The sequence below is a fragment of the Schistocerca cancellata genome, chromosome 1, assembly GCF_023864275.1.
Source record: "Schistocerca cancellata isolate TAMUIC-IGC-003103 chromosome 1, iqSchCanc2.1, whole genome shotgun sequence".
In the NCBI taxonomy this organism is placed as follows: Eukaryota; Metazoa; Arthropoda; class Insecta; order Orthoptera; family Acrididae; genus Schistocerca; species Schistocerca cancellata.
The window spans coordinates 646794985-646916880 of NC_064626.1; the positions used below are offsets into that span (position 1 = coordinate 646794985).

General features: G+C 40.3%; 1 protein-coding gene across 1 annotated transcript; it reads left to right on the plus strand.

Annotated features, from left to right (window-relative positions):
• The first annotated feature begins 18351 nt into the window (after window positions 1–18351).
• On the plus strand, window positions 18352–119312 carry LOC126091660 (zinc finger protein 585A-like). Its single transcript, XM_049907084.1, has 6 exons — window positions 18352–18881; window positions 54206–54407; window positions 58864–59025; window positions 75156–75298; window positions 110880–112457; window positions 117981–119312. Exons 2-6 carry the CDS (start codon window positions 54225–54227, stop codon window positions 119176–119178), a joined length of 3264 nt encoding a protein of 1087 aa, XP_049763041.1. The 5' UTR covers window positions 18352–18881; window positions 54206–54224; the 3' UTR covers window positions 119179–119312.
• The last annotated feature ends 2584 nt before the right edge of the window (window positions 119313–121896 follow it).

Sequence of the window (121896 nt, forward strand, 5' to 3'; positions counted from 1 at the left end):
CAATCGGCGCAGTGTCCTTTGCGTTCAGAAACCGAATAACTGCGCGCAATTCGCACTTGGCGGTAGCATCCAACGTGACCTCCATTCTCAACGGCTGCCAAGCCAAGACTGAGCGCCTCAGCGCGGCGTGTGCGTGTTTACACACAGCGCGTGAAGCACTCTTCATAACAGTGTGACCAACTGCCACACAGAGTTCTGTACTTATAAAAAAATAGGAGACCTTACTTTTGGGATTACCCTCGTACCTTCTGCATTATCCAGAATTTTTCGCCGTTCAATATCCGTTGATAACTTTTACTGTACTTCGGATTCTAAATATGTAGGCTTTATTGCAGAAATTATATTTAATTTGTAATGGATGTAATACTGTATTTATTTCTGGATGCATATAACTGATTATAAGTATAATGTAAATACTGTAAATTGCTGGGTAATAGCCAAGGAAACGTTAATTTTCATGTATTGATAGCAACGACGAAATGGCAGGGGTTGTGCTGTTGTTCATCATTGTCTCTGTCGCACTGCGAGCAGAGAGGAAGCAGAACAGCTTGAGTCATGAAAGAGTGCGGAAGTGTTTGTTGGCCGCGCCCGCAGACGCGGTGTGCAGCTATGATCGCGCCAGTGTTGACGCATCTAATTCGTTAACCCCCGAGTACCGAGAGCACGGTAGGGGTGGACAGGCGGAGGAAGCTGCAGTTATAACTGTTGCCTGTCCTGTAGCTAGCCGTGGCTCTGGAGACGACTCGTGGTTCTCAACGAGCAGCAGCAACAGCGGCAGCTCAGCGTTGTCGTCGGCTGCATTCTCCGTCGTCCGCGCAGCTAAAACATCGTAAGACTCTTAAGTGAAAAATATAATATTGTACAGGCATTAACCAGTTAACCAGTGACATTTCTTTCACAAAGTATGACTAACTTTAATAATAACCTGCAATACTTAAAACTTGTAGGGCACCTGTGTTGTCATTGTCCTCAGACATTATTATCAAGCAAGGTCTGTTTCCTTTCCATCATAAGAATATAAAAACTGATTAATGATTTACTGCCAGTTTTTTTTGTGTGTGTGGTGTGCGTACTGTAAGACCTTCAGTACACACACCATCAGATTATTTGACTTGTCGCTCTAGCGAAGTAGGCGAGTGTCAGCAATATGTCTCGTGGTCTTATCGTGGCGTTTTTATCTTCTGCCGTTAGGTCAGACGATAGAAATGCCACTTACACGCTTAGAGTAGCAGATTGACTGTGACCAACTTTAAACAGAACTTGATTAATTTTCACACACATTTATTAAAATAATAACAAGCATAAAATTACTTCACTTGGTTTTGGATGCTATTTACAATTGACAATCTGAAGTTCCTTTGGTATGGGTACGTTAATCTTATTCTCACATATATCTCTGATACTTGACAAAAGTGTCTATACATTTATCTTCATGGCTATGTACAGGAATATGGTAATCTTATTAGGTGCAGACTGAAACTTGACTATAGACTGGTACAGACAAATGTAGAACTCATACAGACTGGTACAGACTAATGCAGACTGGTACAGACTGATGCAGACTGACTAATCGGAGATCTGTACACTCGTTATAATACCTCATGCGTTCATGTATCACTGCGCGAGTGTGATCCGCGAGGAGAAAAGGTTCTACGTCAGCAGCAATCTCATTGGCTGCAGTACATATTAATATGCGGATCGGCGGAAGCAGAATTTGGCCCGTCTCTATGGAAATGCCATCTCGTAGTGTGGAGAAGGACGAGCGCTGCGCGTGTGCTGTTGTGCTTAGTGGGGCGCGCTCTAGTAAGAAAGTTGTGTACGCGCTGACTACATGGAACTACGTACACAACATTTTGTAATGACCAGTTTCAGTATAAATTTTCTGCCTCAGTAACTGTTTATTGTTGTATTTCACAACAAAGGCTTATCTAATTTGTAGTTTTGAAGTAATGTAAAATGTCACTGGCAAATCTAATAACTAAAGATACAGTATAAATAAAGAGCGTGCAATTGCATTGTTTCTGTATTTAGCTTACCGAGTGACTGCTGCTTGGTTGATATGTATTTTACTGTTGTTATTTCAAAAGTAAATTGAGTTGCTCATTTGCTTCAGTTAAACGCAAGCCAGTCTTTCAATAATCAAATGCAAATTTCCTGCATTACGTTACATGGTGGATACTGAAAGTCTTTTTATACATAACAGAGTTTTAGTTGCATTTATTTAACCAGTAACTTCATTTAATTTTAGTTTCAAAATTTAGTATTTCAGAATAAGTAACCGCAAACTTAGTTCTTTCTGATTCATTTATTTCCTCGTGAACTGTTGTGTTGTAGAAAAGCTTGACAACCTTCTGTTGCTAAACCAGTGATTATTTGCTTAAATTTCTTTGACATTACCTTTCTTAAGATTCTGGAGATTCATTGCCCAGCTGCTCTTTTTAGCTAATCAGTGTTTTTTTGTATTATCAGTATTTTTTGTATTAAATATTACATGGTACCCCCCCCCCCCCATGTGGTTCGTGAGCGTTTGCATTATATTCCACCCATTTCAAAATTATCATCAGTGTTTGGATTAGGTTTAGAGTATATTCTTCCTTCAGAAGGGTCTGTTGTACACTGTCCTCCTACTAACCAGTACTATTTTCCTTCGCTAGCTATACCCTTGCTCAGTGTAAAATGACATTAGACATATGCCATCACAGTCGATTATATCACGATCCAGTTGGCCGATTAGGAAGGGGGAGGTTACACACTTTTACTTCCAAGATATCCAACTGCTTATCCCACTGCACTCCGTCAAAGGCCTTTTCGTGGTCTATGAAGGCCGCAAATACTTCTTTCCCTTTTCTAATTTTAGCCAATAGTCCTTAGTAGTCCATTGGCATCGAATGTCCCTTTTCCCATTCTGAAACCATGTCGTTCCTCTTCAAATGCATCTGCGAGCATTCTGCACAAGCTTCTATTCAGAAATCTAAGAAGAACGTTTGCTGCCTCCAGTATTAGACTGATTGTTCTGTGTTGTTCGCACTTTTTAGAATTTGTCCTCTTTGGGGCTGGGACTGATGAATACAAGAAAGGGCTCCGGCCACCCCTTTTGTCGTACTTGTAATTGCAAAGAGAGGTCAACACCTTTTCGCATGTTTCTCTTAAACTTTTAAAGATTTCTCCTGGAATACAGTCTACATCAATGTTTGCTGTTTTTCATTTCCTCCAACGCCTTACATACCTCTGGTCCTAGAATAATGTCTTCTCTTTCCTTCTCAGTTTGTAGATCAAATGACTTTGATCAGTTCCATAGAGATTTTCAGTATGTTCTTTCCACCTATTCAGAACTTCGCGTGGGTTGCTTGTTAGAGTTCCGTCTTTTCTGTGTATGTTTACATTAGGTTTGCTCTTCCTTTCCCTGTGCGGCTGGTCCTGGCGGAGGTTCGAGTCCTCCCTCGGGCATGGGTGTGTGTGTTTGTCCTTAGGATAATTTAGGTTAAGTAGTGTGTAAGCTTAGGGACTGAAGACCTTAGCACTTCCATAAGATTCCACACACATTTGAACATTCTTCCTTTCCTGGTACATTATTTCCTTGGCTACTCGATGCGTCTTTTCGCACTCACACTCTTTCTCTAATGTCTCAATTTCTCAGCAGATTTCCGTCATCCATTTTTCCTAGCCTGGTCAGTTACTCTTCTCAGTTCCGTTGTTCATTTTCCTGTATTGCCTTTCTCCTTCTTCAGTTTGTGCATTTTTCCACTTTCTCCTTACTGCCATCTTCAAGATCATTTAGTCGGCAACCCATGGTTTGTTCTGCCCTTCACTTCACCAATATAACAGCTTCTTTACCGGTTGTTTCCAGGGGGTGGTTGAACTGCATTCACTGTTAATACCTGCATCATTCCTTCCTTTTTTCCTTATCTGAATAGAATAGTTTTTAGTTGTCACTTTGTAGCTCAGCACTGCCTCTTCCTACAGTCACTGAACCAGCATTAGACTCAACTACCGGTCCTTGTCGACGTAGTTACTATGGCTCTCCAGGCCGCCACAACTAGACTCATCAGGGATGATGGCCTCATCCATGGACTAACTGTCTGCATGTTTAATGCAAACAGTCTCTGGCCCCAACAGGGTGAATTTCGCCAGATCCTGCAGCGAGAGGTGACTGACATGTCTTGTTCAGGAAATTTTTCTCAAACTACAGCTGCTACTGCACCGACTGGCTGACTGTAGTAGCCAGCCCTGTCGTCTACATGAAGATATCGCTACAGCATAAACAAGTCCAGCTGCCAGAGATTGGCATGCAGGAAGCCACAGGGATGGCTGTCAACACCATCACTGCGAAGATAGTCTTTGTCGTGACCTACTGACTGCCCAGAGGACTGTCCAGGTGGCGGACCTCAGCATAGGGAAGGGCGCCGTCTTTTTCACACTCTACAACGAAAAGACGACGTTACCCAGGGGCCATTCGACCCCATCTGCTGGTCCATAAATGGCACCAAACACTAAACGCCGCGTTAATCGCATGGTGCAGAAATTTAGGCGGCTGCTGAGAAGCACAGAAACCAGGACTGGGTAGAGACTGTGTCCACACTCAACCCTGACGTCGGCAGTGCCTGGAAAATCGACAAAAGCTTCCTGAGTCGCCTGCAACGCGTCTGCCACTGCAGGTCAGCCAGGACTTTATCTGCAGATCAGATACAGTGCCAGTGTGCTAGCAGACACATTCGCAGCCAACTTCACGCTGATGACTGACGCTGTGAACGAGAAGCACATCCACCAGGTCAAAGAGCAGTTGCCCGCCTTACTCGCAACCGGGGTAGAAGAATCTCTGAGCATCAGTAGGCCAAGAGGCAATGGTGGGGCCAACAGCCACCTGCTGAAGAACCTTCCATTGGGGGTCCATCGACCCTTAACCATTATCTTCAGTCTGATGCTTTAGTCTATCCTTCAACACAGAAACCTGTAGAAGTCATGGACCGACGTCAGGCAGCCAAGCAAGGCCCATCTGCTTGCTCCTGTCCCTCTATAAAATGTTCAAGAGGGTGTATGCAAAGGGGCTGAAGCAACACATCACTCAAGAGAGCGTCATACCAGACAAACAGTTTGGATCTCATAGCCTGTCCACCTCTTACCAACTGTAGCAGCTGGTGGAGCTGGCGATGAGGGCTCTGGAAACAAGGGAGTATCCTGGGGTGGTGCTTCTCCCTGTCTAGGGCATTTGACTCTGTGTGACATCACAGCCTCCTGTCCAGACTCTTTGCACTCGGAACACTGATGTCGCAAGGGGTTCTTCTTCAGTTCTAACTGCTGGGAAGACATTCGATGTGAGGGTAGATTACAGGTCGTCCACAGTCCGGCAGATACTCGCGGGGTACTACAGGAATGGGTGCCTGGCCCCTTGCTGTAGTCCTTCTACACTGCGAACACACTGTTGGTAGGGAGTGTAGAATTTTCGCTTTACGCTGATGATACAACACTGTTCATCTGCAGCATGAACGAGCAGATAACGGATTGCTGCCTACAACTTAGATGCATTGCACTGGGAGCATGCACTACAAAGTGGCGACATAAATTCAACACCACCAGGAGCCAGGCATTAGTCATCACCCAAAGGATGCTGATGCCAGATCTGCACCTATCAACATCATGGGAGACATCATCCCACCTCAAGGAGACTCTCGACCAGAGACTCATATGTGCCCAGCAAATATGTGATGTCGGGAGCTGAACAGTGGAATGTCTTCATACTCTGTATCGTCTATTTAATCCTCAGTCATGGCTGCCTCCGCTTCACAGCATTACATTTTACCTAACACTGGTCAGACCAGTGCTAGAGTAAGTGCCGCAGTGTGGGTAAAGGCCACTGACTAAAATATCACAGTGCTGCAGAGGGTGTTGAAGTGAGCTCTGAAACTAGGTCTGATTCGGTATTCAACTCCTGTGTTGCACAAAGAAATAGGCATCCCATTGCTGTAGGACAGGATATGGTAGACTGCTTATGCCTTGTACGAGAATTTGGGTAAATCCCACAACAGGCTCATCCTGGAACTGGGCCACCAGCAACAGCGCAGATCAACAACACATTGGCTGGACGCACTGAGTGAACAACTTTCTCTGCAGCACCATGAGAACAACTCAGCTGCACACCAAAAGGGACCAGTCTTGCTGCGAGCATAACTGTCTTCACAGCAGCTAGAGCACAAGCATCTCCACATCACCTGAGACCAGTCCAGCAAGTCAGCTCATCTAACATCACATCGAGAGATCTAGTGTGAATAATTCTGATGTTTAACCTGGACACATATCAAGCAGGGAATGCTCGCCAGACAAGCGAATAGTGCCTATTGTGGCTGGCACTATTCAAGATCACGGCCGCTGCCTGCCGCCAGCAGGGGCTGCGGGCTGTGATTCGCCCACCTCTCGGCTTTGTTGCCATGTAGATACCGTTAGCAGTGCGGTAGGTCAGAGCAGCTGAAAGTTCAGTGCTACCATGCTGTATCGAGTGTTCACGTCTTTAGAAAGGTGCTTTGACGTGTGTTCGGTGGTGAACAACAATGCAGGAGCAATGGCCTACTTGTAATACTCCTCTGGTCGTTGTGCGCAAAGGGCGGAAAGGCATTCGTAAACAATCGAAAATTATCATATCGAATGTACTCAAGTTTTTTACTGATCTGGCCGACAATGAAGAAGCGAGGAATAGCTTAAATTTTGCGTAAATTCATAAACTTACTTAGTGTGCGGTATCTCCAAGTCAACTGTAGGCCTATTAGCAAATCTGTGTCATTTACAGAATTTCCAGACGTGAATGAGTGTTTAGATTCTCCAAGAAAGGGATACGAACGTGAACGGAAATCAACTTTGGCGATTTTAACAAACAGCTCGTGATTAGAACTGCACTTGGATATTACGACAGAGGAGAGTATCCAACGGCTAAAAAAATACAGGCTTACCTCGGTGAAAAAATTAATTACTCGGGCTCAGAGACCTCCGTTCTTCGTCTTCTCCACTTCTTTGGTTTCGGATTCAAGAAGTGTAAAGACGGACGGGAATTCTTAATGGAACGAAGAGACATTGCAGCAGCAAGAGCGAAGTTTTTGTGTACAATGCACTTCTTGCGTGCTGAAGACACCAGGCCTGTAGTGTACATGGATGAAACTTGGATTTCACAAAACCACACCAATAAGTATATATGGCGCCACTCCAAAGGAAACGGCGGTTTGAAAGTACCTACTGGTAGAGGTGGCAGATTAATCACCGTCCATGTTGGTTCATTAACCATAGGCTTTATACCAGAAGCCAAACTTGTTTTTCGTGGTGGGAAAAGATCTTGCCAATCCGATTACCATACAGAAATGAATGGAGAAGTTTTTAAGAATTGGTTTATTCAACTGTTGTCTGCGCTGGAAGAAGGGTCAGTTATCGTGGTGAATAACGCCAGCAAGCGAATATCCATTCGGATAGAAAAGCTGCCACGTTCAAATTGGCGCAAGACAGATATTATGGAGTGCTTAAAGAGAAAGAATGTTTCATTTTCAGTCGATGAAACGAAGGCTGAACTCCTGTCTAAGGAAGAAATCGAAGGTGCCAAAAACACTTACGAAATAGATCAACTGGCAAAGGAAATGGGACAACAAGTGGTACATCTACCACTGTATCACTGCCAGTATTTGCACTTCTTCCTTTTTGCATTTTCAAGTTTGCCAGATTTTAACACTGTGCAAACATCCCCATGTACCAGCCCACAGCTTTTCCTCTTCCTTTTTATTGTCTTTACTGCTTCCATTAACTTCAGTGTACAGGGGAGTTATAATTAAGCTTTCACAACTTGAGAGGGGTCCCATGAAAAACGAATGATCATAGAACAATAGAACTTCGTGGAAACTTTTGTGAGGGCACCTGCAAGAGATATAACAAATAAACCATTAAAAGAAACATATTTTAACTTCCATGTGAGGAGGTAACACTTGTTAACTGAGTTCCATGATTAGATTCCAGGTTAAAAATGTTGCACAATATGACGACTATCTACGTCCACAACAGACTGGAACCACACGGCAGATTGCTGTACCGCTGCCTGAAATATCTCAGGTGGGATGTTGACTGTTTCCCTTGCTATGCTCATCTTCATCTTCCAATGTGTGTTAGAGACCCATTGATAAATCCTGTCCTTAACGTAATCCTACAGTAGCGATAGTTTAATTATAATTGCCTGTACTCCTCTCCTGGTGAGCTGATTGATAGGATGTTTTACGTCTAGTGTCATTACTTTGCACATAGATGGCCATGACAAATGTACCTTGTGAATAGCGGTGTGGTAGCCTTCAGTTGCTTTCCACATACGATATTAGCCACCCAATCTGGGTCAAAATTCGTTTGCACTCACTCACTCGGAGTTGGACACTGCAGTTGCCTGTTGGTCTGCAGGAGATATTTGATTACCCTCCTACCACCCATATCTGGGAGGCATTCCTCAATCCGCTGCCCTTGATACAAATTAACTGTAATTCGACAAACAGAATAAGTGCCATGCCAGTTTGTAGATTACGCTGGATTTGGGTGCAGTGGACGCTCAAGGCCAATTCTCACTGACCATAACATCACAGAATCGTCACATCAGGATGTATTCAAACACTCACTTTATCCTCTTAGCAAAATATTGATGGCGAAAGTGAGGTCACAAGTTATCATCTGTGATACAAAAAGTCACAGTATAGTGTCAGAATTGAGGAACTAACAATGATAAAGTTTATTAATGGCCAAAGCAAACGTCATAACGTATGTTCTTGATCACTTTTGTGTGATAAAGTGCTAAGAAGTGGAACAACAGTTCAAAACATCAACGTTTATTTGTTAGCGGAAAAATATATATACAAACACATCAAACACATTGTATAAGGGAATAAATAGAGCATGTATGCCTTACCCATTATGTTTTTTCCTTGTATCGCAAATAACATCATAAAAGACTGATTTTTTTCCTTTATTGCAGGCCGCGGTGGTCTAGTGGTTCTAGGCGCGCACTCCGGAACCGCGGGACTGCTACGGTCGCAGGTTCGAAGCCTGCCTCGGGCATGGATGTGTGTGATGTCCTTAGGTTAGTTCGGTTTAAGTAGTTGTAAGTTCTAGCGGACTGATGACCACAGAAGTTAAGTCCCATAGTGCTCAGAGCCATTTTTTTCCTTTATTTGTTGACTTTTTCACTTGAAACGTTTTTTTTTTACTGAAAACTGCTTCATCAACTTACATTCTTATTTATATACAGTATAGGCATCAGCTCTGTTCTGTTACTGTACGATCTAAATAATTTTTCGCTTTCAAATGTCTGACCTCGCTTGTGGAAGATCACTGCATAGAAAAATTATCGAAATCATGATGGAATATTTGCACTTTGCCACGAAAAAAAGGCACAACAATAAAAATAAAGGTTAAGAAGAAACAAAAGCACAAGATCCCATTTCTGTGAGTAAGTGCAGCCAGTTAGATTAACTTCAATTGTCATCAGCTGACGACATCATCGAGACTTTCTTCCCAAGAAACATTGACATGACATTCCTAATGGCCAATGTGAATTGGACTTAATCGTCTTCATGTTGCTTGTTTATTGGAAATGACATACACATGTTGAATGTGGCCCATTATATCGTGGCGGAAACTAATCGCTTCACCCTTCATCCTTGGCAAAACAGTGACTGAATGACTCCCAGAACGGTCTGTATGTGATAGCAATCTAATCGATTCCAGTTGCAGTGTCTGTTCACTTGACATCAGTGAAATCAACAGGCCTACTATTGGTAACTAAGGAGGCTAAAATAATATGCTAACTCCCTGTTGCTCACCATGGTGCTCACTATAGAGAATAAATATTATTATGTATATAATTTATACTCTGTAGTGTTCATTGGTTGCACAGACATACATTCTTACCACGGGAGGTTTACCAGAAGATATACATTCTTAGACTGGCAAAGGCACATCTTTTACTGAAGCCTGACGTTTGGTGAGGTAAGATGGCAGCATCAGGAAGTTTGTCAACATACTACTACAATTTCCTGAAACGGAATGACGTTTTGAACTTTACTAGCTGGACTAAACAAGTTCTGCAGTTGAGCAAATATTTGTGTACTAGTTGAGTTTAACACATACTTTCTAGACTCGCATTATGAGAATATCAGCTTACATATACACACATTTAAAGCAGACTGTGGTTTTCATAATAACACTCAAATGAATAAAGACATTTTTTATCAATTACAAATAGCGTATTCTACTTATAGGAGCACTTTCATAACAAATATTGAAGATATTTGTTATGAAAGTGCTCCTATAAGTAGAATACGCTATTTGTAATTGATAAGAAATGTCTTTATTCATTATTCGAAGAGAAGCCCAAGTTGATCAAAACTGGTTAAAACTGCATTGATTAAACCCCTGAAAATATACATGAACTATTTAAAGACTACCGGTTTTTTTTAGATGAGACAAACTGTAACGTAATTATTTAGGTTTCAATACAGTAAAAAAGCAAAAATACGGAAGACGTTTCTAGTCATGCTTGCAATTAGACGCGTTTCTTGTATCTTCCGTCTGCTGTACGAAAAACTACTGCCAAACACGACGCATGTATTGACCATTATGTCGAGAATCTAAAGGTAACGTAGCTACATCGGTTTATCCCCATTTCTTAAGACTGTTTTATCATTAAACAACTGGCTGTTTATACGTCCTTTGCGCTCGCTGCCACATTGCGATTCTAAAGCGCTGGCTTCAGTGACATCAGTGTATTATAAAGTACGGAAAGTACTGGCTGAGAATTATAGATTATTTAGGAATAAAGGAAACAAGTCACTGAAAGGCAGAAGTATTGCATTGTTGACAGGTACACAAGCAAAAGGTAAAGAGTTTTGTTAGCTTTTGGAATGAACTTACTTTTTCAAGTTTGTAGGAAAAACATGCACACAAGCAAAAAAACACTCACAAACATGCACACACCTGTCTCTCTACACTGTGCTCAGTCAACTGACAGCTCTTTCCTGGCTCTTGGTGAGTGTACTAGGGTCCTGGGGTTGCAGGTTTGGTGGGGTGAGGGATGGAGAGAGGCGGGATGCAGGGAGGGGGTTGGGGGGAAGCGTGTAGCGGATTGTGGGAGAGTGGGCAGTGGGGAGCCGTCTATAGGCTAGCTAAGGGAGCAGGTGGTAGATGGCTGGGCACGCGATTTCATAGACTAGGATGTGAGATAGCAGCACACAACCAGCTGACATAAACTGGCCAGGGTACTGGAGTAAGGAATGGTGTACACACAGTCACACCCAAACACAATATTGGAGGGGGGGGGGGCAGAAAGTTACCTTAGGTTTAGGCCACTGAGGTTATGAGAGTGAAGGATATGCTTAAGGATACTTCCCATCTTTGCGACTGAGAAAAGCTGGTGGTGATGGGGAGGATCCAGATGGTATGGGATATTAAGCAGCCACTGAAATCTCACATTTCATGCTTTACTGCATATTGTGCCACTGGGTGGTCCATCTTGTTTCTGGCAATGGTTTGGCAGTGGCAATTCATTCTAGGTGACAGCTGGTTGGGTGTCATACCAATGTAAAACACTATGTAGTAGTTGCAGCAGAGCTGGTATATAACGTGGCTGCTTTCACAGGTGGCCCAGCCTCTGATGAGTAGGATAAGCCTATCACAAGACTGGAATAGGTGGTGCTGGATGAGTGGATTGGACAGGTCTTGTGGCAGGGGATTGGAGGTGGAATTGGCATAGGGATGGACTAGGATATTGTGGAGGTTGGATGGATGGCAGGCCACCACTTTGGGAGTGGCTAGCAGTATCTAGGGTAAGATGTCCCTAATTTCAGGGCATGATGATTCATAATCAAAGCCATGGCAAAGGGCAGGTTTCAGTCCCTTGTGGTACTGGGTGAGAAGGGGGGTGCTCCTTTTTGGTTGATTCTTGGGATGGATGTGGGAATCAGGTGTTTGTAAGGATATAGTATGGGAAATCTGTTTGTGAATAAGTTCTGGAGGGCCAGTCTTCGAAGGCCTTTGTGACGTCTTCAGCATATTGGAAAAGGGACTGTCATCACTGGAGATGTATCTACCATGGGTGCCCAGGCTGTATGGGAGGGATTTTTTGGTGTGCAAGGGGTGGTAGACGTCAAAAGTGCATGTACTGTTGGTGATTGGTGGGTCTGATGTGGACCGAGATGTGGATGCAGCCATCTAAGAGGAGGAGATCAACATCTAGGAAGGTGTCATGATGAGTGGGGGAGGACCAGGTAAAGTGGGTGGGAGAGAAGGTGTGGAGGTTGTGGAGGAATGAGGATGAGGTGTCCTAGCATTGGGTCCAGATTATAAAGAGATCATCAATAAACCTGACCAAGACCCGGGGTTTGGGGTTTTGGGAAGCTAGCAATGTTTCCACTATGTGGCCCATGAAGAGGTTGACATAGGAGGGTGCTATGCAGCTGTCGTTGGCTCTGCGATGAATTTGTTTACATGCCTTCACTTCAAAGTAATTATGGATCAGGAAGTAGTTGGCTATGTGTATCAACAATGAAGTGGTGGGTTTGGAATCTGTAGGGCATTGGGAGAGGTTGTGTTCATCAGCAGCAAGGTCATGGGCATGAGGGATGTTGGTCTTTAAGCAGGTTGCATCAACAGTGATGAGTATAGATCAGGAAAGTAAGGGTGTGAGGATGGTGGAGAGCTGGCGCTGGAAGTTGGTGGTATCTTTAATTAGGAAGGCTAGGTTTTAGACAACTGGTTTCAGATGTTGGTCAACAAAGGCCTAGATTCTTTCGGTGGGGGCACTGTAACCAACCAAAGCGAGGCACCCATGATTGTTAGGTTTGTGAATTTTGGGGAGCATGAAGAAGGTGGGTGTCGATGCTGTTGTTGAGGTGAGTACGGAGATGGATTCAGGGGAGAGGTTCTGTGAAGGGTCTAAGGTTTCAGCAGGGATTAGAGGATATGGTAGACTTCTGGGATGGGGTCACTTTGACAGAGCTTGTAGGTGGAAGTGTCAGACAACTGGAAGAGGCCCTCTGTCAGTTAGTCACGCCAGTCCATCAAAACAGTGATGGAATCTTTGTCTGCTGGGAGTATGATAAGGTCAGGATCCGTTTTTAGGTTGTGTGGTCAGTTCTTTCTTCTGCTGAAAGGTTGTTGTTCTTAGAGAGGGACTGGGGAGGGATGTTGAGGTCAAGCTGGAAGTTAGGAATTTCTGGAAGGTGACCAGGGCTAGTTAGGTGGAAGTGTGGGAAGGTCACAGTTGGATGGTGGTATGAATTGGCAGGTTCAATGTTGGGATTGGATTGGCTTTGATTGGAGGGGCTGGTGGCAAAGAATTGTTTCCACTATAGGGAGTAGGAGAAGGAGAGTAAGTATTTCACAAGTCCACCATGGTTAAACCTGGGAGGAGGGCTGAATGTGAGGCCTTCGGATAAAGCTGAAACTTATCTGGGGCTGAGGATTTTGGTGGAGAGGATAACAATGGATAACTTATTTTCTATAAATAAATGCTATTCCAGAACACCATTACATTGAGGATCTGCTGAAATGGTTCAATAAATTGATATTAAATGTCAGATAATGAGATACTGGCTTCTGAATGTTTCTTGGTTCGAGTACTGCCATCTCCAAAAATTTTATTATTCACCTTCACAGTTCTCAGGGCTTATGCGAATACTCATTGTCAATCATTTACAAATTACGCTAGAAACACGGAAATGCGGATGAATATTCAAAACACTTTGATTATCTTGCAGAAACAAATCCCCACTCATCATGAGAACAAAAAACAAAAACAAAAAAAGACTGGCATGTGAGAAAGAATTAAAAGATGGCTTAGTCTCACTGTCAGCTGCCTGTAAACTATAATGAAAATTTACAAGCTACTTATTTAGGAGACTTCTTTTCCAAACAAGAATGTCTTGAAATTAAGCATATATGCAGACTAAATGTATTCTGGTGTTAGTTTAGGCATATTTCTGCTCGTGTTTCACTTACTTTCAAGAGCAAAGGAACAAGTTAACTTTCCTGGCAGTGAATTGTAATTTTTCGTGCACATTGGAACCTACTTAACACAACCAGCAGCTTTATTTGGCAGTAAGGGAGCTTCTCCTTAAATATTTTTTAATACATACCACTATGTAAATAACTTGTATGTAGTTGACAGATTCTCACTTCCAAAGAAAGAAAATACGACAACATTTATAATTTTTCGCACAAATTAGAACATACGTCACACAACCAGCATACATTCTTTGAAGAGCCAAGGAAACTGGAACACCTCCCTAATATCACGTAGGGCACCTGCGAGCATACAGAAGTGCAGCAACACGATGTGGCATGTACTCAACTAATGTCTGAAGTAGTGCTCGAGGGAATTGGCAACATGAATCCTGCATGTTTGTCCATAAATCCGTAAGAGTATGAGGGGGTGGTGATCTCTTCTGAACAGCACGTTGCAAGGCATCCCAGATATGCTCAATAATGTTCATGTATGGGGAGTTTGGTGGCCAGCGGAAGTGTTTAAACTCGGAAGTGTGTTCCTGGAGACATTCTGTAGCAATTCTGGGCGTGTGGGATGTCGTATTGTCCTGTTGGAATTGCACAAGTCCGTCGGAATGCATAATGGACAAGAATGGATGCAGGTGATCAGACAGGATGCTTATGCATGTGTCACCTGTCAGAGTCGTATCTAGACGTGTCAGGGATTCAATATCACTCCAACTGCACATGCTCCACACCACTACAGAGCGTCCACCAACTTGAACAGTACCCTGCTGGCATGAAGGGTGCGTGGATTCAAAAGGTTGTCTCCATACCCGTACATGTCCGTCCACACAATAAAATTTGAAACGAGACTCGTCCGACCAGGCAACATGTTTCCACTCATCAACAGTCCAATGTTGGTGTTGACGGGCCCAGGTGAGGTGTAAAGCTTTGTGTCAGGGAGTCATCAAGCATACATGAGTGGTCCTTTGGATCCGAAATCCCATATCAATGATGTTTCGTTGGATAATTCGCAAGTTGGCACTGGTTGATGGCGCAGCATTGAAATCTGCAGCAGTTTGCAGAAGGATTGCACTTATTTTTTTCCTCCAAAAGTTTGTGTAATATCAGAAGACAGATGTTCCTAAAAATGATTCTAAAATAAGTACAAGTAGAGATAAAACTCTTGAATCCAGTGGCGAGTTACAATACATTCGTGAAGAAACACTTATGTCATTGGATAGAACTGTAGCTTATCACGTTGATATCAATGGAATATAAAAACATAGATTCACACATAAGAAGCACAGACATATACCTCTACATTCAAAAGGAATCGACTTTCCATTTGGTGTTCCATAGACCTACTGTATTTTAGTCATTGTCACCTGTTGCCACAAGTATGACCTTAATATTTGTATTATTCTAAATGGGACAAGCAAGTGCTGTATAGTGGGAGAAATGTACTGTGAGTGCAAACCCCAAGTCCTCAAAGTCAATAACATTGTCAGAAGTGCTGTCATACGTTAAATTCGCCATTAGAGACTTTTCATCCACTGACATATACACTAGTTTATCAGTATCAGAGAAGTGGAACATATTGTCACCTATCCCACATTTTATTTGTATGCCTTCCACATACCTCTGTAATGTACACACTGATGGAAACATAAAACATTCTGACAAAATGTGTATGCCTGAGTGCCGTAATATAATAAATTTAGAGCAAACAGCTTAGTTTGGTCTTTCCATCTAGCAGATGGCATGCTAATCTGGTTTAACAACAAGTCAAGAGCACCTTTTCTTAAATATTGGGATGGAATAGTCTTCAAAATTTGTTTGTCCTTCTTCACTTGATCCTTCTGATAGTTTCTGTTGATATCTGTACTTAAAGTTATAGGCACTTTCCTTGTCCCATAACAGTTTTGCATGAAGTATAGCAATCTGCTCATTCTGATAATCCACACACTTTTTCTAAACACGAGTAACTGCACTTAATTTTCCCACTTCATCATCAAAGCAGGTCTGTATTGAGGATTCAGATGAATCTGGCACTGATATATAGAGAGTTGAACTGGCTGCTTTTGTGCTGTAGGAGTGTTTTACAGCTTTAGACAGATTGTCCAGCCTTTGTGGCAGCTCCTCATCATTGTCAGTTGAGGTGGCGTATTTGGGTATTTGGAATGTAAAACAATGTGGTTAGCTGTATTCCACACGAGTTTATTATTGTCTACATCCATGAACTGGTTTTCTTCTATGTATAACGAAAAAAACTTAACATTATTATAAAGGTAACCAGGTGTTTTTTCATAAGATCTTCTCATCTACTATTCACTAGCCATTTTCTACTCCCAAAACAAAACATTTAATCATCAATATACATGTAATTTGCAAGCGAATCTTGACGATGCAGTTTAGTAATATGATGGTGTATACCGGTACCTCTCAGGGTACTTAGGAAACCTAAAATAAGGCAGAAGTGGTATCTTCTTCTTCTTGTTGCTGAATTTATTGCGCTACGCTACGCTCCTATTTGTAAAAACAATTGTGCAAACAACTAAACAACTACTATCTGCTTTCGCTTTCACAAGCGCCAAATTCAACAGTTTAACTTACTGGTCACTTGGCGCACTGCTAGCACATTAGGAAACAAATTGAGGCGAAGTGTCGCGACTATTTTGTTAGACTATGGTTTACATCAAGGAGGTTCAAGAAACGATTTTGCATTGTTTTCATCAAGGAGGGTAGAACACCTCCTTGGTTTAGATGACCATCCAGAACCAGTACTGAGAAAGTGGTTTAAGGGGCTCACACGCGTTCAATATTTATTGAACAATACTGGTTTGTTGGAATTTTCAAGGTATTGAATCGGCCTCACACTATGAATAACGTTGACAAAACTTGGCAGTTGAAAGCGCAATTTTAGGTTAAGATGTAAATGTCGTGTTACTAGGGCCTCCCGTCGTGTAGACCGTTCGCCAGGTGCAAGTCTTTCGATTTTTGGCCACTTAGGCGACTTGCGCGTCGATAGGGATGAAATGATGGTGATTAGGACAACACAACACGCAGTCCTTGAGCGGAGAAAATCTCTGACCCAGCCGGAAATAGAACCTGGGCCCTTCGGATTGACATTCTGTCGTGCTGCCCACTTTTTTTTCACATGACATCCGTTAAAGTTCGTTTGTTGAGCCTTCCACTCAGTTTCTTATCTCAGTTTCTTATTACAGTGGGCAACCAACTCTCTGACTGAACACGCTCACCTACCGTGCCAGCTACTACTCAGCTACTGGGGGCGGGCAGGTTAAGAAGTCGAGCACCCAAAGAAAAGCGTGTGCTGCAATTACATTATGTACAGCTTGCAACCAATAGAAAACGAAAGAGGAAATGGGTCCGACAATAGTTTAAAAAAGGAGCGAACAGTCGCATGTTAATGTATTGACTGAAATCAGAATCACAGACCCGAAAGATTTCATAAATAACTTTCCGATGAGTTCTGCTTTGTACAACAAGTTACTAGTGTCGAAGTGACATAAAATAGAGAAGTACAATATATTAATGAGAGAGGCAGTCGCGTTCGTCAAGAGATAAGGAGTAACTCTGAGGTGTCTGACGACAGACAGGTCATTCTAATGCTCGAAGTTCTGTAATATCAGCTAGCACAATTAGTAAAATTGTACAGAAATCTGTGAAGCAATTGTGTCTGCCTGGCTAGGAATGTACACGCAATTAATATAAAACTTTTTTTTTACGCTTTGTGGTTATTCGATGGAATTGACATGCATTTCGCAGACCTCTTAGTAGTCATTGTAGATATACAACGCATTTTTCAAAATGGGAGTGGTTTTGAAAGGTGTTGTGTAACAACAATCTGCACTATATTTTCAAATTAATGAAGTAAAAAAAATCATAGAGAATTCTCCGAAACAATCCTGAAGTGCCATAAACAATAATTACCCTTGCATAGGCCTATTAATTCTTTTTTATGCAGTTAAAACTTGAACCTGAGTTATGATATACACATCGGCGAATTGAAAAAAAAAAACCTGCACACTAGCGCGGCGTGGCTGGTTCCAGAAGGTCTGTCAACATCTGAATGGAGAATATTGTCAAACTATTAATATTTGGTCACACATGTTCAGTGTGTGTTGACAATACCGAGAATATTTTGAGGTCTATCAGTGCTGTTCACCAATATTTCTGGTATTAACAGTATGTCAATACGCGCCCTCAGACGGTCAATATATTGACAGTTTAATAATATTATTGAACGTGTAAGGCCCCCCGTTACTAAATCCGATTTAGGGAACAACATGTAAACGGGGTGAGTGATATCTTTGCCCAAGCAACACTTTGGAACAACTGAAGTGTCAAAAGTAAGAGGTCAGCGGTATGCTCTTAGAACTGTTAGCTCGTTTGTAAACAACTAGATGTTTTTGTTGATATGCAGATGTAGTTTGTGACAATGCACTTACAAACATCAAACGTATTTCCACGAATATTATACTGGCTCCTGGAGAAATTGTGCCGGCACTAATTCGTATAGTACCCGATGATAATTATTGAATAATTATTTAAATGTACTAAAGAAAATTGAGACGCAAGTAATAGTTTTGTGCAGACTTTTTTTTTTGAAGATGTTTGGCACCGTTTCAACACTACGGCATTGCAACAAACCGTAACCTAAATTATACTATTAAGACCGCTCACTGCTGTGCCACACGACAAGAGACGAAAACTCTCTTGTTAACTCTAAGCATTATAATGAAATTAAACACACAAATATCTCTGGTACAAATTTATCGGAGGCGGCGTCAGCAGGCGGCGAATATCTGCAGTAGAATTTTACAGCCACGACTTTGAACTGTCTGAAGAGAGACCTCGGTAAAGAAATCCTGGTATGCGTTTATTTTATCTGTTAGTATCTAATTAAGAATTCTTAGAAAATCTCTTAACAATTGTATGATTAACTGAAATCTGTAGTCAGTAAATTATGTGCATAAGTAAATAAATTAAGTGTTGTTTAAAAAGAAATTGACCTGCAGTTAGTTTCTAGTTAAACCAGAGTAATGCAAGATGTTTTATGCAATAATGAAGTAAATTCCTAAAAGTAAGCATGAACCGCCTGTCTAGTTTAATGCGACGGAGTTTCCTTATTAATGCAAATGTTTTTGGATTCTTGCTAACTCTTTCTTTTGCTGTAGTGTGTGGTTGATGATTTGAATCATGACAGAAAGACTCAGAAGCCATATCTAGATTCTGTAGTGTCAAAACATGTTGCATCAGAGCTCCTTGTTTATCTCTAATATGTTCCATGGATACAATGAGAATTGATTAAAGCAGTGTAATGTGTCACCTACCAGTGTCCATCAGTGATTGTAACAGCGTTGTAAACAATTCAAGAGAAACATGGCTTTAGAGAACAATAATATGAATGTAATAATAATCACAATTGAAGTATTTATTGAAATACTTTCAGTGTAAGTTATCATCAGAATAATGTAGCTTATTGGAATCATTAGTGTGGAATCATTTCATGTGAAGTATTTGGCCGGGAGGGGGGACATTCCTTTTAACCATATTGCATGCTGTCATGGGCTAAATTCCAAACCACTTTGTAAGCTACATATTCTAATGTGTCCAGGAACTACTATAAATTAGGCAGAACACTTGAATTTGAGTTAATACTTATATCTAAAAACAAAGATGATGTGACTTACCAAACGAAAGCACTGGCACGTCGATAGACACACAAACATACACACAAAATTCTAGCTTTCGCAACCAACGGTTGCTTCGTCAGGAAAGAGGGAAGGAGGGGGAAAGACGAAAGGATTTGGGTTTTAAGGGAGAGGGTAAGGAGTCATTCCAATCCCGGGAGCGGAAAGACTTACCTTATGGGGAAAAAAGGACGGGTATACACTCGCGCACACACACATATCCATCCACACATATACAGACACAAGCAGACATATACAGAGGCAAAGAGTTTGGGCAGAGATGTCAGTCGAGGCGGAAGTGCAGAGGCAAAGATGTTGTTGAATGACAGGTGAGGTATGAGTGGCGGCAACTTGAAATTAGCGGAGATTGAGGCCTGGTGGATAACGGGAAGAGAGGATATATTGAAGAGCAAGTTCCCATCTCCGGAGTTCAGATAGGTTGGTGTTAGTGGGAAGTATCCAGATAACCCGGACGGTGTAACACTGTGCCAAGATGTGCTGGCCGCGCGCCAAGGCATGTTTAGCCACAGGGTGATCCTCATTACCAACAAACACTGTCTGCCTGTGTCCATTCATGCGAATGGACAGTTTGTTGCTGGTCATTCCCACATAGAATGCGTCACGGTGTAGGCAGGTCAGTTGGTAGATCACGTGGGTGCTTTCACACGTGGCTCTGCCTTTGATCGTGTACACCTTCCGGGTTACAGGACTGGAGTAAGTGGTGGTGGGAGGGTGCAAGGGACAGGTTTTACACCGGGGGCGGTTACAAGGGTAGGAGCCAGAGGGTAGGGAAGGTGGTTTGGGGATTTCATAGGGATGAACTAAGAGGTTACGAAGGTTAGGTGGACGGCGGAAAGACACTCTTGGTGGAGTGGGGAGGATTTCATGAAGGATGGATCTCATTTCAGGGCAGGATTTGACGAAGTCGTATCCCTGCTGGAGAGCCACATTCAGAGTCTGATCCAGTCCCGGAAAGTATCCTGTCACAAGTGGGGCACTTTTGTGGTTCTTCTGTGGGAGGTTCTGGGTTTGAGAGGATGAGGAAGTGGCTCTAGTTATTTGCTTCTGCACCAGGTCAGGAGGGTAGTTGCAGGATGCGAAAGCTGTTTTCAGGTTGTTGGTGTAATGGTTCAGGGATTCCAGACTGGAGCAGATTCGTTTGCCACGAAGACCTAGGCTGTAGGGAAGGGACCGTTTGATGTGGAATGGGTGGCAGCTGTCATAATGGAGGTACTGTTGCTTGTTGGTGGGTTTGATGTGGACGGACGTGTGAAGCTGGCCATTGGACAGGTGGAGGTCAACATCAAGGAAAGTGGCATGGGATTTGGAGTAGGACCAGGTGAATCTGATGGAACCAAAGGAGTTGAGGTTGGAGAGGAAATTCTGGAGTTCTTCTTCACTGTGAGTCCAGATCATGAAGATGTCATCAATAAATCTGTACCAAACTTTGGGTTGGCAGGCCTGGGTAACCAAGAAGGCTTCCTCTAAGCGACCCATGAATAGGTTGGCGTACGAGGGGGTCATCCTGGTGCCCATGACTGTTCCCTTTAATTGTTGGTATGTCTGGCCATCAAAAGTGAAGAAGTTGTGGGTCAGGATGAAGCTGGCTAAACCTCTTTCCTCATTACCTTAGCCAGCTTCAGCTGAAGCGGAAACGACCATAAACCACGATTCCAATATTGTGCGTATAAAGTCAAATAGTTCAAATGGCTCTGAGCAGTATGCGACTTAACTTCTGAGGTCATCAGTCACCTAGAACTTAGAACTAATTAAACGTAACTAACCTAAGGACATCACACACATCCATGCCCAAGGCAGGATTCGAACCTGTGACCGTAGCGGTCGCCCGGTTCCAGACTATAGCGCCTAGAACCGCACGGCCCATATAAAGTTGTTACGTACACATTATGAAGACTAAAATACTTCGAAAAACAAACACACACACATTCCACAAAAAGCCTAATGACACTAACGGGACAGGCGCGGGAAATAGGGGTTTTTTGGGTGGGGACAAACTAAATATAAACAAATTTAGACACCCACCCCCATACAAAACCACGCAAAATGACGAAAAAAACCAACATCACAAAACTCCCCAAATACCACTAAACACATCATCTGGAATCGGACACTTCCTTAGACCTATATAGCTCAACAGCAGCTCTCAATCTCATAAATTGGGATTGAACACTTCCCTTGACCTATATAGCTCAACAGCAGCTCCCGATTCCATAAATTAGGACCTAACATTTCCCCGGACCTATATAGCTCAAAAACATCTCCCGATACCAATACCAACATTCTGAGCAACACATTGGGATCGAACACTTCCCTTGACCTGATATCCTTACGACATCTCCACATACAGCCGTCCATGGTCCGAGATGCCAGAATTTTAAGTAAGCCTCATTTCTTCACGACTTCATCCAAAAATCCGAATAGTTGAAGAAATGTTAGTAGAGACAATGCACTGTCCCCCATCATAGCCGACGACTGAAAACTGTTGACACACCACCAGAGAGCACCACCGATCGCATCAAAACAACACCTAGAAACACACCACTCTCACAAACTAAATTCCGCGTCATCGTGATGTCACACACGACAACAGCCTTACGTCACGGGTCAAAGCCGACGAGTGGGATCGGATGCTTCAGTCGACCCTCCTCTAGAATAAACCAAATAAAAGACACTCCCCCCCCCCCCCCCTTCCACCCACACACACCAAAATAACCACTGCGGAAACCCACTGAAAATGTTGCCGCATAGACTTGTGTGTGGATTGAGAAGCAGAGACTTGGCTCAGTGTCATAATTTCCACACACTGCTGACACTGCACATTCCACCAAGTGGCCATATAACTGGAGAACTTTAATTGGGTACGCCATATTGTTAGCTATAACAGCAACCAACCAATGACTAGTAAACTTCATTGTAACATTCATAGATATAACAAAAAAAAGGTTAACAACACAATAAACTAAAAGTTTCAAAACCATAAATAAATTGGTAGGCAATAACTAAAGATTTTGAAATAACATTCTGCCAAGGCAGCAAAAGATCAAACTCCCACAACATTGAGTAACAAGCAGCACTAAGGCCAATACCTCACTAACATCACCCACAAAAATTTTAGAAACAAACACTACACACTAGAGTGCACCACCAGTTACCCCAACACTCCCTTTTCACAAAATCCATTTCTAACATGTTATGCCTCAATGATGTCACACAACACAATTACATCATGAACCGAAGCAGACGGGTGGAATCGGACCCTTCCATTGACATGAAACCAATTGTGTGTAGACCCGTCAATACAATAAATCTTAAGTATCACAATCTACACAATCAAACATATGGTATATGAATATATAAATTGCATTGTCAGTGAAGCAACCCTTCTGGAATCCAAACTGAGATAGTCTAAGAAAATTGTTTCTGCTTAAATGTGAGACTATTCTTGACTACACTACTTTTTCAAATATTATGGAAAATATGTCACTCAGGAAACTAGAACATAATTATTTAAGTGTTTCTTGTTACCTTTCTTATAAATATGTGTAACAAGCTCATATTTTAACCTGTCTGGAAAAAATCACTGTGCCAGTGATGCATTACGTATATCTTTAAGGGTGTTACTTATTAAGCTAGAGCAACTTTTTATAATTATGTTTGAAATTCCGTGACCACCATATGAGCTTTTGTTTTTTAGATTTTTGTTTATAATTCCATTAATTTCAGTGAACAACAACTTCTAGTTGTTTTAAGTTTTGTGGAAACGACATTTTCAAAGTATGTTATATTGGTTCTTCAGCTGAACTATTTAATCCTATTTTTGCTGCTGTATGTAAGATGTGATTGTCAAAAATACTCACAACTTGTGAGTTATAAGTCATTTAGTTGAGTACTTATTTTACACACTGACTGACTGTTCTGTCTCCTGTGTGACAATATCCCATATCGTTTTCATTTCATTATCTCCATTATTTATTTGTCAGAACATGCATACTTCTTGATATTTTAATTACTTTCCTTAAAATGCTCAGTATTTTTTGTAGTATGTAAGTAATGTTGGATCTCAACTTATTCTGGCCCTTATATAAACTTCCTGCTGCTTTCACAAGGTTTTAATTCCCTTGGTTACCCATTACTTGCTTTTTAAGGAGTAGCTGGATAACTTTTTAGAAAATATGTGAGGCATGTTCAGAAAGTAAGTACTGTTTTGGAAAAAACTCATAAAAACGTTTTTAAACAAAAGTATATTTTCACGGGAAGGAACATTTCTTAAAATATTTTTCTGTGTAATTGCCACCATTGTTCAGACATTTGTTATAGCAAGAAACCAACTTTTCTATGCCCTCTTCATATGAAAATGCTGCCAGGGAAGACAGCTACTGCAGAACACCATTTTTTGTGTCATCGTTGCTGTCATAGCATCTTCTTCCAGAATCAGGCTTAAAGTTCAGGAACTAGTGGTAGTCAGAAGATGAGAGATTGGGGCTGTATGGCAGGTGATCAAACTGCTCCCAACCAAATTATTGAATAATGTTTTGAATGACACCAGCAAATTTGGGACGAGCATTGTCATGAAGGAATGCAATACCTTGACTGAGCATTCCATGGCTTTTGTTTTGAGTGGCACGCCAAAGTTTTCTCAGTGTTTCACAGTATCGTACCACATTGATGATTTCACCTCTGGGAAGGAACTCAGCAAGCAGAATGCCCAGTCTGTCCTAGAACACAATGTGCACATGATTTTTTGTACTGAAACATTGTTTTGAATCTTTGTTTTTTGGGGATTGTGGGTGCCTCTATTCCATCTACTTTTGTTTTGATTCTGGGGCAACATGATAAACCCAAGTTACATCACCAGTCACAATTCTGTTTAAGTATACATCTCCCTCATAACTGTATTGAGTAAGAAATGTCGAAGCACTGTCAAGTCACTTCATTTTGTGGATATCCATAAGCATTTTTGAAACCCAGTGGGAACACAATTTACGAAGACTTAAGCAGTTTTTGGCATTTTCATGCAAAACAGTTTTCAAAATTTATGGAAACTCTTTACAAAGCATTCGTATCATGAGCCACCTGTTTCCATGAATTTTCTCAACCAGACAATCATTGACAATTGAAAGCTGCCCACTGTGTTTCATCATGAAAGTTGATTCGTCCATCATTGAATTATCTCACCCATTTCCTCATCAGTCATTACATTTTAACCATAAACCACTACAAGTTGTTGATGAGTTTCAGCTGGATTATCTTCTTTTTTTCAAAAACCATTTTTCAGAATGCTCTTCACTCTCGTTTGGCTCAGAGATTGTCTTAAACATTTTGAACAATCACCAACAAATGTAAAAACAGCAGAATCTGGCTATAATGATGTTAGAGGAAAGACAATGAATCAGAGAGATAAGGGCAAATGTGCAGAACTGTGGAACGAGTGCTGTTGGTGGTGATAGACGAAATGGTACTTACTTTCTGGCCACATCTTCTATTTTTAAATATTGACACAAATTCACTATGGAATAAATTGAATTTGGCATTAGCACTTCTTTCTGTATATACCTCATACTGTTTCAGTTCTGTTAAATTACACTTAAACCATTGTATCCTGTTCTTTTTAGTAAGCCTCACTGCTCTGCATGAACCTGCCTTACCACTGTGAGATGCTATATTTTTTATTTCCATTAATTGTGCATAATGACTGTGTAGTCCATTAACAATTGTGTACACATTGTTTCAGCATGAGTGCTGTTTGTAAAAATATTAACCATCAGGTTCCTGTTATCTTAATGCCCATTAGTTGGAAAATTAGCCACTGAAATAAGATTGAAACACCCAAATGATTCCAGTTCATTTATCCTGTATGTACATTTTAAGAAATCTACACTGGCTCAATAATGCATCTAGATTTTTCATAAGTACCTGAAAGTTTCCTAGAGGGGTTCTGTAGCATGTTAAAATTACCAGAGAAGTTCTGGAACAATAACTCACAATCTCGTGACACTGAGTTCTGATCAACACAAAAACTGTCTTTTTTTTCCCCAATATTTCCGACTTTGTGTCCAACTCTTACTGATGTTGGAATCCTTTTTTCCATGTTAACTCTACACAAAAATTATACTATTCTACAGGGTGTTACAAAAAGGTATGGCAAACTTTCAGGAAACATTCCTCACACACAAATAAAGAAAAGATGTTATGTGGACATGTGTCCGGAAACGCTTAATTTCCATGTTGGAGCTCATTTTAGTTTTGTCAGTATGTACTGTACTTCCTCGATTCACCACCAGTTGGCCCAATTGAAGGAAGGTAATGTTGACTTCGGTGCTTGTGTTGACATGCGACTCATTGCTCTTCAGTACTAGCATCAAGCACATCAGTACGTAGCATCAACAGGTTAGTGTTCATCACGGACGTGGTTTTGCAGTCAGTGCAATGTTTACAAATGCGGAGTTGGCAGATGTCCATTTGATGTATGGATTAGCACGGGGCAATAGCCATGGCGCGGTACATTTGTATCGAGACAGATTTCGAGAACGAAGGTGTCCCGACAGGAAGACATTCGAAGCAATTGACCGGCGTCTTAGGGAGCACGGAACATTCCAGCCTATGACTCGCAACTGGGGAAGACCTAGAACGATGAGGACACCTGCAATGGACGAGGCAATTCTTCGTGCAGTTGACGATAACCCTAATGTCAGCGTCAGAGAAGTTGCTGCTGTACGAGGTAATGTTGACCACGTCACTGTATGGAGAGTGCTACGGGAGAACCAGTTGTTTCCGTACCATGTACAGCGTGTGCAGGCACTAGCAGCAGCTGATTCACCTCCACGGGTACACTTCTGCGAATGGTTCATCCAACAATGTGTCAGTCCTCTTTTCAGTGCAAATGTTCTCTTTAAGGATGAGGCTTCATTCCAACGTGATCAAATTGTAAATTTTCACAATCAACATGTGTGGGCTGACGAGAATCCACACGCAATTGTGCAAATAAGTCATCAACACAGATTTTCTGTGAACGTTTGGGCAGGCATTGTTGGTGATGTCTTGATTGGGCCCCATGTTCTTCCACCTACGCTCAATGGAGCACGTTATCATGATTTCATACGGGATACTCTACCTGTGCTGCTAGAACATGTGCCTTTACAAGTACGACACAACATGTGGTTCATGCACGATGGAGCTCCTGCACATTTCAGTCGAAGTGTTCGTACGCTTCTCAACAACAGATTCAGTGACCGATAGATTGGTAGAGGCGGACCAATTCCATGGCTTCCACACTCTCCTGACCTCAACCCTCATGACTTTCATTTATGGGGGCATTTGAAAGCTCTTGTCTACGCAACCCCGGTACCAAATGTAGAAACTCTTCGTGCTTGTCTTGTGGATGGCTGTGATACAATACTCCATTCTCCAGGGCTGCATCAGCGCATTCCATGCGACGGAGGGTGGATGCATGTATCCTCGCTAACGGAGGACATTTTGAACATTTCCTGTAATATGTTGAAAACAATAGACTGGCTGGGTGAGATTAAGATATGTGAACACAAAATAAGCAGTCTTGCATATGCGGATGACTTAGTTGTGATGGCAGATTCGATTGAAAGTTTGCAAAGTAATATTTCAGAGCTAGATCAGAACTGTAAGGACTATGGTATGAAGATTAGCATCTCCAAAACGAAAGTAATGTCAGTGGGAAAGAAATATAAACGGATTGAGTGCCAAATAGGAGGAACAAAGTTAGAACAGGTGGACAGTTTCAAGTACTTAGGATGCATATTCTCACAGGATGGCAACATAGTGAAAGAACTGGAAGCGAGGTGTAGCAAAGCTAATGCAGTGAGCGCTCAGCTACGATCTACTCTCTTCTGCAAGAAGGAAGTCAGTACGAAGACTAAGTTATCTGTGCACCGTTCAATCTTTCGACCAACTTTGTTGTATGGGAGCGAAAGCTGGGTGGATTCAGGTTACCTTATCAACAAGGTTGAGGTTACGGATATGAAAGTAGCTAGGATGATTGCAGGTAGTAGTAGATGGGAACAATGGCAGGAGGGTGTCCACAATGAGGAAAGCAAAGAAAAACTGGGAATGAACTCTATAGATGTAGCAGTCAGGGCGAACAGGCTTAGATGGTGGGGTCATGTTACACGCATGGGAGAAGCAAGGTTACCCAAGAGACTCATGGATTCAGCAGTAGAGGGTAGGAAGAGTCGGGGCAGACCGAGGAGAAGGTACCTGGATTCGGTTAAGAATGATTTTGAAGTAATAGGTTTAACATCAGAAGAGGCAACAATGTTAGCACTGAATAGGGGATCATGGAGGAACTGTATAAGGGGGGCTATGCTCCAGACTGAACGTTGAAAGGCATAATCAGTCTTAAATGATGATGATGATGATGATGATGATGCTGTAACAAAGTGTTTGAAGTCATGCTGGTACGTTTTGATGCTGTGTGTTTCCATTCCATGATTAATGTGATTTGAAGAGAAGTAATAAAATGAGCTCTAACATGGAAAGTAAGCGTTTCCAGACACATGTCCACATAACGTATTTTCTTTCTTTGTGTGTGAGGAATGTTTCCTGAAAATTTGGCCATACCTTTTTGTAACACCCTGTATAATACCTGATATTTAACTTTTCCATCCCTGTTGTTTCGTGGTGTTCAGAGAGCCACAGAATGCGTGTCACTTCAGAACTTTCCACATCTAGCTGTAGGAAAAGCTCATCTATCTTGTTTTTCAGCCCCATAATGTTCTGACAAAACAAATTAGTTTTACTTTTCTGGAAACTATTACATATATTGTGATCCTGACCAATCTAAAAATTGTGCCTCTCCGGCTCCAGTAATCATTGGGATTTTCTCTTGTGCGCTTGTACTGACGACCCCCCCTTTTACGCTTTCTGCAAGATGCTCAGCTATTCCTATTCAGGAAAGACCATGATTTGTGTATACCCATCTCTTGTAGCAACAGGTACAGCACAGAAATGAGACTTTGTTTCAGTCAAAAGCAACCTACTCAGCTCCTTGTTTACACAGCTTACAGCTGCGTTAACCCGCGGCTGGTCATGTCACTGTCAAACTTCCACAAACCCCCCGAGTGTTTGCTGTTGCTGCACTTATTTCTTCCAAGTCAGCTTTGATACTATACTCTATCTTACAAGCCAGGCTGTTTCCTACTTCTCATATGGGAAGTACCTGATCCTCTTCTGATTTGATCCATTATAAATGGTTTTTGAAAGCCTGTGACTGTAGAAACAATAGGTTTGTTTATAAATAAATAAATCTTCCGCTACCAGTCACAGTTTTTCTTTATTTTACTTTTCGCATGACGCGTTTCGAGAAATAATTCCCATTTTCAAGTGCGTTTTTTTGTGTATTAAGCCATTTCTTTTGATGTTGTCTGTGTGTGTGTGTGTGAGTGCTTCATTTCGTTGACTTTTACTGAGATACATAAGAAACACATGACTTTTTAGTTGGGTATCAATTCTTTTTGTGAAGTTAGTGGCGAAATATAAAAGAATTTATACTTACAGTTTTCTAATGGTCCATTTGTGCAGAACCTCACACACACACTAAACATCACACACAACTTGTTGTACACTCTACACATCGAAAATATCTTATATAAACAAAACAGTTACAAAGATCTTTTTACAGGTATTCTACAGACTACCCTTGAGTGTTGTGGACACTCAGTGATCTTCATCCAGGCCATGCCAGGATCCCGGGGAATGAACTTGCTGATAGTCTGGTCGATCTGGCTACCAGTAAACCAACCCTTGAGATCAGTGTTCTGGAAACAGACCTCTGATCCACAGGTAGTGCTGCAGCAAGCAACATCGAACCCACACGTTATGACACCATTTTCAGGCACATCCAAGACATAGTCAACAAGGAGTACTTGACCATTTGCAACACACATAACAAGAAACTACAGACATTGACATCCAAACAAAATAAGAGATCCAACCTTGAAATAACTGACAAAAGCACACACACATTTTACAGTAGAGTGGTGAACAACACATACATAAAGTTCAACCAAAGAGAGAACGATCTACTCCAAAAAGGACTAAAATACAATGTAAAACCTAACCTCAACAACCATACACTGAAAAGGTTATAGCTGCAACTAAAAGTGCAGCAGATGCTTCAAAATTAAATTCAAATACAAAAGCAGCAATAGGTCACAAAGTAAGCAAGCTTCTTGAGAAAGAAATGAATAAAGATAAGTTTAGATCTAAATTATAATAAATGATACAAAAACTTTAAAATCTATAAATAATAAACTGGAAAACAACCAATGCATAGTTGTAAAGTCAGACAAGAGCAATCCATTAGTTGTGACGAAAGAAAAAGAATACATACACAAAACAAATGAATTTTTTGCTGCTAATAATATTCAGCACATTGAAAAAGACCCAACCAAACAATTTCAAAGTAAAATTAAGGAACAATTAAAGAACACACATTTCCTGTTGACAGAAACTGAAAAGAAATAGGCTACCTTACATGGATGAATCCAAAAGCACCACACCTAAGAGCACAGCCAAAAATACACAAAAATGGAAACCCGATACGTCCTGTTGTCATCTCTATAAATAGCCCAGCATACAAACTGTCACAAAAACTGAATAACATACTGATGAAAAATTATACATATGAAACAACATATTCCATAAAAAAACAGCATGCTTCTAGCTAAAGAACTAAGAACCAGAAAGCTCCCCCAAGATGCATAGTTTATATCACTTGGCATCACCAACCTTTATTCAAACATACCCATACAAGAAGCTCTAACAGTAATACAAAAGAACCTTATGCAACACATGAAACTTTCATACACAGAGATTGTCGAATTTATGGAACTCATTCAGCTAACCCTAAATTAGAACTACTTTACCTTTAATGACAACACTTATAAACAACCAGATGGCCTAGCAATGGGATCATGTATACCCGGTACCATAGCTGACATATACATAAATCACTTAGAATAAAAATCATTTGACAGCCAAGAACCTTGCCTAAAGGAAATAGAATTTTATAGGAGGTACGTAGATGACACACTACTGTTAGTGAAAGGGGATACCAAAGACATCACAGACATTCTAAATCATTTCAATTATCTAAATGAGAAAATCAAATTTACAGTGGAACATGAACAAAATAAAAGCATCAACTTTCTGGACCTAAATATTACAAGACACAACAACACATGCACATTCAAAATTTATAGGAAAAACACAATGACTGACACCACAATCTCTGCAACCTCATGTCATCCAAATATCCATAAACAGGCAGCATACAGATCAATGCTGCATAAGGGCAACAAAAATACCATTGAACCAAGAAAATATGCAACAAGAAATAAACACAGTGAAAAAGACTGCAGTTTCCCATGGGTACAATGCTTCCATGGTTGACACAATCTTAGACAAAGTGCAGAAAAACCCAGAAATACAAGCTGCAACACAGAAGAAAAAGAGAAAAACAAATGTATATCTAGTGTTCCAAACATAGGCAATGTTTCACAGAATATTGCAAATATTTTCAAAACACACAGAGTAAAAATTGGGTTTTTTACATCTAATAAGCTACACCAAAATTAATACACAATGTAAAGTGTAATAATGATCCATATTCAGTCTCTGGAATATACAAGGTAACATGCCAGGAATGCTCCAAGTTCTACTTAGGACAAACAGGCCAAAATTTCAACACCAGGTACACAGAGCACATTAGATCATACACACACAACAAACACACTACACCAGCAATAGCAACACACACACACACACACACACACACAATAAAGGACATAAAATGGATTTGCTTGAAGAACTGGAGATATATTCACATTACAGAAAATAGGACGATAAAATATTAAATGACTAACTTGAAAGTGCATCAGTGAATTTCTTCAGATGTTTCAATAATATACTTAAATAAAAATTGCAAAGCATAGAAATCAGCACAATTGTAAAATCAATACAAGTAATTTATGAGCCAAATTGTTAAGATAGATAATCTCTGTTCCAAAGCATATCATAATCTGTGGAAGGCCTATAATGTTATCTCTGTGGACTACCTGTAAGAAGATCTTTGTAACTGTTTTGTTTATATAAGATATTTTTGATGTGTAAAGTGTACAACAAGTTGTGTGTGATGGTTAGTGTGTGTGAGGGTTCTACACAAATTGACCGTTAGAAAACTGTAAGTACAAATGCTTCTAAATTTTGCCACTAACTTCACAAAAAGAATTGATACCCAACTAAAAAATTGCATGTTTCTTATGTATTGCAGTAAAAGTCAACGAAATGAAGCAGACTCGCACACACTGACAACATCAAAAGAAATGGCTTAATACACACAAAAAATGCACTTGAAAATGGGAATTATTTCTCGAAACAGGTCGTGCGAAAAGTAAAATAAAGAAAATTTGTGACTAGTAGCAGAAGATTTATTTTTTTATAAACAAACCTACTGACCTTCTTCATCCAAATCCCTGCACAAAGCTCCTGTATTTCCTGTTACCTGGATAACCCTGGCAATAGGTTTCCCAATGCCTATGACCTGGTATTCTGCACCTAGCTTTTAATGTAACACTTGGCCTACATCCCTCCTGTGAATACTACCTAGCAGCAGGACTCTCTTCTTTGTACTTGACTTTTCAACCAACCAAGGCTCAAAGTTATTTCTATGAATCTGCTGCACCCTGCTGTGCTCAAACCCTGTTTGAGGCTCTTAAGAAAGTGAACTGATTGCTAACTGGAATCCTGAGTGTCCCCCCCCCCCCCCCTTTACTTATTACTTGTCACCTTTTCCCAGCTCCTGCTGTCTCTTTCCTCCTTCAGCCCGTCTAATTTAGAATATGCCATTTCTGGTTCTGGATGAAGAGCACAAATCCTTCTTCCCCGTTCCATGATTCTCTTGTGTCAACTACATAATCTACAGTCCCATGGGAGAGCCTCATCTGATACTCTCTTGGCTTCCCAGCTACACAACAAAATACCAACCTGCAGTCCTCTCCCATACTAAATAATTATGGCACAACATCACATTAATTGTTGCACACTGACAGTGGCTCAGAACAATCACATAAACTGATTAAAACTATTCAAATATTACATTGCCATTGGTAATTTTATTAAACAACAAACATATTTTATATGAGAAGTAGCATTGGAATTTAAATGTTTACTTTCAAACTTCATTAACTGAAAACAGCTACAATTGAAGATAACTATCTTTCTTAAGAGAAAGCTTCGTGACTACAATAGTGTTGCCTAGTGAACGAGCTAACATAAAACACTCAAAGAACCCTGTAACTGATGTACACTATCACAATAATCACATGTTGAACAAAGCTGATTGTGTATTAATTAATAAGTAACAGGTAATGTACAAATATATGCAAATAATTATTTCTGTCAAATCTGTTCCTGTAACATCTTCAACGCCTTATAGTTAACTTTGGGGTTTCACAGTAGTAGTGTTTTGTTTTCAGGAAGTTGCTCCACATTACTGCTGAAAATGTTTGTTCAGTGTTGGAGCAACTAGACTTCCCCTCATTGTTGAAAAAGTAGAAAACAATCTGCAGTCAAGAACCACCCTCTTGACAGGATGTAATGAATTTTAATCCTATTTTAATCAGTGAAAACAAGAAAGAACAACATGAATGAGTGGAAGAAAGTAATTATTTTTCGAGGAGTGTAGCACCTGCTTGATTCAGAGATTTTTTTATCATCAGTAGTTTGTTGTTACATTGTAAATGTTGACCCATAACAGATATTTTGTGGTAAACAGAAAGCATATACTAATTCCAAACCACAAGCTGATGTAGAAATAAAATAGAAACAATAAAGTTGTAAGTATGGCAATTCATAAATACATTGAATTGAATTCCATTCTGGCATAAAAGCCATACAGTTTTGAATTTCATGCTTCTACTTACTTGACTACAAGTGCCATTTGTGGACTCGAATGTGCACTTTAACACTTTTATTGCAAGATGATCATATATGCCATAACAAATCATTACAGATATTTAGTTTGAAACTGATGAGATTACTGCAGAACTGGAGAAAGTTCACATTGGTGCTATGTAATAAAGTCCATGAAACAATTCAAAACCACTATAATCTACATGATAATTATAATTCTCATTATTGTTCCATGTCAGTTGCACATTTTTAATTAGATTACATGTTTTTATCACCCTGGATCATCTTCAGATGCAAAACAAAATAAAACTGAATGTGTACCATCTAATATTTTACAATAAGTATAACAGGCAAGATTTGTAAATAAACATAGAATTTACCTAGGTAGTCATGTCAGCAACCAATCTTGTCTACTCAGAACCACATACCAGAGAACTGTGTTTTGAAGTTGCAGCCACTGTTTCAAATAGATATATGTTGGAGGTAGGGTGATGGGGGGAAGGGAAAATGGACTGAGGCTGATTGGGAGAGGGGAAAGAAAGCAGGGAGGGGCTGGTGGAGTTAAACAAGAGAGTTCATGCTAAAACTATAGGATGTATAATTATGTAAAAATACTCATTGAAACATTAATCATGTAGACCAATGGGTATGTAAAATGTAAACAGCATAAAATGATGATGATATGAAATTGGAGTGAGGGGGGCAGATTGAGAGTGGGCAGAGAAGGCAAGGGAAAGGGGGTGGGGGAGGGAAGGATGGTCGCAGAGATGCTAATGGTTGTTGTACTAAAATTGCAAAAAGTTAATAATATAAATAAGTTTCTGTTAAGATATCAGAATGACTGTGTAAAATGAAATTAAAATTTGTATACAATTTTATTTTTATAATAAGAAAGTATGACTTTATACTTTCAAAGGTTCACACTTTGAATATCTTCAGATACTAATTCAATTTTCGCTACTTTATCTTCACTTTTATAATCTACTATTTTATCCCCCTTTTACAGTTTTACACAACCATTCTGGTGTTGTAACAGAAGATTTTTTACATTGTTGACTTTTGTGATTTAATTATAAGACCCTCTCTTGTTAAAAACATAGCATCCCTGCCACTATCCCTCCCTCCCCCACCCTTCTTCCCTTGCCTTCGTTGCCCACTGTCAATGCTCAGATTTTGTTCCATTTCATAATTTCACTATTTTACACTGTTTATATTTTATATACCCATTGTTCTACACTGTTAGTGCAGCAAAACACAATGCTCTGATATATGGTTCTGAGTAATCAAGATGGAGTGCTGGCACAATTACTTGGGTAAATTATACATTTTTCTACAGATCTTGTCTTTTCTACTTATTGTAAAATATTAGACTGTACATATTTAGGTTTAAAAATGAGCAACTGATGCAGAACAATAAATGAGAATTATTGTAACAATTCAAAATACTGATACAGATAAGTGGCCATGAGCAATATAACAAATGATACAGTATGTGAAAGACAAACCCTCAAAAGTGTTTTACATTTACTGATTTTGTGTGTCCACTCTTCATCACATGATACACATCTAATGGTAATCCAGTTATGCTCATACCTGACCTATCATACAGGAGTGACAGTAAGAACAGCTGCTGCAGTGTGGTGTCACAAGTCTTCAAAGTTCTGTAGTAGAGGTGGACTTCGTGACGTCTCATTCAGGTAACTTTTTACACAGCTGGGAGAATGTAGAGTGACATCATCATGTTGAATGATGAAATCCCTTCTATCAGTTTCAAGTTGTGGCTTGAGCCACAATTGCAGCGTATCAGGAGAGGTGAGACCAGTGACAGTTCTGACAGTAAAGGAAAAGGGCCCATGTACTTTCCTGTTGGGCCCACACAGAACATATTAACTTTCTCAGAATCTGAAGTGTGTTGAATAGCTACATATGGATGCTTTGTCCCCCATATACATGTGTTGTGTTTGTTGACTTTTTCCAAAAATTAAAAGTTGCTTTGTCACTGAAGATTAATTTACTTGTGAAGTCATTTTCGAGAACATTTTGCAATGCAGATGGGGTATTTGGTTGCCATGGCTTACAGCTTGTAGGAGCTGCAGTTTGTACAGCTTCATCTGAATAACTTACATGGAAATTTCTACATTGTTTGTTGCTGGATAATCAGACTTTCCTCCTCATCCCATCCCGTCTGTCTCAAGTTTTCAAATCTCATCTGGTGCAGTTCCCTACAATCAGTCTTTCCTTTTCATTCCATAAGGTAAGTCTCTCCTGACCTGGGATTGTGGGTGACAATTTCTAAACTCTCCCCATTTCCTAAATCTCACCAGTCTTTTTCCTTCACCGTTCTTCCTGGACTTCAAGTCTTCTGTCAGAAAAAAGTGCCAGTGGCTCTAAAAGTGCAGATTTCAATACCCTTATATGTTTGTTCTTCTGCTGCCACTTGGTGAGTAGATTTTCATCCATTGAATTGCTTTATAGTTTTTTTTAAAAAATATTGTTTTTGTTGATACATTTATCTATACTGATTTTTTAAAAATGTTCCATTTATTTTATAATTACCATGTAGACGTTGATATGAGGAGCACAATTCTTCTACATTCAGATGGTTTTCTTGGTGCAGACCCTCCTTGGACCTGATTTATGATCGGCACTCAAGTTTCCATTTCTGGTGTTCTCTACAATGTTTCATTAAACAAACACATGGTCTCCATTGTTGGGTTTCACCTGCCATTAATTTTCAAACTTCTCCATAAGTGTGGACCATGAAGGGAGGTTGTCCATGCAGTGTATGCTCCATCTCTATGCCTTTCCATCTTTGCACCCTTCCCTTTAATAAAGTAATATATCTCAAACCAGCATGGTAGCCATCCTGTTGTAAGATGGTCGTCAAGTACTTGCCAGTGGTAGCCCTCTGACCAAAGAGAGATTGCATTGTTGGTGCCTGAGCTGAAAACTCCTCATGTACGCAAGGAGAATATGCCCATCATGAGTGGGGCATAGGGACTCCAACCAAAGGATTACTGGCCAGGTAGTCATTGCTGAGGCTGGGTGACGCACATGAGGAGAGGCCCTGTTTGGAGTGGATGACACCATGGTGGTTGAGCTGCAAATGAAGTAGATGAAGTTATTTCCCACTGGTGGTCATATGACCCCAGCAGTCTCTGTGGAAGGAAAGTCCTCTTTTAATGCAGTTAATGCTATTATGACACTGCCCACCTTGACGACGGTACTCCTGCCTGTTACACCACCTACAGCGGGCCCTCAGGGTTGCTCAGCCATGCCCGTCCCTCTGATGTTTGGGGGCTCCCCTCTTGCTGCCTCCCCCACACCTGCTTTGAGATCAATGGCTTCCCACCCACCCACTTCTCAGTCAGAGACGAGTCACCTTACTCTGGATTCTCTTGCTAGGAAGGGGTCCCTCAGGACACTTCCTTCCAAGTTTTCTGCCTGTCTGCAACTGGACACCAACCAGCGGCTGAAGGAGCCAGAGGCTGCTGGTCTCAGTGCTTTGCTGTCATCATCTTTACCTGAAACTGATTCAGATAAGGCTTCACAGTCATCAAAATCCTCTAAGGAGAGGAAAGACAAGAACAAGTCCTCCAAGAAGAAGGACAATCCGATAGCCCCCACACCACCAGATCCAGCTTGTTCCACCCCTGTGGCTGAAGTAGAGATTCTGGCAGCCCTGAGGCCCTGGTTCGCACCACACAACAGAACCTGGAACCAGTATGTATTGAGGCCATAATCCCTCAACCAGTGTCAGCAAGTGAACCTGGGGCATAACCTGCCTCCTTGGTCCCTTCATGGCTTCCCAGTACATCGACGGCATTATTCTCCAGTGGAATTGTACTGGCTTTTTACATGACCTGGCTGTGCTATGACATCTTATAAGCACTTCTGCTGCCTTCTTCATAGCCCTTCAGGAGACATGGTTTCCAGCAACATGGATCCCGGCCCTTTGTGGATATAGGGATTATTATAAGAATCGTTTCACCTATGACAGAGTGTTGGGCGGAGTTGCACATATGTTCTGGACACACTATATAACGAACTTGTGTCTCATAATACCAGGGGGGACCCAAAAGAAACTGGACTCAGAGGGCGCTGCCACTCATAGACGTAGTGCAGGGTTCTCACGGTTGATGGTGTTAGTAGAGATCTTCATGAAACAGCTGCGCAGACAGCGGCAGTGTAGAGCTGAACATGCAAGTGTGGTGTTGTGTTTCTCTGACTGTTGGCAGGTTACCTCTGCGAAATCGTTATGGCAACTTTAATAGAACATAGAGTGTGTGTGAAATTTTGTTTCCTGCTTAAAAAAACTGCAACGGAGACACACTAAATGCTTCAGGAAGCTTTCTAGGAGGATGCCATGAGCCACACACAGGTTTTCGAGTGGTTGGACGCTGTCCGCCGCTCGTGGTGTCGCGGTAGCGTTCTCGCTTCCCGAGCACGGGGTCCCGGGTTCGATTCCCGGCGGGGTCAGGGATTTTCACCTGCCTCGAGATGACTGGGTGTTTGTGTTGTCCTCATCATTTCATCATCATCCAGGAAAGTGGCGAAATTGGACTGAGCAAAGACTGGGTAATTGTACGGGTGCTGATAACCACGCAGTTGAGCGCCCCACAAACCAAACATCATCATCATCATCACATCATCGTTTGGACGCTTTAAACGTGGTGAGATGTGTGTTGAAGACCAAGCTCTTTCTGGACGCCCTACAACATCGCAAAATGAGGAGAACATTGAAAAGGTCCGCCAAAAGCTCAACAAGGATCATCGCCAAATGATCGACCACATTTTAGCAGAGACAGTAATCAGTTGGAGCTCGTGCCAGCGGATTTTGAGTGAGACGTGTTGCTGCTAAATTTGTTCTGCACCTTCTCACACAGGAGCAAAAAACCATCCGCATGAATGTGTGTCAGGACTTGAAAACAGAGATTGCACATGATCCAAATTTCTTGAACGAAGTCAGTACAGTGGATGAGAGTTGGTGTTACAGGTATGACCCAGAAAACAAGCAAGCATCAAGCCAGTGGAGGACTCCCAACTCTCACAGACCAAAAAAAGCAAGGCATGTGAGGTCAAATGTGAAGACGATGGTCATTGCCTTTCTTGATGTTCGTGGAATTGTGCATCGGGAATTCGTACACCCTGGCCAGACTGTTAACCAGCACTTTTACTTGGATGTTTTAAGGTGTCTGCGAGAAGATGTGAGAAGGTAATGCCCGGAACTTTGGTGATCAGGTGACTGGTTTCTGCATCACGACAAAGCTCCAGCACACATGGCCTTACGAGTGACCCACTACTTGGCATCTCAGAGGCGATCTGTCGTTCCCCACACTCCGTATTCACCGGACCTAGACCCGTGTAACTTTTTCCTATTTCCATGAATGAAAAAAACGCTAAAAGGGGAGCATTATGATGATGTGGAGGCGGTAAAAACAGTTTTGCAAAGGGCACTGGACAATATCAAACTTGGAGAGTTCCAAACATGCTTCCAACAGTGGGAAAAGAGACTTGACAAGTGCATCGCATGTAATGGAGAGTATTTTGAAGGTGACTGAAGTAATTTTGTAAAAAGGTTTATCAATAAATTTTTTATGACAACAATCCGGTTTCTTTTGGTTCCCCTCGTACACCTTAGGAGGCTGTGGCCGTTCGGGTAACAGCATTTCAGGATATTACCATCTGCATGTTTACCTCCATCTCAGTGATGTGTCTCAGAACATTGGTTTTTCAACCCCCCCTACCTATCCAAATCTTGGGTGATTACAATGCCCATAACTATTTGTGGGGTGGAACCGTGATCACTGGCCACAGTAAAGACCATAAAACCTTACATGCACAACTTGACCTTTGCCTCTTGAATAACGGTACCCCCACATACTTCAGTGTAGTGCAGGGGACTTTCTCGGCCATTGACCTTTCCATTTGCAGCCCTTGTCTTCTGCCAACCATCCACTGGAGAGTCCACAATGACCTGTATTGCAATGACCACTTCCCGATCTTCCTGTCCCTCCATCAGTGTCACTCCCGTGGATGCCTGCCAAGAAGGGCTGTCAACAGTGAGGTGCTTTTGCCTCTGCTGTCACCAGAATACAACTACAGCCATTCTTTTGGCATCTGATTTGGTGATCCCCTGATCCTCAGACCTGTCCCGATGGAAGACAGTACTGTGGTGATCACCAGATATTGCAGAGGCCATTAGGGATTGCAGGTGGGCTCTCCAGCACCATAAGTGTCACCCATTGATGGAGCACCTCGTTGTCTTTAAACGGCTCCATGCCCAGGTCCACCATGAAATAAAACGATGGAAACAAGAATGTTGGGAACAGTATGTTTCAGCCATCAGCCTATGTACTTCCTTTCTTAGGTTTGGGCAAAGGGCAAACATCTCTACAGGTACCAGGTAGCTGCAGGTGTAGTTGGTATTAACTTGAATGGCACTGTCTGTGCTGACCCAGATGCCATCGCTGAACATTTTACTCTGCATTATGCTCAAGCCTCTGCATATGAGAATTATTAACATGCCTTTTGTGTCCTATAACAGTGGGTGGAGTGAAAGCAACTACCTTTTACTGTATGCCACCTGGAGTCACATAAACCTCATTCAGTGAGTGGAAATTCACCAGTGTCCTAGCCAACTGTCCTGATACAGCCCCATGGCTGTACCACGTCCACAACCAAATTATCGAGCACCTATCAGTGGACTGTCTATGTCATGTCCTCACCATCCTTAACCACATCTGGAGCGAGGGTGAGTTCCCATTGCAGTGGCAAGAAAACCTCATCATTTCCGTACTGAAACTGGAAAAGCACCCTCTGGAAGTTGACAGTTACCACCCAATAAGTCTCAGCAGTGTTCTCTGTAAGTTTCTTGAATGCATGGTGAGCCAATGTCTGTACTGGCTCTGTGAATCTTGGGGTCTTTTGGCTCCGTCCCATGGTGGTTTTCACCAAGGCCCTTCCACTACTGATAATCTGGTTTACCGGGCACTTACCATCTGAACAGCTTTTGCCCATTGTCAACACCTTATAGCTGTCTCCTTTGACCTACAAAAGTCTTATGACACCACATTGTGACATGACATTCTTATCACCTTACATGAGTGGGGTCTCCAGGGTCCACTCCCAGTTTTTATCTAGAAGTTCCCTGTTGCATTGTACTTTGTGGTTTCGAGTTGGTGCTTCCCACAGTGCATTGCCCGCCCCCTCCCCCAGTTCAAGGAAATGGGGTCTTGCAGGGCTTTGTACTCTGTGTCGCTCCCTTTCTCTCTAGTACCCATCAGTGGGCTAGGAGCAGCTGTGGGGTCCTCAATATCGCCCTCCTTGTAAGCTGGTGACTTTTGCCACTATTATTGCTCCTCTAGTGTTGGTCTCAGTGAATGTTTATTGCAAGATGCCACACAAAAGGTGCAGGTGTGGGCCTTCACCCATAGCTTTTGCTTTTCAGCCATGTCTAGACTCATGTCATGCACTTCTGGCAATATCGTACCATTTGCCCAAAATCAGAACTTTACCTCGACAACCAATTACTCAATGTAATGGAGTCTTATCCCTTTTTAGGACTGGTCTTCGTTTCTCCCCATCTTCATCAGCCTAAGCAAAAGTACTGGATGCACCTTAATACACTTCACTGCCTGAGTAAAACCAGCTGGGATGCACATCGAACTACCTGTCTGCAGCTGTACAAAGCCCTGATAAATCCCATCTTGATTATGGGAGTCTGGCATATAGTTTGGCATCATTGCTCAGCATTATGAGTACTGGATCAGAGATACCACTGTGGGGTTCGACTTGTGACAGGAGTCTTTAAAACTACACTTGTGAACAGCTTACTTGTGGATGGTAGCCCTCCTCCATTGTGGATCAGGTGCCAACAACAGCTTGTCAAGTATAGTACCCAGTTCCCCTAAGCATCTGAACTACCATCTCCTCTTTCCATACATGGAGATCCATCTCCTGCAATGGCGGCCCAGATCAGAGATTACTATTGCAATCCACGTCTGGTCCCTCCTCTCTGAATTCCAGTTGTTTGCTCTTCCTTCTCTTCTCTGGGCCCAGTCACTTATACCTCCATGGTGCATCCTTTGGCCACAGCTTCGTCTTGACCTCTCACACAGTAGGAAAGACTGGGTTCCTCCTAAGGCCTTCACCATCAGTTTTTCTCCATCATCGGTGCTTCTTGGGACTCAGAAATAGTCTGTATTGATGGTTCGGTGGTTGCTGGTCATGTGGCTCTGCTTACACTCACATGTGACGTATTGAACTGTGCTCCTTAGCAGGTGGCCGTATTGTTTTCACTTGGAGTTGGTAGCCATCTTTCATGCTCTTGAGCATATCTGTTCCTGCAACAGTGGGTCCTTTCTCATTTGCAGCAACTCCTTGAACAATTTGCAAGCTCTCAACTAGTGTTACCCTTGCCATTCCTTAGTCATTGCTATTCTGTTCTGGAAACAGACCTCTGATCAGTATTATGCCATCAAGTTTGAGGAATATGGAATGGTTCATTCTGACTTCACCACTCTAACTACAGGTGATAAAGGAGACTATGGATCTGTGGAGGTCCTCCATGCAGGCCTCTCACAAGGACTCTACTGTCCTTTGCCAACTTTGCATTTGCTATGCATTCTCCTCTGGTCATGTTTACTCATGGTCATCTCCTCTGTTGCAAGGACCCTTTCTACTGTTGTTTGCAGTTCCCATTTGATGGTGGTCCACATTTTGCTGAACTGTCTCAACCTGGTCGCCCTGAAGCAGACACTTAATCTTGCTGACCATGGGAGAGTCAACAACTGACTTAGTTTACATGAGGGGGGGGGGGCTTTCACTACTCTCTTTAAGGAAAGGCCACTTAATGTTGTCGGTCCATTGAGGTGTTGGCAGAACACTGTTGCCTCCTCTGCCTGGACCGGGCTGCAGCTGTCTGGGCTTAGTGGTCCAACCCAGTCCTCACTGTGCCTTCTTGTCTACTCCTCTTGCCCCTGTTATGTGGTATGTTAGATTTGTTCATCTTCTGTCTCTCTTTACTCCTCTTGCCCTGTCTGTGTTGCTAGTATATATTAGGCAATTTCTGATTGGTTTAGCTCAGATAATGGCAGGGGCTGGGGGATGTGTATCTCCTCATTGGACTCTGCTTTCAGGGGCTTCTGGCTGCTCCATAGATGAGGCACCTTGCTTGCCTTTCTTCCTCTCTCTCCCTTTCTTCTTCTTCATTTTTATTTTATTTTTTGCCTTCGTTGACCGTTTTAGGAACATGAGGTGTCTGTGCAAGGAAAAAGGAATTGATGATGTAGTTGTTTTGTGCCTTTAATCATCCAACCAACCAATCAGCAATGCAGTGAAATGACATTACATTACCATATTACAGTGTTGATTCTAATCATACATTAACCTTAAATATTAAATTCAAGAGTTTCTGTGATACTAGTCTTTAATGGAGTACAAGAAGTTACCAAATAGAAAGTTATGTAATTTAGTCTTAATGCCACTACATCATCTGTATGACATTTAAAGTGCTCTGGTAGATTGTTAAATATATGTGCACCGATGTTGCTGATTCCGTTCTGTACTAATGAGAACTGTTTGAGCTCTTAATAGAGACTGTTTTTGATCCTGGTGTTATATTCATGATTTCCACTGTTTTTGTGAAGAGATAAAAACTGACAATGACAGGACATTTATTAATATATGTATTGTAAAGTAATTGTCAAAATAGCCAGGTTTCTTCTGTTTTATTTATTTATTTTTCTTTTTTTAAAAAGATGTCTCTTCTCATTGTTCTTGACTTAACAACAGATATAATTTTTATAACAAACTTTTGTATTATGAAAATACTATACCTGTAACTTGAATTCCCCCAGAAAATGATTCCATAACTCGTTAGTGTGTGAAAATGTGCAGAATAAATTAGTTTCTTCATTTTTAAATCATCTATAGCAGTAATCATGGATACTGACAACCAAAATGCTTCAATAATTCTAGGCAAGGGCTTTTCCACGTGAGGTTGTAATCAAAGAGGGTCATCAAGAAAATAAAGACTTTCTAGCTATACAAAATGAAAAACACAATATTCATTGGAGAAAAAAAAAATTCTGTTTCATACATTAATCTTCCGCCACCTCTGTACATAATCACCTTCTACACTCAGAAACATTTATCATATGTGGTCATGAGCTTCAGAATTCCCTTGTTATGCTCTTCTGCTGCCAGTTAATTAAGCCAGGTGGTAACTGCATTCTCCAAAATATTTACAGTCCAAAAACAGTTTTATCATAGGGAAAAGGTGGAAATCACTAGGAGCAAGGTCTAGTGTACAGGATGGATGATCAAAAATTTCCCATCCAAATTAACCCAGCAAATCTTGAGCTACAGCAGCAGTGTGAGAGTAGGCATTGTGATGAAGCAGTGCAATTTCATCAGAAAGCATTCCTCGCCTTCTGATTTGAATCACTGTCCTTAGTTTTCCAAAGTTCAGAACAATGATTTGCACTGACTGTTGTGTCTTTTGGCATAAAATCCACCAAAAGAACACCTCTAAGATCCCAAAAGATGATTGCCATGATCTTATGTGTTGAGCGAGTCTGTCTGAATTTTCTTGGTTTTTTGGGTGATGATGGATGATGCCTCTCAAGTGTTTGGTGTGTGCTTTGTGAGTTAATGTGAGATAAACAGATCTCATCACCAGTCACAACCTGGCCAAGATAAGCATCTCTATCCCTCAATATGTGTGATGTTAAGTGAAAAATTTCAGTGATGACACCATTCTCTGAGTTTTTTGTTGCTCACTCAGTTGTTGCAGAACACATCGTAACATGTTGCAATACAATGTCAGCAAGCAAAGAACAAGAGATGCCTGGAAACAATGTGCAATTCATTTAAAGTCACACACTTGTCTTGCAATGTTCTGTTTCCACTGTGGTCTTCAGGTCTTCTGTGCTGAGTATAGGCATCTTGGGAGAGTTTCATTGTGCACATTGTTGAAATTTCACATCTTTTCTCACATTTATTTTATTCATTACATTATTACCATAGACTGCTTTCAGTTAGCAGTAAATATCTTCTGGTTGCACCTTTTGAGTGTTCAGAAATCAAATAATACGCCTTACCTTTGATGGTGAAATTTTCAGTTGGGGAGTTCATTTTGAGTACTTAACAGCTGGACAAGGGTGACTTCTTGCAACCTCCACTCATAGCATTATGAGTACAGCTGATATGGAAAGTGGTTAACACTGAAAAGAGGAAGAGGAATGAAGTGCACGGCAGAAATGTGCGAGCAGTCTTGCTTTTGAATGCAGTGACCACCTCACATAATGAAGGGAGCTCCCTGTATGTAATGGAACTGTGTGTGGGCCTTTTTTTTTTTGTCCAGTAAATAAAGTGTTTTTCATTTTGTGTAACGAAACAACTAAACAGTCTTCATTTTGTGGATGACCCTCATATCTACGGCCTTAAAAACTTAATTCTTGTATTTCATTGCTTGAGAAACTTATTCTTACCTTTTGAAGTTGTGTGAGAAGCACTGAACTGTATGTACTGAGTCTTGTCAAAATTTAGTGATAATCCATCTGCCTTGAACCATCTGTTAGTGTTTTTGAATATTTCATTATCTACTTTTTCAGTGAGGGGACTGGTATTTTTTTTTTTTTATACTTGTATCATCTGAAAAAAGTACAAAATTTGCATCTTCTGAAACTTTAAGTACAACATTATTTATGTCTATCAGGAACAACAGATAATCAAAAACCAAACCTTGTAGTACACCGGGTCTGATGGCATCAAATTCTGAGTGCTTATGGTTAAGTGATGGCATGGAACTGATACACATTGCATTCTATCATTCAGATTAGATAGAACCACAGATCTGCTGTGCCCACTGTTCCATAATATCTTAACACTAGAATGGTGGAAGGGGTCAAAATGACCCCTGTCATACTTTTTCGTACATTGTCATATCCAATTTATTTACTTCGTTAATGAATTAATGACTTTTTCTAAATTTTTCTTCTCTTTCTGAATATGTTTCACTATTTACAAAATATTTTAATTTTCTTCGTCATTTCATTCAGTATACCTAGAACGGTGGAAGGGGTCAATTTGACCCCACTGTAATTTCTGTTCTGAATATAAGTAAGTTGTCCAACAATACAGTGGCAACAGTGAGCAGTAATGCAGAGCAGTAGCTCCTCATTGTTGCCACAGCTTATGTTGTGTCACTCAGGCAGTCTTATCCGTAAAACACATTTTCGAACATGTATAGCCAGCGTGGACTTTCTGATGGAGAAGTGTTACATCTCCAAGAGAATTCCAAAGTTGAATTGCAAATTGAGTACACTGATGAAGATGATGATCATGTGTCTCACACAAGTGAAGATGAAGACATTGTGAATGAGGGACAATTAGCAGAAGAGAATTCAGATGCTGATATACATAAATCATCACCTCTTTCATTACAGCAGATACAGTTGGAAGCAGCTACAAAGATGATTGCAAGGGATGGAACTTTGTGGGAGATTGGAAATTATTTGTCTTCTGGAAGGCAGTCAGCTGTGACTGTTCTGAAGGAGAGAGGAGGCCCCACTGCTTATGCTTACCAATGAGTAGACAGCTCTGTCATCAGTACCTTCTGTCTTATTTTTTTATGAAGCAATGCTACATCTCATGAAGAAATACACCAAAATCAAATGCTCAAAAAGTACTAAAAAACAATGACTGGCCTGTGTCACTTGAGGAACTGGAGAAACTGATAGCCATCATTTATGTTCAGGGTGTATTGTGCACAAAATGTATGTCTGTGGATGATCTCTGGTTGCACTCTTGGAGGCCTTCTTTTATAAAGGACGTTATGCCAAGGTACATATTTCAGGAGCTTCTCAGATTTCTCCATTTTGATGAAAAATCAACCTGGGCCGAAGGCCTGTCAGCCAACAAATTCGCCCTTGTATCTGAAATTTGGGGAAAGTTCATTGAAAACAGTATTATCGATTACTGCCCTGGAGAAAATATAACCATTGACAAGCAACTGTTGCCAAGCAAAGCAAGATGCAGGTTTACACAATTCCTGTCCAACAAATATGGTCTCGAATTCTGGTTGGCTGTTGATGTAACGACAAAGTATGTATGTAATGCTTTCCCGTACCTCGGCAAAGAGGACTTGCATAGAAAGAAACAACCACGTGGAGAGTACATCGTTCTGCGTCTCATGGAGCCATTTGTAAATCAAGGAAGAAATGTGACCACGGACAACTTCTTTATGTCTAGTCAACTTGCTAAAAACACTGAAAGAAAAGAAAACTTCGTTAGTTGGCACAACAAAACGAGATCTGCCGTGAAATCCCTGATGAAGTAACGAAGCCAAATTCTGAAATACACTCCACCACAATACTGCACAGTAATGGCAACATACACTGCACCAAGGGAAAAAGAATAAAAATGTCATTCTTCGTAAGTACACTACATGCTGAAGTAGTAATAAGCAAGGGAGGAAAGGAAAAACCTGAAACCGTAATGTTCTACAATGCAACAAAGTACGGGGTGGACGCGGTTGATCAAATGACCCATAAATATACTATAAAGGTTGCATGGAGAGGAAGACCAATGCATATCTTCTATAATGCACTGGACATGGCAGCAATAAATGCATGGGTCATATTTAACATAGTAATAATAAGAAAATGGAAAGGAAGTTGTTCATACTTCAACTGGAAAATGAACTCAAGGGAACAAAAGAGTAAGAACATCAGGCAAAGGAAGAGGACATGGGACTGAAATCACATAGAAAGTGGAGGAAGTGCCAAATCAGCCTCTGTAAGGGCAACAAGACCAACAAAAACTGTGTAAAGTGCCACAAAGGCATGTGCAGAAAATGTGCACATAAAACAGAAATCACCTGTGCTAAGAGCATCTAGCAGCTTCAAATAACGTGAATGAAAAGTAATACAGAGCTGTTTGTAAAACACATGTGAGAGTAAAATGGACCAAATATACTAAATGTGTCTAGAAGGTTGTATGAATAGGTATTAAATTAAAATTTATAGTTTAGAAACTTGTAGCAACAATAAATTTATATGATATGTTGTTATTCAAATAAATAAATAATTATTATTTATAATTGTAAATAATTGTTGTGATTACTAGAAATGAAGTATGGATTAACAAACACTAAAAGAAGTACTTATTTAAGTCAAATATGAAAATATTTTATGTGGTGTCAAAATGACCCCTTTCCGCCATTTTAGGAATGTCAGAAACTTCACCATTATAATGTTAACTGTTTTACACAATGAAAAACCTTAACCAAGTCACCCCATATTCCTAGTGGTAGTTATTTCTCATATACTGACTCGAGTGTGTCACCTGTCAAGGTGAATATACCCTGTTCAGCTGACAGTCCTTTTTGAAATCCAGATTCTTTGGAACTGAGTGTGTTTTTCTGTATTAATATTGTGAAAAGGAAAGTTGCTACTCACCAAAGGACAGAAATGCTGAGTCGCAGGTAGGCTCAATAAAAAGTGATTGTCCTCTCCCTTCCAGTCTCTTCTCTGTTCCCATCCCAGCACTACACATCCCTCATTCCTCCATCACACCCAGTCTCTTTACTTCTCTCCTTTTCCACTATCCCTTCCACCCCTCCCTACTGCTCCGCTGCCCTCCACCTAACCTCCCAAGTGCACATAGCTGCCCTACCCTCTTTCAACCTCATCCCTGCACAGTCTCCAACAGCACGACACTGCCTGCCACTCGTACCCTACTATCACTTCCCCTTCACCTCCCCGCCCCAGCCTCCTCCTTAAACCCACCCATTTGCCACTCCCATCGTGCACTGGTGCTGCTCACAGTGTGGTCTCAGTTGCCTGAGACTGCAGTTGTGTGTGCATGAGTTGTGTTTGCGTGAGTGTGTATGTGTGTGTTTGTTGTTTAATTTCGATGAAGTCCTTACTGGCCAAAAGCTGCATTTGTGACAGTCTTTTTGTTGTGCCTAACTGTGACTCAGCATCTCCGCTATATGGTGAGTAGCAACTTTCCTTTTCACAATATTGCATTTCATCCTGGATTTTCCATTGTTTGATTTTTTTCCTGTATTAAGTGTGTGTAAAGTCTATTGTATGGTATTTTCTTGTAATTTTTTGAAAATAATGGCAATAATGCACTGAATCAGTAATCACTTTTGCTAACTTTTTGGCTCTTTTTTTGAGAAGTGGCTTGTCAATAGCATGTTTAATTCTCTCTGGATAAGGACCACTGTGAAAAGCTTCAGCACTCAAGTAACTCAATGTATTCCTGTTCAGCTGAACAGCAGTCCTTTATTTTACTACTGATTTCATCACAACCATGTGAAGATTTATTTTTAAGGGTGCCGATAACATTGAAGACTTCTTTTTGGAGGTGTTGAATGCAGTTGAATTTTCTCAGACTTGTTTTGGGAGGCTATTAGGCTATTCTTAGGAACTGCAGGCTATCTGCTAAGGAAGTGTTCAAACCTGAATCATCTGCTAGGGAAAGAAAAAAATATTATCATCATCATCGTCATCATCTTTGATCAGTTCATTGTCTACCTTTAAATTTTTTTGTGATTTGTTTTTCCTGTCTTATTTTCTAGTATGTTCCAAATAATTTTTATGTTGTCACTGAAGGAGTTTACTTCATGTCTATGGTAATGGCAAGTAGCCATCTATTGTGGTATCAATATTTATGTTACACAAAAATCTGGAGAAGAATGTGACACAAAAATTTAACTTAAACTGTAATGTTCTCACATTAGATTTGTGCTGGATAGTGACGCTTTGGGGCTCCTTTGTTTGTGAAACTTGCAGCACCTAGAAAAAATGGTCCAAATGAAACAAACTTTGACAGTATACAGAAAATCGTATCATATAAGTGATGTGATTACACAGAGATGACAGATATATAAGTCCAGCAGCATCTCCTCGTGCTTGACCACGTGTGTTGGTGTTAGGAAAAGCTTAGTGTTGGAAGAGCTCTGGGAAAAATGTAAATGTTGATGTGCTACTGTAGCTAATTGATCTCAAAGGATGCAGTACCAGAATGTGAGTGAGTGTGATACATGCAGAATGGTTTTGTCATACTGCGTCATTTGTGCTCATGCAGGTTATGCTGTTGTGTAGGTGATGTACATGTAGAAAGTCGTAAGCAATAAAGATGTGGTATCGGATGACCAGTATCTTGCTTGCATTGCCGTGACATATCCTACAGCTCCTTGTCTGTATTTGCTCAACAATGAAGGAATACAATAGACAGGGACATGAATATGTTGAAGGTTCAGTGTCACATGCTGCAGGATGGAATATGACACACATGCCATTGTGTTAAATTCTATTGTTCAGAAGTAGTAAATAATTCAGACTGTAATTATCATGTGAACAGCATTACACTGATATATTCAGAGGTAAGATGTGGTGTTTTCAGATAAGCTCCTCTTTCACTTGTCCTTCACTGATTGTTGGAAGCATTTGAGACAGTGAACTTGGGGGACTACAATGTGGCAGTCAACATTGTTGAGTGTCATAGCGCACAAACATCAGGTGTGGTGCTCTGATATGCCATTAGATGTAATGTACACTTTTGAGTCTTAAAAATTGATTCTCAGTGGACAGCATTGCAAAAGCTTCAGAGTCCAAGGCACTTTACCTGTTTCAGGCAAATCTACATGCCATATTTCAATAGATTAGTGTCCAGCTACATATAATGAGTACTTTTTATAAAATGCATTTTAACCATCAGGTGATGGTTAAAGTGCACTTTATAAAATACATTACGGCTGTTGAACCTCACTGTATGGAAACATTGCAACATATGACGAGGATCGTACAAGCCATCTTTGAAGAACAGTGAGTACTCTTGCTTCTCAAGCATCAACAGACAACTTTAAAAGGACCTTGTTTCATTATCACTTGGAGCTGAGTATGTGTAGTATTGCATATCACTAATACAGGGTTATTCTAAATGATGGACCCATTTTCAAAACTTTGTATTTATTTAAGTACAAATCCAAAATGAACAATATTTATACCAGTGAAAAGAGGAAGTTTCAAGGTTTTTTTCCCATAATGTTTGACATCAATTTAATAAATTTAATAATTTGTAATTAATGAGTTTTTAATAATTATTTAATAGTTAGAAATGTTACAATGTTCAGTGTGCCACTGTTGGCTGCACAGCAAACATTGACGCCATAGTCAAACTCATCGTACACATGCGAAAGCATATCTGCTGTTACTACCGGTTCCGCAGATCATTCAGAGTGGTTGGTAGAGGCAGGATGTAAATAGCTTCCTTAACATAACCCCATAAGAAGTAGTCACAGGTGTGATATCAGGAACTCTCTATGGCCATAAGTGCAGAGCCAGGTCCCCAAGTCCCTGCGACCGATCCAGCACTGAGGAAGGGAGTCATTCATAAAGTCTCATACATCATGGTGCCAATGGGGCAGAGCTCCATCCTGTTGGAAAATGAAGTCTTGGGAATCTTCCATAATTTGAGGGAACAGCCATTGTCCAGGTATATGATTCCCATTACAGTTCTTTCCGCAAAGAAAAATGGCCCATAAACCTTTGTATGGGATATGGCACAGAACACGTTGATCTTTGGTGAGTCTCTTTCGTGTTGCATTGGTGAATGTGGATTTTCCATATCTCATATGTTAACATTGTGTCTGTTGACTTTTCCACTAAGATGGAACATCACTTCATCACTAAAAATTACATGCTGTAGAAATGCATCATCCTCCATTTTTGCTAACCCATAAGCACGCAATGCGAGACCCTTTGCTTTGTCATTGGGGTTGAGAGCCTGCACAAGTTGTAATCAGTAGGGTTTGTATAGCAAATGCCTTCTCAGAACTTCCCATACAGTTGGGTGGGGTATTCCAAGTTCTCGACTGGCTCTATTGGTAGACTTACTGGGGTTGCACACAGAACTTCCTTAAATCTGTCGGATATCATCCTCTGACATATGTGATCTGCTTGTGCTTTTTCCTTTGCACACACAACCAGTCTATTTAAATTACTTAAACCAATGGCTAACACTTTTGCAAGTTGTTCGTTGAATACCGAATTTGGTACGAAATGCCTGCTGCACTGCAATTTACGACTCACTTTTCGCGAACTCAAGAACATAGAAAACCTTATGCTCCACAGTCACCATCTCACTCACAACTGTCAGTGAAATGGAATGATGACCCTATTGCCATGCAAACTCTCCTGGCCACTTCAGAAACCATCACTGCCCACCTGCCACCGCCTAGCAAAAACTTTGAAACTTCCTCTTTTCATTGGTATAAAGCTTCTTCATTTTGTATTTGTTCTTGAGTACATAAGAATTTTTGAAAGTGGGTCCATCATTTAGAATAATCCAGTATATTAAGTGCATTTCTGTATAAATTCCTTTTTAATTTAACAACTGTTTCAGAATGGAAACTGTAGCACCTGACACACCCCAGGTTAGAAAAAATATGCTGTACAAAAGGATTGTGATGAGGTCAAATGTTATGCATGACTAAGTAAAAGCTTTATGAATGCTTGGTGTTTTTTCCTTTTTTTGGACATATCTGAAAGGACAGACAGAAAGCGGAATCCACAGTTGTCATGATACGTACTATGTAAGTTGTAGGTGGATGGGGGAGAAAGGAAAGGAAAGGGAAGGAACTAATGATATCAGCTGCATGAGGACTCTATGCGGAAACAACAGCAATGAGTGTAAATGTGTGCCGGGCTGGGAATTGAACCTGGTATGTCCTGCTTACTAGGCATGCTTTAAGCACTGTGCCACCTGTACACAAGGGTTTATTGCAAATGTGCAAACTGTCTTGGATGCTCCACCAGCTGATCCACACTCCATATACTTGAGTATGGATTGGCATAAATGTGGAAACAAGACTCTTAGCCTGTTACAATATGAGTTCCAGAAGGTATCTTCCACTGACAATATAACAGTACTTAACTGACAAAACATTGTCATCAAAAATTTCCTGTGCAATCTGGCATTCAGATATTGAAGTCACAGTCTCTGTTTGGATGAAATGACGATTATATATTTTGGCGCTCTATAAAGGATTAGGGCTGGGGCCCATGAATGTACATATTTGGAAACATTCTAAAACGAAAGCATATGTGTTTTTTAACACAAATGGCGTTGATTGCATCACAATATTCCCATCACATCCCGAGATATTAAGACGCGAAGTTGACGCTTGAAACACCCAACATGCGCTGCTAGCACACGTCCTGAGGCTCAGGCGTGAACCCCATGCTGCCCGTAATCGTGATGTGATTGACATGCGTAATCATACTTCCATACTTATCAAGAGGTCCGAAATGAATAATACGGTCTGCTGCCATCCTGCATTAACGTCGTACATTCCAGCAGGTATTTATGCCATAGGTTACGGGTGATGCGGTTCTGTAACATATCTGTGTACGGCAACGTTAGTCACAAAGTAACGGATTAACGATAAGCGAAGTTAACTTTGTGACTAACGTTGCGGTACACAGATGTGTTGCAGAACCGCATCACCGCTAGCCTATGGCATAAATACCTGCTGGAATGTACGACGTTAATGCAGGATGGCAGCAGACCGTATTATTCGTTTCGGACCTCTTGATAAGTATGGAAGTATGGAAGTGTGATTACGCCTGTCAATCACATCGCGATTACGGGCAGCATGGGGTTCACGCCTGAGCCTCAGGACATGCGCTAGCAGCGCATGTCGGGCGTTTCAAGCGTCAACTTTGCATCTTAATATCTCGGGATTTCATGGGAATATTGTGATGCAATCAACGGCATTGTGTATGTGCTTTGTCATGCTATGGATTGCCGCAGAAAAAATATAGGAGGTCCATTTAAAAAAAACATAAGTTTGTGTTAAAAAAACACACATGCTTTCGTTTTAGAATGTTTCCAAATATGTACATTCATGGGCCCCAGCCCTACATTGATACCGGTGAAAGTCGTTTTCCAATAGCTGTTATTGTTCCAGAGATATTTTGGGTGGACAAGATAGCTGGGACACCCTGTATAAAAGCTGTTTGTAGACCACCAAAGCAAAAGCAGAAATCACACTTAGATAACTATAATGGAATAGTGCTTATATATGCAGTTTCAGTTGACGTGTGCCACTACTGTCTACCTTCCATATACAGAATATTCTTGTTAATAATTGTCTTAGAAAAGCACAGGATTTTTATGTCAACTGTTGTATTATCTTTGCTGTAGTATGTGTGAATGCTATACTGAATCATGCTCTTTCTAAGTTAAGAATTTTGCTTTTATCTCTGAATTTTAATCAATATTATAATAATATTTATAGGAATTGATGCTATTAGTTATGTATAACCTTTTTCAAGTGTGCTTTGGAATACAGTTTCGACATAGAAACATTTTCTCATATTTCAAAATAAATCAGGTGGGGTGGGGGGGGGGGGGGGGGAGAAGAACCTAAGAATATAATCGTGTTACTAGAAGACTGAAAAAACTTACACAGTTACTACACTGTTCATTTCTGTTTACAAGAATAATGTTGTTTACAGGTCAGTGCAACTAATCACCATGCAGACAACAATAGTCGAATGCCACAGATCTGTAACTCCAGATGAAGATACAACAACAGATCAGTTTCATCAGCTCTGCAGATTTTGTGCAAAGAAGAACAGCTGTATGATGCCCATATTCAGAGGACAAGGACTTACTGATGACTTACCATCAAAAATAAAAGCATATGTGCCAGTTGAGGTAATTATAAATGAAACCTGAAACAAGAGGGAAGAGTGTTAGAGTAGCACTAAAAAAAGTATTTTGAGAACTTACGTAGTTCACAAGTGAAGAAAATCCTGTCTGTTCTTACAAAACATTTGTGATTCAAAAGATTGTTATCTGGAAAAGATACTTCTCTTTATTTATAAGTTTTGCCTTAAAAGCTCAACAAAGTTATCTGTGCTACAATTGCTACCTTAAATTTTGTATTCCAGAGTTTAAATAAATGCTTGCAGTACTATAGGAGGAGCAATAATGGAAGGACTCCAAAGTTTACTCATTATTTGAATTCAGCCAAAAATTTTTTAAAATTATATTTATCAGTTTGAAAGCCGTAGAGAAAAATTAGAAAGGGGAAAATTGTTTGTAATACCTACACTATGCATCTCCAAGAAAGGAGAACTTACTTTCCGGATGCGCTTGATACCAATCACACTTACTTACAGTCCCTTCTGTAGTAGCCTACTTCTTTCAACTAAACATGATGGTGCAGTGATAGGACACTAGACTTGTACTTGGAAGGGCAGAAGTTCGTATTCCTGTCCAGACATCATAGGTTTTCCTTAAATAATTACAGGTGAATGCTGAGATGGCTCCTTTCCTTCCCCATTTTTCCTCAGCCTGAGCCTCTGCTCTGTCTCTAATAACTGTGTTGCCAACAGTATGTTAAACTCTGAATCTTCCTTCCTGCTTATTATTCACTTCTCAGGTTTCCAATATTTCCCAGAATATCTTTGTGTCCTGTTCCATTCATAATACACTCCTGGAAATTGAAATAAGAACACCGTGAATTCATTGCCCCAGGAAGGGGAAACTTTATTGACACATTCCTGGGGTCAGATACATCACATGATCACACTGACAGAACCACAGGCACATAGACACAGGCAACAGAGCATGCACAATGTCGGCACTAGTACGGTGTATATCCACCTTTCGCAGCAATGCAGGCTGCTATTCTCCCATGGAGACGATCGTAGAGATGCTGGATGTAGTCCTGTGGAATGGCTTGCCATGCCATTTCCACCTGGCGCCTCAGTTGGACCAGCGTCCATGCTGGACGTGCAGACCGCGTGAAACGACGCTTCATCCAGTCCCAAACATGCTCAATGGGGGACAGATCCGGAGATCTTGCTGGCCATGGTAGTTGACTTACACCTTCTAGAGCACGTTGGGTGGCACGGGATACATGTGGACGTGCATTGTCCTGTTGGAACAGCAAGTTCCCTTGCCGGTCTAGGAATGGTAGAACGATGGGTTCGATGTCGGTTTGGATGTACCGTGCACTATTCAGTGTCCCCTCGACGATCACCAGTGGTGTACGGCCAGTGTAGGAGATCGCTCCCCACACCATGATGCCGGGTGTTGGCCCTGTGTGCCTCGGTCGTATGCAGTCCTGATTGTGGCGCTCACCTGCACGGCGCCAAACACGCATACGACCATCATTGGCACCAAGGCAGAAGCGACTCTCATCACTGAAGACGACACGTCTCCATTCGTCCCTCCATTCACGCCTGTCGCGACACCACTGGAGGCGGGCTGCACGATGTTGGGGCGTGAGCGGAAGACGGCCTAACGGTTGCGGGACCGTAGCCCAGCTTCATGGAGACGGTTGCGAATGGTCCTCGCCGATACCCCAGGAGCAACAGTGTCCCTAATTTGCTGGGAAGTGGCGGTGCGGTCCCCTACGGCACTGCGTAGAATCCTACGGTCTTGGCGTGCATCCGTGCGTCGCTGCGGTCTGGTCCCAGGTCGACGGGCACGTGCACCTTCCGCTGACCACTGGCGACAACATCGATGTACTGTGGAGACCTCATGCCCCACGTGTTGAGCAATTCGGCGGTACGTCCACCCGGCCTCCCGCATGCCCACTATACGCCCTCGCTCAAAGTCCGTCAACTGCACATACGGTTCACGTCCACGTTGTCGCGGCATGCTACCAGTGTTAAAGACTGCGATGGAGCTCCATATGCCACGGCAAACTGGCTGACAGTGACGGCGGCGGTGCACAAATGCTGCGCAGCTAGCGCCATTCGACGGCCAACACCGCGGTTCCTGGTGTGTCCGCTGTGCCGTGCGTGTGATCATTGCTTGTACAGCCCTCTCACAGTGTCCGGAGCAAGTATGGTGGATCTGACACACCGGTGTCAATGTGTTCTTTTTTCCATTTCCAGGAGTGTATGTTTTCATCTTTACTGACTCCCTTTTCCTCCCTTGCCCTCTCCTTTATGTTTTAAAATTGTGTTGGTCTGTTTCTGGTTTTCCTCCCTAGTACAGCTTTTTTTACCACATCTTCCCAATTGTGTATGAATAGTGCATTTTGTTTTAAATTTTTCCAACTGTATCTCTTGACTGCACTATCTGTTGCTCATGAATTCTCTGATTTCCTAATGTAAGCATTTCACTATGAATTGCCACCTTGTTCTATCCTTACTGTATCTCACTTGACAGATTTCTCCATTTTATTGTTACTTATCATTCTTTTCCAACTATTCTATACCTATATCATGAGATTGAATGAATCCTTACTATAATATGTACACCAGAAAAAGGACACAGGTAGCATTTTTTGTCATATTTGTTCTCACTTTATTGTTCACCATATAGCGAAGATGCTGAGTCGCAGACAGGCACAAAAAAAAGATTGTCAAAAATGAGCTTTCAGCCAACAAAACCTTCTTTGTACATACATACACGTGAGCGCGCACCCGCCCGCCCGCCCGCCTGCCCGCCCACACAACCACCCACCCACCCCCACACAAACTCTCATGCACACACATGACCACTGAGTTGAGTGTGGTCTCAGCATCTCTACTATATGGTGAGTAGCAACCATCTTTTTCATAATATTGTTACATTCCATCCTGGATTTTTCATTTTTTCCATCCTCTCTCTCTCTCTCTCTCTCTCTCTCTCTCTCTCTCTCTCTCTCCCTCTCTCTCCCCCCCCCCTCGCCCTCCCCCCCTCGCCCTCTCAAAAAAAAAAAAAAAAAAAAAAAACTCTTTCCTTTAATGCAACAGGGACAAGTGATTTTGGATGGAATGGATGGGTGAGAAAAGGAGTAGATGAAATGAAGATAGAACCAGAGGAAGAGAGAGGCAAGAGCTTAATAGAGAGGCTAACACAAGAAGGGAACAGAAATATAGTGCCCAAGAAATATTGTCAAGGTACTGGTGGAAGTTACCTGTGACAATTTTTAGGAGGGACAGAGACATTGGAGGATGGAGAATAGTAGGGGAGGTGAAGGTCTCTGAGTGAGTTGTGTTGTTCAGGGTCGATAGACCTATACATCCAACTAAAGTTCAGGTTATAGAGAGGTAAGAAGTTGGAGAATGGAGGTCATGAGAAATGATTCAATCATCCAGCCATTTTTGGAACCCTAAACATATTGTAGTGCAAAAATGTACCTGTCTTGTGCTAAATAGGACATGTACTTTGCCATTGTACAACATAGAGCTGGTTCTGGATCACTATACTGTTATTATAGCCAGCCTTCAAGTAAGGTGTGCAGTATGAAGATGTTTGCTTATGGAACCAATGGTTTCCTTGGCCATAGTGTCAAGAGATTAGGTAACAATGTCTGTAGGACTAGATGTTACAGTAGGTGGGCAAAAATTGTAGAAGACTGAGGTTGAAATATATATGACATACAATGTAGGATTTTAGGTGTAAGTACTATTCCAAGATGGGAAGGATCAGCACAGGAGAGCTAATTTTGACAGGCCGCATCAGAAGACTGAAAAATGGGTGTGGGAGTCATTCTCTGGGCCTGTGCTGTCTCTGTGATGTCCTCATTATTGATGGATCATTAAACTCCACCTTCCTTCCATTATTCAACTTGATGGGACTCTGCCTTACATAGGAAATATGCTTTGTAATGTTGGAACCATAATTTTCTAACTGATCAGAGAACAGATTTGAAGAGCTTGACATAGGGAAAGTTTTCTTTCCAGATGTTTCTGTTCTTCGATATTTTTCTTGTGTATCATAAAAAAAAAGCTTTATCAGCTAGAAACCTGTGAAGAACAAATAACCTGTTACAGCTAAATACCTCACTGCTCTGCTAAAATATTGCTGGAGATATCTAACCATAGGCAACTACTTGTTACAACATTGTTGATCTGGTCATAAACTCAAGTATGTGTGCTGAAGAAATTTATTGGAACAGTGTTCCATGCTTGAATCATCTTGTGTGTGTCCTTTTTTTTCTTGAAAGTTGTTCATGTTGGGTGTGCATATTTCTTGATAAGCATGTGGTCACATTACGTTGGTGTTTTCTTTCCCCTCTTTTGTTTTCACCTCTCTGGTATAAGGCCTTCCCGTCACCACACCATCTTAACCTAAACTGCTATAGAATGGAAGGGTGTTTTGAACTACATGAATTTCCAGACCATTAGTGTTAATACCATGTTTTCTTTGACTGTGTGTGTTGCAGGTTTCTGAGGATGACACCTTACCTTTACAAATCTGCAGCCCTTGTGTTCAGTGCCTTACAATGTGGCATGAATTTATCACTGGCTGTCTAAAAGCAGATGAAAACTTAAGAGTCACTTATCAAGAAATACTGAAAGCTAAAGCTGGTAGAGATGGTTCTAAGGTATGTTTATTGTGTGTAATACAAAAAACCATTTCATTTGCACATTTCTCTAGGAAAATACACTCCTGGAAATTAAAATAAGAACACCGTGAATTCATTGTCCCAGGAAGGGGAAACTTTATTGACACATTCCTGGGGTCAGATACATCACATGATCACACTGACAGAACCACAGGCACATAGACACAGGCAACAGAGCATGCACAATGTCGGCACTAGTACAGTGTATATCCACCTTTCGCAGCAATGCAGGCTGCTATTCTCCCATGGAGACGATCGTAGAGATGCTGGATGTAGTCCTGTGGAACGGCTTGCCATGCCATTTCCACCTGGCACCTCAGTTGGACCAGCGTTCGTGCTGGACGTGCAGACCGCGTGAGACGACGCTTCATCCAGTCCCAAACATGCTCAATGGGGGACAGATCCGGAGATCTTGCTGGCCAGGGTAGTTGACTTACACCTTCTAGAGCACGTTGGGTGGCACGGGATACATGCGGACGTGCATTGTCCTGTTGGAACAGCAAGTTCCCTTGCCGGTCTAGGAATGGTAGAACGATGGGTTCGATGACGGTTTGGATGTACCGTGCACTATTCAGTGTCCCCTCGACGATCACCAGTGGTGTACGGCCAGTGTAGGAGATCGCTCCCCACACCATGATGCCGGGTGTTGGCCCTGTGTGCCTCGGTCGTATGCAGTCCTGATTGTGGCGCTCACCTGCACGGTGCCAAACACGCATACGACCATCATTGGCACCAAGGCAGAAGCGACTCTCATCACTGAAGACGACACGTCTCCATTCGTCCCTCCATTCACGCCTGTCGTGACACCACTGGAGGCGGGCTGCACGATGTTGGGGCGTGAGCGGAAGACGGCCTAACGGTGTGCGGGACCGTAGCCCAGCTTCATGGAGACGGTTGCGAATGGTCCTCGCCGATACCCCAGGAGCAACAGTGTCCCTAATTTGCTGGGAAGTGGTGGTGCAGCCCCTACGGCACTGCATAGGATCCTACGGTCTTGGCGTGCATCCGTGCGTCGCTGCGGTCCGGTCCCAGGTCGACGGGCATGTGCACCTTCTGCTGACCACTGGCGACAACATCGATGTACTGTGGAGACCTCACGCCCCACGTGTTGAGCAATTCGGCGGTACGTCCACCCGGCCTCCCGCATGCCCACTATACGCCCTCGCTCAAAGTCCGTCAACTGCACATACGGTTCACGTCCACGCTGTCGCGGCATGCTACCAGTGTTAAAGACTGCGATGGAGCTCCGTATGCCACGGCAAACTGGCTGACAGTGACGGCGGCGGTGCACAAATGCTGCACAGCTAGCGCCATTCGACGGCCAACACCGCGGTTCCTGGTGTGTCCGCTGTGCCGTGCGTGTGATCGTTGCTTGTACAGCCCTCTCACAGTGTCCGGAGCAAGTATGGTGGGTCTGACACACCGGTGTCAATGTGTTCTTTTTTCCATTTCCAGGAGTGTAGTTGCCTTATAAATATGTCATATTGTTTTGTATATGGATGTATGATATTAGTTGCTATATAAGAAATGATCAGAAGCTACTTACATTACCACTTCTTTATTTACATTAAAGAACAAATATTATTACAGTTTCTACCTTTGGATTCATTTCAAGCATATTTTATCATCTGAGTACTTAATTATTTGTTCTTTTCATGTGGAAAAGAATTTGCTCGTTAGAGGGAAATAACATTGTCAAAGAAGAAATTAGTGATTGTCTAACATTTCAGCAATATTATTTACAGACACAATACCTTTCAAATGGTTGCAGCTGTTAAGTTTTGACCATCACTGGTCTTCTTCTTCAGGTCTAATAGTAACAAAATAAATAGAGAATCCTGTGTAACTACTTAAAAACAAATGTAATTTCACATGGGTGTTGTACACTTTTATAACAAGCAGTATGCTACAACATTTTGGGGCCTGCACTAGTCATGCATGTTCACAGTCAGTAGAGTTTGCTGGTTCTTGTACAGTGGAACCTGGCTATAACAACATTCAAAGGACCGTGAACATTATATTGTTAAAAATGAGAGTCTTTGTAACTGAGATTCATATTTTCAGTCTGTTGTGGTGTTAAATGGAAAACAATACATTTATTTAGCCATATTTTGCACAGTTTTCACTCTTAAGCTTACATGAATACAATAAGTACAGCAGTATGTCGAGTACTTACGAGACTTCTTTACTTAGGAGTAAAGTAATCAGTCATTTTACTCTGCTTTCTATTTGCCCAATACACACTTTCTAAATTACAGTCTAGGTTCATTTTTCATTTGCAGTTTCACTGCTTCCTTCCCTACCTTCATAGACCATGTTCACAATCGTAATAGCTTCTAAAGCGTCGCTCATAGTAGTTATAAGCTCTTTATTTCTTCCTTCTTCCTCTTCTTCTTCACCTGCTTCACTCACTCCATGGTCACCGTGTCCCTGATTCTTCACTTCATTTGCAATTTTGTCTTCAGTTTGCACTTTGGTTGTAACAAGGTCATCATCTATTGTTGCATACATTTCATAGTTATGCTGTTTGAGAATACGACAGTTGATTTCTGGTAGCAATGCAGATAGCAACAAATCATCAGTATCACTGAATGTGTCATCCATTTCAGCAGCATTTATTTTTTCATTTGTGTTTCCCACATGACGTAAATAGTTCTTGATGGTTTGTGTTGTGACCTGGCTCCAAGCTTTGGTAATGCAACTGATTGCATCCATCAGTGTAAGAGAGTAATCTGCTTTTTCTCAATGCATTGTGTCATTTTCAGTAGTATGAGCTTACAATAGTGACATTGTGGACTCATAGTCACTCCTTGGTCCGTGGGCTGCAACAAGTGTGTCATATTTGCAGGAAGAAAACAAGCTTAATATTCTCCAGACCAGAGAGAGCCGGATGCGCTGGACAGTTGTCAGCAAGAACCAGTATCTTTCTTTTTTTACTTCCAAGCTCCTGATACCCATGCCTTGTTTCAGCTTCAAAGAGTTCGGAGGTTGACTAGGACTTTTTATTAACATTGTAGTGCACTAGTGGATTTTTTACATGCTTAAAAAACATAGGATTTTTTTATTTACTTATCATGAGAAATTTTTTCTTCTCAGTTCCATCTGTGATAGCACAAATCAGAATTGTTGTTCCTTATTTTAGATAACTGGCCACCAACACATTTTTTGCCCTTGAGTTTCAGAGTTTGTCAGGTTTCAAGTTAAAGAAAATTCCAGACTCGTCTGCATTAAAGATGTGACAGTGTGCATATCATTCACAAATTGTAGGCCATACGGTAATGAGCCATTGTTGGATTGTTTCAATGTTTACACTGTTGGCTTCACTGTTCACTTCGCCAAAAGTAATGCCGCCACATTGCTTGAAACTATCAATCCAGCCCTGCTGCACACAAATTCTTTATCTTTTAATTTTTTGGCAAATTCTTCTGCTTTCACCATAAGGAGATATCCACTAATGGATACATTGATGCTTCTCTGTTGCTTAAACAACTTAAGCAACACTTCATACACATTGATCCACTCAGATTTCCATAACTGCTTAATTTTAGATCCATTTTGTTCAAACACAGTAGCAATTTTATTCTCGTTCTTCCAAATTGTTTGGACTGTGGAATTTACAAGGCCAAATTGGTGACATGTCACCTTTTTAGTTCCATTCTAGATTTCAAGAATCACTTTCACTGTTAAAACTCTTCTTTTATTGGTCGCGCTGTTGTAAAATGCATTTACTTCATGCAGGAGGATCGTACAAACATACTGCCGTTTGAGTCTCGTACAGATTCCCGTATGGAGGACGTAGTGATAGACATCCCTGGTTTGTGAAGCAGCTGAATGGGTTGAAAATAAATAAATCGCCAGGTCCTGATGGGATTCCAATTCAGTTTTACAGAGAGTACTCTACTGCATTGGCTCCTTTCTTAGCTTGCATTTAAGTGAATCTCTTGCCCAACGTAAAGTCCTGAGCAACTGGAAAAAAGCGCAGGTGACGCCTGTATATAAGGGGTAGAAGGACGGATCCTCAAAATTACAGACCAATATCCTTAACATCAGTTTGTTGCAGGATTCTCAAACATATTCTCAGTTCGAATATAATGAATTTCCTTGAGACAAAGTTGCTGTCCATGCATCAGCATGACTTTAGAAAGCATCGCTCCTGCGAAATGCAACTCGCCCTTTTTTCACATGATATCTTGCGAACCATGGGTGAAGGGTATCAGACGGATGCCATATTCCTTGACTTCCGGAAAGCATTTGACTTGGTGCCCCACTGCAGACTCCTAACTAAGGTATGAGCATTTGGGATTGGTTCCCAAGTATGTGAGTGGCTCGAAGACTTCTTAAGTAATAGAACCCAGTACGTTGTCCTCGATGGTGAGTGGTCATCGGAGGTGAGGATATCATCTGGAGTGCCCCAGGGAAGTGTGGTAGGTCCGCTGTTGTTTTCTATCTACATAAATGATCTTTTGGATAGGGTGGATAGCAATGTGCGGCTGTTTGCTGATGATGCTGTGGTGTACGGGAAGGTGTCATCGTTGAGTGACTGTAGGAGGATACGAGATGACTTGGACAGGATTTGTGATTGGTGTAAAGAATGGCAGCTAACTCTAAATATAGATAACTGTAAATTAATGCAGATGAATAGGAAAAAGAATCCTGTAATGTTTGAATACTCCATTAGTAGTGTAGTGCTTGACACACTCCTGTCGGTTAAATATGTGGGCGTAACATTGCAGAGCGATATGAAGTGGGATAAGCATGTAATGGCAGTTGTGGGGAAGGTGGATAGTCGTCTTCGGTTCATTGGTAGAATTTTGGGAAGATGTGGTTCATCTGTAAAGGAGACCACTAATAAAACACTAATATGACCTATTCTTGAGTACTGCTCGAGCGTTTGGGATCCCTATCAGGTTGGATTAAGGGAGGAGATAGAAGCAATATAGAGGCGGGCTGCTAGATTTGTTACTGGTAGGTTTGATCATCACGCGAGTGTTACGGAAATGCTTCAGGAACTTGGGAGGGAGTCTCTAGAGGAAAGGAGTGTCCTTTTCGTGAATCGCTACCAAGCAAATTTAGAGAACCAGCATTTGAGGCTGGCTGCTGTACAATTTTACTGCTGCCAACTTACATTTCACGGAAAGACCTAAAAGTTAAGATAAGAGAGATTAGGGCTCGTACAGAGGCACAAGGCAGTCATTTTTCCTTCGTTCTGTTTGGGAGTGGAACAGGTAGAGAAGATGCTAGTTGTGGTATGAGGTACCCTCCGCTACGCACCGTATCGTGGATTGCGGAGTATGTATGTAGATGTAGATATAGATGTACTTCATTACAGGTTGTTATGGAAACTGACATCACGTGTACTGTTGATGAGTACTGTGATTGTCACTATTTCTTTAGTATGAATATGCTAGGGTAACAATGAGGTGAGGAGTCTGTACTAAACTTGTTGTTGACGAAATGGCTTTTCCTAGCTTGTCATATGAGAAGATGAAGGCTGGTGTCGTTGATGGGCCACAGATTCGGCAACTTATTAAAGATGAATGTTTCATAGAAACAATGACTGAACTTGAAAATTCAAAAGTATTGTTAAGGACTTTCTGGGAAATACACGAGCCCAGAATTACATTCGAATTGTTCAACAATCCTTAGGGAGCTTTAAAAAGCTTGGCTGTAACTTGAGTATCCAACTGCATTTCTTACATAGCCATCTTGCTAACTTTCCAGAAAATCTTGGTGCTGTTAGCGATGAACAGGGTGAGCGATTCCGCCAAGATTTGGAGGTCATGGAAGCAAGATATGAAGGTAGATGGGATGTCGGTATGATGGCTGACTACTGTTAGAGCATCAAGCGAGAATGTCCCCAGATGGAACATTGTAGGAAAAGTTACGAGCAAAAATTTGTACCCTAATATCTTTGTTTTTATTATTTGTACAAACACAATGTAACTTTGAATATTATAATAACCTTTGAATGAATAAAATATTCTGATATTCTACTACATATGGTTAGTACCCAATTTATTTTCCTTTGTGTGCCCAGTTTTAATGACATTTAGAGTAAAGAGAGAGTATCCTGTAGTTTAAAAACTTGACGTGATAGAGAAAAACTGCTAACAATTTTGAATTCAGTGACCAAAAATTAGTTAAGAACAAGTCACAGATCTAGGACAACAAAATGGCTTTTTTGTCAGTCCTCAGCAAATGAAGTACTATAACTGTTATGTGATTCGAAGACTCTTAGAGGCTGCTTGTGTCATACAACACCTAAGGTCAGTGAGTGTGTAAAAAGTTCAATGAAAGAAAAAGCATCACTCCGGAGATAGTATTAGAACTTAGGACCGACATTTGGAGACATGTTTTGTGTAAGTTTGTCACTTCACATTGCCCCACATTTGTGTAGTCCTTTACAGTCAAAGAGTTTCTTAAATTAGTCCTGGAGGGGATTTTTTTATTCTTACCCGGTGCTCTGTATATCCACCCTGACCCTAAGGGGATTTTATATTTGTCAATTGCGTTGTTTTAATCCTGACATTTTGGTGATGGAGTATGCCCTTAAAAGCATTATTCCAATAATGCTTCAAAATGTAAGAGACAAGAACAGGAATGATGGGCGAGCTGGGAGCCCTTGCCAATGAGGTGGAGCTCCAAATTGACTGCCAGATTTTGGTATCCTCAACTTACCCTTGTACAGCTTGATGTAAATTGCCCTTTCCTTTTCAAATTTCCAGTTTTGGCATTCATTATGAAAACTTACCATTAATTTTGCAGTGGAGAGGAAGGATTGGTGTATTGGCAAGATATGCCCCACCTCCACCTGTTTTTCTTGATGTGTTCGCTCTTCTTGTTTCCTCTTAAGACAAAGGGGCTGATTTTATTAATCCCTTCTTCATCACATGTGTGTACTGATACTGAGCATAACTATATATTGACGACCACTGTTCTTCCTCTGCTAGTATCATCAGGGTAATGTCATCGTCTTATTGAAATATTTGATTGTCTTCAGGGCACTGGCACTGCCAGATCATGCTCCCTTGTCCTCTGGTAAGATAATTGGGCATGATGAAGATGATTCCTTGATAAGATTGCTGTGAATGGCAAAACAGAAATCTCACAGTTGATGGTCAGTTCGTCGTCCTCCCAGCAGCTGCAGCTCGGTGTCACCTCCACCACTGCTGCTAACACGGTGTCAGCTAGCTATTGTGTTTCAAAGTACCTGATCTAGGATTATGTTGCAAGGCTGAAAATATTGTGATCTCTGCGGGCCGTCATAAACCATGTGCCCTTTTCTACTACATGCAAGCAAACTGCCTTGTTTCCGGTCATGTTCCCTAATGATAGTGTAGGTAGTAACATGCAGCTTGGGCAGACTGAGACATCATAAAGTATCATTTATGGGTTAGCTCCACACTTCAGAAAAAATATTCTTGCAGATTTTGAAAGAGACCTTTCATTTGTAATCTCATTTGAAGAGAGCCTTAACAAGGTGGCCAAGTTGCAGCAAATAGATATTGCACTCTGATATTGGCACAAAGTAAACAAACAGATTGAAAGGCACTACTTTTCATCTGCATTTTTAGGGCATACCACTGATGCCGATGCGTTAAGTAGTTTTTAGAAAGAAACTTCTGACCTGAATATTACAAACTTCTTCAGATAAAAGTGGATGGCCAACTTGGGCATTCTTAAAGGACTTGCATCTTGATGTGAAGAGTATTCATGAGGACAGTACATCAGCTTTTATTGGTTTGGGATCTTGTGGTCTGAATATAGTTCACCAGAGTTTCAAGAATGCATACTTAAAACTGGGGTGTTGTAGTTTTTCTGAGAGCAATTTATAATGTGTTGAAGAAACCACCTGCACAAAGATCTGATTATAAAAGATTTAATAAGCCCAAAAATCTTCCCTTCCCTAAAAGGTTTTTCTCTGTGTGCTGGCTTGAAAATGAGAATGTGGCTGATCAGGTTGTAAAAATCACCTCCTTTATAAAGATTTACGTGGAAAAAGTAAAAGAACTCAACATTAAAATAGATACTTACAACTGGCGAATGATGTTGAAGTACCTCGAAGATCCTGCTGGCTAAAATATCTTTTTTGGCTTTGTTTCAGGGCAGGTCACACCCTTCTTGAGGGAATTCCATTGTAAAGTCCTCATGGCACCTTTCCTGTGCGAAGCTCCTTGTCTTCTATTCTTGCTAATGTATTGTCCATAGCAGCTAAGCTATTCTCTGCTGCAAAATCGGTATGTAATATAAAACCTGATGATGATGCTAGCCTAATTCCTGCCAAAGAAATTAACTTAGGTCATGCTGTATGGTCTGATCTGAGAATTGTAAAAGTCCCTGCCAAAGATATTTTAACATTCAGGACTGAGTGCATGGACTTTGTGATCAAAATGTGCTCAGACCTCCTCCAAAAGTCATCTTTGAAGTATAGCATTTGTAGATACATAACCTTTTGTGATCCAGCTGTGATAAATAGCAACCCAAGAACTAGCAAGAGTATATTCTCAGATGCCTTGCAGACATTCTCTTTACAGATTTGGATGGGTGTTAAGGACTGTGATGAAGTTGAGAAGGAATCCGTGTAACTCCTCAGGAAGCTAGAATATTTGGACCTCTGGGCAAGCTACAAGGGAGGAGAGAGAGAATCAATCACTTTTGGGGAGAGATACTGGATGGTGGTACCATCTGTTACCATTTGTATAGTTTCCTCAAAAGCTTCCCATTCTGACCCATGGTGAAGCCTCCATAGAGCAAGATTTTTCCATTAATAAAGAGTATATGACAGACAACCAAGAAAGCAAGATGTTGGTAGCCATATGTTGAGTATATGATGGCCTGAAATTGACTGACAGTGTCTTCAAGAATGAAACAAGAAAATGATTTATGACTATTGCAATGCGTGAGATTAGTATGGTGAGGCTCTAAAGCAGGAACAATGTGAAAGGAATGATGCAGCCATGAGAACTACATGGAAGAGGTCCATCGTCCAGCAAGTTAATGAACTGAAAGCCAAAAAGTCTTAGATACTAGCCAAGATGGCCACAGAACTGAGTGAAATTGATGAAGAGATTGCTTCTCTCACAAGGAGTTTTGACTGGTTTTCATTGATTGATTTTCATTGTTTGTCTGACTTTTTAGTGTTTAACAAAATACTGAGAATTATTTGGCAGAGAAAATGTCACCATATATATACCCCAGTGCTGCCATGTTACTTTCGAAATTTAAATGTTATGTCATACAATATATTCCTTTTATGTTTCTTGTCCAATCTGATGCATTATATCACCTGGAAAGTTCATAGATCCTGTATGGGAGAAGGAGCAAAAACATGCTCTTAATTCAAAGTTTGTGTGGACTCATTAATAAACACACAAATCTTTTACCTAAAAATGGCACATTTTTATGCAACTTGCCTCTAAAGAAGGCAATAACTTGTTCATTCAAGATTAGAGGTAAAAACATGTTCAGAAATACAGAAGTCCTTATATTTTTTATGAATTTATCTGTTTAATTACCCTTCAGGTGTCAAAATTTGTCAGGGAAAAATGCTACAACTGTGTCTGGAAATCAGGGAATTTCATTTTTGGGAACTTGTGGTAACCGATTTTTCCAGATATGAAATCTGGCTTGGTAAAGTGATGTATTACTTTAGTCACAAATAAATAAATGATGATGTAACCATTGAAATAAAAAAGAAAAACTGTCAGTTTGCCAGGAAGAAAATGATGGATGCACCTGTCACCAGTGTGTGATTGTTGAAATCTGTGATATGTAACACTTAAGTAACCAACTGGGAGTTTACTTGCTTAAATTCGGATGGCCTTTCAAACCATGTGGTTAGTCTCAAAGGCCATACTATCATTACAACAGTAATGCAGCATACTAACCAAAAAGTTATGTGCACATACATATGCCCAAATTTACAAATGATGCCAATTGTAAATATGTTCATATGTGTGTGCACTATTACAAGGGCCACTGATGCCCATGGAGTTTTCTGTAACATTTCATTTACATTATGCTATAACACATGATATTTTAATGCTAGATTTATGTGCTTGTGCTCTTGAGAACAACAGAAAAGTTGAAATTCATTAATTGTTTCAACCAAATTAACAACATCAATGAGGGGAAAAGTTTCTTTTAACTAATTTTGATTGATATTTTGGTAATACAGAGGCTTGTGAGCAGTTCTCATCTGAATGTGAAAGACTGTGCACTTATTGTGTTCACCTATTTTTGTGTAGTCTCTTTTTGGGGCAAAGCACTTTTTGAAATGTTTTCCACAAGTAGATTTCATTAATGGAAAGTGATTTTGGAAGGTCTGCAAAAATACTCACAGCTATCACAACCTTCCCATTGTGATTGGAGCATTTTACTGCCAAAGATATTAAATGTGGGAAACAGATGGCAGTCAGAAAGTGACAAATCTTTCTGGTCCAACTCTTTACTCATGAGCAAAGTATCTTTTCAAGTAGGTGTGTTGCCCTATAGAAATGATTTCTTTTTCTTTTCTAATCTAGGTCTCAACTCATGATTTTTTTTCCATCCAGTGTGTCCAGCAGACCTGTGCTAGTTATTGTTGTACCCATTTGAGATTATCAATAAGCAGAATCCCTTTTACATCCCACAAAACACTGGCTATAACCACTCTGGCAGATGACATTAGCTCCACCTTGTATGCTACAGAACTTCTGATTTCAGCCCACTGCACTGATTACAGTTCCTTTTATGGAATGTGTTGGAATTATGTAATACATTTATATCGGATATGAGAAAGTTTCAGAACATCGTTCTAGAATAAGTTATATCGAGTATGTTCGAGAAGTATCGATTGTGGTGACAGCTATGTTTGTGTATATATGTGTGAGTGATGAGGCGCAATAGACAGTCTTCATGTGTCTATTGTAAAGTTAACATGTGTATATTTTAATAAAGTATTTTATAAGTAAAAGTGTGAACATGATTCAAAACATGGTAGCAGAGCGTGGTTGTTGAAAAGAAAAGTAGAAGTCAAATATTATATTGTGGCCGTCGCGTGTTATTTAGAAAGTTCGACATGGCTGATATAACTATTCCTGTATGTGATGGCGAGGACTATGGGAACTGGAAGCAGCGGATAATCATGTACCTAAAAATGAAGAAATGCCGTACAGTGACTACGAGGGTAAAAGTGAGTTCAGACAACGAAACGTGGGATGAAGAGGACTTGAAGGCTATCAACTATATTTATGGTGCAATCACAAATAAGCAACTAGAATTCGTGGGTGACAGAGAAAGTGCTTTTGAGATCATGAAGAAATTTGATGAATTATATTCGAAAGAGTCTACAGCCCTTCAAATATTATGCAGAAATAAGTTGGACAAATTGAGGTTAAGTGATTACAGTGATACGGGGACATTTTTCAGTGCATTTGAAAAAACTGTAAATGAGCTGAAATCTGCAGGCGCTAAAGTAACGGAAAAGGAGAAGTTAAATTATATGCTGCGAACGTTACCAGAGTCAATGAGCTATATTGGGGACTTAGTGGATGTCTTGAAGGAAGAGGACCAGACAGTTGAATACGTTAAAAGTAAGATTCAATTATTGAATGCAAAAACTGGAAATGAAGAGGTAAAATCAAATGCATTTCACACAGAAAGAAAATTGAATTCAAGAAATCAGGAGCAAGTATGTTATCGATGCGGCAAAGCAGGTCACTTCAAACGTGATTGTAACCAGGGAAGAACAAGTAACAGAGGCACATGGCATCGTGGAGTACATTTTCAAAGCAGCGACAGAGGTAATGGAAATATGCAGCGTGGAGGCTATAGCAATGTACAGCGTGGAAATTACGGCAACATGCAGCGTGGAGGTTATGGCAGCAGGCAACGTGGTCGAGGAGAGCAGCATGGTTTTAGCAGCGGTCGGTATCACAGCAAGCAAGGTTACCATCAGAGTGATCATGGTATGAGTAGTTTTATAACAGAGGTTAATTCTATAATAGGTCAAAATAAAACAGTAGAGTCAAGTAACAACAATCAAATTCAAATCAATTGGTTATTAGACAGTGGCTGTACTGATCATGTTATTAATAATGAGGAATATTTTTCTAAGAGTATAACTTTAAAACAACCTATAAATGTAAAAATTGCTGATGGAAAAATTTTGCAAGCTACTAAAGTTGGTAATGTAATTAGTAGTTTTCCTGTCTATGATCAAATGGTTCCAATTAATATGCGAAATGTTTTCTTTGTAAAAGACATAGACAAAAACTTGATCAGTTATGCTAAAATTACAGATAATCACAAAATTGTATCGGTAGGGAATAATGCTAAAATTTTTGATAAAGCTAATGGATTGATTGCGATTGCATGGAAAGAGGGTTGGTTGTATAAAATGAGTAGTACTATTAATAAAGGAGAAGTTAATGTTATGAGTAAAGACAATAATATGACAGCAAAGGAAAAATGGCAACGCATTTTGGGACATGTTAATTTTAATTATCTAAATACTTTATGTAAACATCAATTGTTAGATGGGGTTCCTTCAGAACTAGAATCAGAATTTATGAAATGTAAAATCTGTATCGAAAACAAAATGCGTAATGTTCCTTTTAAAAATAATAGAACCAAAGCAAAAGAAATCTTAGAAATTGTTCACACAGATCTAAATGGGCCTCACTCAACTACTGGAATGCATGGGGAAAGATATTTTCTTTCTTTCATTGATGATTACAGTAAGGCAGCTCGTGTTTACACCATAAAATCTAAAGATCAAGTAAACAAATGTTTTGTAGAGTATATTAATGAAGTTGAGAATCTCACTGGGAAAACTGTTAAAAAGATAAGATGTGACAATGGGAAGGAATATTTAAATGAAAATGTCTATGAATTTGTGAGACAAAAAGGAATTGTATTGAATGCTTGTCCACCTTATGTGCATGAGCTTAATGGTACTGCTGAAAGGTATAACAGATCCATCATGGACATGTCACGGTGTCTGCTAGCCGAAGTGCGAGTAGACACGAGATTTTGGCCTGAAGTGGTTTGTGCAGCAGCGTACCTCAAAAACAGAACTTTAGCTAATACCATTGAAAAGAAAACTCCTTATGAGATATTATTGGGGAAAAGACCTAATGTTAATCATTTGAAGTTGTGTGGGAGTAGAGTTTTTGTAAGAGTACCTGAGCAACTGAGAAAGTCGAAATGGGATAGGAAAGCCGATTTGGGGGTTTTAATGGGTTATTGTGAAGTAGGCTACAGAGTGGTAATAAATAATAAGATAGTTGTTGCTCGACATGTGGACATTGTTGAAAGTGGTGTTAAATGTTTTGGGTTTAAAGATTATGATTCAGTAAGTGAATATTCTAGTGATTCTGAACACGAAAGTATAGAAAATGAAACTGAACTAATAGAAAAACAGAAGGAAATTGAGAAAAATAAAAAGCTTTCTGATAATCATGAATCAGAGAAAGTACTTGAGTTGAGGAGATCATCTAGAGAAAGAAAACCAAAAATATTAAATGATTATGTTTACAGCAATTTTATTTATGTAAACTTTTGCAGTGCAAATAGTCCGGAAAGCTTTGAGGAGGCAATTAACAGCGCCGAATCAAATTATTGGGAAAAAGCGATGAATAAGGAAATTGATTGTTTGAACAAAAACAAAACATGGGAATTAGTAGATAAACCAGTTGATAAAGAAGCCATTGATGTAAAGTGGGTTTTCACAAAGAAATCAGAAAGTGTTTACAAAGCAAGATTAGTTGTCAGGGGGTTTCAACAAAAAGAAATCGTTGAGGATATTTATTCTCGAGTAACCAATATGCAAACATTAAAGATTTTGTTGTCATACTGTTGTCAAGAAGGTTTGGTTATAGAACAAATGGACGTAGAGACTGCGTTTCTAAATTGTAAAGTTTTATCTGAAGTTTATGTAAAGCAGCCAAGAGGATATGACGATGGTACGGATAGAGTCTGTAAATTGTATAAAGCATTGTATGGTTTGCGACAAAGCTCACGAGCTTGGTACAATTGTCTCGACGAGTTTTTAAGAAGTTTAGGTTTTAAAAGGAGTAAATATGATTATTGTCTTTATATATTGCGAGATGGAGATGTCTTGATTTATTTGATTATTTTTGTCGACGATTTGCTCATTTGCTGTGTGAGAAAAGAAAAAATTGTTAAGATTAAGAACTTATTGTCAAAGCGATTTAATATGAAAGATTTAGGTGAGGTAAAAAGATATCTTGTCATCGATATTAATTATGATTATGAAACAAGAGTTATGAGTTTGAGTCAAGAAAAATACATTGATTCATTAGCTGCGAAATATAAAATTGAAGATTCGATCTTGTACAAAACTCCAATGGAAGTAAATTTAAAGTTAGAACCAGCGTATGAAGATTGTAATGACGTTAGATATAGAAACTTGATAGGTGCACTATTGTACATAAGTTCGGGTACTAGACCAGATATTAGCTATAGTGTGAATTACTTGAGCAGATTCCAAAGTTGTTACAGTAGTACTCATTTTAAATATGCTTTGAGAATTTTGAAATATTTATATTTAACTAAAGATTTGAAATTAAACTATTGTAGGAATGAAAGTGCTGAGATATTAGATTGTTTTGTGGATTCAGATTGGGCAGGTGATAGTGTGGATAGAAAGTCAACTTCTGGTTATGTAATTAGATTATTTGGTAATGTTGTATTTTGGAAGTCAAGAAAACAAGCGAGTGTCACAAAGGCTTCAACTTTCGCAGAATATGTAGCATTGTCTGAAGCTGTAAGCGAGGTGAAACTTGTACATGATAATTTAGACATTTTTAATGTGAAATTTGAAAAACCTATTGTCATATATGAAGATAATTCAGGAGCATTAAATATAGCGAAGTTTGGTAATTTTACAAACAATTCAAAATATATAGAAGTGCATTACCATTTTGTGAATGAGTATTATTTACAGGGACTCATTGATATTGTTAAAGTAGATTCAAATGAAAATGTTGCAGATATATTCACAAAGTCGTTATGTAAAGAAAAATTCATTAAAATTAGGAATATGTTAAACATCGCGATATAAATGTAAGGAAGCGTGTTGGAATTATGTAATACATTTATATCGGATATGAGAAAGTTCCAGAACATCGTTCTAGAATAAGTTATATCGAGTATGTTCGAGAAGTATCGATTGTGGTGACAGCTATGTTTGTGTATATATGTGTGAGTGATGAGGCGCAATAGACAGTCTTCGTGCGTCTATTGTAAAGTTAACATGTGTATATTTTAATAAAGTATTTTATAAGTAAAAGTGTGAACATGATTCAAAACAGAATGAAAACCTGTACCTCGTACATGCTAAGAAATTGTGCACCATCAATTGTGTTCTTTGTAAAACTATTTTTGAACAGTGCAAATAAAATTATTTTCTCATTTGCCTTTGATGAGAATTTAACAGTGTGAGTGGCTGTTGTTGCAGTTTTGGACCACAGATCAAATTTCATTGGCTGTAAACTGTTAAAAATATTGAATTTAACAATTCCTCATTAACTTTTAACAACTTTGAATTAGTTATCATTGGCTGTAAACCATTCAAAATATTGACTTTAATGTCAGTTCATTAATCCAGTTTATCCATTTGAAGAAAGCACTGACCACATAACAAAATGGTATTTTTAAAAACCATGTAAGCAGAATTATATTCTAGGCAAGGGGACACATCATTTGCATTATTGTGTAACATGTAACAGCTTGACAAAAATAAAGTTGCAATAATATTAATGCAATTTCTGTAAAGTGCAAGCACCACTCACACATTTAGACCTTAGGCCTATTCTGACTGACTGAGTGCTGCCTACAAGGCAGTATGAGGAATGATCTATGATTGTGGAATGTATGATCAACATGTCACTGATTCTTCCTGCTGTTATTGCCAGTAGATGAATCTTAATGGTGCCATTGCTTCTTTATTCATTTTCTGTATCAGAACATTTCACCTCTCCCTGTAAAAATTTTACCTCGTCATTCTCATTCATAATTGGATAACCATTACACTGATATATTGATTTAGGATTTGTGTGTGTGTCCTTTTTTTTTTTCTTCTCTAACATGACACTGCCATTTAGTCTGTTTCAGAAGAGAGAGATAATCAACAAATTACAGAGGCCAGGACTCCTGTTCAACAACAAGACAAAATGTCTCTCAGTACAGTGGAAATGACAAATGAAAATGAGGCTGACGCTACTCCAGAAACTGGATCAGATGAGAGGTAATTCTCAAGTGCTGTGGCTATTTATCTTGTAGAAGCATTGTTTCTTGTTCCTGTTCTTTTCCATTTCATTAGTTTATTTATGGTCATTTAGTTTATTGTTTTTCTTATAATCAGTGGAGAAAAAACTGCAAGAAACTCGTATTTTATAAGATTATTCTGCTTAGACAGTGGAGCAGAGCTATTGCCATTCTCGTATTTTATGCTTGTGTAGAGTTTCATCTAATGTAGTGGAATAAGTCGCAACCTTAACAGATCCAGTTATTGGAAAGATGGGTCCCAGACTGAGCTTTACCCCCTGTGCTATTGGAATTGGACAAAATCAGTTATTTGTGACTCTTTAGAATAAGTAAAAGCAACATAATGTAGAATAAGTAAATGCAACATAATGTAAGTTTGAAAATTAAAAAAATTAAGTGCTTCATGTGTCTTTCGTCAGTATGGCACTAACATACTTGCACATTTTTGTGGTTATTGTGGATTCCAAGCAGGAAAAAAGACAAACGTACACACCTGTTATGTATGGAAAAATCTTGTACAAGATTCTTGCTGCTCAGTCCTGAGAACTGTATATTTTCATTGATAAAACAGAAATATATGGAATACATGAGAGTGAATCCTGTCATCTAGCACGAATAATGTTGCTATAATTTTCAGCAGCTTGAAATACGACATGTTCTGAGAGAAGTGCCACATCTAATGCAGAAAATGCTCTTGGATTTATCAGGTAATATTCTACAATAATTTGGAGGACTTCTAATCATTGTACTGCACTACTGCTGTTGAAGAATCATATCATAAAATAACAGGTAAAAATATTTGAGATATACCTTACTAGAATGAAATGATGGACAGGTAACTCAGGAATTAGGAAACGGTAAATTGCAAATTGATGATGTGCTTCCAGGTGTTCTGCTGAGTTGTTGTTTCCAGTTTATGCACAATATTTCAATGACCTGCCCATCTGCCTTCTTCATGTGCTTTGATTTTTGCTGTTATGTGTACTCATTGCCTTGACTCCATCCAGACTGTGAAGTATTGTTGATCTCTCGCTACTATTTATAGTCGAGTTCAACTTCTGACACACACTATGCCCTTTGATGGATTTTCGTTTTTCAGAACTCGCACTGAGTTTCCATGAAATGCAAATTCTTTCACTGTTTTATGACTAAGGTGGATGTGATGGCCAGCAAAATTTTAATAAATCGAGTGTTAGGCCCAAGCAATATTTCAGTGGAAACAGGTTCCTTTGTTTTTCTGACATCTTTATTTTGATAGACTCCTTAATTATGCAGTCCCAGAATCTAGGTATTTGCAACACAACACTGCTCTCATTGTGTTTCATTTCCTAAATAAATGTTGAGATGAACAAGTTGTACCTAATTTGCTAAAATCAAACATCACATTATCATGCCATTGCCAAATAGGGTTATGCACTGTGTAACCCAGGCTTTTGTATGAGAGAGAATTTGCAACACCCAAAGAATGCTAGACATCACTTCAAAAGAATTTCTTCATCTCTATCTGTACATGTTGATTAAACTCTTTGCAGATTCTAGGGCTGGGTTGACAATATGACATGGTCAAGCGGAATCAACGTAACTGAAAATGTCTGCATGCCAGGAAGTGAAATTCACAAGAAGCCAAAACAAAATGCAGGCAGCTGTGCTATAGTTAATCTCACTGACAAACATTTGGACAAAGATACAGTGAAAATTCATGCTAAAGGGCTAAATATTGCAACCACTCCAAAAGTGCTACCAATAGCACATTACATCAGCTCTGTGGAGCTTCTTGTAGTTCACTCCCACCAGAAGTAGCACAAGAGGTTTCCTGCAAAATCTGGAGAGTGCTCACCAAGGCAACAATGCTAAGATCAAACATCTCCTAGGGAGAACAAGTAGCATTAACAAATCTGTGGGAGAACAAGGAAACTATAGTTCTGCCAGAATGACAAAGGCAATACTATGGTCCTAAGGTCATGTATGGGCTACAATAAGAAGATTTTCAATCCCCTGAATGACATTGTATGCAGATAGATAACAGTCAATCTTGTAAATAAAATCAAGAAGATTATACTGACTCTTCTTAATCAATATAGCTTGCCATGTAACATCATTAAGGATCTCAAAACAGGAACAGCAGTGCCATTGCAACTATAAGGCCTTCCTAAGGTACACAATAAAGGAATTCTTTTAAGACTCATTGTTAGTATTCTTGACACACATACATACCAGCTGACAAATACCTGGAATGCATTGTCAGCAAATAAGTGGGAAAGTGCAAACAAGACATCCACAACTCCACTGACTTTGTATACCACCTCAGTCAAGTGCAACTCCAAGATACATGTTCAGTTTCAATGTAGTCTCCCTCCTTATGAGGGTTACACTTTCTGATTCCTTGGAACTAATCACAGAAATTTTCGACAGTTGTTTCACAGAACTTTTTACATCTATTTATTTCCTGTTCAACAGGAAAATATTGTAAACAAATTGATGGCATGGCAATGGGTAGTCCATTATCAGCTGAAGTGGTGATCCTGTACATGAAGCAAAGGCACTAGAATCTGCCAACTTGAAACCAATGTGTTTCTGTCCGTATGTGGACGACACGATTGTGTTGTCACCATGTAGAGTGGAAAAGCTTCAAGAGTTGCTGGAACATTCAGATCCATCCATGATAATATAACATTGATGACGGCATTTGAAAAATAATGCTACTTATCTTTCCTCAATGACTAAGTTAAGAGAAGAATGGGCTGATTCCTGGGTCACACTGTATGTAGAAAACATACACACACTGACCTCTATCTCCATGTCTTGAGGCATCATCATAGAGGCATCATCATAGAGGCATCATCATCCATCGCAAAGAAATTCAGCACTGAAGGCTCTGATCTCTAGAGGTCAAACAAAGAGAGCATTGCAAAAGAATTGCGGCACTTACAAATAGTGTTCCAAAAGAATGGGTACTGAGATCATCAAACTGAATGGGTGATGCAGTCTAAAATCAAGAACGCCTGAGAAAGAGGTTGAGGCTGAAACTGAGGGAAAAAAAAGCCATAAATTACTTATCTACCTTTCGCTGGCTCAATATCTGAAAAGATCGGTAGACTCCTATGGAAACAAGGCATCCAGCATATTTCACCCCCTTCACCTAAGCTAAGAAGTATGCTTTGTAATGTTAAAGGTTATCAAAGTGTATGAAAGCTGGGTGTGTATCACATTCCATGCAAATGTCTTACGGAGAGACAGATTATCAGAACAGTCAGGATCAAATCTGTAATGTTTGGATACAGTATTACTAGTATGCTGCTTGAACCATACCAGGTCAGGTCGAAGGAAGACATTGAAGCAATTCAGAGGCAGGCTGCTAGATTTATTACCGGTAGGTTTAAACAACACATAAGTGTTATGGAAATGCCTCGAGAACCCAAATGGGAATCCCTGGAAGGAAGGCAACATTCTTTTCAAGAAACACCATTGAGAGGATTTAGGGAACCAGTATTTGAAGCTAACTGTCAAATGATTCTACTGCTGCCAACATACAATGTGCATGAGGACCACGAAGATAAGATATGAGAAATTAGGGCTCATACGGAGGCGTACAGATATTCTTTTTTACCTTGCTCTGTTTTTGAGTGGAACAATAGTGGAAATGACAAAGTAGTGGTACAGCGTACCCTCTGCCACGCACTATACAGTGGCTTGTGGAGTATCGATGTAGATGTAGGTTCAAGGAACATTATTGACAGAGCCAACTAAAACAACCAAGTAAATCATCTGTTATTGAGCATGCCTCAAATATAATCATGAAATGAAGTACAATGGCACCAGCATCAAGGTGCAGATGGCTAGTCTCTGGAACAGCATAATTAAAGATTTTGTTGAAACAAAGACATCAGGAAACCTAATAAACAGGGGTGGTGGTTTCAATTTAAATAATGCTTGGGATCCAGCACTCAATTTATTAAAATCTTGCTGCCCTTCTCATTCACCAGTGTAGGAACACAATGAGAGGAATTGAATTTCATGGAATATCAGTATGAGCTGAAAAACAAAGGACCACCCAAGGGCATAGTGGGTGTCGGGAGTTGAACTCTGCTGTAAATAGCAATGTGAGACCAACAATAGTTCACAGTCTGGTTGGAGTCAAGGCAGCAAGTGCACTTAATAGCAAAACTTGCTGCACCTGAATAAGATGGCTGGGTCGGTCATCGAAATATTGTGCATACAACAGAAACAGCAACTCGGCAGAATACACAGAAGCTCACTATTTATCAACTGTCCCAAGAAAGAGATCCAAATTGCAAGATGGTCATAAATGATTATTTCAGATGGTGCGAAGTCTTCAAAGAGCAATGCATGCGAGGCACATGATTGTGTTTCATGATATACATTTGCCTGCAACAATGATGTTAGTGGCACTACCGAGGGAAACAAGGAACAATCATCTCTGATGAGTCCGTAGTGGGATTTACCACCATTTACAGTTCATGGGTGGTTGTGAAAGATGGAGCATTGTCCTTTGTAGGACCACAGAATGAACAAACAGAGAAATGTTTCAGAACAAGCATAATCATAGTTGGAACAAAATTTTGAGAAATTAGATTGTTCAAACAACATATAGTTAGCCAAGGTTTTCAACAAAGAATTTTTCACAGAAAAATGTCTGAGGAAATCATGTAGGGGAAGATTCATCAATAAGCACTCGCCTACTTGCAAGTGAAATGCAAATATCAAAGAATTATGTGCCGAGAGTACTGGTGGATTAGTAGTTATGTTTCATAAACATTGTGTACAGCTGATGAGGTCAGATAATTGTGAATTCACTTCTCTCAATGGATTGTGTTGAAATGGATGCATTGAGACTGATATTTCTCACTCTGAACAGTAACTACACACTTAAATTTCTAACTTACCATTTATAAGTTAAATACCTTAAATTAAATGAAACAACAAGTTTACTGTTACCAGTCACCGTTTTATTTTATTTTTTCCACGACGCGTTTCGAAGGTTTAAACCTCCATCATCGGGTGGATTTACATTAGTTAGTATTACATATGTGTGTATGTTGTGTTACGATTTTGGAGGAACTTGTGGCACTGCCTAGTGGGGAAACAAGACACTATTTCAGAATATGGTTTTGGATAACTTTTGACAAAAAATAAACTGATATCTAATGGTAAACTTTAATAAGTAAACTAGAGTACCTCCAGTGGTCACAGGTTCCTTTTCTGTCGTAACACTTCACATGTATACTGCCACATTTGTAAACAAATATGGCGTCTGGTATCAGCTGGGTGCAAGGTTCGTACAGCAGAAGAGAAGACATAATCGCAAAGTGCAAAGAATATAGATCGTAACAACATTATTATAGAATAATCGTTTAAACCATTTGGGGGTGTTTGCTTTGAGGTGTCGAATATATGTGTGTGTACTTCAGGTGGTATATAAATCCAATTTTGAAAGGTTAAAACAGCTAAACATTCATACTCGTTTATGCAATCAGGTGAAATGTTAAAATGGCTTAAACTTCATACTTGCTAATAACAATTAGGTGAAATGTTACAGGCTTGAATTACAATGATCATATTGGCTACAGCAGTAAAATCATAAATAGATGACACTCTTTGAAGAAAGAGAGAGAGAGAGAGAGAGAGAGAGAGAGGAAGGAGTGACTATATGAGAGCAAACATTTACATGGCAAGGAGTCTTAAGATTACATGTTGCATATATTAGCTGCCTAAAGGTTGGGGTAATACACTGGTTAATGTTATAAAATATGCAGGTAGATATACATTTGTGCCAGTAGTTGATGTACCTACAGTTTTAAGCTGACAAGGGGTACAAGCTGTTGGTGTGATGAATTATCTGTGAATGAGGTCAATCTCTTGTACTCTTGTCGGCTGTCAATATTTATGGTAAATATTAGCATGTGTGTGTGTGTGTGTGTGTGTGTGTGTGTGTGTGTTTGTGTGTGTGTATTTTTAAGAGTGTAGGCAGTTGCTGAAAGCAGAGATGATACTATTGTAAATATTGTCATTTTTGTCATTTAAGATGGATTCTGGTTGTTTCATTTGGTGTTTGTATATTTGGAGTGTTTCAAGGATGTCTAGTTTTCTGCCTTTTGGTTGGATGTGTAGGATGCTAATACTTGTGTTGTTAACATGGTGTTTTGTTTCATGTAGGTGGGTAGCTATTGCTGATGTGTGGCATTTTTTGTTTTTTAGTGCTGCCATGTGTTCCTTGAACCTAATCTCAAATGATCTGCCTGTCTGGCCAATGTAGATCAGTCACAGTCCAGACATTCAATTTTGTACACACCTGTGTGATGAAGTGGGTCTCGTGTGCCGATGTTGTGGGGTAACTTCTGTCCTATCTTGTTGTCTGTTGTAAAGGATATGCTTATGCCTTTCCGTTTGAAGACATTGGCAATCTGGTATGAAATGTTACCCAGAAAGGGGATTGTATGGAAGATGTTATTTTCTTTTTGTTTTTTGTGTTGTGATTGCTTTGCCATTATTGAGTGTTTTAGAGTGTCTACTATGGAGCTGTTATAGCCATTTTCAATAGCTGTTTGTTTTATTATTTCAATTTCTTTATCACATTTATCTTCTGAAAGTGGTAGTTGGATAGCTCTAGTAATCATGTACCGGTATGCTGCCATTTTATGTGCTGCGGGGTGGCAAGAGGAGTTGTGGTATGTGTTGTGGTAGGCTTCTGATAAATTTCAAACTGATGTCTGTTATTCTTTATTGTAATGGTAAGGTCTAGGAAATTTATACTGTCATCTTTTTGGTGTTCAACTGTGAATTTTATGCTTTCATGGGAGTTGTTGAAAAACTGATTCAACTCACTGATGTCATCTTTAGTGCCTTTGATTAAAATTATGGTATCATCTACATATCTGTAGTAGTAGATGATATTTTTGAGGAGGTGGTGATTGGAATTCAAGATTTTGTCTTCTAGGTTACTTATAAATATTTCTGCTAACAATCCGGAAAGATTTGAGCCCATTGCCAGACCATCTGTTTGTTTGTAGATTTTATTGTTAAATTTAAAATAGTTGTGTGAAAGTGTGAATTCAAGCAGGTCCATTAGTTCTTTAATGTGAGTTGAAGGGATTTTTTTGTGTTTATGTAGGTTGGCATTGATTATTCGTAGTGTGGGATCTATTGGCACAAATGAATAAAGGTTTTGTATGTCGAATGAGGCAAGTGTGGCTCCATCAGGTACTTGAATGTTTTTGACATATTGTGTGAATTCTGTTGTGTTTTTAAGTGTTATCTCATTATTGAATGTGTATGCTTGTTTGAGAATTCTGAAGAGTATTTTATTGAGCTTGAATGTTGGGCTGTTCCTACAGTTCACTATGGGCCTGATGGGGGTCCCATTTTTGTGTATCTTAGGTTGTGACCTAAGGCAAGGTGCTTGTGGGCTCATTGTTACAATGTTTCTTGCTTCTTGGATGGTGAGTAGAAAGTTAATGTTGCTTGAAATGTGTTTAATCTCCTTTTGTATTCTGGCTGTTGGATCATTATGTATTTCAGTTATGTTGCTGGTTTGGAAGAAGTCTAAAGTTATTTCTATGTATGTTGTTCTGTCCATTACAACAGTTGTGTTGCCCCTATCAGCTTTCACAATTATTGCATTATTCATGTTTAATTTAGACTTAATGGTACATGTAAGGGCTTCTTCTCTTTTCTTGTATGCTGGTAATGGTTTTGCAATTTCCTTTTCAATGATTTCGTTAATTTTGTGGCAGGCTGATAGTCTGTCGGTTTGCTTATTAAAGGCGATGGTCGAGATCTGTGTGACACAAGCAATGAGCTTCTCTTGGTTCTTTTGGTCCAGCGGAGCTTGAACATTGTGTTTTAAGCCTTTGCAGAGTAGTGCCTCTTCTTCTGCAGTCGATATTATGTTCGTGTTGTTGAGGAAAGGTGTGTAGAATGTGTGCTTCTTTTGGCCTTTTTGGTTTGGTCTGGGAGGTAATTGTTGCTTTATAAGATTGGCCAGTTTTTTCTTCTGTGTGGCTTTCGTTTTCTGTATGATGAACTCGGTGTACTCTTTGACTTTTTTGGTTATGGAATCATACTCTAATCTATGAAGCAACTTTCCCAATTGTAATTCTGCATTATAAAGCTGTGTGTTGAACTTTTGTTTTTTAATATAATGTTCTTTCAGTTCATTTTTCACCCAGAGTTTTCGTGCGATCTCCAGTGTTTTCTTCGCAGTCGTTGTGTTTGTTTTGATGTCAATCTTGACATAATTTGGGATGACGTTATTCTTGAGACAATTCCTATTGAAGTGCATGTGTTGTGTCGTCATTGCGACCTTTTCTGCACTGTTCTTGTACTCGAAAATAGCCTTGGTTGCCTGACTGGGCAGATTAACTTTAAATGCAAACATTTTTAGGTTAGGCTTTACCATGACTGTTACTGACATTAAATGAAACAACAAGTTTACTGTTACCAGTCACCGTTTTATTTTATTTTTATCCAAAACCATATTCTGAAATAGTGTCTTGTTTCCCCACTAGGGAGTGCCACAAGTTCCTCCAAAATCGTAACACAACATACACACATATGTAATACTAACTAATGTAAATCCACCCGATGATGGAGGTTTAAACCTTCGAAACGCGTCGTGGAAAAAATAAAATAAAACGGTGAACAGTGCAGAAACGGTCGCAATGACGACACAACACATGCATTTCAATAGGAATTGTCTCAAGAATAACGTCATCCCAAATAATGTCAAGATTGACATCAAAACAAACACAACAACTGCGAAGAAAACACTGGAGATCGCACGAAAACTCTAGGTGAAAAATGAACTGAAAGAACTTTATATTAAAAAACAAAAGTTCAACACACAGCTTTATAATGCAGAATTACAATTGGGAAAGTTGCTTCATAGATTAGAGTATGATTCCATAACCATAAAAGTCAAAGAGTACACCGAGTTCATCATACAGAAAACGAAAGCTACACAGAAGAAAAAACTGGCCAATCTTATAAAGCAACAATTACCTCCCAGACCAAACCAAAAAGGCCAAAAGAAGCACACATTCTACACACCTTTCCTCAACAACACGAACATAATATCGACTGCAGAAGAAGAGGCACTACTCTGCAAAGGCTTAAAACACAATGTTCAAGCTCCGCTGGACCAAAAGAACCAAGAGAAGCTCATTGCTTGTGTCACACAGACCTCGACCATCGCCTTTAATAAGCAAACCGACAGACTATCAGCCTGCCACAAAATTAACGAAATCATTGAAAAGGAAATTGCAAAACCATTACCAGCATACAAGAAAAGAGAAGAAGCCCTTACATGTACCATTAAGTCTAAATTAAACATGAATAATGCAATAATTGTGAAAGCTGACAGGGGCAACACAACTGTTGTAATGGACAGAACAACATACATAGAAATAACTTTAGACTTCTTCCAAACCAGCAACATAACTGAAATACATAATGATCCAACAGCCAGAATACAAAAGGAGATTAAACACATTTCAAGCAACATTAACTTTCTACTCACCATCCAAGAAGCAAGAAACATTGTAACAATGAGCCCACAAGCACCTTGCCTTAGGTCACAACCTAAGATACACAAAAATGGGACCCCCATCAGGCCCATAGTGAACTGTAGGAACAGCCCAACATTCAAGCTCAATAAAATACTCTTCAGAATTCTCAAACAAGCATACACATTCAATAATGAGATAACACTTAAAAACACAACAGAATTCACACAATATGTCAAAAACATTCAAGTACCTGATGGAGCCACACTTGCCTCATTCGACATATAAAACCTTTATTCATTTGTGCCAATAGATCCCACACTACGAATAATCAATGCCAACCTACATAAACACAAAAAAATCCCTTCAACTCACATTAAAGAACTAATGGACCTGCTTGAATTCACACTTTCACACAACTATTTTAAATTTAACAATAAAATCTACAAACAAACAGATGGTCTGGCAATGGGCTCAAATCTTTCCGGATTGTTAGCAGAAATATTTATAAGTAACCTAGAAGACAAAATCTTGAATTCCAATCACCACCTCCTCAAAAATATCATCTACTACTACAGATATGTAGATGATACCATAATTTTAATCAAAGGCACTAAAGATGACATCAGTGAGTTGAATCAGTTTTTCAACAACTCCCATGAAAGCATAAAATTCACAGTTGAACACCAAAAAGATGACAGTATAAATTTCCTAGACCTTACCATTACAATAAAGAATAACAGACATCAGTTTGAAATTTATCGGAAGCCTACCACAACACATACCACAACTCCTCTTGCCACCCCGCAGCACATAAAATGGCAGCATACCGGTACATGATTACTAGAGCTATCCAACTACCACTTTCAGAAGATAAATGTGATAAAGAAATTGAAATAATAAAACAAACAGCTATTGAAAATGGCTATAACAGCTCCATAGTAGACACTCTAAAACACTCAATAATGGCAAAGCAATCACAACACAAAAAACAAAAAGAAAATAACATCTTCCATACAATCCCCTTTCTGGGTAACATTTCATACCAGATTGCCAATGTCTTCAAACGGAAAGGCATAAGCATATCCTTTACAACAGACAACAAGATAGGACAGAAGTTACCCCACAACATCGGCACACGAGACCCACTTCATCACACAGGTGTGTACAAAATTGAATGTCTGGACTGTGACTGATCTACATTGGCCAGACAGGCAGATCATTTGAGATTAGGTTCAAGGAACACATGGCAGCACTAAAAAACAAAAAATGCCACACATCAGCAATAGCTACCCACCTACATGAAACAAAACACCATGTTAACAACACAAGTATTAGCATCCTACACATCCAACCAAAAGGCAGAAAACTAGACATCCTTGAAACACTCCAAATATACAAACACCAAATGAAACAACCAGAATCCATCTTAAATGACAAAAATGACAATATTTACAATAGTATCATCTCTGCTTTCAGCAACTGCCTACACTCTTAAAAATACACACACACACACACACACACACACACACACATACACACACACACACACACATGCTAATATTTACCATAAATATTGACAGCCGACAAGAGTACAAGAGATTTACCTCATTCACAGATAATTCATCACACCAACAGCTTGTACCCCTTGTCAGCTTAAAACTGTAGGTACATCAACTACTGGCACAAATGTATATCTATCTGCATATTTTATAACATTAACCAGTGTATTACCCCAACCTTTAGGCAGCTAATATATGCAACATGTAATCTTAAGACTCCTTACCATGTAAATGTTTGCTCTCATATAATCACTCCTTCCTCTCTCTCTCTCTCTCTCTCTCTCTCTCTCTCTCTTTCTTCAAAGAGTGTCATCTGTTTATGATTTTACTGCTGTAGCCAATATGATCCTTGTAATTCAAGCCTGTAACATTTCACCTAATTGTTATTAGCAAGTATGAAGTTTAAGCCATTTTAACATTTCACCTGATTGCATAAACGAGTATGAATGTTTAGCTGTTTTAACCTTTCAAAATTGGATTTATATACCACCTGAAGTACACACACATATATTCGACACCTCAAAGCAAACACCCCCAAATGGTTTAAACGATTATTCTGTAATAATGTTGTTACAATCTATATTCTTTGCACTTTGTGATTATGTCTTCTCTTCTGCTGTACGAACCTTGCACCCAGCTGATACCAGACGCCATATTTGTTTACAAATGTGGCAGTATACATGTGAAGTGTTACGACAGAAAAGGAACCTGTGACCACTGAAGGTACTCTAGTTTACTTATTAAAGTTTACCATTAGATATCAGTTTATTTTTTGTCAAAAGTTATCCAAAACCATATTCTGAAATAGTGTCTTGTTTCCCCACTAGGCAGTGCCACAAGTTCCTCCAAAATCGTAACACAACATACACACATATGTAATACTAACTAATGTAAATCCACCCGATGATGGAGGTTTAAACCTTCGATACGCGTCGTGGAAAAAATAAAATAAAACGGTGACTGGTAACAGTAAACTTGTTGTTTCATTTAATGTCAGTAACAGTCACGGTAAAGCCTAACCTAAAAATGTTTGCATTTAAAGTTAAATACCTGTTGATTTTCTGGTCTCATCTGACACTGTTATGATAATTCTGATGTGATCTCCCTTTATATCATTATTTTCACGTATATATCATGTATTAAACATATTCTTAATTGGTTTTCATTGATGTCATGCTTAAATTTTAATTACCACAGTGTACATCACTTTCAACAGTTACCTTGCATTAAAGAGCCCATTGAACGATAAAATAATAGGATATTCTCTTGCATTAACTTTTTCACTTATTTAGACAAGTCAGCAATTCATAAAAGTCTGTAGATAATCATCCAGTGTATTGATTTGTTTTTATTTATGTTGTGTTAGTGACCATGTAAACTATTGGGTAAACCTTGTAATTCAGTTACCAATCCGAATTATTAAAATTTGGTGCTGATAAGTGATATCAGTTATTAAGAAAACTGTTTAAACAGTGGGCATGCACCAAGTAATTGGAAAATCAGTTATAATACAATGACACACAAGAAAAGAAAAAATGATGGTTGCAAAACATACAGGAGTATAAAAGTTACCAATATCGTCAGTAGACTTTATGGAAAAATTATTGAACATTTCTTAGAACAAGGATAGAAAGGAATATGTATATAATTTCTTAGACATCCCTGGTGATTCATTATTATCATCTCAAGAATGAGGTGTACTGCTGGTATTCCACATCTTTCCAACACAATATTTTGAGATTGTAACTTGGTGTCTTCATTAGGTGTTTCCTAAGAATGGTCGCTTTACTACAAAGTCCCATATTCACGCCTGGGTGTGCTGAGTGTTCGTTATGATGTTCGCACATACTGCAGCCATTGCTTGTGATGGTATCCATCTTCATGTGTTCCTTATTCTGTGTATGTCCATTATGGCTGTCATCTGCAGTGATGGCCAGCGCATGGGATTCCAAATCACGACACTCTAAGATGTTTCTTATGCTGTTTGCAATGGCTGCAGCTATCTCTCATGGCCATGTCATCCTCCTTGTGTTCAGAATTTGGTATGCATGTGTGAGGTGCACTTCCTGTGGCATCATTCTGCTGTTGGTGTTTCATATTATGTCCACACACCTTGCAGCAATCTCTTGTGGTGGTAGCCACCATCTGGTGTTCCATGTTGTGTCTACACCCAGGTTGCGCAGTGCCTGGGATTTCAGGTGTTGATGTTCCCTATCTTGTCCGTGATTGCTGTGGCTGTCTCCCTAAGAGGTAGTTCCTGCCTGGTGCTCCATTGGAGGTCTGATCCTGTTAATTATGCCTCGGTCATCTGAGGTTCATTACCAGAGAATGGATCTTTTTTTCCTCAGTTTATGTATAGTTCCAAAGCTATATTCCTTGCCATACCGAGTTGGTATCCTACTTCACAGCTTATCAGGTTCTCTGGCATCTTCATTTCAATAGATTCATTGATAGCACTATCCCAGAATAAGGGGTTTGAGCCATTATCCTGGTTTCGTCATAATTCATGGGGTGTTCAAGTTCCTGGCAATGGGACACGCAGGGCACAAACCAGAGCCATGCTGCCCAGAACTAACATCTCAGAAAAAGGGAGGATGGTCCTGATGAGTTTGCAGGAAGATGAAAATTTGGTGGTGTTACTGGTGGATAAGGGAAATTCCAGAAGACTGACTATGACCAGAATATCTGTCAACTTTCAGAGGACCCCACGGATGAAGTGGACAGAAAACCAAGTCTCTTGTTAAGGGGAGAGGATGTACTGGCAAAGTTGTCAAGCGTATCGAGATATGTGCTTCCTGTAACAGTGCTCTTAGCAAAGAAAAAAAAAGACCATACACCTTTTCCCGTGAAACTGCATGAAACACATTAAATTTTGGAGAGTCCCACTCATGTTGTACAACTTCATGTGGTTGTTCCATACCTCATATTCTCACATTATGACGGTTCACCTTTCCATTTGAATGGATGTTGCTTCATCATTAAACATTAAGTGTGGAAGAAAACTGTCATCCTCCATCTTGCGAAGAACAAAATTACAGAACTTCACATGTTGTTATTTGTTACCTTTATGAAAAGCTTGCAGTAACAGAATTTTGTATGGTTTCATGTGTAAACGTCGACGCAACACACACCAGATGGACATTGGGGGCATGTTGAGCTGTCGAGCTGCATGGTGAATGGATTTTGTGGACTCCTTGTGAAATTATAGCAAATGCGTTCGACATCTGCATCAGACACTCAAGGACGGCCCAGTGATGTGCCTTTACACAAACAATCTGTTTCTCAGAATGCTTCATGCCATCATCTAATGCTGTGTGCTGTAGGAGGATCCAAACCATACCGAGTGCAAAAGTAAATGAACCGTTATTACTGATCCGCACTGTGCAAAATGTAGAACACAAAATGCTTTCTGTTGTTCCAACACCATTTTTACTAGAACTGAAGTGGGTACATGCTGCTGTATACCTAGTGGGAACCATGTAAAACTCAAGAGTTTGCTCTTCCCAACAGCTAGTAGTTCATGCACATATATCAAATAACGTATAAGTTATGACTTTTTTTTAAAAAAAAATTGGATGATTCTTTTTGATACACCCAGTATTTTAACATCAACTTAGTTCCTATGTGGAGGCCAATTCCGTGATCAGACTGGAGGAGTGGCAGTGCACAGCTCCTTATTTCTGATAATGGCAAATTTGGTTATGGAGAAATTCTAGGATGAGGCCCTTACAACTTCTGCCTACCAGCTGAAGTGTTTCTTCAGATATGGTGATGGGAGGTTCGTCATCTAGCGACACGGCCAGAAAATACTGTATGATCATTTGAACCATCTGAACTTAAGACATCCCAACTTTAAGTTCATTAAACTAGAGAATTGCAGTCATCTCCAGTACTTGAATGTTCTGGTGAAGAGGAAAGCAGATGCCACATTCAGCCGCAGTGTGTACAGGAAAGCAACAGACACTAACTTACATCAACATGCCGACAGCTGCCGCCACTCACCACAGAAGAACTGGGTGCTCAGAACACTTGCACGTGTATCCAAGACACTCTACAACCCAGACAGCGTGACAGTGGAGTTGGACCATCTACAATAAGTGTTCACAAATAGTGGATATTCAGCCAGGGGCATCCACAAAGCATTACATCCCACCAGACTATCTGATACAACAGAACAGAAATAACAAGAAGAGACCAGGAAAATAGCATTTCTACTGTATGCAGTGCGTACTTCTCACAGGATAGTGGAAGTGGGGTAGAGGACGCAAAGAATAATAGAGAAACTGAGAAGACTGCCACATTCATTGTGACCTTCAATTCTCCAACACTGCGTGAATACATCATGGGCAGGGTTCCTCTGACATGAGATCAGCCTTATGTACCTAACCCTACGCATTGCTACAAATGTCAGCATTTTGGCCATACCACACTGAGATGTGGAGGTAAAGCGACCTGTGGGAAGTGTGGAAAGGCAGCCCATGAAGCTGGGACTGACTGCCCATCTCCAGCTGTCTGCATTAACTGTTCTGGGAGCCATCCAGTCTGGAGCCGAGACTGCCCTGTTTTTGCTGAGGATTGCAGAGTTACACAGAAGCCAAAAAAGAGTACAAGGTGACGAAACCCCTGTCTTTGCCAAATCTTGTTCTTCCATGGTGCAGAAACGTGTTCCCATGGTCAATGCTCCAACACAAACGACATCCACCATCCCACTTTCCACCACCAGAACCTGTAGTTGCACCTGTACATGACACAGAAAAGTTAGTAAAGACATGGCGACCCTGGCAGCTACACCAGTAGACACAAGAAATATTTTTCGATCGAGCATCCCAAAGCACACCGAAAGCAGAGTGCCTCTCAATGCCTCCTTTCCCTGTCATTCTCAAGAAGAGAAAGGGTCTCAGCATTTGGATCAAAAGGTGTCCCAGGCACCATCAGACATCATTCTGGCTCGTCTGATGATGACATCGAGAAGTTTGATACCTCGTCATTGGACCCAGCAGCCCATCCATTCCCCTGCCCCTCTGCTCTACAGCATCATCTTCCTGGTGTTCTTTGTTTGTTGATGACTTCCCCATCTTCTATGCATCTTCCAACCATGCAGTGGCTACTCAGCAATTCCAGTTGACAATCAGATGGTTGGAGGAATAGTCTTACACCACAGGTTTTAAACCCTCTTTGGGAATAACTGTTTGTCTTGATTTTAATCATTTGCGCTCTGTTTTTAATTTACAGTTTTTAAACAAGGGGATACCATTCTCACTTTTAACGAAAAGGTGAAATATCTGGGCCTCACTTTTGATGAGAAGCTAACATGGCTGCCACATCTTAAATGACTGAAACTGATATGTCTCAAGGTCTGAAACATCCTTAAATGCATCAGTCATAGGTCCTGAGAAGCTAACAGGAACATCTGCTCCAACTTCAGAAGGCCTTTGTACAACCATGGATTGAATACAGATGTTGGGTTTATGGGTCAGCAAGTCCTCCGTACCTCAGAATGCTTCACATTGTTCAGCCCAAGAGTATTAGGCTGCCAACAAGGACCTATTGCTACCCCGTGTGCAGAGGTTGATGAGCTTCCTCTGTCTATTTGATGTGTTCTTCTCATGATACACCAAGCCTATAGGGCTTTGTCTGTTCCTACATCATTAGCATCCAGCTACATTGCACAGTTGCCGCTGGAATGGCTATTCAGTTACCGACAGTGGCAACAAGGCTGTTTGTGATACTTGCAAGGGATAGCCTAGAGCTATTATAAGTGGGGGGGGGGGGGCATTAAATTCCAAAGCCAGAGGTGGAGTAGGGCATCCTCCTGGCTACTAAAAAGGACCAGATTACTTTTAGAATTGACTAATGAAAATTAAACTTAATGAGAATTTACCTTGCGACTTGGCTTTTATAACTGTTTATGCAAATGGATCAAAGCAGGGAAATTTTATTGATTGCTCTGTTGTGTTCCCTCTCTTTGTCCTCATGATAGGGCTCTCAGTGCAGTTTTCAGTTTCTTGCACAGAGTCGTTTGCTATCCTGAGGGCAGTGGAGTAGATGAGACAGTGTCATGACATGAAATTCCTCATCTGCCCAGAATCTCATAGTGCTCTTCTCACTATTAGTCAGATGTACCCAGCAGACTGGATTGTACAAGAAATGTAGGATGCTCTCCTCTTGCAAAGGCAGGGCAAGGAGCTAATTTTCTGCTGGGTTCCAGGGCACATAGAGATTCAAGAAAACAAATTCGATGTGTAGCTGCCAAGGAGGCTTGCTCCCTTCCACCTTCTGCTCGATGTTCAGCCCCCTGCAGGCTTTTTGTGTCCAAGAAGACCATTTGTTGGAGGAAGATTCAGTAGCTGGAAGTGCATAACAATAAACTGTATTCTGTCAAACCTGCAGTGCGTCCGTGGCTTATCTCCTTCCAACTGCAACAGGCTAAAGAAGTAGCCTTTATGCAGCTTAGAGTGAGACATTGTCCACTAACACGAGGCTGCCTCTTATGTCACTAGTATCACTCGGTGTGACACAGATGTGGGACACAGCTATCAGTAGGTCATGTTTTAATTGAATGTGTTTTATATGACAACTGGAGATTTGATATGGATCTCCCACAGAACCTACCCTCTATTTTAACTGATAACTAGGAGAGAGTAGTTTCTGTTTTAAGATTTTGTTTGATGTCCAGAATTCTTCCAACATATTGGGTATAAGATTTTAATTACTTTTTAATAGATTTTTCACCACGGTCTTCCACATATCACTCATGCATGGGCACTGATGACTTTGCTGTGTAGTGGTCTCATCTATTAATTATCACCACCACCACCACCACCACCACCACCTCCATTAAGGCAGCTACTTTGCCTACATCTGGGCGTGGAGGCCAATTCTATGAGCAGATTGAAGGGGTGGTGATGGTTACCCCCTATTTCCGGTAGTTATAAATTTGTATATGGAGAAATTATAGGATGAGGGCATGACAACTGCTGCCTACCAGTCAGTGTGTTTCTTCAGATTTGTTAATAACACATTCATCATCTGGCCACACAGCTGGAGAAGTGGGGACAAGTTCCTGGAGCATCTGAATTCTAGACATCCCAACTTTAAGTTTATTAGACTAGAGAGTGATGCACAGCTCCAGTTCCTGAATGTTCTGATGAAGAGGAAGGCAGATGACACATTCAGCCACAGTGCATACAGGAAAGCAACACACACTGACTTACATTTACTCACTGACAGCTGCTACCATCCACCACAGAAAAACGGGTTGCTCAGATTACTTGTTCACAGTTCCAAGATACCCTCCAACCCAGACAGCTAGACAATGGAGTTGGAACATCTACAACAAGTGTTCACAGATAATGGTTATTCAACCAGGGACATCTACAAAGCATTACATACCACCATACTACCTGACATAATGGAACAGGAACAAGAAGACACCGGGGAAGTAGCATTTCTACTGTATGCAGTGCATATTTCTCCTAAGATCAGCAGAATCCTGAAGAAACAAATAATCAAAAGCATGCTCAGCCTACCCAGAAACATCAGGCCACTCCTTGGAACAGTCAAGGATGATTCAGGGTTAAGAAAACCTGGTGTTTGCCATATACCTTGTGAATTTGGTGTGCCTTACATTGGTCAGACCACCAGAAGAGTGGACAAAAGATGTAAAGAACACCAAAGATATACCAGGATACAACAAGCCACTAAATCAGCTATAGCAGAACATTGCCTGGAACTTGAACACCCCATGAATTGAGACAAAACCAGGATCATTGCTCAAACCCTCTGGATTCTGGGATAGTGTCATCAGTGAATCTATTAACATATGTATAGCAGAGAACATGATTTACCATGAAGCGGGATACCAGCTCAGTATGGCATGGAATCTGGATTTGGAACTACTACAGAAACACTCAAAAGAAGTTTCATTCTCTGGTACTGAACCACAGGTGACTGGGGGTATAATTAACAGGAGCAGACCTCATATGGAGCACAGGCAGCAACTACCTCCTAGGAAGACAGCCACAGCGATCACAGATAAGATATGGATCAACATCACTTGCACTTGAAACCTCAGACACTGGACAGCATGGAAGCAGACAGAATAGGGAACATGAGATGGCGGCTTCCACCACAAGTGATTGCTGCAATGTGTGTTGACATAATATGCAACTCCAACAGCAGCATGATGCTACAGGAAGCACACATCAAAAGTGTGTACAGAATTCAGAATGCCAGGAAGATGACATGCCACAAGAGAGAGCCACAGAGGTCATGAACAGCATAAGGAAGGTTCACAGTGTATGATAGAGCTAGTAATGTGCCTGGCAGGAGCAGACGTACTACGGAACACCATGGGATGACTGACACCACAGAAGACAGGTGTGATGGGGAAGAAGGAATGCCTGCAGGTGGATACCATCCTAATACTAACCACAGCAGATGTGGACGGCATAGTGAACACCAAGCTCCGCCCAGCCATAAATATGGGACCCGGTCAGCAAAGCATCCAGTTTCAGGAAACTAATGAAGACATCGAGCTACAGTGTTAAAAGATGACATTGGGAAAGGCTACCGGCAGTTCACCTGATTCTACAAGATGAAGGAATATATGCTGAGTACAAAGCAGGCTTTAGAGATGACAGAACAATGATTGTATTTGTTGCCTAGAACAGATAATCGAGAATATATTGAGGACAGCCTCTTCCTTTGGTGTTTGTCTATGTAGAAATATTAAACGGTAGAGTACCTTTAACACTGTAAGCAATAGAGTGTATGACTAAAAAAATTAATATAAGAGTATAAAATGTAAGTCTAAATGTAAATATCAGTAAAATGACATACTTGGTAATTAGTGGAAGGTACTTTATTTGCCTCTGAGGGGGGAACATCATTCAGCCAAAAGAGCAGCACAGTGGTTAGCATAGCGGCTTCACAATTTTGCATCCCTTGTTTGAAACCCAATTATTATTTTTATTTTTGTTTTTCGTTTAGCTACCCTGTCAATAGAAGATTGGTGCATGAATGTTTTCCAGTCTATATTCAAATAAGGTGGTTCTTATTCACCTTCTAATGGTGTACCTGGTGAATGAATTAAAAAAGAAAAGAAAAATTAATGAAAAAATTACTTGAAATAGTTTTCAGTGAAATTCCTGTAGTGTATCTTGATTCTTAATCAATTACAAGCACCAGTTTTCAGAAAAGTGGCCCTTTATGTGTGTTTTACTGTGAAATTATTGCCATCATATGGAATATTCAGCAATTTTAATGTTTCTTTCCCAAATGTGATTTGTACAAAGAAAAACCTGCCTTTGTGTGATGCTTGTGGTGTTCTGTATTTCTGTGTGTCAAATGTTTCAACGATTGATATAATCCAAGGGAACGCACCAAATCTTCCTGAAGAATAAAAATAGGAATGTAATATAATGACAATATTATAAAAAGGATAGACTGCTACTCTCTATATAGTGGAGATGTTGAGTCATAGACAGGCACAACAAAAAGACTACTAAACACATAATCTTCCAGCCAGAAGGCCTTCTTCTGAAATAGACTACACACACACACACACACACACACACACACACACACACACACAAACATATATTAAGTGATCAAAAGTATCTAGACACCCCCAAAAACATACTTTTTCATATTAAGTGCTTGTGCTGCCACCTACTGCCAGGTACTCCATATCAGCAACCTCATTAGTCACTAGACATTGTGAGTGAGCAGAATGGGACACTCTGTGGAACTCACAGACTTCGAACATGGTCAGGTTATTGGATGTCACTTGTTTCATCTACATCTACATCTACATTTATACTCCGCAAGCCACCCAACGGTGTGTGGCGGAGGGCACTTTACGTGCCACTGTCATTACCTCCCTTTCCTGTTCCAGTCGCGTATGGTTCGCGGGAAGAACGACTGTCTGAAAGCCTCTGTGCGTGCTCTAATCTCTTTAATTTTACATTCGTGATCTCCTCGGGAGGTATAAGTAGGGGGAAGCAATATATTCGATACCTCATCCAGAAACGCACCCTCTCGAAGCCTGGCGAGCAAGCTACACCGCGATGCAGAGCGCCTCTCTTGCAGAGTCTGCCACTTGAGTTTGTTAAACATCTCCGTAACGCTATCACGGTTACCAAATAACCCTGTGACGAAACGCGCCGCTCTTCTTTGGATCTTCTCTATCTCCTCCGTCAACCCGATCTGGTACGGATCCCACACTGATGAGCAATACTCAAGTATAGGTCGAACGAGTGTTTTGTAAGCCACCTCCTTTGTTGATGGACTACATTTTCTAAGGACTCTCCCAATGAATCTCAACCTGGTACCCGCCTTACCAACAATTAATTTTATATGATCATTCCACTTCAAATCGTTCCGCATGCATACTCCCAGATATTTTACAGAAGTAACTGCTACCAGTGTTTGTTCCGCTATCATATAATCATACAATAAAGGATCCTTCTTTCTATGTATTCTCAATACATTACATTTGTCTATGTTAAGGGTCAGTTGCCACTCCCTGCACCAAGTGCCTATCCGCTGCAGATCTTCCTGCATTTCGCTACAATTTTCTAATGCTGCAATTTCTCTGTATACTACAGCATCATCCGCGAAAAGCCGCATGGAACTTCCGACACTATCGACTAGGTCATTTATATATATTGTGAAAAGCAATGGTCCCATAACACTCCCCTGTGGCACGCCAGAGATTACTTTAACGTCTGTAGACGTCTCTCCGTTGATAACAACATGCTGTGTTCTGTTTGCTAAAAACTCTTCAATCCAGCCACACAGCTGGTCTGATATTCCGTAGGCTCTTACTTTGTTTATCAGGCGACAGTGCGGAACTGTATCGAACGCCTTCCGGAAGTCAAGAAAAATAGCATCTACCTGGGAGCCTGTATCTAATATTTTCTGGGTCTCATGAACAAATAGAGCGAGTTGGGTCTCACACGATCGCTGTTTCCGGAATCCATGTTGATTCCTACATAGTAGATTCTGAGTTTCCAAAAACGACATGATACTCGAGCAAAAAACATGTTCTAAAATTCTACAACAGATCGACGTCAGAGATATAGGTCTATAGTTTTGCGCATCTGCTCGACGACCCTTCTTGAAGACTGGGACTACCTGTGCTCTTTTCCAATCATTTGGAACCTTCCGTTCCTCTAGAGACTTGCGGTACACGGCTGTTAGAAGGGGCCAAGTTCTTTCGCGTACTCTGTGTAGAATCGAATTGGTATCCCGTCAGGTCCAGTGGACTTTCCTCTGTTGAGTGATTCTAGTTGCTTTTCTATTCCTTGGACACTTATTTTGATGTCAGCCATTTTTTCGTTTGTGCGAGGATTTAGAGAAGGAACTGCAGTGCAGTCTTCCTCTGTGAAACAGCTTTGGAAAAAGGTGTTTAGTATTTCAGCGTTATGCTTGTCATCCTCCGTTTCAATGCCATCATCATCCCGGAGTGTCTGGACATGATGTTTCGAGCCACTTACTGATTTAACGTAAGACCAGAACTTCCTAGGATTTTCTGTCAAGTCGGTACCAAGTATTTTACTTTCGAATTCACTAAACGCTTCACGCATAGCCCTCCTTACGCTAACTTTGACATCGTTTAGCTTCTGTTTGTCTGAGAGGTTTTGGCTGCGTTTAAATTTGGAGTGAAGCTCTCTTTGCTTTCGCAGTAATTTCCTAACTTTGTTGTTGTACCACGGTGGGTTTTTCCCGTCCCTCACAGTTTTACTCGGCACGTACCTGTCTAAAACGCATTTGACGATTGCCTTGAACTTTTTCCATAAACACTCAACATTGTCCATGTCGGAACAGAAATTTTCGTTTTGATCTGTTAGGTAGCCTGAAATCTGCCTCCTATTACTCTTGCTAAACAGATAAACCTTCCTCCCTTTTTTTATATTCCTATTAACTTCCATATTCAGGGATGCTGCAACGGCCTTATGATCACTGATTCCCTGTTCTGCGCTTACAGAGTTGAAAAGTTCGGGTTTGTTTATTATCAGTAGGTCCAAGATGTTATCTCCACGAGTCGGTTCTCTGTTTAATTGCTCGAGGTAATTTTCGGATAGTGCACTCAGTATAATGTCACTCGATGCTCTGTCCCTACCACCCGTCCTAAACATCTGAGTGTCCCAGTCTATATCTGGTAAATTGAAATCTCCACCTAAGACTATAACATGCTGAGAAAATTTATGTGAAATGTATTCCAAATTTTCTCTCAGCTGTTCTGCCACTAATGCTGCTGAGTCGGGGGGTCGGTAAAAGGAGCCAATTAGTAACCTAGCTCGGTTGTTGAGTGTAACCTCCACCCATAATAATTCACAGGAACTATCCACTTCTACTTCACTACAGGATAAACTACTACTAACAGCAACGAACACTCCACCACCGGTTGCATGCAATCTATCCTTTCTAAACACCGTCTGTACGTTTGTAAAAATTTCGGCAGAATGTATCTCTGGCTTCAGCCAGCTTTCTGTACCTATAACGATTTCAGCTTCGGTGCTTTCTATCAGCGCTTGAAGTTCCGGTACTTTACCAACGCAGCTTCGACAGTTTACAATTACACTACCGATTGCTGCTTGGTCCCCGCATGTCCTGACTTTGCCCCGCACCCGTTGAGGCTGTTACCCTTTCTGTACTTGCCCGAGGCCATCTAACCTAAAAAACCGCCCAGCCCATGCCACACAACCCCTGCTACCCGTGTAGCCGCTTGTTGCGTGTAGTGGACTCCTGACCTATCCAGCGGAACCCGAAACCCCACCACCCTATGGCGCAAGTCGAGGAATCTGCAGCCCACACGGTCGCAGAACCGTCTCAGTCTCTGATTCAGACCCTCCACTCGGCTCTGTACCAAAGGTCCGCAGTCAGTCCTGTTGACGATGCTGCAGATGGTGAGCTCTGCTTTCATCCCGCTAGTGAGACTGGCAGTCTTCACCAAATCAGATAGCCGCTGGAAGCCAGAGAGGATTTCCTCCGATCCATAGCGACACACATCATTGGTGCCAAATGACTCCCCCCGGTATGCACACGGAGTGCACTTTGGTTTTCTTCCCCTCCCTTGCTGCCATATCCCTAAGGGGCCCCATTACGCGCCTGACGTTGGAGCTCCCAACTACCAGTAAGCCCACCCTCTGCGACCGCCCAGATCTTGCAGACTGAGGGGCAACCTCTGGAACAGGACAAGCAGCCATGTCAGGCCGAATATCAGTATCAGCCTGAGTCTGAAACCGGTTCATCAGACAAACTGGAGAGGCCTTCCGCTCAGCCCTCCGGAATGTCTTTCGCCCCCTGCCACACCTTGAGACGACCTCCCACTCTACCACAGGTGAGGTATCAGCCTCAGTGCGGGCAGTATCCCGGGCAACCACAGTCGTAGTCCGATCGGGGTATGCGTGGGACGAGCTGACTGTCCCCGACAAACCCCCATCCGGACCCCCACAGTGATGACCATTGGCAACAGCCTCAAGCTGTGTGACCGAAGCCAACACTGCCCGAAGCTGGGAGCGAAGGGATGCCACCTCAGCCTGCATCCGAACACAGCAGTTGCAGTCCCTATCCATGCTAAAAACTGTTGTGCAAAGAACGTCTGAACTAATCTACAGAGAGCGCAAACAAATCGACACAAAATTTAAACGGTTATTAAAATACAAGATTGCCTAGTAAATGCAGTAATGCTGCCACTTGTGCACTGCTGACACACTGCTCGGCGGCGGAAGGAGACTACGCGATTTTACACTATTCAGGTACTAAAACGCGATGCTGCAACTCTCAAATACTATAATACGCCCGAAATTTATGAATTAAACAATGCAAGTACCAAAAACACGCAAATAAATTAAGAATTAAACTATGTAACAAATGAGTGAGCTAGGAGTATACGACTTGCTGCTGCAGCTGCTTATCCAACGGCGGCAGGGAGCACACTGACTGTGACCAACCGACACTGGCCGTTCAAAACAAAAACAGAAGACAGACGACTACGCGAATTTACACTATTCAGGTACTAAAACGCGATGCTGCAACTCTCAAATACTATAATACGCCCGAAATTTATGAATTAAACAATGCAAGTACCAAAAACACGCAAAGAAATTAAGAATTAAACTATGTAACAAATGAATGAGCTAGGAGTATATGACTTGCTGCTGCAGCTGCTTATCCAACGGCGGCAGGGAGTCTGTATGCAAGATTTCTACACTCTTACACATCCCTAGGTCCACTGTTTCTGATGTGATAGTGAAGTGGAAACGTGAAGGGACACATTCAGCACAAAAGCATACAGGCTGACCTCGTCTGTTGACTGACAGAGACCGCTGGCAGTTGAGGGTTGTAATGTGTAATCGGCAGACATCTATACAGACCATCACACAGGAATTCCAAACTGCATCAGGATCCATTGCAAGTACTATGACAGTTGGGCGCGAGGTGAGAAAACTTGGATTTCATGGTGAGCAGCTGCTCATAAGCCACACATCATGCTGGTAAATGCTAAATGTTGCCTTGCTTGGTGTAAGAAGCGTAAACATTGGACGACTGAACAATGGAAAAAATGTTGTGTCAAGTGACAAATCATAGTACACAATGTGGCAATCCGATGGCAGAATGTGTGTATGGCGAATGCCCGGTTAACATCATCTACCAGCATGTGTAGTGCCAGCAGTAAATTTCGGAGGCAGTGGTGTTATGGTGTGGTAGTGTTTTTCGTGGAGGGGGCTTGCACCTATTGTTGTTTTGTGTGGCATTATCACAGCACAGGCCTACATTGATGTTTTAAGCACATTCTTGCTTCCCACTGTTGAAGAGCAATTCGGGGATCGCAATTGCATCTTTCAACACGCTCGACCGCCTGTTCATAATGAACGGCCTATGGTGGAATAGTTACACAACAATGACATCCCTGTAATGGACTGGCCTGCACAGCGTCCTGACTGGAATCCTATAGAACACTTTCAGGGTGTTTTGGAATGCTGACTTCGTGCCATGCCTCACTGACTGACATCGCTGTCCTCAGTGTAGTGCTCCATGAAGAATGGGCTGTTATTCCCCAAAATACCTTCCAGCACCTGATTGAATGTACACCTGTGAGAGTGGAAGCTGTCATCAAGGCTAAGGGTGGGTCAACACCATATTGAATTCCAGCATTAACGATGGAGGGCGCCACAAACTTGTAAGTAATTTTCAGCCAGATGTCTGGATACTTCAATCACATAGTGTAGCTCTCACACACTTGACCACTGTCTCTGGCTTCTGAGGCCAGACTGCAAGCAATTGTGGATGAAGGGAGAAGTGATCCGGGTGATGGTGGTAAGGAGGAGGTTGGGATGGTGAGGGAGGTAGAGCAGGATATGTGTTTGGGACAATAAAGTGCTGTTTATTGGAGCATTTAGGGATGAGGTGGAGAGAGGGTAGGACAGCTAGGTGCAGTCAGGAGATTAGATGGGGGCAGGGTGGAGGTGTAAAAGGAGATAAATAAAAAGACTGTGGCTGTACTTGTGGAACAGAAGGCTGTGGAATGGGAACAGAAGTGGATAGGTGGGTGAAGGACAATGGCTAATGAAGGATGAGGCAGGAGTTAAGACAACTTAAGATAAATTACAGGGAGGGATACCACCTGTGCAGTTCAGAAAAATCTGGTGTTGTTAGGAAGGATCCAGGGGCACAGGCTGTGAAGCAGTCATTAAAATGAAGAAGGGTCGGGATCAGGGGTTATGTAGGGATGGACAAGCATATTGCATAGGGTGGGTGGGTGGCGGAATACCACTATGGGAGGGATCAGGAAAATAATGGGTAGGACATTTCTCATTTCAGGACATGACCTGGTCCTCCTCTAACCCAACAAGTGACCTTCCTCAATGTTGACCTCCACCTCAAAGATGGCTACATCATTACCTCCTCTGTCTGCGGCTCTTGGTCTAGTGGCTAGCATAGCTGCCTCTAGATCACAGGGTCCAGGGTTCGATTCCTGTCCGGGTTGGGGATTTTCTCTGCCCAGGGACTGGATGTTTGTGTTGTCCTCACCATTTCATCATCATTCGTGACAGTGGCTAGATTGGACTGTGAAAACAAATTGGATTGTGTAAAAATTGACTTTGTAAGGGTGCCCCATGAACCAAATATCATCATCTTATCATTACCTCCATCCACATCAAACCTACCACCCACCAGTAATAACTCTACGTCGACATCTGCCATCCATTTCATGCCAAGAAGTACGTTCCACACAGCCCAGCCACACATGGCCATCACATTTGCAGTGGTGAGCAGTCCCTCTTGAAACATACCAAGGGTCTCAGTCTTGTACAGAAACAAATCTCCAATGCCTTCTCTCACCAGACACCCACTGCCTCCCAAAATCTCACTGTCCAGACACTGAGGAGCATACCTGTTGTGACTTGGTACCACCCAGGCCTGAAACAACTTATTCACATTCTCCATCAATGTTTCGACCACCCCTCATCGCGCCCTGAAATGAGGAATGTTGTTCCCCGCTACCCTCCCCACTGCTCCCACAGTGGTATTCTACCACCTACCAAACCTAGCCAATATCCTCATCTGTCCCTACACAACCCCTAGCCTCTTGGCTCATATTCCTGTAATAGACCTAGAGCGAGACCAGCCCCTTACATCCTCCCACAACCACTTACTCCAGTCTGGCCCAAGCATCCCCCATCCCATCAAAGAGAGGGCTACCTGTGAAACCAGTCATGTGATCTATAAGCTAAGCTGCAACCACTTTGCTGTGTTCTGTGTCTGTGTTTTATGTCGGGATGACAACCAACAAGCTGTCTGTCCGCATAAATGGCCACTGACAAACTGTGACCCAGAAATAGCTGGACCACCCAGCTGCTGAGCACACTGCCCATCTCAATATTCTTCATTTTAATGACTGATTGATGGGAAGGATCCAGATGGCAGAGGCTGTGAAGCCTAATAGACATAGATGCAAGACCAGCCCCTCACATCCTCCCACAACCACCTACTCCAGTCTGGCCCAAGCATCACCTATTCCATCAAAAAGAGGGCTACCTGTGAAACCAGTCATGTGATCTACCCCATCAACACCAGTTTTCTGAATTGTGCCGGTGGAAACTATCACTGCAATTTATCCTTTGTTCCTGTAACTCTCCTGGCCTCAGCCTTCGTTAGTCATTGTCCTTCACCCATCTATCCCTTTCCTGTTCCCACTCCACAGCCTTCTGTTCCACAAGCACACCCACAGTCTTTTTACTTCTCTCCTTTTCTGCTCCCAGTGTCCACTCCATCTAATCTCCTGACTGCACATAGCTGCTTACCCTCTTTCCACTAATCCTTGTATGCTCCCGCTAACAGCACTTTACTGTCCCCCACTCATACTCTGCTCTCCCTCCCCCTCCCTGCCTCAGTGTCCTTCTTACACCCACCATTCAGACTGCTTCTCCCATCATGTGCAGTTGCTCACAGTCTGGCCTCAGCAGCCAGAGACAGTGGTCATGTGTGTGAGCTGTGTTTTCGTGAATGTGTCTGTGTATGTTGTCTATTTTAGAAGAAGGCCTTCTGGCTGAAAGCATACGTGTTTAATAGTCTTTTCGTTGTGTCTGTCTACAATTCATTTCCACTATATAATGAGTAGCAGTCTCTTCTTTTCACAGTATTTTCATTATTCTGTCTTAGAATATAAGAATTAAGAATAGGTAGAAGAATGAATTACAAGAATATAAGAATTTAAAAAGATTGTAAGCCCTGAAAATACGAAACACACACGTATTATATAATAAATGTTTGACACTTGTTGTGAAACCCAGTTATAATTTTAAAATCAGTATAATGTCCTTGTAACCTGTAACTTGATAGGAAAACATTCATGTAGTAATTTTCTGTGGACATGAGTAGATAAACAGTAAAATAAAATAAAAACAGTAATTGGGTTTTGAACATGGCACACACACATGAGAGGCTGTGATGCTAGCCACTGTGCCATCAGTTGAACTGAGTTTATTGACCGCTAAGAGAGATCTAAATTACATTGAAAACTTCGACAGTTGTTTTCTCAGAAATGGTCAATTATCAATGGATAAGCTGAAACAAGTGTTCATTTATTTTGTCTACTCTTCCACTGAGTGAAGTTTCTGGGAAACTGGGTTATGGCACCAACCTTGTTATCCTCATTAGTAGCATAATTGCTTATGTTTCAGGAGTCTGAACAATTAAATAGCAATTAAGTTCAGAATTATAGCTCCAGAGATGGATTTATCAAGAAATTCAGCAGTGAAATAAACAAATGCGAAAATAAGACATGAAGTAATAAGAGATATAGTGAATGATAAAAGTTGAGTTATTACTTTTATTCAACAGGAACAGCTAAAATGGTATGGGTGTGTCAAAATAATGCAATAAGAAATGCTTTCAAAATGTGCTCTGAACTGGATACCAAATGGAAGAAGAAAATACTTATTCGGGGTACTGTCATTAATGACCAAACTTTGCTCAAATCGAATGTTAAGTACTTGCTGTTATAATTATCTCTCTGATGTCCAGGTTGCTTTGGAACTTACATGTGCATTAAAATCAATAACAAATGTACCTAGTGTTACAATTTTTTGTTCAGTGTACAACATTACTGGCAATACTTCCCATGCAAAATGCAAATCATACACTTTCCTACCACCTTTCTTCCATCTTACATCAAACAAAATAGTTGCCTTTACATACCAAATAACTTGTTGGAGGGCCAGCATTAATTATCAGCTGATGTACAAAGATTATTCATTTTATTATCCCTTGATGACAAGAGAGAGTGCTGAATGTCCAGTGTCAGTTATACTGTCAATGTGTGGCAGCCTACAAATTAATGTGCTCAATGAAATAACAGTGCGGACATGAGGGCAGATTTCATTGAATTTGTAGGGTTTGTGACTTTTAATTCCAATCTCATAGAGTATCATTTGTGAGCTCTCAGCCCAGTAGCAATTTTGTTTCTTACACTCAGATGGACTTTAACCCATCCTCTTCACTTCACGACTCCCTGTGCCTCACTGAACATGACATTGTTCTTCATCCCACTGAGTTTTTAACCTTCTCTCAACATGAGGGTATTTGTACTTCTCCATCTTACTCCGGTATTGCCTGAAGTGATTTATGGAAACTTACAACAATATTCCTGAAACATGGAGTAACTGTAAGTCTCAAATTATTTAATTAGAAAATAAATCACAGGAAGAAAATAATATATTTTGTTAGAAGTAATGATTGACTACAGTACAACAAACAACTTACGGAAATGCAGTCTTCCAGAAGACATTTGAACAAAATAGAAGTAATCATGCTACATATATATTCTTTTTGATGAGTTCATTAAGTTTCCTGCTGAGTATAAAACAAATGTAATATATGAACTTGAGCTTTTCTGCTTACTTGTTGTTTTGTGATAAAGATAGTGGCAACTAAAACTGTATAAGATGGTGTACTTTAGTAGACAACTCTCTGAATCACCTTGATGTTAGTGTTCAGTTATTTGAGTGTGTGAATGCCACGTTACTAGTTAGCTGTGATAGGCAGTCTGCTTGAAGAACCTACAAACATCTACATCTACATTTACATTCATACTCCGCAAGCCACCTGACGGTGTGTGGCGGAGGGTACCTTGAGTACCTCTATCGGTTCTCCCTTCTATTCCAGTCTCGTATTGTTTGTGGAAAGAAGGATTGTCGGTATGCCTCTGTGTGGGCTCTAATCTCTCTGATTTTATCCTCATGGTCTCTTCACGAGATATACGTAGGAGGGAGCAATATACTGCTTGACTCCTTGGTGAAGGTATGTTCTCGAAACTTCAACAAAAGCCCATACCGAGCTACTGAGCGTCTCTCCTGCAGAGTCTTCCACTGGAGTTTATCTATCATCTCCGTAACGCTTATGCGATTACTAAATGATACTGTAATGAAGTGCGCTGCTCTCCGTTGGATCTTCTCTATCTCTTCTATCAACCCTATCTGGTACAGATCCCACACTGCTGAGCAGTATTCAAGCAGTGGGCAAACAAGCGTACTGTAACCTACTTCCTTTGTTTTAGGATTGCATTTCCTTAGGATTCTTCCAATGAATCTCAGTCTGGCATCTGCTTTACCAACAATCAACTTTATGTGATCATTCCATTTTAAATCACTCTTAATGCACACTCCTAGATAATTTATGGAATTAACTGCTTCCAGTTGCTGACCTGCTATATTGTAGCTAAATGTATGGGATCTGTCTTTCTAAGTATTCGCTGCACATTATACTTGTCTACATTGAGATTCAATTGCCATTCCCTGCACCATGCGTCAATTCGCTGCAGATCCTCCTGCATTTCATTACACTTTTCAAATGTTACAACCTCTTGATATACCACAGCATCATCCACAAAAAGCCTCAGTGAACTTCCGATGTCATCCACAAGATCATTTATGTATATTGTGAATAGCAACGATCCTACGACACTCCCCTGCGGCACACCTGAAATCTCATTTACTTCGGAAGACTTCTCTCCATTGAGAATGACATGCTGCCTTCTGTTACCTAGGAACTCTTCAATCCAATCACACAATTGGTCTGATAGTCCATATGCTCTTACTTTGTTCATTAAACGACTGTGGGGAACTGTATCAAACGCCTTGCGGAAGTCAAGAAATACGGCATCGACCTGGGAACCCATGTCTATGGCCCTCTGAGTCTCGTGGACGAATAGCGTGAGCTGGGTTTCACACGATCATCTTTTTTGAAACCCATGCTGATTCCTACAGAGTAGATTTCTAGATTCCAGAAAAGTCATTATACTTTAACATAATACGTGTTCCAAAATTCTACACCTAGAGATATAGGTCTATAGTTCTGCACATTTGTTCGACGTCCCTTCTTGAAAACGGGGATGACCTGTGCCCTTTTCCAATCCTTTGGAACGCTATGCCCTTCTAGAGACCTACGGTACACCGCTGCAAGAAGGGGGGCAAGTTCCTTTGCGTACTCTGTGTAAAATTGAACTGGTATCCCATCAGGTCCAGCGGCCTTTCCTCTTTTGAGTGATTTTAATTGTTTCTCTATCCCTCTGTCGTCTATTTTGATATCTACCATTTTGTCATCTGTGCGACAATCTAGAGAAAGAACTACAGTGCAGTCTTCCTCTGTGAAATAGCTTTGGAAAAAGACATTTAGTATTTCGGCCTTTAGTCTGTCATCCACTGTTTCAGTACTATTTTGGTCGCAGAGTGTCTGGACATTTTGTTTTGATCCACCTACCGCTTTGACATAAGACCAAAATTTCTTAGAATTTTCTGCCAGGTCAGTACATAGAACTTTACTTTCGAATTCATTGAACGCCTCTCGCATGGCCCTCCTCGCAATACATTTCGCTTCGTGTAATTTTTGTTTGCTGTGAAGTTCCCTTTGCTTCCGCAGCAGTTTTCTAACTCGGTTGTTGTACCACGGTGGCTCTTTCCCATCTCTTACGATCTTGCTTGGCACATATTCATCTAACGCATATTGTACGATGGTTTTGAACTTTGTCCACTGATCCTCAGCACTATCTGTACTTAAAACAAAACTTTTGTGTTGAGCTGTCAGGTACTCTGAAATCTGCTTTTTATCACTTTTGCCAAACAGAAAAATCTTCCTACCTTTCTTAATTTTTCTATTTACGGCTGAAATCATCGATGCAGTAACCGTTTTAAGAACGCTGATTCCCTGTTCTATGTTAACTGTTTCAAATACTTCAGGTCTGTTTGTCACCAGAAGGTCTAATATGTTATCGCCACAAGTCGGTTCCCTGTTTAACTGCTCAAGGTAGTTTTCGGATAAAGCACTTAAAAAATTTCACTGGATTCTTTGTCCCCGCCCCCCTTATGAACATTTGAGTCTCCCAGTCTATATCTGGCAAATTAAAATGTCCACCCAGAATTATAACATGGTGGGGAAATCTACTCGAAATATTTTCCAAATTATCCTTCAGGTGCTCAGCCACAACAGCTGCTGAGCCAGGGGGCCTATAGAGACATCCAATTACCATGTCTGAGCCTGCTTTAACTGTGACCTTCACCCAAATTATTTCACATTTCGAATCTCTGTCACTTTCCTTCGATACTATTGCACTTCTTATCGCTATAAACACGCCTCCCCCTTCACTGTCCAGCCTGTCTCTGCGGTATACATTCCAATCTGTTGGCACAGTGCCTATCATAGCTAACTACTAGAGTGGTACCTGTGCACTCAAATAACTGGACACTGATGTCGAGTCGATACCTGTTCTGATCTCTTCAGGTTTAATGTTATTGTAAAAAGAGAATTCTTCCAATTATAGTGATAGTAAGGCAGAATTAATATTTTCAACATTCCACCAAGCCTGGTAGCTTCCAAACAACTCAACTTTGCTACTATTCAGCATTATTCATAAATTAGTTACATTCTGCCACGACTTTTTATACCCAATTTACAACCATATACTGTTACTGGCTTTTGATAGCTGGGAGTAGAATTAGACCCAGTTTTGGAAAAGTAAAAGTGGAAGAAAAAGGGATTGATGGCTTTACATTTGGGTGTCAGAATATTCACTGTATGAGGAATATCAAGGAAGTAGATTACATTTTCACCTGCAGCAACAATGGGTATGGCTGGTACTGTTGTGCCATCTGAACTTTTATCCACGAAGTTGGCTTCCAGCCATACCAGTGAGACATTCATGTCTTTTCATGTTATTTTGTAGTAGACGTTTTATACGTGTGCCTTAATTGAAAATTGTGAAGTGCGGTTGGTAATAAGGTTTTTGTTACCAAAAAACCATAAACTAATTGAAATTTATTGGAAACTGTGTGAAGTGCACAGAAACATTATAATCATTGAAGATGAAGTGTGCCAATGGTGCATTAGGTTTAAAAGTGGCCAAACTAATATTCACAATGAAGAGCAAGATGGATGACCAACCATTGTGACTGATGAACTGCTTGCAGAAGTCAATGGAAGGTTCAAGAATACCACCACTTAATAATGACGAAGATCTCATTTGGTTTTCCTCAAATTTCACAATGTTTGTTGCATAAAATTTTTGTACAGAAGCTAGACTATCAAAAAATTTGTGCAAGATAGGTAAAAAAAAATTTGACAGAAAACCACAAGAACCAGCAAGTGGCCATGTCACTGACATTTCTGGATTCTTATAAAGAGATTGTGATTCATTACTTGACTGAGTCATAACTGGAGACGAAAGTTGAGTCAAACAAGTGAACTGCACACCAGATCTGTGGAGTGGAGGCACACAAAAACCCCCCAAAAATGAGAAAATTCTTGCAAACACTGTCTCCAAGAAAGATTATGATGACTGCTTTTTTGAGACAGGTAAGATGTGCTTCCTGTTGATTTTCTTGAGTGTGGCACAATAAAAAGCTCTGTGAGGTATTGTAAAGCTTTGGAAAACTTAAGAAGAGCGATTCGGAATAACCACAAAGTTAAGCTCAAAAGTTATGTTCTTTCACAACCATGCTTGACAACACAAGGCAAATCATGCTCGAGAGGTATTCAATGCTTTTAAGTGGGATATATTTCCTCATCTGCCGTACGGTCTGGATCTTGCACCCAGTGACTACCATGTGTTTCCAACATTGAAGACCTTGCTTGCAACACAGTGCTTTGATGATGAGATGGAACTGCGGGAGGGCTTGTCTAACTGGTTGAAGTCTCAAACCAACTTGTTGAAATTTCATGCAGCTGAATTTTATGACAAAGTAATTTAAACCTTGTTCACTGCAGTGAAAAGTGCCTAAGTTCGTCTGGAGATATCTTAAAAGCTAGTATTTAAGTGTCACAATTTTTTTCCTGTGCTTAGTTATACCAAAGTGTAATCTATTTTCTGAATAGCTCTCATATTTTGCTGCTTAAAATAGTAGAGTCATATATGATATATGAAGGAGAGGGATAAGAAGCATAAATGGCTTGAGGATGACAGATTGACAAGGCAATTGACAGAAAACAAGAAAGAAAGTTCCAAGTGATGACTTACATTTCTTGTCCAGACAGGTAAATGCTGTTGTTCTGGCAGTGAGTTCTCAGTGACAGTTACTGGCATTCTTTAGACTCTCTTGAGCCTCGAAGAAGAATCCACGTTTTAACCCTCAGAGACTGAGCGTTTAAAGGAATTTGGGCCCATTTCATTCAACTTTTCTGATAGGTAGAGAGTGGTTTTTTCTGAATGGACAGTAGCAACATGAATGGTGGTGAGTGAGTGCCTTATAATTTGCTTCAGTTAGATCTTCTGATGATCTCAGTGTGTGTGTGTGTGTGTGTGTGTGTGTGTGTGTGTGTGTGTGTGTGTGTGTGTGTGAACAATGTGCTCATAAAGTATGATTTGCAGGCAGATAATAAAAGATGGTGACATTTAATGTAACATATACGAAGTTAAAATTTTGTGCATTAGGTGATTTACCATCATTGTAACAGCACTGCACACCTTGTGTTGCAGGTCAAGAGAACTGAAGATACCAACTGTTGATGAATCTGCAGTAATCAAAGGAGAGGGAAAGGATAATGCAGCTGCTCAGTTAACTGTAGGAGAAAGTTCAGTGGTATCAGATACTAATGGAATACTTATTTATTCAATCTATGTTGCAACAGAAGGTGGAGAAGACGAATACTATCTATGTGATGTTACTGGGGAGAAAGGAGATATACACATCACAGAAAATGCAACATTGGCTAGAAAATGTGATGGAATAAATGCACTAGATAAAGTACTAATAGAAAATGGTACAGTGGCTACAGAGAATGACACTGCCATGAATGATCACAACTACATAAAATCAGATTATGTGGTTCAACAGAGTACCAGTGAAGAAAATAGAGAAAGAGAAGTAGTGAGTCAACCCCTCTTTATTTTCAAATGTGTTAAAAGTCAACTTGGTAAAAGTGGTAGAAAGTGTCATTCTAAGTTAGTTCAAGTAAGGAAAATTATTTCATGTCCACACTGTGGAAAACAATTCAGAAATGAGGCTGTGTTTCTGACTCACATGAGAATTCACACTGGTGTTACTCCATTTTACTGTAGATATTGTGGGAAAAGCTTTCGGTTGTCACTGTCACTTAGAAAACACATGGACTCTTGTAAAAATATGGGGAAAGGGCCATTTTCTCATCCGCTTACTTTAACAAACAACCGTTTTGTGTGTACACTTTGCAGAAAAAGTTACAAGTTGAAGTCAAGTCTTAAACAGCATATGAGAAGTCATTTTGGTACATTGAAGGCAAAACTAAAATGTGAAATTTGTGAAATGAAATTTTGTCGCAAGGCAGAACTTCTAGAACACAAGCGGCAACACCCAGAATCCCCTCCCAATATTTGTGAAATTTGTGGTAAGCTCTTTTTGCATGAGAAAGATCTAAGTGAACACCATATCAGCCATAGTGAAGATCGACCATTTGAATGCTCTCTTTGTGGCACCTGTTATAAACGAAAATCACATTTGTCTCGTCATTTGAGTAAAGGCTGTTCCCGAAAGCCTAACAAAAGGAGAACTCACGTGAAAAAACTAGGTAAAGAATTTATATGTGGTGTTTGTTTCAAAGTGTGCAAAAGCCAAAAGCTCTTGCTGCTGCATAATATAAGTCACACAGGTGAAAAGAGATGGCAATGCTCCCAGTGTGAGAAAAGATTTGCCCAGTCAGGGGCCCTACACCGACATATTCGTACTATTCATGGTGGTGTAAGGGATTTTATTTGTAAAGTGTGCCATCGAAGCTTCACTGCAAAAGCCACCCTCCTGAATCATTCTCGAATTCATACAGGTGAGAAGCCATTCCTTTGCCAGTACTGCCCAAAGACATTTCGGACACAACAACAACATAGGCTTCATCAAGTTGTCCATACAGATGCCCGGCCACATTCCTGTACATATTGTTCAAAAACTTTCCGGCGCAGGCCTCATCTTGTGGTACATATACGTACTCATACTGGAGAGAAACCTTATCCATGTCCAGAGTGTGGGAAAGCATTTGCTCAGAAGAACGACATGACGAAACATCTCAATACTCACAAGAAGTTTCAGTGAGGGACTTTGAAAATATATAAAAAACTATATCAATTTAATAAATATTGTAATACCTCAGAATCAGACACAATAAAGAACAAATGTGAACAATAAATGTACAGACTGTTTATTTACCACAATTTTCATAACGTGTAATAATACAGAATGACTTCTAGAATAGAATAAAATATACAGTCATACTCATTAATATGTAAACAATACAAGGACTGGATTATTAATAATTGATACATAGTTGTATTTTCGTTCTTACATATGTTGCACTAAAATATTTGTTAAAAGTGGAGATCTATGAAGCGTGTACAGTATTCAAACCCTACCTAATCTGGATGAACAGTTGGGCAATGTTATTTTTTAGATTTCTGTACTGAATGAATTTCTCATTACAAGATTTGGTTGCTTTTTTTGATTGAATAAAATTTTGTTACATCCTCTATTATCTTTAGTGTGAAAACTATAACTGGTTAATGACTCATAACTGGAGTTCACAGTTGTGTAAAATCCTTTAGAGGTCATCATGGTCAATAAATAATTTTATAGGCAAAGGTTATCATGCCTTTTGAAGATCTAGAGTTAGTTACATTTACTAGTGAGCTTTTGACTTTAGTGACAACCAGAAGAAGAACAGTGATGAAGGATTTCAGTTTGATAGCTGTTGTTGCATCTAAATGTGATTTATTACAAAAATAACATTTAAAAGAGTCTCATAACAGCAATAATGAACTTTATTTGATATTTAAAATCAACAAGATGAGTTTTCTCAGACATGGGGAGGGTGCAGATGATCAAAAATTTGTTAATAAGTTGAAACAATGGCAAATAAGTTCAAGAGACACGTGAGAAACATTCCTATTGTATTCACAGGGCATTGTGTATGCATCTTTGGAAACACGTGAAGTGATGTATGCCAAAAGTTTGTATCTATCCTTGCAGTAGTTGTATTAGCAATCGCTGCTTTGTTCGAGAAATTGTACTAGCTTGTCATAATGGTGACTATAGTATCACATGGATGGGATGTTGCCACGCTTTCTATTGTGGATCAACATGACAATGAGTTAAGGATGGGCAAGACATTGTGATACCAATGCATTTTATTGCAAGTATATTGGGTATGCTAAATTCATGAAACACACTGTCTCCAGTGTTGGTTGGCTACCGGTTTTTCAAGTGCCTCTGCAGCCAGAGTAAACCAGGATTATCTCATTCCAGAGAGAACTGTTGCTGCCATGATTAACTTTATATCATTCTGGCAAAGTGGATGGACAGGCCATAGTAGAGCAAATCACTCACCAATTCAGTGTTGGACAACCACATCTAGTGAGCAGCCTGTACGAAACAGACACTGCTATTGGCAGCTTCAAATATTTAAAAAACCATAGGCTGATGACCCTGGTAGAATACACATCGTTAACTGGGATCAAATACAGGACAAAGCAGCCAAATGAGAAGATTTAAAAAATCACACAAACTGTAAATTTAAATTTTTTGCATGAATCTAGTGCACATGGGTGGAAATTAATAGTTTATGTTGAAAGTTATCAAATTTTGAATGTGGTATCACTCATATTTCATACTTGGTTTTTCACATATTACCAGAGTCTGGGGATGAATCCACCCATGATGTTCCATAGTTTTCTGCTGGAATGTTGTTTGTTTCGTGGTGAATTGATCCATTTGTATTGTCTCTGGTTCTTGCATGGTTTTCCTGGAAAACTCTTGACTTGATGTAACCCCAAAGAAAACTTCTGGAGCCAATAAACCTGAGGAATTGAGAGGCCATGGAATATCACCATTTCTGCTGACGAGATAACCAGAAAATGCAAGTCTACTTACCCCATCCTAATGGAAAAATATTTCTTCATTTGGATCACAGTTCAGCAAAAAAAAAAAAAAAAAAAAAAAAAAAAAAAAAAAAAAAAAAAAAAAAAAAAAAAAAAAAGGTTAGGAATGTGTCAGCTGAGTGTTTACAATTTGCCATTATCATGTTCAAATTCAAAAGTCAGGTCTAATTATCGCCCAAGATGACATTGTGTACCAAACCATTACTTTTCCTGAATGGAGAGGGGTTTCATGGAGGTGGTGTGGATTTTAATTGGGCCCGTATCAAAAGTTCTTCTCATTAAAAAATCACTAATGTGAAAGTGAGCTTTGTCTGTCATCAATATGTTGTGCTCTCCCTTCATTTTCTCCAGTAACATTTAACATCACTTGGTAAAAGCATAAGTGGTTACTGTAATTTTGAGGTTGGAGGACCTACACTTCTTGCATCTTGTATGGATGGTAGTGCAGATAATTCTTCACTAATCACTAATCGATTTCTGAGACCAAGTTCTGTGCTGTGCTGTCTAGCTGATTTTCATGGACATCTTTGTAAAGCTTGATACTTATGATCAATTTCTGTTGGATCTGGTTTGTTTTTACACTACCACCTCTCTTCTTTGTAGTGCTACTAGCAGCTTAAAAATTTTTCAACCAAAGATTGACAGCGGTGGCATGGGATCCCATGGGGTTAAATTAAACTTTTGATGGAAAGAATGTCAAGCTCCAACAAAATTATCATAATTTTTGTAATACACCTGTACAGTAAATGAACACTGCACATTAGACCAATGCTCCATGGCTACTGAAACTTCTACCTGTCTACAGGCCCAAGGCCAGTCCCCCACTCCCATAACCCCCACCACAGCAGCCAGTCGGTCCTCAAATCTTCCCATTTGATTGCCTCACCCTGTGCATTGAAAACAGCATGAGTTAGTGAATCTCTCTTGACAATAGCACACAATTCAGGCAGGTTGTGGAGCATTCCCATGTGAAGGATGATTTCATGAGATGAAATGAGGTCATTGATATATTTTCCTTTGTTTCTCAGCAGGTAATTAAATAGGAACCTATTGACAAATTACATTCAACTAGGTGACTGCTTACAACACCTCACAGTGTGTTTTCAGTAAGACAATGCACCACTCATCATTTCTGAATTGCGACAGAATTTTCTGAGCAATATTCCATGGACATGAAGGTGCTTGTACCCAAGTGATTGAAGAATGTATCTTGTAAAATGCAAAGAAAGTGTATATCGTCAAACAAACATGTCCTCCATTATCAGGTTTAATGGCTTGTTATTGAATGTTTATAAAATGTAGTGTTGCTTCGGATTCAGCCCTGTCTAGAGCTTGCAGTATGTTGTTTCCACAAATAAACTTCGAAAGGCTGCAGTTCCTTGATAGTGTTAGTATGTTTTGTGCTGTGTTATATTAATATCATACAAGACAACAGTCCCCCCCCCCATACAAGACAAAAGTCCCACTAGTTCATATTTGTAACAAATGACAGTATACATCTTCCCCTACCCCATGCCAATTTAGGTATAATTCAAAGGGCAGAATGTTAAAAGTGCTCTCTCTCTCTCTCTCTCTCTCTCTCTCTCTCTCTCTCTCTCTCTCTCTCTCTCTCTCTCTCTCTCTATCCCCCCCTCTTTCCCCCCTCCCCTCCCCGCCCCCCCTCGATGTCTGCCCCCCCCCCCCCACACACACACACAGAGAGAGAGAGAGAGAGAGAGAGAGAGAGAGAGAGAGAGAGGGGGGGTGAGAGGGTGAGAGAGAGAGCTGGGGGGGGGGGGGGGGGCACAGGGGAGAGCTGAGTACAGTCTGTCAAAGAAAGTATGAGGGGAAGGGAGCTGCTGAGGATGGGTAGTAAGAATGGAAGATGTGCTGGAGGGGAAGTTCCCTCCTGCACAGTTCAGAGGATCTGATGCTTAGGGAATGATCCAAAGGTACATGTATTGGTGTTACAGTGTGTAACATGTACAGCAACTGTGTGGTCAAATGTTTGTGGCTAACCACAGTGGCCAATCATGCATTATTAGTTGTCACTCGAACTTAACAACAATAGTGGAACATAGCTGATGCTTGATGGCGAACAAACAACTTTACCTCTGATTGGATAGGAAATCCCTTATAATGGCTGTAGCAGGAGATAATAGGTACAAGTATGTGACAGGTTTGGGACCTGGACCATCCACAGAGGAGACATGTAAGATGGAGTATTTGGATCAGGGGTGGCATAGAGTACAAGAAAAGACAGTTGAAACCCTAACAAAGGTTTTGTTTTAGTTTTTCAATGCCTTGCTAATATTTGATGATAAAGTGCTGGGTCACTGTGGTGACAGATTTGTCAATATCATACAAGAAATGGTGCAGTAGGTCTGGATCTGTTATTTTGGCAGCCTTTGAACACTCTGGTAAGTTTATCCATATACTTGTATAATTAACACAGTGGAAAATCCAAGATGAAATAATTGCGATAATGACATATTATGAAAAGGATAGATTACTACTCACCATATGAAAGAGATGTTGATTTGCAGACAGGCACAACAAAAAGACTGATAGATTTGAGCTTTCTGCCAAAAGGCCTTCTTCTAAAGTAGGGTACACACACAAATTTGCTCACACTGAGGCCTCAGTGGTCAGAGGCAGTTGTTACATGTGTGAGTTGCCCTTGTGTGAATATGTGTGAATGTGTTTCCTACTTTGTAAGGCCTTTTGGCAGAAAGCTGCTCCAGTGTATAGCAGTCTTTTTGTTGTGTCTGTCTGCAACTCAACAGTTCCTGTATAAAGTGAGTAGCAATCTATTCTTTCTGTTGTAATGACTGCCATATTATTGGGCAGTGACTTTTTGACATGGATTCAGGGACTGTATCAAAGTGGAGGTACTGTTCTTTGGTGGTATGTCTGATGTGGGCAGAGGTTTCCCTTGAAACATCGGAGAGGGAGATATCGACATCCTCATTGTTTTCCATTAAACAAGGTTTTCCTGACCATTACTGTACTCATTTCTTATTTTGCCACTTACACTGCAGTCAATGCTCTGTTGTTATACACCTGATGATGATATTTTTTTGAACTGTACTGCCTCTGAAGACTGTCGTTACTGTAATTTTAATGATTGAAATTTTAAAATTGTAGTTGAAGTTTTTGCAACAAGGCTTGCCAGTATGAGTTGGTCGTGTCTGGAAGGTATCAATGCTTTTTATTATTAAAGTTGGAGTGTTATAACTTCCTGACATACATTTCTATTTTTGCACAACATGACAAGTTATCTGAAATTTGCATGAAATCTCTCAAATGAACTAACAACGTCTGAGGTATCCTATAACCACACCTGTTTATTCCTCCCTGTTTTCTTTATTTTTTTTTATGTACAATATGCACTAGTTTCCGTGGTTCATCAATTTTTACTTTAGCGTGATTAGCTATGTGACGTCTTAAGAATGCTTATGCAATATTTGTTTTATTTGAAAATGTTCATTGAAACTTGAAGCAGTTAAAAGTTAAAAAAAAAAAAAAAAAAAAAAAGAAACTAAGGTGTCTGACTAACTTCCAAGAGTTCATATTGTCAGTTACATTACAACTCCAGATTTGTTTCTGACTGCAAGGCATGATGCCACATATTCGTATGAATGTTGTGGTGAAGAAAATTACAATGTTATTGTAATATTTTTTATGTAATTTATCTTACAGGTGCAACACTTACTGTCCAGACAGTCATTCTTTTGAAGTGAGAGGAACAAATGTGATTAGTGATACGTTCAAGAAGAGGTCAAATATTGAAAATGAAAACAAAATTGCACTTGAAGGTAATGTGTGCCTCAGAAGACCTATTGAAAAAGACAATGTTAAATCATATATTATGCAGAAGTCCTGTCACGGCAGAATAGAAAATACCACTGATATTATAAGTGAAACAAATAATGGTTATGAATGCCAGATGAGAAATGATGAAGTTCAAAATACAGGAAGCACTGTAGCTTCCACTGATTTTAACAAAATAAATACCTCAAACTCTGAATGTCCTGAAATGGAGATGGACATTCACCAAACAATAACAGAAGAGTCTAGAGACAAGGAAATGCTTAATTTGTGCAACTCTGAGCATAATAAGATAGTAGAATCCAAGAAACAAAGGAAATGTGACAAAGGAGAGAGCCCAGACGTGGGAGCACCTCTGAACTTACAGTGTGATGCTGAAGAAGACATTTTAAATCAAAATGGTGCAGCAACAAAACAAAATCCAATTATAGGTTTAATAGAAAGACATGATGTGAAGAAGAAAGATAAAAAGTCCTTTCGTTGCAGTGATTGTGAAAAAGTGTTTTTCCAAAAAGATAGTTTCCTACGGCATTTGCGAATTCATACTGATGAGCGCCCTTTTACATGTCACATTTGTGGGAAAGGTTTCCGTGATTCAGGAGGCTTGACTCGTCATCTTAGAGATGTCCATGCACGTGTCAAGAACTTCAAGTGTGATATTTGTGGTACTTTGTTTGCTGCTAAAGCAACTTGTGATGACCACAGACGAACTCACACTGGGGAACGTCCATTTATTTGTGCTATATGTGGTAAACGCTTTAGTTCTAAAGCATCTCATTATATGCATGCCAAAACACATACTGATATCTTTCCATATAATTGTAATTTCTGTGAAAGACGTTTTAGAAGACGTCAGGAATTACTCGTGCACAAAATGACACATACAGGTGAGCGTCCCTGTGCATGTGATATTTGTGGTAGAGAATTCCGTGTGTCTGGAGAGCTGCAGAGGCACAAATTCGTGCATTCAAAGGATAAGCCTTATTGCTGTTCAGTCTGTGGTATGTCTTTCAGACAGAAACGTTATCTTGTCAATCATTTCAAAAAGCAACATAAGGATCAGTCATAATGTACTAGATTTTTATTGTGTGTGTATAACAGATGAAAATTGTTTTTACATGTTATTAAAATGCAGACTATACTTATTAAAGGAGATTTATGTTAAAAAAATGGTATTAACTAAGGAACATAATACGTTTCATAAACAAAGATATTTTGCTGAGCAATATTTGTAAAAAAAAAAGGGGGGGGGGGGGGGAGTGTGAGTGATACGATAGAACAAGTAATAGAGATGATATTCCATAATTTATTAATAAAATCTTCACATAAGAGAACAAAATCAACATGGTCTCCGGTAAGTTTTTAGCTGTTCATCACACAGTGTATGTTGGTGATATAATTGAGGAAGGCATGCAACATTTATATCTTTATATTATTGGTGTCTATCACAGATGGGCATTGTAAGATCTAAAAATGAAAAATAAAAGAGTCAGCCTCTTTATAGTTCATACATTACTCGTAACTTAAGAGGTAGTTCTGCTGGATGTTATTTGTCAACATCAAGAAAATAAAACAGTTTTATTAGAACCATTTGGAAGTGGCTATAAACTAATAGAAAAAAGTCACTCGGCATGTGCTAAAATGTGTTATGCAAAGTGAGCAACCTTATTGAAAGTCATATTTTCTACACGTTTTTTTAAAGATGTTGATGTGAGTACATATAGAACCCTTGTCACTTTCATGAAAATACATAGTAAGCTGTTTCATGAAAATGAGAAACAGCAGATCAAAATTTTTACTCAGTTGCTAAATCAATTACTTTCTTATAATACAGGTCCACAATTTCTATAATTTTTAAAGATGAGATCACTTAACACAATTACATTTCAGTTTTTATAAGTATAACAACATTCAAAACTGATTAAGTACTTACATGGGCTGTTTTTAATCAGAACTCGAGCTTTCATTCTGCAACAAAGTGTGCATTGCTTTTTAAATTTCTTGTTTGATTAAACCAAAGAGCCAGGCCAGAACTCAGATCCAGAATCATACATTTTCCATGCAATAATCATACTGACTGAGCTATCCAGGCACAGTAGGAAAAACCAGAGCACATCCTGCAACATGTTTAAAGAATCAATATGAAATTAACCCCTTGTCTTTTCTAAGTCATTCCTCCTTTCTGCTTGGAGTGCAGGCCCAGTGAGGTATGCAGCAGATCTGTGAAGTCTAACAGGTATGAAAGAGATTTTGACAAAATTGAAACTGTGAAGAGAGGCCACAAGTCATACTCAGATAAAGCCTGTTTGCAGGAGGCAACAGTCTAAGTTCAAATCCTGGTCTGGCATGCTGTTTTTGATCAGTTAGGCATCACTTTATATAATTTCCCAGTCTGAATAGTTATATTGTGATGAACCACAGTGACTGATATGTCACTCACATTTGAAACTGTTGATTAGATGAATCATTATTTGCTAGAACAATAGTATTGCTGCAAGCTACACTGCGTTCAGTGAGGTATAAAACTTTGCATTGCTGGCTGACATGTTTTAGGTTGCCACTTCAGTCCCACCATCAGGAGTTATTTGAAGTTTAGTCTTTATCATTTCTGGAAGTTTCTTGAAATTTCTCATGTTTGTAGTTTTTGCATAATGTTTGTACAAACAACAGCACTCTCCCTCCAGGAGTTCAGTTCTGTCTGTGTGGTACTGTCCACAATGAATATGCTTTCAGTGCTAAGTGGTGTATTTCACTGATGACTCTGCTATCGGAATTGAACTTGATTGTGGCTATGATGTGACATTGTGTGGTGGATACATCAGGTATTTCAAAACACCTACATCACCATGACTCCAAATAGACCACATAAAAGCCATCACCTACACAGACTGGGACCAGAATACAAGCAATACATTGTTTCCTAGGTCCATATATATTCAGAAAATCAGTAGATCACCAGGCAGCAGCAAGTCAACAACACATTAGACTTCCTTCAGTGTTTTCAGAGACACTGGTCAGGACCTCACAAAATGGCTGAAATAATTTGACTGAGTCACCAAAAACAACAAGTGGACTGATATGACATGTTGTTAGCAAATGTGTACTTTTACTAAAGCACAGCCCACCAGTGGTTCAAGAACAACAAAGAGAGGCTTGATAGCTGTGACAAATTCCAGGACAAACTGAAGGAAACATTTGATGACAGCAATTCCACTTAGCAGAGGAACAACTGATGAACAGGACCTAAAGTCATGTCAAAATAGCACAGTCTTAAGTACAGAATGTTTTGGCCCTATGCCACATTGTGAATCCAAATATGACAGGAGTCAATAAAATATCACACTTTATGATAGGAGTCACTGTACCAAGCTTTTCTTGTAAAGGATGCCACAACAACCAAGAAATTCAAGTGGTGCCAGTGCATCAAGGAAATGCAGCAGAAAAATAGTTGGACAAAAGAGGTGTGACTGACTCCCAAATGCGGTCCATATGGCAGTGGCAGAAGACCACCATGACCTCATTTATCTCATATACCATGTAATAAAAGCTAGTCTACACAATGATATTTTGTTGCATCACTCATTGTGTGAAATGAGTTTCATGCAAATAGTTTCATATGTGACTAGACACGGTGACACCAGTGTACACTTCAGTTTGGTTGTTTTGTGAGTGCTGTAGTCATGTCCTCAGTGAAAGTTCTGACAGCTGCTCAAGTTATGGTGAAGTCAATGCCAATTTGCATGAAATTTCTGTGGAAGTAAAGAAATAAAAGTGCATTTGAGCTCAT

What these genes read in the sequence shown, in the direction of transcription:
- LOC126091660 (XM_049907084.1), top strand. Translation starts at nt 54,225, where the DNA reads ATGCAGACAACAATAGTCGAATGCCACAGATCTGTAACTCCAGATGAA. An exon ending in AAGCATATGTGCCAGTTGAG is followed by an intron (nt 54,408 to 58,863) that starts GTAATTATAAAT and finishes TGTGTGTTGCAG; the next exon opens with GTTTCTGAGGATGACACCTT. An exon ending in AATACTCACAAGAAGTTTCA is followed by an intron (nt 112,458 to 117,980) that starts GTGAGGGACTTT and finishes TTTATCTTACAG; the next exon opens with GTGCAACACTTACTGTCCAG.